The 110,759-nt window shown below is 40.7% G+C and overlaps 1 protein-coding gene across 2 annotated transcripts; it reads right to left on the bottom strand.

Moving 5' to 3' along the window:
- Positions 1–50,508: 50,508 nt before the first annotated feature.
- On the bottom strand, positions 50,509–90,560 carry RAD50 (RAD50 double strand break repair protein). Of its 2 annotated transcripts, none has more exons than XM_037906621.2 (26): positions 90,365–90,560; positions 87,645–87,827; positions 86,813–86,896; positions 85,564–85,715; positions 84,549–84,734; positions 84,196–84,400; positions 80,374–80,502; positions 78,716–78,881; positions 75,636–75,829; positions 73,490–73,696; positions 72,445–72,627; positions 72,056–72,213; positions 69,751–69,926; positions 68,842–69,079; positions 66,915–67,104; positions 65,591–65,717; positions 65,077–65,270; positions 64,557–64,667; positions 63,877–63,969; positions 63,684–63,797; positions 62,703–62,830; positions 61,094–61,318; positions 53,759–53,844; positions 53,081–53,223; positions 51,823–51,956; positions 50,509–51,011 (listed from the first exon to the last, which is right to left on the bottom strand). In XM_037906621.2, exons 2-26 carry the CDS (start codon positions 87,771–87,773, stop codon positions 50,825–50,827), a joined length of 3,939 nt encoding a protein of 1,312 aa, XP_037762549.1. In that variant the 5' UTR covers positions 87,774–87,827; positions 90,365–90,560; the 3' UTR covers positions 50,509–50,824. The 2 variants fall into 2 exon arrangements, with proteins under 2 accessions (XP_037762549.1, XP_037762550.1); XM_037906622.2 differs by having other exon boundaries at positions 90,262–90,390.
- Between the last annotated feature and the right edge of the window lie 20,199 nt (positions 90,561–110,759).

Here is a 110,759-nt window from a genome sequence, read left to right as displayed (position 1 = left end):
CAGTAAAACTTGTCAGTCACTGTGCCTTGGTTCCCTCCCTCCTTGATTACTGAAACCATCTTCGTTGTAGTATTCAGCACTCCCTTCCTGGCCTAACAAAACGCAGCTGCTAAATTATCTTCACCCATTGCTCCTCCCACACCGCACCCTCCTTCAATTCCTTCGCAGACTTGCCCTTGTCCACCGTGCCAAAATGAAACATCTGATCCTTACCTCATCCTACTTTCCTTCTCCCTCTCCTAAGTTCATACATTCCGTTCCTTCATTGGGCATGTAATAACCTTGCAATTCCAGTGTGAAAGAAACACTCTCGTCCCTCAGACCCCTAACAAAGCCCTACACACACACATGTGCTTGTGTCTTTTGTGCTCCCATGTTGTGTGTGGTTGGTGAGCAGAGAGGAGGACAGAAGAAAAAATGCTTCATCTTTCTCCCAGCGCATTTTGGCTCTCTCACATTCCTGCTTTACATTGTACGATGCATGAGGCAGAGACTGTCTTTATAGCTGTGTCTTCTGAATAAACTAAGTACATTGCTGATGCTCTACAAATGGTTACCAACAAATGTCTCCTATAACACATCAGCAACATTGGTCCAAAACCACTTTATTTTAAGGTTAATTATAAATAATCTTTATTAATAATAATAATACAATGCCACTGTACATTTGTGAATGGAAAAATTTATCCTCTAATTCTACTGTAGTTTTTCTTTCATTATCTTTTTGGAGAAATCTTTCAGATTCTCTAGAAAATGTTTCAACTTAATATTATTGTCTGCCTTCACCGGACAGGGTACCTATAAAGGAAAGGTCACATCACAGATGTTAGTACAATTGCTGAGGTACTTAGTTTATGGTGGTGGTTTTAGCTGCTAACTGGTGGCAAGAACAAACACCTTTCTTGTGGTTAGACCTGCTCTGAGAAGGATTTTCTCACATAGTTTGTAGCCAAATGTGGCTTGAATGGTGCAAAATTATGAAGTGTATGTGAATGTACGAATTACTCATCAGAATTTGCTTGCATCACCCATGACTTGGTGAAAAACGTCATGCAAGCAGCCAATCAGTAGAAAAACACTTGGTTGAGCTCTGTGTGAGGTTCCCTCAAAAGTGAAAAATGATTAATGTACTTCTAAAATGTATCCTATTTGAAAACACAGGACCATATTCTTTCTAGTAGGGTAGTGCCTCGGAGTCCCAGTCATGGACCAGAATCCCCGTGTGCTAGTGATGTGTGTACAGAAGCAATTAGGCTTTTGTGGGGCCCTGGGCAAGTGGGGGCCCCTCCCCACCTCTTCTACCTGCATTCTCTCTCCCCCCCCCCATCCCCCTGCTGACCATGGTCGGGATGTGGGGGCTTGCCCTGCTCCACCCGCTCTGTGCTCCTGCTGGGGAGTGGAGTCGGGGCACAGGCGCTTGCCCCTCCCCACCTCTTCTACCTGCATTCTCTCTCTCCCCCCCATCCCCCTGCTGACCATGGTCGGGATGTGGGGGCTTGCCCTGCTCCACCCGCTCTGTGCTCCTGCTGGGGAATGGAGTCAGGGCACAGGCGCTTGCCCCGCTCCCTGGCAGGAGTGCCAGGCAGGCAGGCACAATGGGGTGAGCCCCTGTGCCCTGATCCCACTCCCTGACAGGAGCACTGGGCGGTGTGGGTCAGGGCACAGGAGCACACATTTTTCTGGGGTCCCCCCAATTGGCTGAGGCCCCTGGGCACGGGCCCTCTTGGCCCAGTGGTTAATCTACCACTGTGTACATACCCCGGCCAAAAAGCCTGGCTCTGATGCAAGGACATTACTCACCTTCTGAATTAGCTGTATTAAATTAACATAAATGCCTTCCAAGGGAAACTTGTAGGGATGGCAGTAACGGCTGTTTTCAACAACCGTTGCAGCTTTGCATAAAATATCAAATGTCTCCTTTTTCTAAAAGAAAGAGGGAAAAAAAAGTGTATTCCTTTTCTAGAAACTCTCACGGGGTGATAAACATAACTGCGCGGTGATAGCAGAGACTTCATTAATAGCTGGTGAGCACTGGGAAGATGCAATCCACTTCTGATTCTAAGGAAGGAAGAAAACTGCACCCTGAACTAAAACCATGAGATCTGAAAAAGTTATGGTTACTTCCTGCCCTTGTTCCTGCTCACACTGTGTGTGTGTGTGTGTGTATATATATATATAAAATATGTGCCTACAAGTTCTGGTTTCAGCTAGCAGCAGAGAAGTAAGTGCCAACTTTTCAGGAAAAAAAGGCAGTTCTTAACACTCCAGACTAAATAAAATGCCTCAGATCAGCCTCTACGTTGTTAGCCTTTCTCTAATTAAGAGTGGTAAAGTGAAAGCCCTGATTCAGGAGCTCCTGTCTTGCACCAACTCCAAGGGAGGCATAAGCAAGGAGCACCTTCCAGTGTCAACTGATACATCGTAATGATCTGATTATAGAATGACCAGATAGCAAGTGTGAAAAATCGAGACAGGGGATGGGGGGGCAATAGGCACCTATATAAGAAAAAGTCCTGAATATTGGGATGTCCCTATTAAATCGGGACATCTGGTCATCCTATCTGATTATGAGATTGAGAATTGAGGACTCCAAGGGGAAAATAGGCAGGCATGTGGACAGCATATACTTTTTAACCTCTCTCCCTCCGTTTTCCCATCTGTTAAATGGGCATAATATGGCCCAGCTCAGAGGGGAGGGTTGTGGATAGTCTGTTAACATTCCTCAAATGCTTCAAATAGGAAAAGTGCCACCTAAGTTAACTATAATATTTTTGGGAGGAGGCAGTTTAGAAGTAATTGAAGTGGCAGAAGCTATTAGAGTCCTTTTGACTTTTATAAACAATTTTAGAAGCCATCCTCTTCCAGGGCTGAAAACCAATAGACGCTAGCTGCATCTGAACAGATTCAGACAAAGCTAGAAACCCCTTAAAAGAGATGATTTACATTACAGGTGTGTCGATGCAACATCTCTACCCAGAGCCTGATGCGCCTGAAGATCTCACTTGCTACCCTGGTCTGTAAGGGTGTCCTGCTGGACTCTGCTTTCCATAGCCCAGAGCAGACTTAGTATTTGATGCCAAAGCTTCCATGTTAAAGTACTCTTTGGATGTGACTTACCAGGACGAGGGATGGACAGGTTGGAACTTGGGGTATGTTCACTAAACTTGTAGACGCCAGAAACTGGATTAGAAAGAAAGGAATGTTGGTTTGTTAGATCATCCTGAATAAATATGACTATGAGAAAAACATATTGACAACATCGATAAACTCCACGGCAATTGAGTGAACGGTGGTTTCCCTAATTTCACCATCCCAGTGGTTTTTCAGTGATCATCCCCCATGAAGGAGCCGATGTTCAATGCCACTGAACGAGAATGAAAACTTTTCAAGATCTGTTATAAAACGGTGTGTGTCAAAAGTGAAGCCTGGGAGGGGGAGGGACACAGGCTCTGCGTGAAATTTCTGCCTCTCCATACCATTCCTGCCTTTTTACAAACGGGCGGCGAGGCTGACATCTATATTACCTCCCTGTCCCCAGTACAAACTGCAGGGAGACAGCAGGTTGCATGGCAGCCTCTCTGCAGCGGATCCTCCTGCCACTTCTCCACACCCCTATTCTGGTGTTCCCAACATCCAGTGACTCTTCCCGCAACTCATTCCCTTATGTGCCAGTCCAGCTGGAGGCAGTTCAGAGCCAAGCTCAGTGGGGCACAAGGGGTGCAGTGCCTGGCTTGTCACCCCCTGCCCAGGAGCACAAGAGGGGTTCAGCAGTGTGGAGGGCATCGTCCATAAGGGAGCGGATGAGATCAGGTAGGATCATGAGCTGCCTTGCTGCAGCAGTATAGGACATCACCTTTCTATGAATGCAGGAACTGTAAAGCTAGAGATACTTGACTTAGGCAACAGTTTTCGGAGGACAAAAAAAGCATCTGAGACTTTATTATCTGCTGTTAAATCGCTATGTGCTAACTAAACAAGCTTCCTCCAGATAAGTGCGACTAGAGGGATATTCTGCCTAACCAGAAATAGCAATATAGAATGATGTGGCATGTGTGTATGAGAGAGACAGACACACACACACAGCTCCAAGAAAAAGGAAGTTTCAATTCTTTTTAGTTTTGCAGTGTGTTCTCTTGTGCCAGCAAAGGTAAAGAGCCTGTAAAGCCTTTCAGTTATTGTAGTCCCAGCAATCCTGTCAACACCACTGCTCTGTGGGATTGCTCTTCACTGAAAGTAGCTGAACAGAACGCTTACAAACTTTCTTATCAGAAATAGTTTCTGCTAAATTCTGAAAACCTCCAGGAGGAAGGTTTTGCCTGAAGAAGGTCGGCAAGCTTCTGCCCTTTATTATCTGAATAGTGGCCTCGACTCTAAATCAGGTGTTCTCTTCAGTTTTATCTCTAGCAGAATGAGAAACAGAATTGTTCATCATCCATATGTTGGGGTGTATTTTTGTCCAGTTCCCTAACTAAGAGAGGAAACTCTTCAGTTCCACCGGCACTGTTACAGCTACACATCCTTTGAACAGCGTTTCTTGGTGAAGCCCATAACAACCATCTGCTATGCCTGAATTTAGGATGATTTATTTTTCTCTTACCTTTGTGTTTGCAAAAATATTTGTCACGTTCATCTCGCCACAGGAAACCTTGATCAAGGCAAAAAGAGAGAGAGGAGACATCAGGCTAGACAAGCCGATAACCCCCGGATAAGCTTGTGGGTTATCTGCTCTCCTCAAAGAGGTAGTAGAGGATGATTTCAGTCTAGTTTGCTTAACAAATTTTTTTGCCTGCCACTGTCAGCTCAGCGCTTATCTTTACTTCAGCAGTTACAGAACCTGAATAAAGTCTTTTGTCCCTCCCATCAAATAGTGAAAGGACCGCTCTTGAGAATTCACATACCTTCTGCTTCGTAACGTGGTCCAGTATCTTGATGATCTCTCTTAAATAGGTGACCCAGCAGATTCTGTGCCTTCCCAGGACCATATGATTGTTGCAGGCTAACAAGCAGAAGCAAGTTAGAATAACTGGAAACCTTACACCCATGTCTGATTATATATTATTCAAATATCTAGCAATTGTGAATCAAGAGGATTTATTTACAATACCTTGCTGTGTGATTCTGGAAAAAGTGTCACTACTTATAGGCATGAAGTTGCTGAAGCTGCTGGAAAAACACTGAAAATATAAATAGATTTTTGTGCACAACTGGCTAAGTCATTACTGTTCATGAGCTTATATCTGCTTCCAGGATATAGATAAAAGGGAAAAATGAGACTTTTGTTTCTAATCTTACAATTGAATTGATCATAGGAAATTTCCGTCCTGCCGATAACAACTGATAGGAGTCACTTCAGGGTATTTGTATGCTGTAATTGCATACAAATAACTCTAAATTGCAGTTTTTCTAATTTCATTACACCGGGCGATGTATAATTAGTTGTTAAGCAAAGTTAGAGCCTAGATAAGCCCAAACCAACATCCCATATCTGATCACCAGTGGGGCTTTGTCCCAATTTTGTGGTTTGAAGTGACCTCTAATTACCTTGTCTACTCTTTCATTGCTCTCGCTCCCTCTCTTTAATGTTAATATTTACAAATATTGATATAAAGCAAATTTTTGTTTCACAATGGTCATTGCATAACGTTATCTATCTACAGCGTCTTAAATTGGTGCAAAAAAGACTCTTTAATGGTCACTATAGAAAAAGGTGACATATAAAAGGAAGGATATTTCCTATTACATTTTTATCTTGATATGGTGAATTAAAGGTACCCTGATGGGGGAAGAAGCATCCTAGGTACTATGAACATTGCTGCCACATCTATAATGCTTTTATTGCTTACTTCCATAAATGATCAGTAAATGATCAGAACAAAAAAGTAATAAAATAATCACCTTTAGGGAGTATGTCAATGGGTAGAGCAAAACCCACCATAATCCAGGGAAAGCCGTGGAGGGCTCTAAATCAGGCCCCTACAGACATCTTAAATATTCAGTAACCGACTCAAAAAAAAATGCAATATCAGACTATAAATATCTTGGCTGCGTAGTCACCCAACTGTTACAGGTAGTTCTGTAACTGCAGAGAAACCCTTCTGACTGTGACTCAGTGCTGTAACGCTGAAGGATAGGTTGAAGAGAAGTGCTAGCTGCTCTGTGCATCTCAACGTGGTGTTAATTGCCAAGTCTACTGATGGTAGTTTAAATATCAACAGTGTTAACTTGATCATTGCGAATTATTTTAGTTAAACAATCTAGCTGGGATCATAGACGCATGTAGGTCTGGGAAGGACCGCAAGAAGTCATCAAGTCCAGCCCCTGAGCTGAGGCAAGGCTAAGCCTGTCTTAGGCCTTGTCTACACTACATAGTTTCATAAAAAAAAAAAAAAAGTTTCGTCGACAAAACAGTGGAGGGGTACATGCTGCAATGCTCCTTCCACGCACAAAACTCTTCTGCTTTGCCGATAAAAACCACCTGAATGAGAGCCAGCGACTCATAACTGTTGACAGTGCAGAGGGGGCAATTTAAAGATTTGGAGGTCACATGATGGCCCCATGTGTCACCTCTGCTGCCCACCCAGCGGTGCTTTACAAGCTCCCCTCCACGCTGTCCTTTGCCTCTTCGCCCCCCACCATCCCCACTGCTCCTCCATAAACCCCCGGCGGGGCGTGTCCTGCTCCCAGCACTGTGCCCAGAACCAGCTCCTGGTGGGAGCGCTCAGCTCACCTGCAGCCTGCCCGGCAGGCTCCTTCCTCCCCCACTGCCTTTGGCTGGGCCGGCACCCAGGGAAGGCAGCCCTGCATGTGCCAGAGCCCTGCACAGCACCAGCTGGACACTACACAGGCGGGCATGGGGGCGCCCCTCAGATGTGTGCTGGAGTAGAGACGGGAAGCGATTTCCAGCCCAACCGGCAAGCTCCACAGCAGCCCCCCCAGGCAGGGGCTTAGCGTCCTCTTTCCCCTCTCCCGCCCCCACATCCTTGGTCCTGGCCCCAGGGAGCGTGGGCTGCTCCGTCCCCTAGGCGCCCTCCCCTGCTGAGCCACCTCTGGCTATGTTCCTAGCCACTGAAGCCCCTGCAGTCAGGTTCCCTGGGGCCCCAGTCCACAACGCCTCCTTAGGGCTTAACCTCTTCCTGCCCGCGCTGCACCCGGGGACAGGAGTGACTGGATTATGTCGGTGGCCTGCAGCAGCCTGGAGCTATTAGCTGCCTTTTGGCACTATGCGGGCAGGGAGGGACGGGAGCTGCTTCCAGCTGCCGGCGGGACGAAGGGATGAGCGCTGCCAGGTCATCCCTTCTCCCCCATCCCCTCTGCGGCTGGAAGCAGCGCCCATCAGTTCCCACCTGCACAGTGGTGAAAGGCTGCTGCTCGATGTGTTCTGATGTGAACCCTGGCAGAAACTGAACCTTGTCATGCCCCTTCCCCACCATGTGTTGCCTCTGATGAGAGGACTAGAGCTTTTTGAAATTCCACTTCCTGTTTTTTCTGTGTGGCGCGCTCACATTGCATCTTCCCAGCTGACCATGGCGGCTCCATGCAGCAAACGCTCTCCTGCTTGGCGCACACCTGAGTTGTTGGGTCTGTAGGGAGAGGAGGCTGTGCAATCCCAGCTCCGCTCCAGCCATAGGCATTTGGAGACCTACAGTCAGATTTCTCATGGCTTGTTGTATAAGGGCTACAAATGGGACACACATCCGTGCTGTGCAAAGATAAAGGAGCTGAAGCAGGTGTACCAGACAGCAAGGGTGGCAAACCATTGCTCTGGTGCTGCACTGAAGACCAGCCACTTCTAGAAGGAGCTGGACGCCATCTTTGGCAGTGACCGCACCTCCACTGCCAAGAGCCCCATGGATACTTCAGCTAGGGCTGCCAGGAGTCTGGTTTTTGACTGGAACACCCGGTCGAAAAGGGATGTTGGTGGCTCCGGTCAGCACCACTGTCAGGGTTGTTAAAAGTCTGGTCAGCAACTCCCTGCCTGCCAAGGCTCTGCACAGCTCTCTGGAAGCAGCCGGCATGTCCCTGCAGCCCCTCGGCTTAGGGGTAATCAGAGAAGGTCCGCGTGCTGCCCCCGCCCCCCCAACACCGGCTCTGCAGTGCCCATTGGCTGGGAACTGTGGCCAATGGAAGCTGCAGGGGCGGCGTCTGCGGGCGCCAGCAGCACATGCCATGCAGAGCTGTCTGGCCACACCGCCACATGCCGGCCGCTTCCAGGAGCAGCACGGAGCCAGGGCAGGCGGGGAGCCTGCCTTAGCCCCGCTGTGCTGCCAACTGGGACTGACCTGAGGTAAGTGCTGCCCAGCCAGAGGCCACACCCCAAACCCCCTGCCCCAGTCTGTAACACTGTCCCACACCCTATCTCTTCCAAACCCCATGCTCCCACCCTCACCCCAACCACCTGCCCCAGGTTGGAACCCACTCCTGCACCCAAATGCTCTCCCAGAGCCTGAAACCCCTTCTGTACTCCAACCCCCTGCCCCAACCCTGAGCCTGCTCATGCACTCCAAACCACTTGGCTCCAGGCCAGAGCCTCATCCTGCATCCAAAAGCCTGCACCCCCCAGCCGAAGCCCTCACTGCCTCCCACACCCTAACCCCCTTCCCCAGCCCAGTGAAAGTCCCCTCCCGCACCCTGAACCCTGCATTTCTGGCTGCCACTCGGCTCCCACACCCCCCAGCTGGAGCCCTCACTCCCTTCCACACCCCCGACCCCCTGCCCCAGCCCAGTGAAAGTGAATGAGGGTGTGGGAGAGCAAGTGATGGCAGGGGGCTGGAATGAATGGGGGTGGGGCCTCAGAGAAGGGGAGGGGCAGGGCCTCATGGAAGGGGCGGTGCAGGGGTGTGGCAAGGATGTTCGCTTTTGTGCAATTAGAAATTTGGCAACCCTAAATTTGGCTAGGCTGGAGATGGCAGACAGTGGACTCAATCCTGAGGATGCAGTCATGGATGAGGAGGTCGAGTTGGGAATGATGTGGCACATATGCTTTGATCCTTCCCCCAGTGTAGGAAACTTTCCTGCACCACTCAGCAGTCACTGGTGCAGGGACCAAAGTGGCACACAGGTGAGCAGCATAGGGATGGGGTCTGAAGCTGCATGTGTGCAGGAAATGTACCCTTGCATCTTTGCTTACCCTCAGGAGTGAGATATCGGCTTAAATGATTCTCACCTGTGGAAAATGGTGGCAGAATTTACAATATTGTCTCTAGTGGCCTGCAGTGATCTGCTTAAAAAAACACATAGACCCTTTGCCCCATCTTGAACACGCAACCCCCTGCTCCGGGGTTAACTCACCATGTTTAGGTTGTTAACCAAGATGTATGCTTCCCAAGGATAGTGAGAAAGTGATTTGTATGTTTGTACATAAAGGTGTATTTTACTATAATGATTCAATGCTGTGTGTGAACTAACAATCTTGCTTCTGTGTATCATTTCTTGTGCTGCTGCAGATGTGGCCTTCAGGGGAACTCCTTACATACCAGCAGAGCACCTCTGCCAGATAAGGAGGCCACCAAGGTGGAGCAAGGAGGACAAGTTCTGAGAGTTGCGCCAATCCTCAGAGGCAGAAATAAGAGAACGCAGGGAGTGGAGAGAGAGCCCCTGAAGGAAAAATTTAAAATAGAAAGGCAGGACAGAAAGGAGAGTGAGGAGCACATTGTAAAGGGCCAGGAGTGGATGATAAAAGTGATGGAGGAGCAAACAAAGATGTTGAAGTTCCTAATCATGGTCCAGGCAGAATACAAGTATGCTCGCCCCCACGCCTGCAGCTAATATAGAACTGCTTTCCATGCACTCCCCAAACTCTTCCCAAACATTCCTTGCAACTTCCCAAAACGTCTCAGTACCCCATTCACTCCACCCCTTCGGACAGCTTTCAGAATGGTAGCTGGACTTACACACAACTATGAGAGCCTACTCGGCCCTGCCCTTCACTCTTATCTCTCTTCCCACCAAGCCTTTTGTATGTGTTGTTAATTGGTATTTAATAAAAGCAAATTCTCTGAAAGATAACAAATCTTTATTTGTCTCCTACACATGGGGATTGCTGCTGGTAGTAATACATAGTGGCAATTTGATCATTTGCTGACTACAAATCCCAGTCAGGAATCATCACAATTTTCATGTATAGCAGTAAGTGAACAAAGCATGGCAGAGTGCTACATAGAAAGCCACATGAATGGTGCTCATTGTCAAAATGTTGCTTTAAAGCCTCCCTGATTCGAATAACGCACGCCCCTCCCGCCTCCCCCCTCCGTTGTGCCTCTCTAATAACTCAGGTATCTGGCTGCTCAATTTCAGCAGCCAGATGCTCCACCCCAGGGAAACTTTTCACCCTTAGTCTCACAAATATTATGGAGCACAAAACAGGCTGCTATGCCAATGGGAATATTTTCCTCATTTAGGTCCAACCTGCCATAAAGGCAGCACCAGCGCACTTTTAATCTGCTAAGGGCACATTCTGTGATCATTCTGCACCTGCTCAGCCGACTGCTGAAGCACTCCTTGCTGTCCAGGTTTCCCATGTAAGGCTTCATGAGCCATTGGGTGTAAAGCTATGCTGGGTCTCCCAGGATCGCTGTGGGCATTTCAACATCCTCCACTGGAATCTTCTTGTCTGGAAATAATGTCCCTACTTGGAGCTTTCTGTACAGGCCAGTGCTCCTGAAGATGCATGCAGCATGCACCTTCCCGGACCACCCCACATTGATGTCAGTGAAACTCCCATGGTGAGCCACGAGTGCCTGCAATACCATAGAGAAGTATCCCTTTCTATTGAGGTACTCTATCACCAGATGCTCCGGGGCCAAATTTGGGTATGTATGCCATCTAGCACCAGGGCTGGCTCTAGGTTTTTTGTTGCCCCCCAAGCAAAAAATTTGCCACACCAAGCTCTGAGAGCGCAACTGCCCAACCAAAAAAAAAAAGGGTGGGCGGAATGCCGCCCCTGGAATTGTGCCACTCCAAACACATGCTTGCTTTGCTGGTGCCTAAAGCCGGTCCTGTCTATCACTCTGCCGCAGTTAGGGAATCCCATTGCTGCAAAGCCATTCACAAAGCGGCACAGTCTTTTGTAGCAGAATGTGCTTAATGGCCCTGCACACTTGCATAACTGGAGCCCCCAGTGGTTGCCTTCTCAACTCCAAACTGATTCGCAACCCACCCACAGCAGTCCGGAGTCGCCAGCTTCCACACATCAATTGCCACGTTCTTCTCTACCGAGAGGGCAGCTCTCATTTTGGTGTCCTTGCCCCACAGTGCTGGCACGAGTTCTGCACAGATGTCCAGGAAGCTGGCATTACACATCTGGAAGTTCTGCAGCCACTGCTCATCATCCTAGACCTATGTAAGGATGCAATCCCACCATTCAGTGCATGTTTCCCCAGCCCAAAAGTGATGGTCCACCATGTTCAGCTGCTCCATGAATGCCAAAAGTAATCTGGTGGTGTTTTTTTCCATGGCACACAGCAGGTTCAGCTTTGGAGCTCATGATATACTGCATGACTGTGCGTGATGTGTTCATAACAGTGACCATGAGTGTAGTGTGGGATCCATCCATTCAGACAGAGATAATGGGTGCACAGTAAACAGGGGGCATCGAAAAATGCCACAAAACACAGTCAGAAGTCCATGGAATGCTGGGATGGAAAAAAAAACACGACATCATGGGACGTTGAGCCCACACCCATGATGCACTGCTATCCATGCCACCTTCCCACAACTCCTAGCTGCAGAAGGTGGTGAGTAGCAGAGTAGGAGAACTACCCAGAGTGCACTGCTCTCATTGTCGATGCTAGAGCACCAACTGTGGACGCGTGCCTCCGACAGGAGTGCCGCTTAATGTGCATTGACAAAATTGTGTAGTGTAGACAAGGCCTTAGTTAGCCCAGCCTTGACAGGTGTTTGGCTAACCTGTTTGTAAAAAAGCACCAATGATGCGGCATCCATAACTTCCCTTGGAAACTTATTCCGGTGCTTAACTAGCCTGATAGTTAGAAAGTGTTTCCCAATATCCAACCCAGTGGTTCTCAGCCTGTGGGCTGCATGTGGCCCAATTAGCACACAGCTGCAGTCCAGCTGGTTGCAAAAAATAAATTCAAAATTTGCCTCTCTGGTTTGGCAGGGGGCAGGGGTGGGTGAGGGGGCGACAGCATCAGGCAGCCCTGCCAGCAATGGGGGCCAGCGAGTGTGGTAGGGTGCACGAAAGTGGGTCTCTGGAGGGTCTCTGGGCAGTGAGGGGTGGGGCATTTTAGGGGGGTGCTGGCAGCATAGGCCCAGGAACTAGGGTGGTGCAGCACGCCCAGGTTTTACCTCGGGCTCTGCTCCCGTCCCCGCTCTTGGCCCCACTCTGTGAAGGGGGTCTCTGGGCGGGGAACACTGGGTATAGGGAGTCAGGGGGCTGCTGGGCAGGGGGTCAGTGAGGTGTGGGCCTGCCACCAAGGGGAAAGGGCAGGCTGGCAGCGCAGGGCTGGGCGGGCCAGTGTGTGTCTGACGCAGCGGTTCACAACCTGCAGCCCACATAATGCACTGTGGGCTGCATACGCAGCCCACACTGGTAAATAGGTTGAGACCCACTGAGCTAACCTAAATCTCCACTACTACAGAGTCAGTCCATTGCTTCTTGTCCTACCGGCTGCTAATATGAAGACCAATTGTTCCCACGCCTGTTTACAGCAGCCCAGACCGTATTTGGACCCTGTTAGCAGACTTGAGACTGGACAGGCCCAGCAATTTTAAGATCGCCTCACAGACCAGGGTTTCTAAATCGTTTATCGTTTTCGCTGCTGTCCTCCGGACTCTCTCCAATTTGTCCACGTCTTTCCTAAAGTGCGGCACCCAGACTTGGATGCGGTACTCCAGCTGAGGCCTCACCAGTGCCAAGTGAAGCAGGATAGTTACTGCCCATCTCTTACCTACAACACTCCAGTTAATACACCCCCCATAATGATAGTGGCCTATTTTTGCAACTGCATGACATTGTTGATAAGTTCAATTTGTGATCCCCTGTAACCCCCAAGCTCCTTTTCGTCAGTTCTCCTGCCTAGCCAGTTATTCCCCATATTGAAGTCATGCATTTGATTTTCCTTTAGTACTTTGTACTTGTCTTTATCGATCTGCACCTTGTTGATTTCAGCCCAATTCTCCAATTTGTCAAGGTCGTTTTGACTTCTAATCCTGCCCTCCAAAGAACTAGCAACCCTCTCAGCTTGGTGTCATCCACAAATTTTATAAGCATACTCTCCACTCCAGCGTCTGACTTATTAATGAAAATAGTGACTCGTACCAGACCTAGGACAGATCCTGGTGAGACTCCACTAAGATGGTCAAGTCACTACAAACTCCCATCGAAGTCAGCGGGAGTTGAGCCCTCAGCACCTAGCCAGATGGGACTCAGAGTTTTCCTCCCACATACACACACACAATCGCAAATCAAAGCAATTACTTTGGCTTGCTTCACATATTTGCCTTCAGCCCAGCACATCTACTGCAAGCAATTGTAAATCAGCTACAGAGAGAGACTGGCAAACTAAGTGTTATGGACAAAAATCAGGCTGTGAAAATAGTACGGTGCCAATGACTATGGGGGATTCAGACAATACCTTCCTCAGCATCATACACCGGTGTCGCATCCGGAAATAATGCTGAGCATAGAGCCGCGCTGGGAAAGTTTGGAGTTTTGCTATAGCTAACTGGTATTTTTCAAACTCAAATAGCAACTTTCAATGAGATGCTAGATAAGAGCTACCGTGTGCTTTGTTAATTGAGGGGCAGACAAACTGAGAGTCATTGTGTTTGTTCTAGTCATGAAATGCCTCAGATGAAAGGAGTGTCACTGACTAAAAAAGATCTTCCAAAGGGGTTCTGAAATCTGAATGGTTATGAGGAGGTCTTGTGTGTTTATTCCTTAATCGAAGGTAGATAAAATGAGAGGTTAAAGCAGTCTAGCGGGAGGACTCTATGATCACAGTATCTCTATTGACCAGAGGTACAGTGACAAATGTGTGTGTGCGGGGGTGCACTTTAATAATGATTAATATTGTCTGTCATTACCATGCTGTGTCTACCATAGATAGGGATGGATCATTCACCCCAGGAGTCTGCCTGGGTGGCAGAATCTACCAACATAAGGAAAGAGGGCGGAAGCACTTTCTAGTCATTTCCTAGCAATAGCTTACACTAAAGAGACAATGCCAGAGCCAGTAGCCAGCCTTCGTGCTCTAGCCTGTAGTCGTGGGGTGGGGTCGAGCATCAAAAGACAGTCTGAACAGGGTGGATAAGGGGGAAAACAAGACCAAGAATCCCACAGATTCAGAGGAGGATTTGAGCTGGTAGGAGACTGTAACATGGTTCTGTTCCGGTAACTGAATAGGAAAGCCTGTCGAACTTAGCTTGTATGAAGCCTGAGACTAGATGAGCCTAAATATGCATGCAGGCTTTTTGTTAAGTTAAAATCCCCTTTTCTCTGATGCTTTGTTCCAACTGCTAAATAAAAAAAAATATTTTGTTTTAAGATGTCAGTTGATCACTATCACTGAGCACGGATACTCACCAATCATAATGGAAAGCTATGAAATTAGGACTCAATCATCTGCTCCGCTAAACTGACAGAAAAAAAGTAACCTTTAAATGCCTCAGATGGAAGCACTATGGAAAACTGCATCACCTATGCAGTAGTAAAATCACTGGGCTAGAATACAAAAAAATAAAAAATTACCACGTGCTTTCCATGGAGTAGGATGCGATGTATAATATTAATTATACTTAGGCATTTAAATGATATAGTTACATAGTATGGATACAGTCTAAATCTCTATGAATAAATTCTTGGGTCAGTTGTGAGATTGTTTAACAATAAAATCAATGCAGCCCCAGTTGGAACATGTGATTTCATTTCCAATCGTGTCCCCTGACAATGATTGTATGACATAATTATTGGTTACTTCTTTCCAGTGTGTGGATAAGTCAGTACCTGTAAATAGTGTGAGAAGTTAGACATGATGATGCTGAGAAGAGGATTCTGGGGGTGGGGGAGAAAGCTCTTGCTACCGTATGGAAAATACAAGTAGCAATTCTGATAGAATTGTTTCTAAATAATGATATAAGCCAAATGTTGCTCTCACGCTTGCTAGTGAAAAGCCCAGAGTCAGCTCTGCATACTGTTGCCAGCAGAGTGCAGAACGAGGCCTCCCAGGATTCTAGCCCTATGGCAGATTTAAAAACATCCAGTTTGGTATTTTGTTGTGACGAAAGTTAAACACTTGTTTGCTGTTGAATGTATCAGCTACATCCTAAGATTCCATTGCTTTCAATGGAAAGTTAAGGGACAATGGCAGCAGGTAAACTGATTCCTAAAGCCTCTTTTATTTAAACATAACAGGAATCCAAACAGGGATAGCCTGGTCTTTGAGACAGTCAATTAATACATTCGTTTTTCACTTCCGAGTGCAAAAAAATCTTAGATTTCTGTAATTTACCAATGACAAAGAGGTTTGGTAGGCTCATTGCTATCTCTTCATGCCAGAAAACTTCAGTTCAGCTTGATTGGCAGTTGCTGCTCAGGTAGACCCAGAAGCATGCTAGAAGAAGGAGTGGATTGAAATGATTAAAGTGAACTAGCAGAGTTGTATATGCATAGCTTGCACATAATGTCTAGCACTAGTGCTAATAGTGGCCTCATAATATTTAATAGGCAGGTCTGGAGTAAACTCCCATCCGAGAACTTTACAAGAGCTGGCCAAGGAGCTCTTGTCCCACTAATGTTGATTTTCAGTAAGTCTTGGAAGACTGGGAAAGTGCCAGAGGACTGGATGAAAGCTAAAGTTGTATCAATATTTTAAAAGAGAAATGCAATGATCTGTGAAATAGGCCAATCAGCCTGACTGATCCTGGGCAAAATAATGGAATAGCTGATATGGAACTCAGTTAATAAAGAATTTAATGGGGGTAATATAATTAATGCCAATCAACACGGGTTTATGGAAAATAGATCTTGTCAAACTAATGAGCTTTTTTTGTTGATGAGAGTATAAGTTTGGTTGATAAAAGATAATAGTGTTGAGGAAATAGACTTCTGTAAGGCATTTGGCTTGGTGCCACACAACATTTTGATTAAGAAAATAAAACGTTACAAAATCAATGTTGGACACATTAAATGGATTAAAAACTAGCTAGTTGATAGGTCTCAAAATGTGATGATAAGTGGGGAAAAATCATCACTGAGCCGGTGTACTTCTAGTGGGGTCCTTGTTTTTGGCTATTTAACATTTTTATCAATAACCTGGAACAAAACATAAAGTCATCACTAATAAATTTTGCCAGCAACACAAAGACTGGGGGGAACGTGGTCAATAATGAAGAGGACACATCACTGATACAGAACAAGTAAGCTGGGTGCAAGTTAACAATAGGGCCAAGTGAAAGCCACACACGTAGGAACAAAGGCCCAGATTTTTAAAGGTATTTAGTCATTGTTCTGATGGACTACTGTTCTCCACACCCTTGTTTATGTGGATTAATGGACTGGCAATTTCAGTGACATATATGCCCATCCTCTGCTACATTTTAGGGATGAGGATTTATTTGTGCAACACATGTATCTTATTTCCAAGTATGTGATTTGTCCCAAGGGAATAATTTGATCCTGATAGGGTCTCTGAGTTGCAGTCCTTGGAAATCTTTAGTTTGTCATTCATAACAGGCTTTTGTGTGTCTTTCTTCCTTTTTCTCCTGTTACTTCTTCCTCTAACACAGGTTATGGTAATGCTGGGGGTGTGGGCACTCAGGAATACATGCATCTTGAAATCAAGCATTGTGCCAGGCTGTTATTAAGGCCTTCTGTGGAAGTGTTTCTCCATTCAAGAGTGGCTTGCGGTGTATTTTCTTTGCTTTTTTGACGCTTTCTTTGATAACATCTTAGCAATTTTAACTGCCAGTTTGTAATTGTAACTTCCGGGTTACAGTGTGGGGTAAAAATGATGATTCCACAAAGTAGAACACGAAATATGTCAATGAGAGACAAAAAAAACCCGACGTGGAATTTGAGGTCCGTTTTCCATTTCATTGTGAACTTGAAAATGGGCTGACTTTACCTATCATTTAAATGGGCCCTTTGTCCAATGAAAATAAGCTGTGCTGCCCCAAAGACAGATTTAAATGGCTTGCAAAAAGCAGACTTTTTTGCTGCTGTTGTTGTGTCGTGGAAACACCAGCTACAGTAAACATGTTCAAGAAAGCATGCATAGAAAAATTCTTGTCTGTTTTCATACTCTGCTAATTTGTAGAATTACCACGTATGGTTGAGATAACTGTGTGGGCTGCAGTCAAGATCTCTGCCACTCAAGACAACTTTAAAATGGCTAAAAGCTGCCCCCTTTCTTTTTTGTATTATCTGTATCACCTAGGAGCCCCAATCACAGACAAGGACCCCATCATGTGAGGCATTGTACAAACACGGTACAAAAAGGTGGTCCCTGCCCCAGAGACCTTACAATATAAGTATAACCCTTACATGCTTTCTCTGTCTGGTTGTCTCCATTACACAACCCTATAGTCCTGCCTGACACCTTCCTGTATCCCCTCAGTGGTCCTTCCAGGGGACTTTGAAGTCAATAGTGATATCAACTTGCATGCTAAGGGCAGTATTTAATTTATGCCAGAGCTTACCAGGGCTGAACCCCGGGCACCTCTAGGCTTGGCAGTTCTGAGCCCCAGAACCTTTGGGTTTACCACATCAGTTATGAAAGCAAAAATATTGCGTAAGCCCCAGCAACTAATGGCTTGAGCTCCAGCCGCCCTTTCATTACAAATTAAGCACTGCTTAAGGGTTTGGTGCACAAAATTCGCTTTCTTATGTACTAATCCATACAAGTAAGAAGTTGGAGCCCAGAGACTTCATTGTTTTGCACTTTGTTTTGCCTTGTTACACAGTATATTGTCTTCAGTTTGGCTCAAACATTCATTATAATAAGGTCAAGCCCAACAGCCCTTAATCACATGACTTAATTGGAAACAGTATACGAGAATTGCAGGATCGGCCCCTTCCGTTCCTCTGTCTGAGGTTTACATTCACACATATGTGGCAGTTGCTGCTTTTTTGCCACGTTTTAACCTAGCTACTTAATAAAATACCGTGAAGAATAATATCAAATACAGTCAGTCATTTGCAGAATGTTTTGTTCAATCTTTTATTGCTTGTTTGGAAACCAAGATATTTTATATTGTCAGTAGCAACTTGTCATAAAAAAATAAAATACAATTATATATGACAGTTTGAATATATTAACAACTCTTTTGTAATACAAATAGTTTAAATATAGGGAAGAAGAATAAATTATGGCTCAGCACAGGCTCACTTGCTGTCTTGAGAAGGCAATTGGAAAATAATGCCCTGAGAATGAGGTAGCAGGATTTTAAAAACACAGAATACAAATATATAAGTTAAAATGTAAAATGCAAATTCTAAGCACTGGCCTCTTATTGTAGGTCGCTGTTAAATTTAAGCATATGTGTTCCTAAATCAGGACTTTGGTCTTGATCAAATCATTTTTAGAACATACACTATAAAATAAGTTACCTTTAAATAAAATACAATAATAAATAAAATCAAACTATATTGTACCACTGAACTACTAAAAGCATCAAAGCAGTCCAATAAACTGTCAAAATTGTACAGAATCCTGGATTTTTACTATTAATGATTTAAAAGGACACTATCAATATTAAAGTCATATATTAAAAATTATTTACCTTTTGTACTAACAATACTTGGATTATTACATCTGAAAGAATTCCCACCCCTTGATTGTTTGTTATTTTGTTCAACACTTCCACTTTTCTCAGCTTAGAGAATGAAACTAAAATGGTCTGATTATAATCAATTTCACTTTCTAGTTTTAGCTTTCCCATCAGCATAACAGGTATTTCTAATAAGAGCTGTCTCCTTGGGATCTAAGATAGTCTCATGCATGGCACAAACTTGAGCTCAACAGGGCACTGTAGAGGAACATTTAAACCCCAGTGAAATGCTTTCATAGGTTGTTTTTTTAAAAACATGTCTTGAAAATATTTCTATTGGACTTTCTGATTTTTTTTTTTGTAGTTTTGGTCCCTTTGTGAAGATGGTGACATGCGCTGACTTTATCAAAGGGAATAACAAGCAGCTACAACCACCCTCTGCCTCCAAAGATCAGACAAATAAATGACATCCCTACCCATTATGGCTCTGTTTCAGGAAAGCACTTAAGCATGCCCTTAAATTAAGTTTCAGAGTAGCAGCCATGTTAGTCTGTATTCGCAAAAAGAAAAGGAGGACTTGTGGCACCTTAGAGACTAACAAATTCAGTGAATGCATCCGATGAAGTGAGCTGTAGCTCACGAAAGCTTATGCTCAAATAAATTTGTTAGTCTCTAAGGTGCCACAAGTACTCCTCTTCTTTTTTCTTAAATTAAGTATGTGAATAAGTGCTTTTCTGAAGGAGGACAGTTTCTTGAATCAGGTCCTATGCTCTGTAGTCTGCTCTCCCCTATCACAGCTCACCTTCTTCTCCAGGGGAATACCGCCAACCAATTTAGTATGGCAATAAAAGCATTTCTATGAAATAGAGATGACATGTACCCAAGTGCCGAGGTCACACAGAAAGCCCCCAAGAGCTCCCCTGTGTGGCCTTGACAATGGAGTGGCCATGTAGGAGCTCCAAGCCTGCCCATTGTAGGCTGACGGGATGCTGAGGTCAGGAGGAGGCTATTGGCTCCAGCAGTATAGAAATCCCAAGGGCAAGGAGGGACTGATGCTCCCTCCTGCCACTGAGCTTTTAGTTATTTATTTTAGGTACACACAGAGACATATATATATATGGCACATATATGTGTATATATATACACACACACACTGTGCCTCAGCAGAATGTCTCCGGGCATAGAGTGACAAAACTAACCATGCCAGTGTACCTTGAGGAATAGGCCCACAATTACGCCACTTGTATGATCCCCATTCAACAAGGTACTTAAGCACATGCCTGACCCTGAGCACGTGAGCAGTTCCACTAAAGTCAATGGAACAAATCACATGCTTACAGTTAGGCATGATATGCGAAGTACCTTGTTGAACCGAGGCACAAGTGCGGAAGAGGCAGCTTCACGTTTGACAGACAGCGCAAATTAATTTTAGTGCTGGCCCCTTTACAATTCAATGGAGCATTGGCATTGGGCGGGTTAGCATACCAATCAATGGACACTCACCTGGCCAAGGCTGAGGAAGAGCATGTTGCATTTATCAACGTTACAACCTATTTTAAGAGTGATTAGAACAGAGATTAATGGGCAGTTGGTTTTAAAACGTCATCTGCAGCCGGCAGCCTGATCAAACGTTGGTTTAATTTAGTTGACTCTTAAGTTTCTGATGAGTCCTTGGGTGTAGTTTCCCAGCTGAGGGAGGAAGTTTCTCAGATAAATCTCATCTCCGTTTTCCAAGGAGCAGTTCTGCTAAAGAAACCAGGTCAGAAATGGTTAGACAAAGCTACCAGCAATTTTCAAATCACTTAAAAAACAAATGGCCATTTGTTTGCCTTATGAGCCAATTACGTAAGCAAAATCAGTTCTGCAAAATAACCACCTGCCCCTACTGACGGTGGAGACAATGACTGGAACTTGGAATGTAAATGTTAAGCTCTCCAGGTCATGGACTTTCTCTGTATGTCAATAAGATACCAGTAGATCTACAGAGCTTTACAGATAATAAATAATACTAGTATGTTCTGTTCAATTAAAAGAGGGGTTTACTACGAACCTGGAGTTCAGGAATTTTGCCTTTCTAGGAAAGGATGATGAGAGAAGACCTTCAAGTTCAGAAACAAGGGAGCCCCTATCCTATTTATTATATTAGGGTTAGCATTAGCATTTATATAACATCCCCAATGTGCCAGGTGCTTTACTGATAGTAAAGGGCCTGCCCTTTATAGGCTACTGAATATGTTTTTCCGCAATCTGATGAAGATTCAAAGGTTGTTTTTATCTGTGTTTTGGGGAAGGAAGCAGAATATTATTTCATTGCTTTACTTGCATTAAGAGGACACGTTTCTAATCCATTACTGAATGGCTCACAACTACCACAAATCTGAGCCATTCTAAGATAGGTAGAAACCTTTCTTTAAATGCTCTGAGCAACATTTATTTCCATGACACTAACGGCACCGGATTTGCTATGCATTCATGATTATTACCATCCTCATAAACTCTTGTATGTGCCTGAAACTGATTCTTAAGATCTGGACTAGCTTGTTGTGAGAATGTTTCAGGTTCACTCTCCGACTCCGAGTGCAATTAAATTGCAAAAAAGCACAGGTTTAAAATACAAATTGGCTGTATAACAAATAGAGCTGAGGCATGAGACTATAATCAGAAATGAGAGTATAATCAGAAATGCCTGGCCAACACACTCTGAACTATACTATGGGCTTTCAACAGATACTTACGTTTCTTTCATGCAGACTGAGCAAATTGCTTAGGATTGGTTCGTAATAATCTTTACATTTAGTGACGCTCTTCAGAGTCTCTAAGGCTTGGCACAACTTTTCAGACTCAGGCACCTATAAAACACAAGACAGCAGGAAAAATGATTAAAACCTTTGCAATTGCTATAAATGGTCACACCCAGCTAATGGCTTCTGGATATCTCCTCCCATTGAAATCAATGGGAAATTAGCCATTGACTCCCTAAACCAGAATCCCTTTAGTTACCCTTTACAGAGTCTCTTTAATCTCATCTAAATCCTTCCTATATGATAAATGACCTTGGTTATGCACATATATTCGGTGTAGTCTTTATAGGACCTTATGTAGCCACAGAGCAGTTCCATTGACATGAAGTGGCTACACTAGCCAGTTATCAGATGATAACAAGATGCTTTTGATGAGCATTTATGAATTGTCAGGCCTGGGTATTATTTTAAACATGGCCTGTGTTTAAGTCATCCCTGTGCTATATGAAAACTTAGCAGAAATTGCACACCATCTACCAACTGGTATATCTTTTAGACATGTTAGCCACTGAGGTCTCCATTTTGGCTCATGTAAAACAAGTCTTTGCTGCAGATTTGTGTGTAGACATTTCACTAATGTTGTATTTTTAAACCAAATTAGTAAAACAGTGCAAGTTTGTGTGAAGAAAAGCTAGTGGTACTTGTTTAATTTCTGTTTGCTAACTAATACAAATACTGTTTATATATAAAATTAAATCTTTAGTTATTTCTGTCTATGCCTTAAATATTTTTTTCTGTATACATATATATCATCTCTTACCTTTGGATCAGTGAATTTGACCCTCATCACTCTGGTATTATTGCAGGGTATCTGGAAAAGCAACACAAATGATAGCCATCAGAATAAGAATTTAGAGTGATTCAAAGCAAAACAGTGTGTGTGTCTGGCAGTTTTCAGCAGACTTGTGCTTTTAGTGTAACCCCAACCGCAGTACAATCAAGCAAAGCTTTGTGAACAATCTATGTGTAAAGTATTTCCCTATCATTTCCTTTGGGAGCAAAAAAACCAAACCAAAGAAATAAGTTAAAACTAGAGTCTTAAATAAACTGAATATTTTTCAACTTCACATAAACATCACAAAGTTCTCATCTATTGTCCAATTAGTCACATCTCCATTTTGCCTCAGTTAGCGGTCTGGGCAGTGCAGTTGTTCCGAGTCCAACAGACTTCTTGGGTGCCAGGTGCTCGGGATCTCTGGCACCTTGCCTAGCACACAACATACCATACCCTGTTGTGTGTTATTTCTTACACCACCAGTTAGTTGTTCTAGCCTCATAGCAGCTTGATATTATTGCTATGAGGCAAGTCCTGTCCTCAGTCATACAGGTGTCGCTCCCATGGACTCAAGTGGATCTAAAATTAACTCCTAGATGTTAAGCATTAAGGATGGGAATTTTCAAATATTCCAGTAGTGCAAAGCACGGGGTGCAGTTGCTGTGGGATAAGAACACGCCTCGGGCGTCTGACAAAGCAGAAGAGTGACCCAAGTGTGGTAAATTTAAACACCTCTCTCCTTATTGGAGTGTGTGACTTCACCTCAAATTTGACTTTGAGTGATCAAACAAACAAGCAAAAAGGAGCTAGCAGGCAAAAGATCGAAACTGTATTTCAGGATATCATCACAACCTTGATTAGCCAATCAGATTACTCCTTCAGTCCTGCCCATTTTCAAAATATAGATACTACATACGCATAGGTTAATATTGTAACAGTTGTTATTACTGTTTGCTAGAGCAAAAGAGAAAAATGTATCTAAACAGAACACAAAGTATCAGCTGTGTAATTACAAAGGTGAGACAGACAAATTCTGCTGCCTGTATTCACAATGAATAATGCCTTCGGCCCAAATATTTAGGCACGTACTTAACTGGAAGGAAACTAGTCATCCCTCTGAAATCAATGGCTCTACTTATGTGCTTGCGGTAAAGCGTAGATGTTTGCGAGAATGAGGCCTTCTGTTAACAGCTCCAAGGAAGAAAATATGTGGCAGAATCTGGTCTATAGTTAGCAAGTATATATTATGCACTGGAAACCAATAATTACAAAATGCTAATACATTTCCTTAGGTATCATTAACGAAAAACGTTATTTAGACATATTTACCTGAGCTCCTGAACTTAGGTTGGTGATTCTCTTGACCATCTCTTTCATGCTGGTTTCCTGGCGAGTAGACTTGATAGGGGTACTAAAAATTGGTCGGGAAGAAATATGATCTATCAGACAGAAAAGAGCAAAAGTTGCCTTTAACAAACTGAACATCTTGGATTGCCTGGTCACAACTCTTTGTATTGCCTGGTTAGAACCGTTTGAAGCGCTCTCAACGTTTATGCACCTTGCAAGCTAATTATTTTATAGTGTGTAAGAGGAAACGATGATGACGTAAACTAACTATTCTGCTGTATGGATTTTGATGACACACAAAGAGATTTATTTTTAAACAAACCCACGTCACTTGATCTGATAAGGAGTTAAACATCACAACATGGTTACAACATCACTGCATACTAAGTGAAAACAATAGTTTGCTATTTGTTACACGTATTTACATGTAAAAAAAAGTGTTTTCCTCTTAATCATTTTTTCCAAACCATCTACCAGGTAGACCTTGATGGGGAACTCATGATTTGGCATATTTGCTCTGTGTCCACTTCCGAACCACAAAATCATTTTTGCTTTTATCAGATCTAGTGAATAATTATTTCTGGCTGTGATATAGTATACATATCTATTAATATGCATAGCAACATGCATATAAAATACAGCCTACATATAGCAAACATCATCTGACAAACCATGTCCATTATTGTATGTAATAATATACTCTTAGCAATACACAAATCCTTGACTTTTTATTGTTTAAAATAATTTTATGTATCATCCCCCATTAAATAAAAACAAATAATATTTAATAAAACCCCAACCTCTTAAATTGCATACACACAATAAATTGCCAGTGACCAAAAGCTGTGGATCACACCCGTTATTAGTATACATATAATACATACCTTACTTTTATATGTTAGATAGCTTAAAAACCAAATGCATTACTATACAGCAATAGTCTATTATTAATATGCATATACTCTGTTGTATTATTTATAATAATGTTAACTACAGAAAAGATTCCCTCCAAAGTGCACAGCAAAATAAAAACAAATATAACGAAAACATAACCACCCTCTTAAAATACATGCACACAAAACAAATTACAAATGCTATGAGTATTTCTCCCATTTAGTCCATGTCACTAGAATTTCACTATTTCAAACTTTTGTTTTTTATTTTCCAACATTTCTACCAGTTTAGTCCTTGAGATGAGGATGTCAGCTTTTTTCCTCAGGGTAGAGCATTATTAAGGCATCTGTTCAAGTGTCAAATGAAAGAGACAAGGTGGGTGAGGTAAAATCGTTTATTGGACCAGCTTTTTTTGGTGCAAGAGACATGCTTTTGAGCTTCACAGAGCGCTTCTTCAGGTCTCCTGCAAGCTTATTATAGGAGATCCAAAGAAGAATCTTTATTAGAGCGGGGTGGGAAATTTTAGCCAAAACTTTTTTTTTTAAACAAAAAAATAAAGAGCTGATAATGCTGAAATATTTTGTGAATTCAGGCTGATTTGGTGAAAACACACAGTTTTGGTTAAAAAAAATTCATTTTGACATTTATGAAATTAAACATTTTTATAGTTTGGTTCAAAATGACTTTTTGGGTCAGAATTTCTTTGATTTGTATTTGAAAAGCAACACAAAACATTAAAAACTGTTCAAAATCAATATGTAACCAATTTTTCCCAGCTTATTTTGGCTTGTCTGAAATTTTTTTTCGATATTGCCAGCACACCAAAAAAATCGGTTATTGGCACAGCTGTAATCTTTATTACTGGCGATGAGGCATGGTCCCGAAAGAGCTCAGTTTGAAAGCTCGTCTCTTTCACCAACAGAAGTTGGTCCAACAAGAGATATTATGTCACTCACCTTGTCTGGCTAACAGAACCCTCCCAAGTCACTTTGCAGAGTAAAACGGCAGCTAGGCACTTCGGAGATAGGCTTTTGTGATTGTTTGATGTTAGAATTTTATTACTTTGTAACAAAAATGTTAAGGCTTGTACAGACACTACTAAAACCTTTATAGTGATATTGGTTATCCTTATGACTGGGGAGGGGGGTGGCTGGGCCACATCTCAGTAAGTGGTGTTGCAACCTGGTGCACTGGGTCACAGGGCTGCTCAGGTTTGGCCTGCAGCCTTTCCACCATCATGTGCAATGGGCAGCCAGGCCAAACCTGAACAGCCTTACAACCTCAAGTGTGAAGGTGCAACAACTAGAGCAGGGAACTGGCCCAGCCTTGCCAGCCAAGAGCTGCAGGAGCTACTGCTGCAGGGTCAGTTTTTTTGATTTATACATTGTTTTTCCATTTTATTTTGTGTTATTTCACCTGGGGCTCTACCTGCTGCTGATAATGCTGCGTTAATTCCCTCTGGATGGCTTCAGCCTAGTATGACAGTAATGTCATCTTGCACATCCCCAAAAGTGGGACCAGTGAGGGAGACTGGCTTTGAAAATGTAAAAAAAAATTGATGACTGGCTTTGAAAATGCATCTATCAAGAGAATACATTGAAATGGTTCTTGTGAGATTGTTACAATGACTTTAATCAAATTTTATTTCATTTATATTTCCTCAATGTGTGACAGCTGTTGTCTTGGCCAACACCCCGTGGATTAAACTGGGGACCTTGTGACCTAAAAGCATGCACTACTATAGCTTGAACTTAGCTTTCTAGCTGGGACTGTAACAGACTTATAACTTCTGTGGACTGGGCACACAGGGGGACCTATAACACACACTCACTAGGGGTTACATAATCACTTCTGAAGACTTAACGAACAGTTCCAATTAATTTTAAATTCCTTCCCAAGCATTTCTAATGTTTAAAAGGTGCAGTTTTATCTGTCTAGTATATGAAACATATTTAAACAGCTGCATTGTTCTAATGCAGGTGGCTACAAGCTATGCTTTTTATTTTTAAAGCCTAAATTGGATTTGAAAGAAGCCCTCAATACTTATCAAGACGTTAAACATCTGCAATGACCTAGAAATTGGTCTAACACATGAAGTGTTCTTTTTTTTTTTTTTTTTTTTAATTGTTCTATATTCTGTGACCTGGACACAGAATACAAGTCTATCACAATATCTGCAACAGCTAAACCAGGGGCATCCACAACTCTTTTCAGCGGCCTGAGGTCTGTGATGGCTAATATGTAATAGTTTTAAGTTGGAGCATGGTATTTCCCTTTCAGCCTGAACTTTGAATATTATAGACTAGTATTTGGTGGACGCATTATTCTAAGAGAAGCCAAGGTATTCTATGGTACGAAACTTTTTCAGGAACAGATGTAAGTCATTACATGCTTTCTAACACAGTTTTAGAAAAACAAGTCTCCAAAGGTACATGTGCTTTGTTACTTACTAAGAACTCTGGCTTCATTTTTACACCTGGGCATTATGGCTAAGGCTCAGATTTGGTCAGGGATATTTTTAGTCAATATCATGGACAGGTCAAGGGCAATAAACAAAAATTCACAGCAGCCTGTGCTGTCCGTGATATTGACTAAAAATATCCCTGACCAAATGGGGAGGAAGGGGGCTCCCCTGGCCGCTCGAGGGGGGTCCCCTCACCAGCTGTGGTGGCTGGAGCAATGGGTGGTCCTTCATCACCTTCAGCAGGTGAGAGCTGCGGGGTTCCCCTGCTGCCCAGGGGCTAGGAGCTGCTGGGGGCCTGCCGCCAGCAGGGGCTGAGAGCTGTGCAGCCTGTCAGCTGACAGCTCCAGCCCCAGGCAGAAAATGTCACAGAGGTCTCTGGCAGTCACGGATTCCATGACATAATCATAGCCTTCATTATGGCATATCCTCTACCGCACCTGGCTTAATGCTAGGCATAGAAAAAAGGAGGATTGTGGGTTCTGGAGCTAATTATATTACCTAGTTCTTTGCCCAGCCCTAGCCTGAAGCCCAGATTAGATTGTGGAAGCTGCCCTGAGGATCATAGTGCTGGTTGGAAACTATCTGACAAAATGTTCTGCTGTCAGAAAATGCTGCATTGGTGTAAATTAAATGCTTTGTGGAAACAGGTCGGTTTTGATTAAATGTTGTATTGGAAAAAGATGGAAAAAAAGGCATTTTATTAACACTGAAATGTTCTGTTTTGACCTTTTAGGAATGCAATGGTTTGATTTGCCATTTAGAAACAACTGTTAGTTAATGTCTGTATATTAATTGCATTGTATAAAATAAAGTCAAAATTGGAATGAAACATTTTGATTTTTGTCCAGTGTTTCAATTGACCTAAAACTAAATTATTACTGGAATGATGTTTTGTGGGAAATTGAGAAATTTCTGTTTTCGTTCCATTTTGGAATGGAAAAAAATTAAAAACTACTGTGGAATTGCCCACAAAATGGAAAATCCACTTCCCACCCAGCTCAGCATTGGGTCACTCCTCTACCTGCCCACCCCACCTTCTCAGCCAGAGGTCACAGGGCTAGAGATTTAGAAATTGACTAGGTTAGGTGTATGCCTACTGGAGACTCCCCATTCTGGAGATTTCTCCAGTTAAGTGGTCAAAGTCGGTCTCTGTTCCCCCGTGCTGTTCAAGACGTCCAAAGGAGTCTTGTTCCAATATTATTCTTATTAGTGAAATCCCTGCACAGTGATTGCAATGGCACAGAAGAGACATAGGTAGTTCTTGATGCAAGGAGTTTACAATCTAAAAACCTACTGCCCAAGCCTGATGTAAGAATGCAGAAATTCCATGATCTCAGGGAGTTTGATGGTGCCAACTCTGGAAAGGTGCCTGTCATATTTGTCCACGTTTGTGACTGGAAAGTGAGTGATTTGGGGTTGTTAGGAGAATGTCTCCAAAGAGTTTGGAGTACTAAAAGCACAACAACTAACTGCGGTAAATATGGGTCTATCACCCAGGAGGGAGATAAAATCTTTTACCAGACAGATGACAGAATCCGATTCTAGATACTGTAACAGTTAAAGAGCTGGGGAAAGCCTACCATACTTATGTCAGTTCAGCCAGTGTGGGTGGAATGCAACAGGGGAGCCTGCGGAGAGAGATTCTAAGAAACAGCACTAATCTATAGGTTTAGTTACCAAAATACTCAAGGTGGAAGAAAAGCGGGCTTATCAGTTGACCCAGTATGGTGGTGTGATGGGGGGAAAAGGAAGACAAAACTTCGTTCTACAGATCAGTCTCTGATTACTGAAAGTACTAAAGCAAATTCAGCAACTAAGGATATGTCTACACTGCAATCATGGGGTGTAATTTAATCTAGCTACTTCAGGTGCTCGAGCAGTGAAGCCATGGCAGCATAAGCCTCGGCATGGCCTGTACAAAGCTGCCTCTAACCTGGGGTAATTACTTGGGTTGCTAGTCTGAACTGAAGACCATCCTGTAGAGCTTCACTGCTCCAATACTGACTGCAGTATAGCCATATCCCCAAAGAAAATGATAAAGCATCGTCTCCCCCCGCCCATCTTGAATTTGTGCAACAATTTACAATTCTATTTTTGTTTGACGGAGAAGTGTCGATTCTTTTTGCTTCTACCTTGGACTCTATGTTATGCTATCCTGGGAATGCCACAGAGAGTCACTTCCAGCCAAGGGGAACTGAGGTCTGTCTTCATTCCAAGCTTCCTTTCCCAGGCTTTTCATGCAAATTTAGGTATTGAAACATTAAACAGCAATTTGTGCAAGCAAACATAAGTGCACGAATGCATGTGCATTTATGTGCACGCAGATATGCTCTTTCCTGTTGAAATATGGCCTTGGATGGTAGATCTGGGTTTTTGCTCATTAGCAGAGTGGGTGAAAAACTTTTGAAATGAAACTAAGCAAATTTCACATGGATTTGGCTTTCATGAAAAAAATCAAAACTTAGGCCATGTTCACTAACAGGGAGGAAGGGTCAGAAAGAAAACATTTGCTTTCTCTTGCTGCTGGAAGTAGGTGGGTGAGAGCATAATCAATTTAATTTAAATCAGTGCAAAAAAATTAGCTTATTTTTTTAAAAGCAGAGATAAGGTCCAAACCAATATAACCCCCAAATCTGAAGAAAATGGAAAGCTTGATTAAACTTCAGGACTAGTCCATACTGAATCTCTACAATGGGTTGAGCCAAAATCCAAACACGCCTGCACTATGAAGGGTTCTGATCTGGATCCAAACTTGGGAGCTCAAGTCCATTAAAAGTGGCTCTGGGAAGCGCAAGAAAGCATTCAATTTAGCGTGCTGTTCAGAACCGTATCTACCAATGTGATGTATATTTCATTTCCTCTTTACTCCTAAACACATTTATGTGAAAACAGGATCTTTGCTTCTGAAGTGGACACATGCTCCTGCTTTTTCCCAACTGCAAGGCATCATTGTCCCTCAGTTCACAGTGACCAGCTGTGATATGTCAGAGGGACTAAGGATTCACCCTGAGAGCAGCATTGCCTGTAATAACCAACACCCGTGTTATGAAGTGGTGCAAAACTGCTGTGTTCTCTCTGCCCAGTAACAAATATCAGATAATTTGTTGTTTTAGATTGTCTGTTCTTCTGGGACACACTGTCTTGGTTTGTGTCCTGCATAGTGCCTAGCATAGTGTCAGAGCTTAATAAATAATAACATTGACCAACTTTTCCCGTTTTTCTCTGCCCAAGAGAGGCAGCTACTTGTGAGGGCATGAAGCCCCATTGAAAGATACTGGAAAATTAAACTGTACCTACAGCGAAGGCCTTTTGAAAGGTGCGTAGCACTAAAGTTGAAGCTGAAGCCACTCTGTACCCTACAAATTTGGACACGGGGCCTTTGGGGGCTCCCAATTAAGGCTCTGCGTTTCCACGTTTGTGCTTCTGGATGGTGACACTCTTGAAAATAAAGGGATAGCTTTGAATGCCTAATAAGGTCTCCATTCCAACTGATGACAGACAACTCCTCACTTCCCCCTGAGCACATAAGACAACCTTACAGCAATGAAACTATCTTGAAATGAGCCTTTACTGTTTAAATAACCCAGAGCCATATCTTATTGCTTAAGTTACGGTACAGTATATGGAAAGCTGGCACAAGGGAGCTGGATGTGTTAAACAATTACACTGATAGTAAGCTTTGGTTTTCCTTCTGCATGATAGTCAAAGTTTTACAGTGCTGTCACTTACCACCTCATTAATCCTCCTCTTCCCCAGTGATTGATGAAGACTTTCTTTTTCCATGAACTTCTTTCCATGACTCTTTCTTTTATATCAGGGGTTGTGCACATAGGAAAATTTTCCAGTTATACCAATATAATGACACAGGTGTAGTTAAAGCACTATAAATATACAAGTATAACTCCCAGTGTGGATACTTATAAACTAAGCCTGGAAAAAGGACTCCTACTGGAATCAGAATAAGTGTGCCCACATGGGGAGTTATATCAACATAACTTCACATACCACCTTATTATTGTAAGGTTGCTCACCACTTCCCAATATAAGACACTGTTTACAACTTTGCCAAACTTCAAACATTTGGGCTGAAGTTTTCCATGCTGGATATCTGCCTCAGACTGAAATTATTTCTAAAAATTTCAGCCAGAACAAGTCAGTCATTTTGGAGAACGAAGCTAAGGAAACGTATGTTCTTGGGTTCATATTAAAAAATTCTTGAGACATTTTCTTTGAAATGCTCTAGTGCTCCTATACCTTGGTGGAGGAACCTGAAATTTGGCAAGGGGTTGACCTTTGTTTCAGGGATGTGCCTTTTGCCATCCCCAAATCTGGCCCTATTACAAGCCTTTTAAAAACTCACTGATTGCATTTGCTCAGTGGAGGTTTGCTAGAGCTTAACAACTAAAATCTCCAAAAATCTGTCCTCCCTGTGCCTGCTAGGTTCTCACACTCCTAGCACTGATTGGACTGTACAAGATCCATCTCTTCAGAGTGCCTGTGTGTAACTGGATACTGCACACACTGGCCCAGACTGATTGAACATTGTCTATCCTCTCACAGCTCCTATGTGTGACCAGCCTGCACATGAGCGATCCCCACAGAGCAACCAAGCATGCACCAAACCCAGGGCTACAGGGGCTCAGGACTTTTTCTGTAACTGCTTCTCTGGGCCAGATTGTCTCTCCTTTAGATGCCCCCCACCCAGCCACGTGTCCACAGGGAAGAGGAAGCTGTTTGATTTGAATGCAGAGAGGACAAAATCTGGATCAGTGGGTAGGGAAAGGAATAGACTAGGACAAGGAGTCTGGTGACACTGGAACCGGAGTGTGGAGGGAGAGAAACTGGAACTGGGAGGGGAAGCGTGGCACCAGTTGGGCAGAGAGGCTAGAAGTGGGAGTCAGGGAAACAGAGACTGGAAGATGGTGATGGAAATGATGGCGGGACTGGAAGCCAGTTCGAGTGGGGCTGAGGGAAACACTGAGCTTGGACATGAAGGTGAGTGAGAGTTCCCTCTACTCTGGTCATGAATCAGAGTAATATAGTAAAAGAGGCTGTTGTCTGTATGACCCCCAACAGAAGTTGGAACATGTGTATTGAATGAGGCAGGGGACTTCAGGAAGAGATAAGGGAGTCCCATGATAAAGGCAGATCAGTGCTTCCCTGGAGAACTGGATTCTATCCCTGTCTCTGCTACAGTGTTACTATGAGATGCTGAGCAAGCCCTTTCGGGTGATCACTAACTGTATGTTCCTCATTTTCTGGGTGTCCCCACCTGAGAGCCTGGGTCACGACTTACAGAAGTTCAGAGCACCCAGAACTTAAGCTGGGTGAAATTTTCATGTGAAATCATAGAATCATAGAATCATAGAATATCAGGGTTGGAAGGGACCCCAGAAGGTCATCTAGTCCAACCCCCTGCTCGAAGCAGGACCAAGTCCCAGTTAAATCATCCCAGCCAGGGCTTTGTCAAGCCTGACCTTAAAAACCTCTAAGGAAGGAGATTCTACCACCTCCCTAGGTAACGCATTCCAGTGTTTCACTACCCTCTTAGTGAAAAAGTTTTTCCTAATATCCAATCTAAACCTCCCCCATTGCAACTTGAGACCATTACTCCTCGTTCTGTCATCTGCTACCATTGAGAACAGTCTAGAGCCATCCTCTTTGGAACCCCCTTTCAGGTAGTTGAAAGCAGCTATCAAATCCCCCCTCATTCTTCTCTTCTGCAGACTAAACAATCCCAGCTCCCTCAGCCTCTCCTCATAAGTCATGTGCTCTAGACCCCTAATCATTTTTGTTGCCCTTCGCTGGACTCTCTCCAATTTATCCACATCCTTCTTGTAGTGTGGGGCCCAAAACTGGACACAGTACTCCAGATGAGGCCTCACCAGTGTCGAATAGAGGGGAACGATCACGTCCCTCGATCTGCTCGCTATGCCCCTACTTATACATCCCAAAATGCCATTGGCCTTCTTGGCAACAAGGGCACACTGCTGACTCATATCCAGCTTCTCGTCCACTGTCACCCCTAGGTCCTTTTCCGCAGAACTGCTGCCTAGCCATTCGGTCCCTAGTCTGTAGCGGTGCATTGGATTCTTCCATCCTAAGTGCAGGACCCTGCACTTATCCTTATTGAACCTCATCTGATTTCTTTTGGCCCAAACCTCCAATTTGTCTAGGTCCTTCTGTATCCTATCCCTCCCCTCCAGCGTATCTACCACTCCTCCCAGTTTAGTATCATCGGCAAATTTGCTGAGAGTGCAATCCACACCATCCTCCAGATCATTTATGAAGATATTGAACAAAACCGGCCCCAGGACCGACCCCTGGGGCACTCCACTTGACACTGGTTGCCAACTAGACATGGAGCCATTGATCAGTACCCGTTGAGCCCGACAATCTAGCCAGCTTTCTACCCACCTTATAGTGCATTCATCCAGCCCATACTTCCTTAACTTGCTGACAAGAATACTGTGGGAGACCGTGTCAAAAGCTTTGCTAAAGTCAAGAAACAATACATCCACTGCTTTCCCTTCATCCACAGAACCAGTAATCTCACCATAAAAGGCGATTAGATTAGTCAGGCATGACCTTCCCTTGGTGAATCCATGCTGACTGTTCCTGATCACTTTCCTCTCATGTAAGTGCTTCAGGATTGATTCTTTGAGGACCTGCTCCATGATTTTTCCAGGGACTGAGGTGAGGCTGACTGGCCTGTAGTTCCCAGGATCCTCCTTCTTCCCTTTTTTAAAGATTGGCACTACATTAGCCTTTTTCCAGTCATCCGGGACTTCCCCCGTTCGCCACGAGTTTTCAAAGATAATGGCCAAGGGCTCTGCAATCACAGATGTTTTTCACAATCACAAATCACAAATGTTTTTCACCTCACAGGGGTTATGTGAAGAAATATTAATTACTGTTGGTGAAGCCCACGAGGAAATTAATAATTCTATCTTCATTGCAGGTTTTGACTAGGTTATAGCAAATAAGTCATGTATCCACATATTGGACAATGAAGAGAAGACAAAATATTGACTCACTGAGTACTGTCCATTCTGGGCACTGAATGAGGTCTTTTGGAAGAAACAGCATGCGATCATGTAGTTAAAGACTGTATCATAATGATCATGAGCTTCCAGTACGATGCTGTAGCCAAAAGGGCTAATAAAATCCTTGGATGCTTAAACAGGGGAATCTTCAGTAGGAGTAGAGGGGTTATTTACCTCTATATTTGGCACTGGTGCGACCGCTGCTCCAGGACCTCCATCTATGCAGCTTAACAAAGAGAAGGTTAAGGGGTGACTTGGTTACCATCTATACGTCCTTACATGGGGAACAATATTTAGAAATGTGCTCTTAAATCCAGCAGACAAAGGTATAACACAGTCCAATGGCTGGAAGATGAAGCTAGACAATTCAGACACAAAATAAAGTGTAAATTTTTAACAGTGAGGGTCGTGAACCATTGGAACAATTTACCAAGGGTTGTGGAGGATTCTCATCACTGGCAATTGTTAAATCCAAGACTGAAATTTTTTCTAAAGGAGCTGCTCTAGTTCAAAAGGAATTATTTTGGGGAAGTATTATGGCCTCTGTAATACAGAAGATCGGCTAGATGATCACAGTGGTCCCTTTTGGCCTTCGAATCTATGAATGCATACATCATTCCATAACTTTTGAGTGCTTGACTTTGTAATTTTAATAATGTTATTTTATGACTTTTCTGAGTATGCAATACAAGTATAACTTTCCTGTGTTGACAAGCCCTCAGAGAGTATAGATCCTCACAGAAGGAAGAATTTTTCTAGAGTTCTTGATTGTTGCACTGATCTTTACTTTTAGAAGATGATGCAGGAGTTAAATGAATTTTTTTATAACCTGAATAGCACCAAACATGAGTCACAATATATCTCATGTCAGCATGTGTAGTATCTCTTAATCAGTGGTTGATTTTATATGCCGTTTTGATAAGTATATTGGCAGTATACCACAGTAACATTTTTAGTAAGCAAATCATTTGGCTACATAAGCAAATGTAAATGATTGGTACAGAAAAATCCAAATAGGTATTTATTATTTTAGATAGGTCAATTTTGATGGAATGAGAGACTAAGTAGAATTGTAAATTGTATCAAGTTAGCCAAAGTTGAACCTTTCAGTTCTCATGTAAAAATAGATGATAAAATATTGGTTAGATACATGTTGGCCAAGTAGTTAGCACAGAATTGTCATACTGAAATAGATTAGGACAGATATTTAAATGTTGTTTAAATAATAAACTGTTCCACAGTTACAAGGAGATATTAAAAGGTTAAACATTTAAAAGCATCATCTATATTTATGTATCCAAGTTTTGAGTTGTGACTGAGTTTTTGCAAAGTTGCTTTGGCTCACACACAAATGGAGTACTTTAGCCATCTAATTACCTTATTTGAATATGAAATTCTTAGTTTTAGGGCATGCAAAAACTTTAGTGGCTATAATTATGCATGAAAAAAACTGAACTTCCAAGTTAGAGACTATGCTGAGTATTTGTTCCTAGAAGAACCATTGGGTTTTTTTCTTTTCCTTAAGTCATTATTTTATTTCAAGAGTCAGCGAACACAGTTTTGGGAGCAAAGGGAGAATTTCCAACTTCCCTAACTGAAGAACTCTAAAATAAAGATTGAAATCTCTTCTGAGCGAGGACCTTGTCTTCATATCTGTCTGAAAGTGCTTAGCACTCTATTTTTGCTCCATAATAAATAATAAAATTAGTCATGACTTGTGTTGGTTTTGCATTAGTAGGGGAATACTGTTACTTATTTTACTATTTAGTGTGAATGTATTCAATTTATTTATTGGCATTTCTATAGCATTCGTTCCGTAGTATCAGAGTTGCACCTTGTTTATTACACGTGGAGACTTCATGTAGACATAGGGCATAGCACAAGTAGCAGCCACAAATCATTAATATTTGAGAAAACATAAATGATGGATATAATGGAAACAAGCCAGTTTTAGACCATGATACTTGATGTATATGTTTCCCTTGTTCTCACAAGAAGTATTCCCTCTTCAGGAGGGAAAGAGAACACAAGTCTGACTGGACAGCTGGCAGTTCGTAGGCATTGAAATGGAACCAGAAAGGGAACCAAGATGTCCTGAGAGACAGTCACAGCGCTGCAATAAAAGAGCCCAACAGACATAGTAGGCCCTATAGGAGATTGCAGGCCATAGGGTCCTCTCTAGAATGTCCTCTGTTGTGACAGCCTGTCCAGCAGAGAAAAGGCCAGAGGAAAATTGGAGGGAAACCTGCCACCAAAGAATGGGGGAGGAGAGCCAATTAACCCCACAGTGTAACTGGGAGAAACACAGAAATGCCTAATGAATGTGGGAGAGGAGTTCTTTTAAGTTAAGCGCCAGCATTGACACAAGAACAAATGGAAATAAAACTGGCCAAGTTGAGGCTTGAAATTAGATGAAGGTTTCTAACAATTAGAGGAGTGAAATTCTGGAACAGCCTTCCAAAGGGAGCAGTGGGGGAAAAAAACCTAACTGGCTTCATGATTGAGGTGTGAAAAGTTTCTGGAGTGGATGGTATGATGACACTGCCTACAATGCAATGTACTAGATTTGTGACTGCTAGTAGCACATATCCCCAATGGCTGGTGATGGGTCACTAGATGAGGAGGGCTCTGAGTTACTACAGAGAATTCTTTACCAATGTGTTTGGCTGGTGGGTCTTGCTGACATGTTCAGGGTCTCAGGGTATGTCTACACTAAGAAATTAGGTTGATTTTATAGAAGTCGATTTTTAGAAATCGATTTTATACAGTCGATTGTGTATGTCCCCACCAAGCGCATTAAGTCAGTGGACTCTGTCTTCAATACCGTGGCTGGCATTGACTTCTGGAGCAGTGCACTGTGGGTAGGTGTCCCACAGTTCCTGCAGCCTCCACTGCCCATTGGATTTCTGGGTTAAGCTCCCAATGCCTGATGGGGCAAAAACATTATCGCAGGTGGTTTTGGGTACATGTGGTCAGTCGCCCCTTCCTCCCTCCCTCCATGAAAGCAACAGCAGACAATTGTTTCGCAGCTTTTTTCCTGGGTTACCCGTGCAGACACCATACCACAGCAAACATGGAGCTCGCTCAGCTCACCACTGCTGTTGTGAGCATTGTAAACACCTCGCGCATTATCCTGGAGTATGTGCAGAACCGAGCTAAGATGCCAGCACGAGGATGATTGTGATGAGGACATGGACACAGATGTTCCTGAAAGCACGGGCTGTAGCAATTGGGACATCATGGTGGCAGTGGGGCAGGTTGATACAGTGGAATGCCAATTCTGGGCCTGGCAAACAAGCACAGACTGGTGGGACCGCATAGTGTTGCGGGTCTGGGATGATTCACAGTGGCTACGAAACTTTTGCATGCGTAAGGCCACTTTCCTTGAACTTTGTGAGTTGCTTTCCCCCTCCCTGAAGTGCAGGAATACCATGATAAGAGCTGCCCTGACAGTTGAAAAGCGAGTGGCGATAGCCCTGTGGAAGCTTGTAACACCTGACTGCTACCGGTCAGTTGGGAATCAATTTGGAGTGGACAAGTCTACTGTGGGGACTGCTGTGATACAAGTAGCCAATGCAATCACTAATGTTCTGCTATCAAGGGTAGTGACTCTGGAAAATGTGCAGGTCATGTTGGATGGGTTTGCTGCAATGGGGTTCCCTAACTGTGGTGGGGTGATAGACGGAACTCATATCCCTATCTTGGCACCGGACCACCTTGCCAACCAGAATATAAACCGCAAGGGGTACTTCTCAACTGTGCTGCAAGCATTGGTGGATCACAAGGAACGTTTCACCGACATCAACGTGGGATGGCCGGGAAAGGTGCATGACGCTCGCATCTTAAGGAACTCAGGACTGTTTGAGCAGTTGAAAGAGGGGACTTCCCAGACCAGAAAATTACCATTGGGGATGTTGAAATGCCAATAGTTATCCTTGGGGACCCAGTCTACCCCTTGCTCCCATGGCTCATGAAGCCATACACAGGCAGCCTGGACAGTAGTAAGGAGCGCCTGCTGGTACGGTGACACATCACACACAGCTGAGCAACAGATTTCAGTTTCCAGGCAGCCATGGTAAGCCTTTTGGTATGCGGGCTTGACTTCCTCCGCCTTCATCACATGTGGGAATGGTTTCAATCTGCAGCACCATCCTTTCCCATAGCAAGCAATGCCGGCTGGGTTTCACGTTTAAAAGGAGGGGCTGTGGTTTTTGGGTGGATGTGTAGCACATGCCTCCCCCCACCCCACCGCATGGCTCTTCTCTGGGATGATCCCTTCACCCCTCCCCTCGCGGCTATTCTCTGGGATGATCCCTTTTAGCCAAGCGCAAACAACCCAGCATGAACGGAGTCCTTTTACTGTTCCCTTACAAAAATTCCCCTATTTCAACCAGGTGACCATGAATGATATCACTCTCCTGAGGCTAACACAGAAAGATAAAGACCAAAACCCAGGACCATTCGCTGCCATGCTTTGTGCTGCAATGATTCCAGAATACTTGCTACTGGTTTGGCCTGGTAAAGTGTTCTACCGTGAAGGATGAAATAAGGCAGCCCTCCCCAGAAAACTTCTGCAGAGGCTTTCAGAGTACCTCCAGGAAAGCTTCATGGAGATGTCCCTGGAGGATTCCCGCTCCATCCCCAGACACGTTAACAGACTTTTCCAGTAGCTGTACTGGCTGCGAATGCATCCCAATTCTTCAGGGCAAATCCAACATTAAACACTATTGCTTTTAAACCCCGTATTGTAGTTACAAATGTGCACTCACCAGAGCTGCCTTCTCCGGCTTCAGGGTCGGGGATCCCGCCTTGGGAGGATATTGGCTCCAGAGTGATGAAAAGGTCCTGGCTGCTGTGGAGAACGGATTCACTGCTTGCCTGCTGCGCATTCTCCTCCTCCTCCTCCTCTTCCTCATCCACAAAATGCTCCTCCCTGTTGCATGAGACTCCCCCCTTGCAGGTGTCCACGGACAGTGGTGGGGTAGTGGTAGGGCCCCCCCCCAGAATTGCATGCAGCTGATCATAGAAGCAGCATGTATGGGGCTCTGACCCGGAGCGACTGTTTGCCTCCTTTGTCTTTTGGTAGGCTTGCCTGAGCTCCTTAACTTTCACACGGCACTGCTGTGTGTCCCTGTTGTAGCCTCTCTCCACCATGCCCTGTGCGATTTTGGCATATATATTAGCATTTCTTCTTTTTGATTGGAGTTGGGCCTGCACAGATTCTTCTCCCCATACAGCAATCAGATCCAGTGTCTCCCTTCTGGTCCATGCTGGAGCTTGTTTGCGATTCTGGGGGACTGCATGGTCTCCTGTTCTGCTGAGCTCGCCACATTGACCAAACAGAAAATGAAATTCAAAATTTCCCAGGGCTTTTCCTGTGTACCTGGCTAGTGCATCGGAGTTCAAAGTGCTGTCCAGAGCGGTCACACTGGAGCACTCTGGGATAGCTCCCGGAGGCCAATACCATTGAATTGCGTCTGTACTACACCAAATTCGACCCAGCAAAGTCGATTTTAGCGCTACTCCCCTCGCCGGGGAGAATTACAGAAGTCGATTTTAAGAGCCCTTTAGGTTGATGGAACGGGGTTGGTTGTGTAGACGCATTTATTTTAAAATCGACCTAACGTGGCTAAATTCGACCTAACTCCGTAGTGTAGACCATGACTAACTGACTTCCATATTTGGGGTCGGGAAGGAATTTTCTACCAGGTCAGATTGGCAGGGACCCTGGGAGTTTTTTGCTTTTTTCTGCAGCACGGGACACAGGTCACTTGCAGGTTTAAATTCGAGTAAATGGTGGACTCTCTGTAACATGAAATCTTTAAATCATGATTTGGGGACTTCCGTAACATGCAGGAGTCAGACTAGATGATCATGATGGTCCTTTCTGGCCTGGAAGTATGAGTCTATGTAACTAACAGTATTGCCAAAGTCAAGTGTTAAAAAACTATGTGTCAGGACCTCCAAAATCATGACATTGGCTTAAAAATCCTGGGATATTTTAAAAAATAATATATTTTGATTTTTTTTATTTCCCTTCTGGTTTCCAGCTTTTCTCTGCCAATATGAGGGCTAGAAACTTACTTAAAACAAGACAAAAAACACAAGCAAACCCTGAGATTCTCATGCAATCTCTTGGTTCCAGCAGCTGTAGCTTTAAGTAAAATACCAAATACCACAAGACTCATGATAACATCAGGAGAGCTAGCAACACTGTTAAAAGAAAGCCCTGAGCTCCTTGAGCCAAGGAAATGGGAAATTTCTTACCTAATATTTACCTTTTTTTGGTAGTAGCATCTCTCACAATTCTGTGACATAAAAGCTGTTTTCACTCTTCTCTGCAGTTCTGGAGGGGGTTGTGTTTTAGTGGAGCCCATGCTTGCCATGTCTCCTGCTCTACCTTCCCATCAGAAGCATTATTCCAGAGCTCCTAGAATATGATTGGAATCAATAACCTCAATGCTAATCAGTGAAATTATGCAGTAGGCTAGCTGGCCCACATACTGTAGACATAAAAAATTAAAATGTCCCTTGGCTAACGAAGCCACACCAGGGAGGGAAGAATTGTGGGAGACGCTGCTAGCAGAAAGGAAATTATCGAATAAGAAATTTCCCACTCTGCAGCCCAGATGCCACAATTCTGTGACATATGGGAAGTAGCAAAAGCACTCAACATTAAATAGGGATGGAGAATGAAACAGACAAATAGAGAAGACTTTCCTTGAAAGTAAATGCCTGATTTGGCAGTTATTTTTGGATCAGTGGAGGCACCGCCTTCCTTCCGAAGTAAGCTGGTGTAGAAGATAGAAAATCCACCCTGTAATGTTTAATAAAAGGTGTTGATAGAGGACCAAGCTGCTGCACTGCAGATTTCCTCAGTTGCAGCACAAGGTCCTTCTGCCCAAGTCACCAGAGGTCATGTAGAATGCACCTCAATACCCTCAAGAATAGGTTCACTTGATGCTTTGTGTGCCTCCACAATGCACAACTTAATCCATCTGGCCAGCATAGTTTGGATGCCTGAAAACCTGGGCACTTTGGGTGAAAGGACTCAAACAAGGAGCCAGATCTTCTAATCAATTCAGTGTGCTTGAGGTAGATCTTTAATACATTCATCCAGATCATGTGATATCTTTTCAATAGGATGCTGTGAATTTGGACAGAACAATGGGAGGACCACTGTTCTTTGGTAAGAAAAATTCTGGAGTCCTTAAGAACCATCTTGTCATCACAGAACCCACAATAGGGTTCTTGCATGGATAGAGCTGCTAATTCCAAGACTTGTCTAGCAGATGTGATTGTGACCAAGTAGCAGGTGTTGACTGATAGATAGATAGAATGGTGTGACCATTGTTAATGGTTCAAAGGGGTGGGTGGTCAGAGCTGCTAGTACCAGTGGTAGATCCCACTTTGGAAAGATTGGTCTGACTATAAGTCTAGCCAGTTTGAGCAAGCTGAGAAATCTTGAGACTTAAGTATTTTGCCTAAAACTCCCAAGGACCCTACTTGTAAGATAGGCAGGGACTATCCTGTGACCAACATCTGATGCGCTATGGTACTGGGCTGAAGTCCCTTGCCCATACCATCCTAAATAGAAATCAGAACAGCTGGAATTCCAGGATCCTTCGGATGTCAGTGAAGGATGTCAAGGCTCACTGTTAGATGCAGTGAGGATTTCAACACCAAGTCTGCCAGGTCTAAAAACCATTCTTTCCTTGGCCACGTGAAACTATCAATCCGGCTCCATCCAAGCTAGAATGGTTTACTTTTCCCATGGCTAGTATCAAAGGAAATCCTAAACCTCAAATGCTAGTAAACGAGGTAGGGGCCAGAGAATGCTTAGTGTGTCAGTGAAAACTAACAGACTGGCAACGAGATACACAGAGACAGAGCCACAGATACTGTGAGCAGGATAGGCTGCTTCTCCCTGCCAGTGATGGATTTAACAAGGCTAAAGGGAACTTAATAGCTAGCAAGGAAAGTTTAAGATGTCAGTGACACCCATGCATGTAGTTCTTTTCTTGCTTTTGCCCTTTGCTCTACCTGCTTTGTGCATTTGAGGGATAAATAAATAGTGCTTAGTTTTGAAGATGCTGTTTCTGTGTCACTGCAAATGTAGATGGTCACAGGCTCCCCAAGGGAAATTCTTATCAGTGCCACAACTAAGTTGGGCCTGTCTAGTTAACACAGTTGGGAACCAGGTGTGCTGGGACGTAGCCCAGAAAAACAGTGTAAGTGTGTTTGGACTATGGAGGTTCACCCACAGTGAGGTGCAGGAAGCCAGGCCTGTCTCCTAAAGGGTGCACTCAGGCGGAACTAAAGCGGTCAAAGGCACGTTCACTCCATAGCTGTGACACAACCAGAACACAATCTGTAACAAATTGACGATTTTCTCTAAAGGGAGATTTAACAGATTTTTTAACATTTTAACAGATAAAGCACAAGATGAGGGACTAGTTGGTGTCTGCGACAGACCATCAAATCATGAGAGGACAAGATGACCAGCTTCTTAGGCATCTATGTATAATATGTAGGGAAAAAAGCTGTGTTATCTTAGGGGACTTCAATCTAACATATACTGACAGTCTCATGCTGCCAGTATTAAAACAACCTTGGAATTTCTAAAAATTATAGATGACAATTTCCTCACTGAAAGAGCATTGCCTCCAATATGGGGAAATTCTACACTAGACCTTATTCTGACTGATAGAGGGGAATTAATCAAAGAATTAAAATGAGTGGTTACTTATGTGAGAGACAAGATAGTATCTTTTATTGGACCACTTTCTGTTGGTGAAAGAGACAAGCTTTCAAACTACATAGACTGGAAGAAGAGCTCTGTATGGCTTAAAAGCTTGCCTCTCTGACCAACAGAAGTTGGTCCAATAAAATAGATTACCTCACCCACCTCATCTCTCTATTATCCTGAGACCAACACGGCCATAACAACACTGCATACATGGTTACTTCAATGTAAGTGATCGTGACTTGATCACATTTGTTATGTGCAAACAGGATAAAGCCCAAACCAGCACTACATATACTTAACGCTTTAAAAGAGCAAATTTCTCAAAACCTGAAAACAATTATGACCAAAGAAGCATTTAAATAGAGTAATGTGAATGATAATTGGGAACTGTTTAAGAACATTTTGCTAGATGCCCAAAAAGCCACAATAACACAACTGAGAAAGAAGACTTCACTAATTATAAACCCAACCTGGCTTAGAGGAGAAGTGAAAACAGCTACAAAAAAAATCAAACAATACGTAACAAATGGAAAAAGGGGAAAGTTGATAGCAATGGATATAAATTAGAAACTAGGAACTGTAGAAATTGATATGGGAAACAAAAAGGCACAAGGAAAAAATCTATGAATAGCAGAGTTAAGGATAATGAGGAAGTTTTTAAAGTATATTAAGAACTAAAGAAATTTCAACAATGGAATTGGTTCATTACTATTTGGAAATGGTAGAATCGTCAATAATAATGCAGAAAAGGAAGAAGCGTTAAATAAATATTTCTGTTCCGTAGTTGGGGGGAAAACAGATGATGTATTCATATCATGATGATGATTAAGAAACACTTTCCATTCCAACAGTAACTCAGGAGGCTATTAAACAGCAACTATTAAAGTTAGACCAGGAGTCTGTGGACAACAGGTTGAAAACCACTGAGTTAGACACTTTAAAATAAGCAGCTCTTGATAACTTCCATCCAAGAATTTTAAAAGAGCTAGCAAAGGAGCTCTCTGGACCATTAATGAGTTTCAGTAAGTCTGGAACAACAGAGAAGTTCCAAAGAACTGGAACAAAGTTAATGTGCCAATATTTTAAAAAAATTAATGGACTGAGCTTGACAATGATCCTGGGCAAAATAACGAACAACTAATATATCATTCAATTAATAAAGAATTAAAGACGGGTAATACAATTAATGTCAATCAACACAAGTTTATAGAAACAGGTCTTGTCACAGTAACTGGACATTTTTTGATGAGATTACAAGTTTGGGTGATAACGGTAGAGTGCTGATGTAATATACTTAGATTTCTGCAAAGCATTAGACTTGGTACTGCATGATATTTTGATTAAGAAATTAGAACAATACAAAATCAACATCAAACATAAATGTAATAAAACCAGGCGAACTAAGAGGTCTCAAAATGTCATCATAAATGGGGAAATGTCATCAAACAGATGGGGTTCCAGGGGGTTCAGTTCTTGGCCCTACACTATTTAAGATTTATCAGTGACTTGGAAGAAAACATAAAATCATTACTGATAAAGTCTGTGTATGACAGAAAGATTGGGGGAGTTGTAAATAATAAAGAGGAGCGGTCACGGATACAGAGTGGTATGGGTCACTTGATAAAATGGGTGCAAGCAAACAACATGCATTTCAGTAAGGCCAAATGTAAAGTTATACACGTAGGAACATGAAACGCAGGCCAGGATGGAGGACTTTATCCTGGGAAGCTGCAACTCTGAAAAAGACTGTCACGGTGGATAATCCTATAAACATGAGCTCCCAGTGAGATGTTGAGGCCAAAAGGACTAATTTGATCCTGGGATGCATAAACAAGGGGATCTCAAGTAGGAATAGAGAGATAATTTTACCTGTATTTTGGCACTGGTACAACTACTACTAGAATACCGTGTCCAATTCTGAAGAATGTTGAAAAATTAGAGGGTTCAGAGAAGAGCCACAAAATTGACTGAGACATTGGAAAACATGCTTTATAGTGAAGGTCTTGAATAATTCAATCTATTTAGGTTTCAGAGTGGTAGTGGTGTTAGTCTGTATCAGCAAAAACGAGGAGTCCTTGTGGCACCTTAGAGACTAACAAATTTATTTGGGCATAAGCTTTCGTAGGTTAGAACCAACATCATCAGCTGCATGGAGTGGAAATACAGGAGCAGGTATAAATACATGAAAAGATAAGAGTTGCCTTACCAAGCGTGAGGTCAGTCTAATGAGACAATTTAATTGACAGCAGGATACCAAGGGAGGAAAAATAACTTTTGAAGTGGTAATGAGAGTGGCCCATTTCAGACAGTTGACAAGAAGGTGTGAGCAACAGTAGGGGGAAATTAGTATTGGGGAAATTAGATTTAGAAGATTAAAGGGGTGACTTGATCATAGTCCCATACGTGGGGAATGGAAATATGATAGTAGAAGGCTCTTCAATCTTGCAGACAAACATACAATGTGATCCAGTAGCTGGAAGCTAAAGCTAGACAAATTTTGACTAGAAATAAGGTGCAAATTTTTAACAGTGAGGGTAATTAACATTGGAATAATTTAGTGAAGGTTGTGGTGGATTCTCCATCACTGGAAATTTAAATCAAGATTGGATGTTTTTCTAAACAATATTCTCAAGTTCAAACAGGATTTAATTCAGGGAACTCCTATGGCCTGTGTTATCAGGAAGTCAGACTAGATGATCACAACAATCCCTTCTAGCCTTGTAATTTATTAATCTCTAATTGCATTAAGGTTAATTAATATATCATATCATTAAGCTATCTTAATGAGGTGCTCGAGTGTTCTGACAGTTTTGGAAGAACTCTTCTGTTGGCCTGAGCTGAAAAGTAAGGCTTAGTATCTGCAGTCTCAAACAATGACACTGGACTGGCTCCAGATCCCACATGTGGAGGGCATTGCCGTTAGTAATGAATGAGGAGAGAAGCTGTATAGTAGAACTGTCTGGAGTGGGCCTCTGCAGTCCAAGGCCAGAACCAAATGTGGCATCTGTTTGGTGCCCTGGCTCTGCTATTGCCTGAGGGGAGTGGGAGGCAGAAGAGTGGCAGATGCAGGTGGATGAGGCCACCACGCTGCCAATTACCCAATCCAGGAGAAAAGGAAGAAAAAAAAGTTATAAATTGCTTGCTAATTCCTAAAAACTAAACGTTGCCATAGGAAATGGTTGGGAGCAAAGAAAACTGCCACTAACTGCTGTCCTAGAGGCAGAAGTTCTGGAGGGAAGCTGGAGAAAGGGATGTGCCCAGCACAGACTATACTGCAGGCTACACGAACTGCAGCCGGTCCGTTTCCAGGCCGTGCCAAGGAAACATCTATACATGCTTGTGCTCCACACCCTTCACATCCTCACCCTTGTGTCCCGCCCCGACACAAAGTGGCAGGACTTCCTGCCACCTCTAGAGGGTGAAGAGCCCCAGTGGGCCGGCCTATATTCCATCTTGGTCCCGAGGCCCGCCGGGGATATCAGTTGGCGGCTCCTTCACAGGGCCGTGAGCATGGGCGTGTACTTGGCGCGGTTCACCCCAATCCCGGACACCTGCCCCTTTTGCGGCATGAGGGAAACCCTGGCGCACGTCTGCCTGGAGTGCGCCAGGCTGCAGCCCCTATTCCAGCTCCTCACGAATATTTTGTTAAGATTTTGGTTGCACTTTTCCCCTCACCTCCTTCTCTAGTCACTCCCTGTCCATGGCCCCACTAAGTCACGGGACCTCCTGGTCAACCTCCTCCTGGCCCTGGCTAACGTGGCCATCTATAAAACCAGGGTGAGGAGGTTGGCCGATGGAGTCTCCTGTGACTGTCGGGCCTATTTCCGATCCTCCGTCCATTCATGCCTCCGGGGAGAGTTCCTCTGGGCGGCGTCCACTGACTCCCTTGACGCCTTTGAGGAGCAGTGGGCGCTGTCCAGGGTTCTCTGCTCGGTGTCCCCATCCGGTTCCCTTCGTTTGACCCTTTGACCGCACTCCTGTCCCTGTTGTTCGTTAGTTGTCCCCCGTAATTATTTGGTTTTCCAGGTCCTGTGGATCCCCCTCTTAGGCTGGGGGGGGGGGGATCCTTTAGCAGTGGGCGGGCGAAGCCTGGATCCCAATAAGACAGACTATGCAGCAGCACTGAACCATCTCCAGAAATGCAGAGAAGGGGAGCAGTACATACATCACAGAGATGTTGGGTTGTAGAAATGAACTGTCTAGTGGCCTGAGACAAACATGTTCTTTTCGGATCAGACAGTCCTGAGCTCCCTGTGTCAAGACATGAAATCGTAGGGGAAATCTGACAAGTAGCTCCAACACAAAAGTATCCTGGGGATGGCTAGTTGTTCTGGTTTTAACGGCACCCACTTGCCTTTTCTGGAGACATAGGGTGTGCGTATTGTGAGGAGGAGAGTGGGAAGGTAGCAGAGCTTGAGCATGATGCACTGCTGCTGGTGATCTCTACATATTCTAACTTATGCCAGGGGCCCTGACAACAGGGGCTGACTTTTAGTTTTCCCTGAGGCACAGTCAAACAGCTGTGGCTGGTGTGTGCTGAGCACCCACTGTTTTTTTTATGTGGGTGCTTGAGCCCCGGAGCACCCACAGAGTCAGCGCCTATGGCCCAGACTCTCTGCACCCTGCCCCACCCTGCCAAGGACATTTTCCTTGTGTTTATATGTTTGAGGAGTTGTTTTTGTTGGGTTTTCTGTTGTTTTTTCCCCAAACACCTTTAGATTTGTGGGTGACACTACTGCTTTTTCATGATGAGAAGCTCTCTTTAGAGATTATAAGGCATTCCCCCTTCTTCTCTGTCCACAAGGGACTTGGAGAGGAGATGCAAGGAACTCTTGAATAGGACTTAGGTCAAACCATTACAGGAGGTTGTAGAGCAAGATGGGTAGGGAATGCTTGCTTCCTTCACAGAGGTTAATGCTTACTTAAGAACCTGAGAGAATATTAGAGACCTTGTTACCACTGGAAATGGGGAAAAGGTTTGGGGAGGAAGGTACTTTTTCTTTTCTCTGCAGCTCAATTGGTGGAAATGAATAGCGTGGCCATGCTAACACCCATTTATCCAATAGGACAATGGATCAAGGTTGGCTGAAATGGGAAAGGCAGCTCCCAAAGGTAGTGGCAGGCTTTGGGTTGGCTCCAGTGTTGTCAGCCTTGTGAGAAAAATGGCATCCTCTGCCAAGGTTGATACCTTTATGGTTTCTGGTAGGCAGATGGTATGAAAATCCCTAACAGTAACATACTCCTCGAGACCTTCAGAGAATGGAGAGCACCATTCTTTTTGGTTCTTTTGCTAAAGAGCTTCAACTTCTCCAAGGGCAGATGACTTGTATCTCTTTGGGTAACTCAGATGCTAACAACTAAGAGATTCATCTCATCATGATGGCCACAGCCATCAACTGTGCTGGGTGTGTCCATGGCCATCCACAGTGACATTCTAGCAACCATTTGGCACTCATGATTTCTTGCAACTCCTCCCTGTTGTTCTCCTGTCAGAGATCTCTAACAGGAAGGGAGTAACCCTCTCCCAGGTGAGAAATGTTATATTTTGCTAACAGGGCTTGATAGTTCTATCCCTGGAGCTGGAGTCAGGCAGAAGTGTACTCTTTGTACCCACACAGATCTAATTTCTTTGCGACTTTGTCCGTAGGTGTACCTTGTGATGACATGTATTTTCTATTGGACTGTGAACACCACTGAAGATCCTGGAGTTGGTGGATGTACAAAAGTTCAAAGCCCTTCGGAGACATGTGGTAATTTTTCCCCATCTCTTTAGATAGAGGAAGAGAGTGGATGAATTCTGACAGAGTCCCTTAGCTGGCTCCAGTATGCTGCACTATGGGGAGGGAAATCCTGGCTGGAGTTATCAAACTTAAAAACCATCCCCAAAAGCACATGGGACTTCTCTCATATTACTACTATTTCAATGCCCAGAGTATCTGCAATGTCAGACAGAAGAATGCTTTGAAGTCACCAGCTCCTAGGGGAGGAGCTGTTGTCACTGCCTCATCAGATGAGGCCTGTACAGTGATGCTGTTGGAGAATGGGATCTCCTCCTCTTCCTGGATGCGTGAAAGGGGCGTCTGCTCCAGGGCACGTGCAATGATGGTCCCCAGTTAAGTCAGTTATAGCTAAGGTGGCATGGGGTACTGATTTGCTTGAGGCTGCTTGGCCCAGTGTCACTTATGCCCTGCCTGGGACAGAGATCTTATCAAGGGACTTGTGGCACTGTCCTTGGGGTTGCTCTCCGAAGGGAGGGGAAAGGCATCCCTGCTCAATGCAAGGAAGGAGTAAGCTAGCAAGAGTGAGGACAAATAAATCACTTCAAATGACAGTGCCATAGAGTAATGTGGCATCTGCACCAATTCTGGAGCTGGTTGCCACTCTGGAGTGGGGGATGCTGGAGTCTCTGAGGGAAGTAACTGAGCCTGTATTTGGCTCAGTCATCAGCACTAGTATCAGTGCCAGGCCTCCTTTAACCTCTGCCATATTCTCCTTGCTAGAGGACTTGGCTCAGGCTCAGTCCTTGAAGAAGTTATTTTTTACATCTTCCTTGTGGGATGATCCCATGTGCTGTTTGGAGCTACCTTTATGGTCTGTGCAGGTTTGTCTCTCGCACTGCCTTTCCGTATCAGTGGCATAGGTGCCAGGTCCATTATTGAGGTAGTCTGTGTCAAGGTTGTTAGTGATTAGGACACTGGTGCCGAGGTTGTCAGGGTTGAGACTGATTGTGCAGGTGTTAACAATGTCCTCTTTATTTCCTTACTTTCACTGCCTGATCCCAGGATATGGTGTCTGCTTGGGGGAGTACTGACTGATGCTTGCTCATAGACTTTAAGGTCAGAAGGGACCATTATGATCTTCTAGTCTGACCTCCTGCAGGTCAACGCAGGCCATAGAATCTCACCCACGCACTCCTGTAAAACCCCTGACCTACGTCTGAGCTACTGAAGTCTTCAACTCATGGTTTAAAGACTTCAAGGTGCAGAGAATCCTCCAGTAAGTGACCCATGCCCCACGCTGCAGAGGAAAGTGAAAAACCCCCAGGGCCTCTGCCAATCTGCTCTTTTGGTTCCACCTTGGTTGACATTTACTTTGGGTCTGAAGCGGACAACTGCTCAAGCATGCCCACATTGGTTCGTTGAGCACGTGTAACTTGAGTTGAATGTCCCTGATGTGAAGGTTCTGGAGAAAAACAACCTGCACATGAAACACCTGTCCAGGATATGGCTCTCTCCAGGCAGAAGAGTCACAGGTTGTATCAATGACTGAGCAGGGATGAGTCCATCACAGGATGGGCAGGATTTGAACTCTGATGGTTTAGTGTCAACCATGTTGGCATACAGTATCTTGCCCTCCTATTTAAGGGTGGGTAGGTAGGTGTGTCCATCCGCCTGTCCCTCCTTTTGGGGAGGAATGGGGGACATCCAATCAAAGAAAACATGGAAGAAGGGTGAAGATAAATTTTCTTCAGCAATTTAACTGAAAAAGGACAACTTTGAAGCTCTGAAAAGTAGAAAATTGGAGACTTGCTGGGTTCCATCTTGCTATCATAGGCAGTTAGAAGGAATTGAGGGATGGTGGGACACTCTGCCCTTTATGCGGCACAGGGCACGTACACAGCCCTAAAAGACACTGCTATACAAAAGAATCTGACCTTGCATGCATGAGACATGCGCACCTACAGAGGAATCCATGCTGACACATACTTGAAGAACGTGCCTTTATTTATATTTTTAAAGCATCAGGTACATTTATAGTGCTTTCTAAGCATTTTGTAATAATTCAAAATCCTCCATATTTTTGTATTTACATTTAAAACAAGCACAGAAATGTGTATATTTTAGATTTTTTTAAAGATGCAGAGTTTAACAGTACAATAGTTTGACACTACTTAACTAGAATTTAAACATTAAACTATATTTTTTTTCAGTGTCAGAAAATACAGTTCCTTTCTTCATATCCAGTAACTTAACTTTTGCTGTGTTACTGAGTCATCCTACAATACAAAATTACTTCGAAGTTCTAATGAACATAGGAACCTAAGGAACTGATACTGCACTTCACAATCTCAGAACACTGGTCAATGTTCTTTTTTATCCTGTAGAATTTCTCCACATATTCAGAACGGCCCAAAAGCTCCACAAAATCTTCATCATGTGTTATGACAAGAAGCTGAAAGTTGCGCTGTTGCGAGCGGCTTTTTATTATCCTATGAAAGAGTTGAAGTTTAGGACACTTTTAAGGAAGTTGCATGCTAACTTTACATAACTTGCAAATACACAAAATAAAAAACTCTAAAACAACATTAATGCAATATTCTAATCAATACTGTATTCAATAAAAAAGGTATCATCCTAATTATTATCTCTTCATTTTTAATTTAATTTTTCATATATAAGAAAATGTGATTAACGATTTGGGCAAAAACAGGAATCTATTGGAAACAAATGCAGGCTCTCCTCCTGTCATCTAATGAATCTGCCCATTAGTAAAATGCTTCACAGTTCATACTCTTAGGCTCTGAGTATCAAGGATGTAGTGAACTCTTAGCAAAGATAAAATAATAAAGAGCTGTGACCCATATTAACTGTTCCTGTGGTAGCCCTAATGTGGATGCACCAAGACAAGGAGCATAAACTGTCAAACAATCTAACAGCTAACGTTCATGTTACTTCTTGGCTATGTGTAAAATGAAAGAAAACTGATACATTTCTTCTCTTCTCTTCCAAACAAAGAAGCAGGAATCTAAAGCTTTTCCTGCCCAAAATATGGTAAGAGGTATACAGAATTAGCAAGCCATTGGGCAAGATTTAAAAAAAAAGAAAAAATTCTAACCAGTGGCAAAACTACTGCAAATGCTGGACCTGATTCTGTTCTTACTTAAAACTCTATAGGTCAATGAAGACACAGTAGTGTAAAACCAAATCTATTTATAACAAAGAATCCACCTTGCTCAAGTCTATTAAAACTCAGAAGATATCCATCCCAAAAGACTCCCAATGAAAGCTGAAGTCACTTACTCCACCAGAGCATGTGCAAGAGACTCAATGTTCTCTCGATCAAGATTGGTGGTAGGTTCATCCAGTGCAAGAATGCCACAGTTGAGACAGAATGTTTCTGCCAGAGCAAGACGAATAATGAGGGAAGCAAGCACCTGAAAGAAAATAAAAACTCACTCTTCAGTATGTTATTAGAAAGCACTGATGTACATAACTGTTCAATTTATAACACCAAGAAAAACCAGCAGCAGGCCTTAGAGTTAAAAGACAACATGCCAGATATTTGTAAATGTCCATTAACAGATTCATTCACTGTTAACAGACAGAACAAAATGAAAAAATTCTAATCTAAATCTAAATTAATTCAAAAAAGCTATGCTAAAAGAATGTTGTGAAGGTTGGAAAGTGGAGTACTTAAAACTTAGGAAATAACAGAATTAAGTATATCTCAGGAAACTTAATTCCATGTGTATGTAAGAATGCATTAAGATACAGTCTTTAATTAGGTGATTACACTTATTTTGATCCATTCTCACACCTTTTGACACTGGATGGTTGAGATCTGTTTGTATATCTTAGTGGACCTGGCCCCTTTTTGGACAACTGAACCACTGAATTATTTTTCTGAAGTTGAGACACTTGAATTGCCACTACTCAGGCTGATACTATGTTACTAAACCTGATTGATTAGGTTCTCATGTGACCTTATGACCAAGTAAAAATTATAAACACATAATGGGAATTGTAGCAGGGGTATACTCTACTAAAGGATGCTTTCCAGTGACCACAGATGTAGGCATATTTCCTGATGAACTAGTTCTCAGAAAATGCCTAAGGAGAAAAACAAATGAACACGTTCCACTCATTTACAAAGGGCTCTCATGGAACATCCTAGGCTACTGCAACAGTATTTTTAGTTTTATCTTTACACTGCTGTCTGGCAAAAGTCTTAGATTTTCCTCAAAAGGTAACGTGTGGAATTTTTATTTAAAAAAAAAAAAGGGACAGAATTGCTTTCAGCAAGAGATTAATTTGAGGACATTCCCCGCACTAGCTTGATAACTGTATGCATCTTTTCATAGAATATCCTGTCAATGCATGAGTGCCATGGAGCAGCTAGACATATTTTGAATCACTCATTTTAATTTTGGGCCATTTTTTCCCCTTTCCTTATCTTCACTTCTAAAGATCCAGAATACGCCTATTCTCCCAAACATCCAAACCTCCCACAGACTTCTTGTCCCTCGAATGTGCATTTAAATAAAATGCCGTAATATACCTTTTGCCCAGCACTGCATCTCCCTCGCATGTCCAAAGCAGTATCTCCTTTTATCATGACTACTCTATAATTGTAGCTCCTCCTTTTATCAGATGCTGAAACATTTTCATCTGCATCAGAACGAATTTCTATATATTCGATATCTAATATGGGAAGAAAATGCAATTTCATTATAAAAACAATGTTTTAAAACAATGGATTGAGACAGTGAGGTGGTAAAATGTGCAATAGTTAAACAGAGTTGGGAAAGGAGAGAGAGTGTTACTGTAGGCAATATAATTATACAAAGAATATTCAGAACACTCGTGCCATCAGATGAATCTTTGACATTAGCAGGTTAATTTATACAAACAGGCAAAACTAAAGAAGCACGCTTAACCGGCACAAGTTTTTTCTTTGGAAGGATGTCTGAACTTTGGAAAATATGTGAAGAGAATGAATTACTTCTGATTAAACCAAACCATGGTTAACCACATAATTCTTTATTACTACTACACTCTGCTCACAGTCTAAAGGGGGACAGATGCAGATTCTGAAGAATGGCACCTTCTCTATTTTGATATCTTAGCTTTTTATATTTTGAGTACACAGTTTTTATTATAGAACATTCTATACCTACTAGACAGCACCTGAAGACTGATATCGATAAACTGAAACTACAAAAAATAATGTATGTACCTTGCCCTCTGTAGGTGCTTCGCCAAAGATCACGAATGATTTTGTTGATTTCTTCCATTTTCATGCTGTGAAATGTCATTATTGCTCTAAGAAAGGGTGAAAAAAACAGTCCATTTGCTTTGGGTGTAACTGTGCACTGCGGCTGACTGCAAGCTCCTTGGAGCAAGAACCACTTTTCCTTCTATGTCTTCTAAGCAAATAGTTGGTACTCAAATGCTCTTTAAAATAGTAATTTATAGTCGTGAGTGTAGCAGAAATATCTATACAATAAATACATTACAAACAAGTAAATATTCCCTCTCTTACGCAACCTCTTATTTTTTAATGTTAATATATTTTCATCTTGAGAGATGTTGGAGCAATGGAAGCAAAATTGTTTGTCTGCTCTTCTTAGGGCTTGTCTACATGGCAATTTACTGCACGGCAATCCAGGATGTGAATCTACAGCGCATCAGCTTGCCACGCAGCAGTACATTAAGCCACCATATTCTGGGACTTTTACTGCACTGTGGCTGTGTTCACATGAGATGGTACCACATGGCAAACTAGTAATACTGTAGCTTGACATCCTCACTTGAAGTGCAGTAACTTCCCATGTAGGCAAACTCTTACATGTGCATTCATTCACTGAAGAACAGGACTACTAACAACTTGTAATATAATCATAATTCACATGTAAAATCTACATTTCAAATCTTTACCAAAAAAATTGAAGGTTCCCCAAACCTGCAAAGCAACTGTGATTAAGTTACATTAGGGTTAGTAAGTTATGGTTAGCGTTAAAGTGGCAAAAATAAATTCAAAGTTATGGGTGCACCACATTTTAAAAAAAATCTCAGTTAACTTTCACAAAAATGACACCTGTTTAAGATTCCGAAAGTTATGAGCTATATAGACTTAGGCCCTGACCCTGGAAACTCTTATGCTGGTGACTATCTTTACATATGTAAGTACCCTCACTGAGTTCAATATATGAAGTTACTCAAGTGCATACATGTTTGCAGAATTGGTCTTTTTTGGTTTCTCCTTCAGAAAAATGAGATCACAACTATCATAAACAGAGATCTGAAAGAAACTTTCTGTTCTAAATTTCTAGTTGCATTACCTTTTGGTTACAGTGCTTGATGTCTGTCATTCTGGCAGACATACCATGTCTACAGCTCAGATTCTTAGAGGGGTAATTTTTTAAAAGGATGGTGCTAATTACAATTTTATTAAACAGACAAACTCTTTTGTTCTTTTAGTATGTTGCTAACATTTAGTTTTTATTTATTTTTTTTATGAAAGGAACAGAATGTTGACAGTACAGAAAAAAAATAGCACTGCCTTTCACCTTTATGACTGATTCTACATAATGGTTCAGATTTTCAAAGAAATGCAGGGAATTTAGCTATTCATTTAAAATGAACAGAGATGTGTGGCTAAGTATCCTAGACTTTGAAAATCTCAATCAGTATTTCTAAATATTGAAGCACACAGGTAATTCTTATGCACTGATTTGCAAATCATCCAATACTTAGGCACAACAGGAAGGCAAAGGGATATCATCAAGGATGGTGGGCTTAGAAAATCCCAGAAAGACTTCTCAGCCATGTCTTGCTTCGCAGGCACACATATATATGCATGTGACAGAGTGTGCATATACATGTCGTTATACCTCCTGCCCCATTCTATCCATTTATTGCAGGTACTGAAATTTACCAAAGTCCTACTTTTGAAGCACTCAGATATTTATTGTATACAGCTTGTCTGTATACAAAAATAAAGCAGACTAGCAGAGTGGGAAATGACACCATGTGCAAACAGAATGGTATTTTAAGTCACATTTAGGGATTTGTCAGTCTTGCAAGTGAACCTTGTAATAATTTTGTCTTCCTTCACTAAAAATGTCCATCTTTATCAAATTTAAAAGCACAAATATGTCTTCATTTTTAAAAACACAAATAAAATAAAATCCTTTTAGAAGTGAACAAGATCTGGCAAGAGACTAATGGACATCATATAACATACCACAATCAAAGAACATCTGAAGCTTGGGCTACATTCAGTATGCACTGTAGAGTTTAAAATTATGGATCAGTCACTAGGCAAACTCGTAGGCACTGACTACAGTGGAATGAGCAAGCAACCCTATACCAACACATGATGGTTCACGATCCCTGCCTCTTAGCCCAGCCGAAGTGTATATTAAAAACGATAAGAACATGCAAATTAAAATAAAAATGAAAACATGGTTGCAACAGAAGAAAATTTTTTTAACTCAGTCATCTCCTTTTATTTTGACAAATTCTCATTCTTTTGGACAAGACTGGAAAATCACTAATGTTAGAGGGCCAAGAAAAATATTTAAAACTGGACAGATATTTGATTGTTTTGGTTTCTATCTCATAAGGATGGAGAAGCAAAGCTTGGCAGAACATTTTTTTAAAAAAACAACAACAGAGGTTCAATTTAGATATATGTTTCATACATTCATAAATTTTAAGGCCATGTTGGACCGTTATGATAATCTAGTCTGATGTTATTAGTAAGGCTATGAAATGCCCAGATATTTAAATAGCAGGGAATGGAAGAGGTGAGATCTGAACTCCTGATCTTTTGGCTCCCAGAGCACTGAACCTTCCCCTAAACTAAACAGTATTTTTAATGTACAGTCCCTTATAAATTCTAATAATTTTCCTCACAGAGAAAAGTTATAGTGCAATACTTCCCTGTGGCAACTCTTTTGACCAAACAACAATCTTTTCTGTCAAGGATTTCTTAATTCACACTATTATTTATTTGTTCTTATCTTTGTCTTGTCTTATAGTGTATTTTAAAACCTGAAGTAATTTCAGAGATTTTGCGAGTATCTATCTATCTTGGTGTTATATACTGTTGCCCATCAGCATAGTATCTGAGTACCTACAAAGTAAAACCAATGGCAAAAGCGAAGTCAATAGCAGATTTAATGTAATCTCTGACATGTTTCCCTTTTCAAGGCAAAACCTCTGCTTGGGGTAGGTGGATGGGTTTTTTCCTTTGGTTTTTTAGATATTAGTAGTTTCCTTTTTATTATTATTGTTGGTAGGAGTTTATTCGGTGGAAGGGAACGTCAGATTAGTGAGCATCATTCTTATGGTGGGAAGGCTTTTTGTATTAATAGTCAAAAAGGATAAAAAATAAACTTGGGTCTTTGGTTGACATGTATATAGAAATGTGTGCTCTTTTTCTCCCTTCTAGCTAGAAAAAGAAACATTTTTGCCCCTTTAGTATTTTGAAGGGGTTAGGCTTCAAAAGTCAACTCAGGCACTCACTCTGCAGTCAAGAAGTCAAGTCAATAATATGTTGGGCTTTGCAGGTAGCAGGTATTGAGGGGAGATAGAATCATAGAATATCAGGGTTGGAAGGGACCTCAGGAGGTCATCTAGTCCAACCCCCTGCTCAAAGCAGGACCAATCCCCAATCAAATCATCCCAGCCAGGGCTTTGTCAAGCCTGACCTTAAAAACTTCTAAGGAAGGAGATTCTACCACCTCCCTAGGTAACGCATTCCAATGTTTCACCACCCTCCTAGTGAAAAAGTTTTTCCTAATATCCAACCTAAACCTCCCCCACTGCAACTTGAGACCATTACTCCTTGTCCTGTCCTCTTCTACCACTGAGAATAGTCTAGAACCATCCTCTCTGGAACCACTCTCTGTAATCAAGAGTAGTATCTTCTTGATTACAGAGTGCAGAGGACTCTTTCCTCCCTTCTGGCTCTACCAAGAATACTGTTTCAATCATTTGGAAATGCTTAATTCTACTAATAAATTCCACCCACCTTGTTCTACAGTAGTAAAACTGACATAAGAACTTTATTAATCCTATATTTCATTTGAACCCCCCACCTAATAATATCAAACATATGTTTTTTATGTTGAATCATTTCTTTTTTTGACATTGAACCAAAGACCTGTAAGAAGTAAGCCCTGAAGGAAAGATGCATTTTTGAGTTGACCTTTAAACAGAAAGCAGTGCTCAACCTGGTGCTTTGCTATAATATCAGATAAGAACATGGAAATAGAAGTAGATTGCTGGCTCACGTCATTTGCATGAATGTTTCTTTTTTCCTTTTTTAAACTGGGGCAATAAAATGTACTATTTTAAAAAACTATTTTTCCCACCTGCCCATCAACAGAAACATTCTCTACCTCTTGTTGGGATATACAAAATTCCCAATGCCATTAATAGGAATTGCTAAGCATGAATGTAGGAAAAAAACTTCAAAACATTCTCAAGGACTTAGGAATTTGTTACTCATCAATATTTATTACCAATCTTCAAATTTCAAAACAATAAAACTATGTAAAATCTTACAGCGAAACCTTGACAACACAAAAGTGCACACACAACCTTCCCAGCCTACATGTAGAGATTTCAAACTCTGACCATTAGAGGCAACATTTCTTCTCACTGATTATTGTAGATTACCAATAAGTGATGCTTATCTGTTTTTTCTTGAAATTACATGACTGGATTTCCTGTATTGCCTTAAACAGACACACAATAGAATCTATACTATGCAAGTGAGTTCTGAACTCTAAAAGGGAAACCTGCAGGGGAATTCCTGGAGAGCACGTCCATTTAGGTTGCAAGGTAAAAATTTAGTGTGCAAGGCTGCACACTAAATTTCAACATTCACTATTTAATGAATTTTGGAGAGGCTTATAGTGGAATATTAACAAATCTTTAACTGAAATTAATTTTTGTAGTAATAAAATTACTTCTATTACACTAATTTCATATTCTGAAAAAAATTTACATGTAAAGAAAGTATACTTTCACTGAAAATCAACCTTTGAACACCGCAGAAAAAACACGAGGTAATATGTACTGAATACAACTGTAATAAATTTAAATTTTAATTCTTGTTCATCACAATATATAACCATCTCTGGTTAAGTCATTATCAATGGAGGACTAACCTTTATACATCTGCAGTGCATCCATAAAAGACTAATATAATTGTGATAATTTACTATAATATGTTATGTAGCATAATATTAGCCCCAAAGTGTGCTCTCTGTGTCTCTAAATCTTTGTAAAATACAGAAGACACTAAAGAATATTTGTTGTAGTTTAAATTCCATTGTAAAACAAACATATAGAATACCTTTACTGATGAAAAATTGTAAGCCCAGTAGAAAGGAAAACTAGTTTATTGCTTTTAAAAAAAAATTATGGAGGAAAAACAGTCCCCAACAGCTTGCTTTATCTTTACATTCATTTAACATAGGCCCTGGGCATGAAGCCATAAGCCCTTAGGAAACTCCAACTAGTACAGAATGCTTCATCACATCTCTTCAGGAGTATGAGCTACCACAAGCACATGTAACCTGTTCTCCACTCTCTATGCTGGTTTCCCATAGAATATCAACACCAAGTTCTCAATCCTTATCTGCAAGGTGCTCAATAGCCTAGGCCAGCTGAGCGTATCAAAAAGATCAACTAAAGCTTTGGAACGAAGACTGCGATCAACAGTTCTGCTTCTTGGGGACAATGGAGCTTTCTACCAGAAGAGAAAGATCTTCTGTGCAAGAGAAAAGTCTTTCTTGAGGAGGTCAATCTGAGACTTGAATGACAGGACGTAAGGACTCCCACAGGAAGTAAGGACCATCACAAACCTCACCACACTCTACTCTAAGGAGCACTTGTTCAATCTTTTCTTCTCTAACAGAAAACACAGCACGTACATTAAAAAACCCTCAAACCCCTCCAAGTCAAAACACTACACTGCACACACAATTCTCCACTTGGTATGAGACAGAGTTAGAGAGAGCAAAGCACTTGTGACAAATGCTAATCATATTGCTTAGTGCGTGACTAGAAGGTACTAAGATACTATGGTAATGAAGGTAGTACAAGAACTTATATAGAAAAGAAGAGGAAAAAATGGGTGTGATAACCAAATTCCACCGTGCTCATAACTGTTACTTTTGACTTTTTGTCTTTTGGGGCTAAATGAGAGAAAAACTGCAGAAAGAAATCCCTGATTATCCATAACACAGTTATACCTTGTGTATCTTTATTGAGTCGAAAGTTTACTCCCTCCCCATTCCCCCCGTAAAAAAACAGTGTGAGGCGTGCCAATGATCAGAGGGAGTGATAAGAAAATGAAAATTCTGTGTGACTCTCCTTATACAGTTTCCTAAAAAATTCCTTTATGTGGGAAAGGGTCTATAGGAGAACACGACAATCTGCATGGAGACCCTGTGTTTCCACACCACCTTTGGATCCTCCTCTGGTTCCCAGACAACTCTGCTGCTAGGGAACAGTGCTGCCTGGGTTACCTCTGCCTTTAGCTTCCCTGGGGAGCCCCATGAACGTGGGTTTCATAGCACGGAGAGAGTTCTACACAAAAGGCCAACAGAATGATCCTGTATTATCGTTTAGGTTCAGCAAAACTGTCCAGTGAATGAATATAATGATATGAATCTTCTCCCATACCTCCTAACATGTACATCCAGACCCAAAGAGTTTCTCTAAAGAACTGGGAATGAAATGGGTCTGAGAGGGTTAGGAAGACAACTTTGTTATGACTTAACTGGTTCAGCTGGATTGCATACATGAAAATGGAGTGGATGACATGATGACAGATATACCTTAATTTCTGGGGACATTTTAATGGTTCCAATCTTGTGCAATGTGCTGAATTATTTTCTTCATTAATAAAATTTGTTTTAAGAAAATGCAGCTGTCTTCATCCTATCTTCTAGCTATAAAGAAGTTCCGGTTGCAAGTTTTCAGGATAAATATTATAGAACCATTTAAAAAGAAATACCTCATATTTCTATAGGAACTTTAAACTTAAATAACTGATTTTATATCAGGGAAAGAATCATGGTATTTTTCAAGAATGTCAAGAATTTTTAAGAATTAATTTACTCACTATTTTGAATTTATCCTGGAAAGCTTGAAATTGAAAGCTGTTTCCATACCAAAACTCTTCCCTTTCCTGTTGTGTTCACCAATGGTTTGTTATACACTATTGTTCCTAAGCGTACTATATGAATAATTAAATTGAAGAATTTGCTTTGATCAAAACCTAACCAGTTCTGACCCAGTCAACCTTGGGCTTGACAATGTCTTTTTAAAATTACATCTCGGGAGAAAAGAATATTGATCAGACTTTTTTTTCCCCCAATAGCTACACATGATAAGTCAGCTTTAGTGGCATAGTTTGCACTGCAAAAGATAATATTGCATTTCAAAAATTATTTTAGTTTTAGGCTCATGAGAGAGGTGTGTGATGTTTCTAAGTGTAAAACAGTCTCTAAACGTTTAGGGAGTGTCATCATATTAAAATACTCACTTATCAAGTGCCTTGTAGTACATGTCTAGGTCCCTGTTTACCAGCTCTGTTGTTCTCATAACAATCATCATTTCTCTGTACTTTTCCTCAGCATCTTTGAACTGAGATTCTCGAAGCTCTTTCTTAAACCGAATGATCTCTTCCTCAAATCCATGCTGCCGACCTAATGCCAAACTGTGATTTCTTTTCAAATCCTCTATTTTCTCCTCCAGACGTTGTCGTTCACTGTCAAGTAAGAGAGGAATCAAGGTATATTATGTGTTCTGCATTTAAAGCTTCATATACAAAGAAGTCTTTAAAAAACAGCCCTACTTCCCTATTTATGCCAGAAAGTAACATTTTGTATACAAACTTAAGTACTAGAAATTAATCCACCAGGCCTAAAGTATATTTATTGGTCTGAAAGTTGGAAGCGTACTATGGAAGTACATTTAATATTGGCAAAAAGTGAGAAAACATTTTTGATAAAATTTGTTTACAGAATAAATTTAAAGCCACTATCTAGTTAGAGAAAACAAATGACCAATGTTGGAGGCTGGAATGCTAGAAATATATAAAATAACTAGTCTGACGTTATGGACCTAATTATTCATGCTGCTCAGCAACAAGATTATTATTTTGATAATTTGTTAGGTGCCAATACTGCATTTGGCACTGTACTAACAAATATAAAAAATAGCTACTGCCCCAAAGAATATACAATCCCAAGGGATTAATACCAAAATTGCTGGAATCAATGGAAGATCTGCCATTGGCTTTACTGCAAGCAGGATTGAGCATGAAAAAAAAGACATGAAGACAAGATATACTTGTCTGGAGAAGTGAATTAATTCCCCACCCATTGATTGGAATTATAATGGAAAAATCATTGAAACCATTCAATGTGCAGCAACAAGAAAGAGGGCAAAGATACTCTCCCTAGCTACATTTTTTAAAATGAGACAATCATACGTGACATTTTAAATTTCATATTACAAAACTATCGGAAAAGATGCCCTGCTCATAAAATATTAAGCTGTATTAGACGTGTTATATAAAAGTGGTGGTATTGTTATTTTATAATTCTATCTGAAATGCTACTTGCAGGATTGGTTGCCACAGTAGTCACAAAGTATATATGATTACATTGGGGTTAGATCCTGCAAACACACGTGAGTGACTACTCGTATGAGGAGTCCCACCAACATCAAATGGACTTATGCACGCGTGTAACTTCACTCATGTAAGAAGTGTTTGTAGGATTGGACCTTTGGAGATTTTGTAAAGCAGCAGTCCTCAAAACTATGGTTTCTGGAATATTTGCTGATCAAAATAACAAAAATTTGCTGGCCTTCCTCTTAATTCCCACTACTAAATGACACACAAAAAGACAGGAAAATATTTAATGTACTTTTAATTAGCACCACTTTTTAATTTAAGCAATTAGCTTATGCTATAGTTGACACAGGGATTTTACGCAAGCATGAACTTGGAGGGGAAGTGGTCTGTGTGAGTGGAGGAAAGGTTGTCCATGAAACAATTCTTTGTTAAGATGTGATCAACTTCTTGAAAATGCCCGCTTAACATTTAAGATGTTATTTTTTTTTAAAAAAAGATAAGATACCCCTACTTTTTCAGCTGTGGAACTTTCATTTCCCCCATCTCCTTCAAATTTTGCTTTCGTTCTTCTTCAACTTCTTTTAGCTCTTCATTTCTTTTTCTTAAGGTAAGGTTATCCTCTAGCCATCTTTCCTGGATCTAAAGTCAAATAAAGTCAAGCGGTTTAACAGATTAATGCATTTTTCAAATTCCATGTTTTTACAAAAAACATAACTTTCCACAACTAAATGAAAGCTTTTGATTATTTTAATCAATGGCTCTGGACAGATAAGTCATCGGAGATGAAATTTTCCATGAACCATGTATGCCTCAAAATGCCTTTAGGCATTACAATGAATATTATTAATAATAAAATATCAGACATGCCGGTGGGATTTTTGCTTGCAAATAAATAAAATTTAGGTGTCACAATAATACTTTATTCTGATTAAACACATAGCATAGTGGAAAAAATGGGATAAATCCAATCTCATGCTTGAGAATATACGTAGTATTTGTTAAATACACCATCAAAGAATTTCAAGTATTGAAAGAGCACAGGTACAAGCTAATAAACAGGTTCAGGAGTGACTAGTTGCTTCTGATGCCTTGATTTCTGGGTATCCTTAAAGGGCCCTCCTACTCAGAAGGCTCTAGACACAAAATTACTAGTCACTTCTGAAAATGTAGGCTGTTAATTACACTATATACTTATCTCTTTTGGACTACCACGTAAACTGAACATTACAGACCCCACTTTTCAAGAATGCATCTACTTTAGAATGTGTAAATCTTGCAATTTTTTGGGCTGATACATGGTAATTATTCTCACTAAGGTCCTGATCAGGCAAATTGATCTATGTGGGAAGACCCTTGTGCCAGCGAAGGTCACTCCTGAGTCACCGCAGTTCTGCCTGGGTGCTAGGGACCACCTGCCTGGACCCACCTACAGGATCAAGGCCTAAGCATTCAGTATATGCTCTATCATAAACCAAGACGAGTCGGAACCTACCTTCTGAGTATCAATGTCTTGTCTAATTGTTCCCATTTCTTTATTTATTTTTTCTTTCTGTTTCTCACAGTCAGCTAGTTGAGTTTTTACTTCATCAAGTTCACACTCTTTTTGCTACACAAATAGGAAATTTTGTTAGTTTAACAAAAAATAAAGTTTAAGAGTATTTTTATTCTCTTTATTATAAAATTACCTTTTTATAGTCTTCTTTTCCTCCCTGAATATATTTCTCAATTTCTTTCACATAGTCATGGATATTTTTAACTTTCTCTTTGATCTCATTTATCTGTGGAGAAAAGTATCTAATGAAATATAGGTTTAGGTCTAAGAAATATATATACTTCACAGAACTGCATAAACTTTAAGTACAGAACATTTTCAAAGTGCAGATCATTATCATAGCTAAAGTTTACTTTGCTGTGAAACCATTTAGTTTTTAAAAGCCAAGTATAATCCAGTTTCTCTCACATTAGCATATTTTTCAAAACACATTAAAATGTTATATTTTCTAGCAGATTGATGCATAATTATTTTTACTGACTGTTGTTACACAGAGCTTTTTTCCCCTAACAAGGCTATTTATTATATTACTACATTTTATTGATTTTTAATTAATTGTTGTCAGAATTATAAAGTAGCCAGGTGCTTTGGCAATGAGTACCAATATAAATTCTAAACAATCTCACGCATCTAATAGGTTGCTTCACATTAATCTTCTACTATGTAAATCCACCACAATTCTCAACAAGGCAAACTTCCTGATGACAAAGGCCCTGCACCTTCGTCTAAAAGAGTGTGTAATTTTAATTGACTGAATTTCTACTATCCCAACAAGCAAAATATATTTTACTAACATGTGATAAGTAGTCTAACCTTCTCTTGTGTTATTTTGTTACTTGTGTTCTTTTTGTTGATTAGATCTACTCTCTCCCGCTGAAGTTTTTCTAAAGTTGCTTCCAAAGGAAATAGCTGATCCTTCGCCTCCTGGGGGAAAAAAGGCCAAGATGCTTAATTTCCATTAGAAATCCATTCTTATCTTCTCAATGCCTTAGAGATTGTTTCATGTTATTGCTTCTAAAATTGTGAAAAAAAAAAAACATGCATGAATGTGAACAGACCTGGTTTTTCTGTGACCTGGAATGTTTTTTTAAGGAAGTATGTTTATTTTTTCAGGGTTAATGAAATTGTGAATATGCCGATAAAGCAAGTGCTATAGGTCCCCAAATTTATATGGTGGCAAAATAAAGATGAGAAATTTAAAAAAAAAACCTTAATTTCCATGATAACTGATAATGTTAAAATAGGACAAAGTTAATCCTAGCGTACCCCAGTTAAATTAAATATTTAACAGTATTTCTGCAAAAGTAAATAAATTACTATTGGATTTTCTTACTTTGATCTCTCTGTATAAAGACTGAACCCCAGTGGACAATTCTACAGTCTGATCTTCCAGTTGTTGTCGACGCTGCATATTACTGGAAATTTGTAGCTTCTCTGCTTTAAGTTCATTCACTGTACTCTTTAGCTGCTGGATCTGAGTCTGCTGGTCCTGTTTAAGTTTTTGATTTAACTCAATTTTACCAGTAACTGTAGAAAAATAAATTAAAAAAAAACCCCACATTTAATCAACCTTACATTAACCAAAACACCTTTTACTCTGCACTAACTGAAATCTTACTCTTAGTATCAGATGACAGATCATAACACACAAAACATTCCAATGAAAAATGAGAAGCAGTATGCCTGACATAAGATTTCATTAAAAGATCTTAAATAATCAACTATTGCTTTAAAACATTAAAAATATAAATAAGCATATACTTTAAAATACAGAGTTTTAAAAAGTTACTTTCAATATTCAAAATGCATAGTGGCTGGGAAACTAACAGTTTAATTCTATGATTTACCTGTATCCCACAGGTGTTTTTTTTCTTGTTTTTCCTGGCTTACTTGTCTAACAGTTCGACCTAAGTCTACCCCTTGCAGCTTATTGGCCTGCTGGGCAATTTTTCGTTCAACATCCCTTAGATCAGTCTGAAAATAACAGGAAAAAACGTTAAGATTTTTGTACTGTTGACTGCTGTATTTAATAACTTTAAGAAAACAATCTTGCACTTATACTACTTCAAATTCAGAGCAGCTTATACTAAAAAATGTGTTTTAATCTAAAATGTACTATTTTTAAAACAAATGTACACATGGATGAGGTTATTAGAAATTGAGTTTATACTATAGACAAAATTTGCAAAGGGTTCTTAACGCAGATTCCAAAATTGCATAATTTATTTTGAACACCTAAATATTCTCAAATTCAGAACTTCAGATGTGCACGGGAAAACAGCATTCACACAAAGGTTTCTATCTGAAAAATTCAGGTGTGTAAAATAGATGATGTAATTTTGTAGTCCATTTTATTAAATTAGGCACAATTGTAAAAGCTTACACTTAAGGTCTGTTGAGACAAAGAAAGGAAAAATGTAGCCAGAGTAATAAATATATAATGATGCATTCAGAACTAAGGGAATTTTAAATCAGTATGATCAACATGACTTACTTCAAATCATACCGGGTGCAGAAGTATAGACTTTATTTCCTGCCCATTTGACACCTTTAAACACTGTGCCACGGTTTGACACAGCTGAAACTATGTCAGCTATTGTATTGTTTTTTTTAAAAATCAGTCAGAGTTAGGAACATTCTTGAATTTATCTTCTCTTATTCAGTGCTGCATGAATATTTTCACCTAATTATGAGGCAAATGCTGCCCCCACATGTATGTGGATGGAGCTATAACAAATGGGCAATATTTGGAGAGGCACATAGTATGAAGCCCAGATGCAGGAAGAGTTGGAATAGAGTGGCAGAAGGTTAGGGCTGTAAAGGACAGTTCAGTTACTAATTAAGAGTAGCTTCCAAAGTGATTGTGTTCCCACTTGGAGAACACAGGAAAAAGATCTTTCCCCTACTTCCACCATGGAGTTCTACAAACCCAGTGATGCTTGTGAATTGTTTGTAAAGCACTTTAGTATCCTCTGAAATTAAGGGCACTATACAAGTATATAATATTATTATCACCCAAAACTTATAAGTTTGGTATTACTTTTTTTAAATCCTTTTTTTCCTCTATTGGCTTTGAGATTCTTCAACATTTCGAGGCACCGTGATGGACTGCATACCAAGGTAGCACTAAGGGAGTGTTATTTTATTCATTAATAAATCTAGTAAACTTACCTGATACCTTTCCATAAGTGTTATATCTTGTAAACATGCTTTGGCACTTTCCTCCTCAGGCATAACTGTACCTAAGAGAGTTTCCTGTTCTTCTACATCATTCTTTAGGCGCTGAATATCTCGGTTTACATTCTGTAGCTTGTTTCTTAAGTCTGGTATGTCCTTTTCTTTAAGTTCAGCTATGGTCTGCCTTAATATAAAATATAAATCTATAATAACAATTGCCCATTTAAAAATAGTAGCTTAAGTTCAATATAATGGGTAATTTGTGCTATGATTTAGAACTGGAGCAGATGGAACTGTTTTATAGAAATTGTCACCTACTGAAACCTGCCTATCTGGTCATCTCATTCATCAACCTATGGTAACAGATCCTATCCTTTCAGTCAGCTAAGATCAGTTCAAAGCCAAGAAACCTTATCAAAGCAATGTGCTCATGCTAGTCTCAGATCTTACAGAAAACAACTATACAATACTACCACCTTGTGAAGAAAAAGCATCTCAGCTTTTTATATTGTGTATTCCCCCCCCGCCCCTGCCCTTACACACTAAGTCCCATGCAACCCTGAGCTAACCAGACTCTACCAGAAAACAGGCTCCCAACATTTCTTGAACTTGGAGATCCTTCACGTCTGCAAAATTCATGCGTTTTCCACCCCAACCCCAAATCTTGTTGGTACTGACATGAATGCTAAACTTTTTTTCAGTTTTGTTTTGGGAGAGTGGGGAGAGAAGAAAAGGAGAGTAATTCAAAGTGCCCTGTGTGATACATTTTTCCCAGTTGAAAAGATGCAGACAATTTTGAAGCAAGGAGAATTAATCTTTGTAGAGAGATCTGCAGGGATCCATCTGGTGATTTTTTTTCAACATTAACTGCTATCTGGTGCCAACTGGTAAATTTCAAAGACAACAACAATTAAACTGCTCCTTAGAAATATCTAATGTCAAGGGATAAAATTCAATCCATGCAGGGATGGGGCTCTCAAACTGGTGGTCGGGACCCCTCAGGGGGTCATGAGGTAATTACATGGGGGGTCGCGAGCTGTCAGCCTCCACCCCAAACCCCACTTTGTCTCCAGCATTTATAATGGTGCGAAATATATATATAAAAAAGTGTTTTTAATGTATAAGGGGGGTTGCACTCAGAAGCTTGCTGTGTGAAAGGGGTCACCAGTACAAAAGTCTGAGAACCCCTGGATTAGCAGTATACGGATACAAGGATGGATTCCAAAAAAGGCAGGAAAACACACACACACACACACACACACGAACCTCAGCAATACAGAGGTACTGGGGACCCACTAGGATGTCCCCGCAGATCCCAAGTTCAGAGCTTCTCCTCCAGAAGGTCTGAATTCACAAAACCTTCTCAGAAACGGAAAGATTAATAAAAATAATTGATTTATATCTCCTCTAACAAAATGTTTGTAAAACGGTGAGCTTGATTCACAGTTTGTTTTCAGCAACATAGCCTCTGCTTCAGCACTTATGGCAAACATATTTAACATGAAGTAGAATGAAGACATTTTAGTGACAGCATAAATAATTTCACCATTTTAATTATATAGATGTTAAAAAGTGAAAAAAAAAAATGAAGGATTTTTTATACTGGACATGACCACTGAAGAAGCAACACTTAACCAATTCCTCTGCCTAACCCTCAACAGAAATGTGAAAGTACTGGAATTGTCAAACATATAGTACAGTCTAAACGGAGTAGAGGACAAAGCTCTTGGTTATTATATATTGATGTAATGACACTTTCGAGGGTTAGTGTTTTGAGAGTTGAATTATCTACTTCCAAAATATTTTCCTCACGTTTATCCTTGTTCTTTGTAACGCTCAGAAACTATCATCATTTGGAATAATATGATTCCTTTTAAAAGTGTGTAACAAGAGGTGCAGTATACTCTGCATGGTACCTTACCTTATTGGTTTAAGCCCCATCATTTCATCACGCTTCTTTTCTCTTCTTTTAAGCTCAGACTCTGTTGACTTCAGTTTATCTGGAGCAAGACGTAACTTGGACTGCAGATCGCTAATTACATCTTGCAGTTCTGATTCTGTTTGAAAGACCCTCTGACAAACTGGACAACATGACTGGTTCTCATCTGTCAGCTGTGTAATAAACTGTGAATAAACTGCTGTGGCTCCAGCAAGCATAGCTGTTTTTAAAAGAATAAATTAAAGTTTGTCAATTAAAGCAGTGAATAACCAAATCTGCAACAATAATTTGTAGCACTATAAAAGAAAACAAAGTTGAAATCTGTGAAATTAACAGAACAATGGAATATTTTAGCTTAAATTGCTCTCTCTTGAATAAATGAATTGTGAAAGTGACTGTAATTTTCTTTGAATACTACCAGACTCTTCTGCTAACATTAGGCACGACGAGCCATGTCTATGGCCAAACAGCAGCTGCTAGTTTGCACCGTTTGTATAGCTGGCAGATCCAGGTAGTGGAATATTCTCCCAGCTTTGACACAATCCAGGATCAGGACCTACATATTTACTACGTCAAAGTAGTTATTAGTAAATTTATAAGAATGAAGTAATAAGGTAACAAATTCACTGAGATAACGAAAATGTTTTCGTGGCTGTTTACATGCAATATAGAAGTAAAAGAATAAAACTAAGGAAAACTGATTTTAATTTTATTCTTAAATGTGGCACCTTCAGGTTGGGCCTTATATAAAATTTTATATTAACTATTGCTCATCTCACAAATAAAGATAAGGACCAACTACTCCATATAACAGGCAGTATTACTGTCTTAAGATTTGGAATTTAAATTTAAAAAGAGCTTAGAAAAAAGTGAAGAAATACATAAACTTACCTCGCTGCTTTGAAGTCTTTTCAATTTCATCCTGAAGTTTGTACAGATCACTATCAAAATCTTGGCTTCCACAAACATCAAAAAGTTTGTCTTCATAATTGGACAACTGCTCTTCTTTTTTTCTTAACTCAATACTGGTATGATTTTTATTTTGTTCTGCTGAAGCTAGTTCTTTGCTGAAACAGGAATGTGTGAATTCTTATATTAAAGAAGGGCACCGAAACAAGCTTACAAACCATTATAGCCCAGAAACTATTAGGTTAGCTTGAATCTCAAATTCACATTGGACAAATTCCTGCTAGTTTTGGCTGAAAACCTAATCTATAAGGAATACTATAGCGAGAACAGGCGTTTGCATGGCACTGTTGTAGTCGGCGCCGCAAGATATTTACGTGCCAGATGTGCTAAAGATTCATATGTCCCTTCATGCTTCAACCACCATTCCAGAGGACATGCATCCACGCTGATGATGGGTTCTGCTCGATAACGATCCAAAGCAGTGCGGACTGACACATGTTCATTTTCATCATCTGAGTCAGATGCCACCAGCAGAAGGTTGATTTTCTCTTTTTGCTGGTTCTGGTTCTATAGTTTCCGCATCTGAGTGTTGCTCTTCTAAGTCTTCTGAAAGCATTCTCCATACGTCATCCCTCTCACATTTTGGAAGGCACTTCAGATTCTTAAACCTTGGGTTGGTTAGAAGTCTGACATTGGTACCTTTTTTGCGTTTTGTGAAATCTACAGTGAAAGTGTTCTTAAAGCGAACATGTGCTGGGTCATCATCTGAGACTGCTATAACATGAAATATATGGCAGAATGCGGGTAAAACAGAACAGGAGACATACAATTCTCCCCCAAGGAGTTCAGTCAAAAAATTAGTTAATGTGTTATTTTTTTAATGAGCATCATCAGCATGGAAGCACGTCCTCTGGAATGGCGGCCGAACAAGGAAGGGCATACCAATATTTAGCATATCTGGCATGTAAATACCTTGCAACGCTGGCTACAGAAGTGCCATGCGAACGCCTGTTCTCGCTTTCAGGTGACGTAAACAAGAAGAGGGCAGCATTATCTCCTGCAAATTGTAACACCAAACTTGTTTGTCTGAGCGACTGGCTGAAGTAGGACTGAGTGGACGTATAGTCTCTAAAGTTTTACATTGTTTTATTTTTGACTGAAGTTATTTTTGTACGTAATTTTACATTTGCAAGTTCAACTTTCATAATAAAAAGATTGCACTACAGTACTTGTATTAGGTGATTTGAAAAAATACTATTTCTTTTGTTTTTTACAGTGCAAATATTTGTAATAAAAAATAAAGTGAGCACTGTACACTTTGTATTCTGTGTTATACTGATTTCAATTACATTTGAAAATGTAGAAAACATGCACAAATATTTAATAAATTTCTATTGGTATTGTATTGTTTAACAGTGCGATTAATCGTAGTTAACTTTTTTAATCGCGATTAATTTTTTTGAGTTCATTGCGTGAGTTAACTGCGATTGACAGCCCTAATACTAACCCATTTTCTAAAAATATTTTGCACTGGCTTTTGGCTTAAGTATCCTTGTGAAAGGGGGCTAAGTTACATAAGCAAAAATATATTTGTTAGGAATTCTAAAATTAGACTGCTTCCTAACAGTTATAAACAAAGTCCATTACAGAACGTACCTGGTACGTGGATATTTCCAATATAAAAAAAATCAGACTTATATTATTGAATAAAACATTATTTTACAACCATAAGGGGATGAAACCCAAACCAAATTGTCATTCTATTCTTCAAGAAAAGTATATTTCTTGACTGATCATTATATTTCATGTTTCTGAATTTTGCAGTATCATTGAGTCTCAAATCTTATAACCAGATCTATATGGAGTCTCATGAATTTCAACTGGATTCTGCACAGCTATAAGGGGGTCTGTCAATATGTATCCCACTGCAGGACTGGGGCCTCAATAATTTTACAAACTGAAATTATGGGCTTGATATAGAGATTCCTGGGTGAGGTTTTTTAGCCTGTGTTATGCAGAAGGTCAGATTAGCTAGATTAGCATAACTAGATTAGATTAACTAGATTATACTATATAATATATATATATATAGATATAACTAGATTAGCATAACGGTCCCTTCTGACCTTATATATGCATTAATTTTAAGATGCAACAAACAATAATAAATCAAACAAGACATATCTGTAGTAAGGTAACAGAAACAATGGATTAAAATCTCCATCTTCAAAATGAACTAACTTCAGAAATTAATTCTGAAGCCAGAATCAAGCAAACGAATACTTACTTAAGTTGGGCAAGCTTGTCTCTTGTCTGATTAATCTCTCTAGTTTTAGCATGAAGCCAATCTTCAAGCTGTTTTTTGTTAGGAAAATATCCCAGCAATGAGGTCAATTCATCAATATGTCTAGATTTTATTTTTCTGATCTGCTCCTCTTTGTCCACCTTGGGGAACAAAATACTCTTAAAATATACTTTTCTATATTCACAAACTGTTATTTTATTCACTGTACTTATAAAGTTACATCTTTTTTCAAATGCACAATTTTTTATGCAATTAATGATGTAAGATTCTGATAAATAAACTGCTCCTCATAAAGCCTCAATGAAAGATATTAACTTCATGTACATTTCTTAATAAGGAAGATACTAGGAAAATCAAAAGAAATACGCTACTTTGTCTTTCCTCAACATATCCATTTGGGTGATTGTCGTGGTATGCAAGTTTAGCTGTTCCATCTCTTGATCCAATTTCCGAAGGACCTTGTCCAGGTTTGCTTTCTCATTCTGAAGTTTTTGTACCTCCAATTCAAGAGCTTCCACATTGCTGTTCTTCTCAGCCTTATCTAGTTCACATTCCTAAACAGAAAAATAAAATCAACCAAAGATTTATTTTTAAAATGTGATTTATAATTATGCCAATTCAAACAAGACTAATGAAGTCAGACTGATAATGAGACAAGAGGAAGGGATTTTCATTACTCAACAGTAATAACTCTGATGGATAAAGGAATGACAATTACATGATCGGAAAGGACTCCAGACAGAAGGATGAAGGCTATGAAATGGGGCTGTAAGTAAGGGATGTAAAACAAAGAAAAGAGGACATGGATGTTAAGACTCCAAAAAGGTTGTACAGCCTCCCCAACTGCTCATCTACTACCCTGATGGATGCTAACGTAAGAAGAAAAATGAGTTTTCATTCCCCTGTTAAGGTGCTAGATAGATAGAATATGGCTTCAATGTGCCTCATCCACATCCTGTTTGCTCTTTGCCATCCATTGAATGATAAAGTACACTTAAGAGTTTTACTTAAGGGAAAGACTATGTGGAGAAATTCCATGATGCATTAAATTCTTCAGCTATAAGCAAACAAGTACAAACATTTGGCTAAAAAGGCACAAGTAAGGAGGCAGCAATTAGACAACTTGCCTTTGAATAGGGATGGCTTGTTATAAGTTTATAACTGTGAAAATCATGGCACCATGTTCTTTTCAGGGTCCAAGAAAAATCATGACTGATTCCAACAAGTAAAATCTAGGTTACTTTCAAAGAACATGATATAGATTTCAGGGTTTTGGGGATGGCAGAGGTGATCAGGTTCTTTCATTATATCACTGCTGTCCGCATCTGCAATACTTGATGTGATCAAAAGCAACAAGACAACCAAATATGCTTTCTGTTGTGTATTTATTTAAATTATTCAAATAGAAAATCTTACAGCCTTGATGAGTTCCTGATCTAGTTCCAGAATCCTGTCTGAAGACTCCTCCAATTGATTCAGTTCATATTTCACATTCTTCAGTTCAAGCTGTTTGTTATTTTGAATGTCTGACTTCAGGTCAATGATTTTTTCCAGTCCAGTTTTCTTATCTCTTATTTCATCTATCTGTTTTTGTTTCATTGTTTCTTTTTCTGCAAATTCTCTCTGAACAAAGAAGCCATCAAAACAGTTACTAAGCAATTATCTACAGCTGAATTATTTTATACAAAGCCCCCTACAGACTTTTTTCTATAAGTAGATCACTATGACCATATTGGCACCTGTCTAATGCAACACACTGAAATATTTTGGAACAGTAATAGAGCTGGTTGGAAATTTTCCACCAAAATGTTTTTCTGTTGGAAAATACCAAGTCGTTGAAATCAAATCATTTTGCAGGAAAGTGTTGATTTTGACAAATCTTTTGACAGACACCAGGCAGGTTTTCAACAAAAACTTGCCTGGTTTCCCACCAGCTCATCTACCCACTTCCCTAGCTTGTCAGCAATTCACCTGGCGGAGAGCTTGGGAGCTGGGGATGCCTGAATGCCTGGGCAGCAAGCTTCTAAGCTGGGCAGCCCAAAGAACCATGTGTTTGGGGAGTCAGCCATCCTAGCAGGAGTCGGGCAGTCCTCTGAACAAACTGAAAAATTCCATTTCAATTCTCCTGATGTGGGACAAAAGTTTTTTTTCCAAAATTCAAAATTTTGCATAGGCAAGGAGGATTTTTTCCAGCCAATTCTAGACATTCATGTTAAGCAGAATTATTATTATTTGTATTACCATACTACCTAACATAGGTGCTGACTCCGTGGGTGCTCCGGGGCTGGAGCACCCACAGGGAAAAAAAATGGTGGGTCCTAAGCAGCCCCCCATCAGCACTTCCCCCTCCCCCCGATCCTCCTGCCTGCCAGCAGGCCCCGCCAATCAGCACCTCCGCATCCCTCCCATCCACAGCAATCAGCTGTTTTGTGGCGTGCAGGAGGCTGGGGAGAGAGGGGAAAGGGGGCAGCCTTGGGGACGGAACAGGGGCAGGAAGAGGCAGGGCAGAGGTGGTGCAGGGGCAGGAAGAGGCGGGGCTGTGGCATTGATGGAAGGGCTGGAGTGGGGGTAGGGCCTGGGGCAGAGCCAGGGGTTAAGCACCCACCAGCACAATGAAAAGTCGGCGGCTGTGCTACCTAGGAGCCCCAGTCATGGGTAAGAACACCACTGTGCTAGGCACAGTACAAACACAGAACAAAAAGATGGTGCCTTCCCCAGGGAACTTACAATCCAAGTATTAAATGTTTTTTCACTACTTTAGAGCTTATGATAAGTTACACTGTGTGTAATTTAAAAAAACAACAGCACCTGAACAATATAAGGTGTCCTTGCAAGGTCTTCCTGGCAGAAGCATCTTCTAATACCAAGCATACTCTAAAAACGGTTGACAACTGTGTGTATAATACTAGAATTGGAAAAATTGGAAAGAGTCCAGCGGAGGGCAAGAAAAATGATTAGGGGGCTGGAGCACATGACTTATGAGGAGAGGCTGAGGGAACTGGGGATGTTTAGTCTACGGAAGAGAAGACTGAGGGGGGATTTGATAGCTGCTTTCAACTACCTGAAAGGTGGTTCCAAAGAGGATGGCTCTAGACTGTTCTCAGTGGTAGCAGATGACAGAACAATGAGTAATGGTCTCAAGTGGGGGGGGGGGGGGGGTTGGTTAGGTGGGATATTAGGAAAAACTTTTTCACTAGGAGGGTGGTGAAGCACTGGAATGGGTTACCTAGGGAGGTGGTGGAATCTCCTTCCTTAGAGATTTTTAAGGTCAGCCTTGACAAAGCCCTGGCTGGGGTGATTTAGTTGGGGATTGGTCCTACTTTGAGCAGGGGGTTGGACTAGATGACCTCCTAAGGTCCCTTCCAACCCTGATATTCTATTATTCTAATTGTGAGATAAGGATTCATGTAATGGTAATGTAGGTCCCTTGTGAACACTTGACTAGGAAATAAAGAACATGACTTCTGATGACGCTACTGCTATCAAGTCACATGCATTATGAAAACAGATATTATGAGAATTAATTATGAGAATGCATAAAGCAAGGTGACAAAAATCTTACCATTAACTGACTGGCACTTTCTGCTTCTCTTTCTTGTCTCTCTTTCACAAGCTTGTGAAAACTGTTAATTTGCCTTTCATTAAAAGGTGTTCGTTCAAAACCATCTAATTCCAACAGTGCTGCCAAAGTCTGGATTAACGAATCCCTGGTTCGGATGTCCTGCTGGTGACGATCTGCTTGTAGCTGAAGACGACCTTCACATATGTTTGTACACACATGTGCGCACATACACACAAAAAAAATAAGGTTTACACATTTAGAAGTGTATACATCAAGAACATATGTTGCTTATATCTGATTATGTTCAATATGCAAATCACTTGGAAGGGATGTTTCTACTGAATTTTTTAAAATCGCATGCATCAATAACTGAATTTTAGCAGTTTCTATAGTTGAAGAGACTCTTAAAAGGTCTTTTTTTAAAGAAATATGTTTCATTTCTTATGTTACTAATGCCACTTTAGATTTATTAACACAAACAGTTTAGTTTACTTATCACTATTTATGCTAGCTGTTTACTTTTGAACTTCCCTTAGCTTGGACAATGAACATACGCTAATTAGGGTAACTTTTATTTTTAGTCAGGTCTGCTGTGCCCACATAGTTTCACACTAAAGGTGTGATGCTAAACTGATTTCATCAGGGCCACTTTTGTATGGATGCTAAAATAATTTACACATGACTTTTATTGGTTTAGCCTTCATTGGTAAATTGACAGAAACAAGCTACAGAATACAACCAGGTTTAAATCAATGCAGGTATGCCTACACAGTGGGTTGCAACAGTTTACCTAAATTGTTTTTTTAACTGATTTATGTTAAACCAATGTAAATTCAGTGTACAAACAAGTCCTAAGGGGGGGAAAACCAAACAACAATCCAAAAACAAACAAGAAACCCAACTCACTTCTGTTGGAAAATTTATTTTTACCTACTATTGTTTCAAGTAACTTATATGATTTCTAGAACTGACAGACATTAGAGAAATTTTTTTTCCCTGTTTTTTACTTTGTACCTCTGACAGCATTTTGTCACTTCCCCCCCATGTAGTCAATAAGGCTGAACCTGTCAACTGAGTTCAGTGGGACTATCCTCATTTACTTGCGAGTGTGTTTGCAGCATTGAACCTTTACTCAGTTTCCCCAGTCTGTGTGGGCCTTTTACACAGCAGCAGGGGAGAATGCCCTTCCACTTCCAATTTTTTAAAATAGGAAAACGTAATTGCTGTGATCCCAGGAAAGTGGGATGTCTGTCTTGTGCAGTATTCAAAACAACATTTAACTTTTTTTTTTTTTTTTTTTTTAAAAAGACTAGATTTCAAGTTTCATGTTATTTTTCTAAAATAAATAAAAATATTAACTGACTTAAAAAAATCATGAAAACACTTCTACAGTCTTGTAAATTCCTTTTAAAAAAAAAACATTAAAATTGAATTTTGTGTCTAAACCAGGGGTTCTCAAACTGGGGGGTCGTGACTCCTCAGGGGGTCACAAAGTTATTACATGGGGGGGATCAAAAGCTGGCAGCATCCAAAACCCCACTTCGCCTCCAGCATTTGTAATAGTGTTAAATGTAAAAAGAGGCTTGCTGTGTGTAAGGGGTCACCAATACAAAAGTTTGAGAATCACTGGTCTAAACTACCCCAAATGCCCTTTTTAAGGTCTATTGGCATTGCCATTTTTCCCACATTTTGCAACATTTTATCATTCCCCTATTTTAGGCTCCAGTTGTCTTCAACAAGACCTACATTTGGACTCCATGAAGGCAGAAGAGTTTGCACTAGTAAATCTTAACAGCAGATCACAGCTTTTACTTGCTTTGCAATGAAACAAGGCATTGGAGTTCTCAGTCTGTATTTTGTACAGATTTAAAAAAAACCCTAAAAGCAAAATGTTTTTCTTTGACCAATTCAACAAAAAGCCATTTATTCTAATGCAGGAATGTTAGTAGGTGGGGCAAAGGAATGCAGTGGCAGATCAGCAGGAGATAAGCTGCCACCAATATTTAAGATTATTTTTTACTTTTCTAAGTGCCTATTTTGTGGCCTTAGCCATTCAGCCAATTCAAATTACATAATTATGAAAATTGCACTAAAATTGCCAGCTCACATTTACTTTCTTCTCTTTCTAAATCCACATAAAATTCAGTATATAGGTTTTAAAATTGTTTTAAGTAGAAAAGCAATAACCTCCCTCCATACCATGTGTATTAAGTTAATTTGTCCTATTAAGGAATTTTGGTAATTGTCTGAATCAAGAACACAGGACCTAAGGGGTTAATTACCACAACATCAAGAAGGAATGTCCATCGTTTAAAGGTCATGCTCTTACTATCTGAGTAATCCTGTTCCATTTATAGTCCTTCCAAAGATCATTATTAACTATACTATCAAATATTGATATTATTATAACTGTAGTTATGACAACACTTTCTGTTTATAGATATTTTCGTAAAACTTGTAATTAATGTATGTATCTTGAAATAATTAATAAGCTATACAGAACATGATGCATGGTATTTAGGGATTTTTAAAGAAACCACATGAAATACAACTTGCCTGAAGTCAACCCTTTGGGTATGTATGGTGCACTCACTTCCCTCCCAACAATTTTCTTGGCTAAAATCCATTAACTAAAATTGGTGACAGATCTCAATTCCTCCAAACTGGAGGACTCATGCTAACGCAACCAGCTCACAGAACAAACATATGCTTTGTAAATTGTTAGACTGATGACTTCTTGGTGACCTAGAACAGAAATGCCCAAAATGGCTCCTTTTCCGCAAAAAGTCCATAAATGAATGAGTGCACCAATGTCAACATTATTGGTCAAAAGGGCACGTGTACAATTGAAATCCCATGGAGAAGACTAATGACCTTTTGGTTATCTCTGACAGTGAAGGTCAAAGTCTCAAATTTGAACTTTGACCCCCTGCACTAAGCAGTCAATACTGAATAAGTATAGCACATTTCAAGATTCTCATTGGCTCAAACATGGAAATTCTGTCACTCATCCTTTTACAAGTGTCTATATTATATTAGATAATTTCTGCATTTTTTTTTTTAAAATTAACCTATTATACCTTGTTCAACAAGTAATTCTGATTTCTCTCTGTTAAATCTCTGACACTCTTTGCTTGCTCTATCCAGCTCACGTTGACAGTCTGTTAATCTCCTTTCCTTCTCTTTTACTGTTCTCTGATGGTTCTGGTACATATCCCTTAGTTGGTCATCTGTTCCTTGAAAAACCTATGCAGTCAGAGTATACTGAAGTATTAAAAAGTTAGCTTTTTAAACTGATTTGTAACAAAATACTTTGCCCATGCTTATAAACTATATAATACATTTTCCAAAGGTTAAACACAAAATTAAAAAAGATAAAATATCATCCGATTTGTAATTTTTACCATAAGACTACTCAAACTGCAGTGCTAAAAGGTATTTTGGGTTAGCTTTAATAAACTTCTTACTGCAGAAGTTAAGCCACAAGAACTAAGTAAAATTATCTGGGTCCAATAAAGGGATTCTCCTTTTTCATATTGATAAAACAATATGATACATACTTTTTGTGATACATGCTCTTGGACAAATTCTTTCTAGTTGTCAAAATAATTTCAGATAATTAGCACAAACATAATAAAAGACCACTAACTTTTTCACTGGCTATTTTAAAGGGGAGAGAAAACAGGAAGATTTGTGATGTTAATGAGAAGAGATGTCCTTGTACTTGTAGGTCAAGTTTGGGTTGCTCTGCTGTCCACTGCCAGTTAATGCCATTTACATATGGTCATGACAAGTCATTACTACTCTATAAAATTGCTCACCCCATTGTTCATCACACTGAGCAGTTCATTCTACTCTGTAGATCTTGGAGGGAAAGATAATAATAACAGTTTTAATCCCCATCTCCCTACTAAATCAAAAAAACACATCTTCATGATGTATTCTAACAGCTACTTGCTATATTTAAACCATTTATTTTAGGGGTCATTTTTGTTGATGGTGGCCACTCCTTAATACTCGTGGCTGTCTGGTTGCTCTTCACTCAGAGCCACAGCATACTGAAAATTCACTTTGTAGTGTCGTAAATTGCTCAGAAATCATACATGCAGAATAATATTTATGGATATCTGTATTACTACCTAACTACATTATACAACAACCTATTGCATCTTGCCTGCTTGAAAACATCAACAATGCTGGTGACCGATAATAAAAACAGTACTGATTAGGAGGGTCAGCCACACTTAACTGCTTAATACTCTTAGCAAACCGTATATTTTAAAACCACAGCCACCATCTTTCATAGTTTCTTTGCACTTTTTTTTACTGAGTTTTTATAAACTTTGCCCCCGATCCAGAAAAACACTTAAGCATGTGAGTAGTCCCACTGAACTGAATGGGACTGTTCATATTTTTAAGTGTTTTCCTGGATTGAGACTTTACTAGTGGGGGGATTTTAAAAAAAAAAGATTTATTTATATATTTACTGAAGAATACTCCGTTGAGTACACTAAAAACATTCACAACTTTCTGTATTCAGTTTTACAACAATTGTGACCAAAAATGCTTGGAAAATAAAACCAACAGAACAAAAATACACTGTTCTGGCTATAGGTACACAAGTTTTGGAAAATTTATGGTTCATTCTATAGTAAATGTACTATTCATTCTGTAATACATGATTGCTTCTGATTTTTTAAGATGAAGGATGGTGATACACAGGATTTATAAAGCAAACCTTCTCCATCTTCTGTTGTAAATCTTGGTTATCTTTTTCCATCTGCCTTTTCCTGCTGTCCAGAGCTTTAATCTCATTGTCAAGTCTCACTACTTTTGCAAGATTCTGTTCAATTTCTGCAAGATGGTTCTGAAAGAAAAGAAAAGAAAAGAAAAGAAAAGAAAAAGAAAAGAAAAGAAAAGAGGATTGCTAAAGTAAATTGGCTTCACTACAGTTTATGGATTTTATAATCAAATTTTCTATTTAAATATATTGCATTTTAAAAATGGGTCATTTCCAGCACCTACAAGTTTATAAGGAGTTTTAGACACTAAGACAAGGGTTCTCAAATCTTTTCAGACCTTGCCCCACATGTTAATCAAGACATCATCTTGTGGATCACCTCCCCTTCCTGATTAGACAGCATCCCTGCAGCAGCTACAGTCATTACTTAAATGGAAAAGTAATATTAACAAATTATTTGAAAGCTTATTCTTCAGAGAATTTCCCCCACCATTGATGATAACCTCAGTGATCAAGTGCTGGCACTCACCACCCACACTGAGAATGGCCTTCAGAGCAGGCAGAAGACAGGTGCAGTATTCCTAGACCTTACTGTTGAATATGACATGATCTCGTATACAGGCCTATTATACAAACTGTCACAGGTCCCACTGAAGCAGGTTGTCATGGCTGTTGACTGTTGTTGAGAAGTTGCTAATTTAAAATTTTGCTTGGACAAAAAAAAAAACAAACATCCCAGCTCCTAGAGGTCCCAAAACAATGGTTTACCTTATGGCTCAATTCTAACACTAACACTTTTCAGTCTCTTCACAATGACCTTCCCAATACCACTGCCAAGCATTTTATCTATGTCATGACATCTGTCTGGTAGTACAGTACCAGGATTCCAGTCACCTAGAAGTGCTGAATGTTGACGTGAAAGAGATGGCCTACTATTGTAAAAGATGGAGCTCCTTCCATCTACACCACATAAAAGCCAACAAACTGCTCAACAGCCTCCTGAATGGACAAAGGCTGGACCATGACCCAAAGCCTGTATATCTAGCAGTTACACAGGGCTGTACACTGATTTTCAAGGAATACCTTACCAAAACGTTGCTGAAAATAAAGACAACAGCCTGATCAGCAAATCAGCTGGTTCTACCTGGGAAGCCAAAGCACAAACACTACTCCTGGAGGGGCGCAGAATTCATACTGTCTGCAGATTTCTTGACTCCCCCACAGAAAAATGGGGGAGCAAAAAAGTCTGTGGGGAACACACGCCCCTTCTGCGGCAGCCCAGGCGCGTCTGCTGGGAGAAGCCAGCAGATCACCGTGGAGGGGAAGGAGGGAGGCTGGGCTTGCGTGCATTCGGGAAAGACGTTATGGGGGTGGGACTGGGCAGCTGCCTGCATGCGAACGAGTAAGAGAGACTCACTCTGTCCCTCTCGCTCACCGTTGCTGCGTCCCGGGCTTGGAGGCGTAGGGCTGTGTGAAGCAGGCTCTGTCCCTGAGGCAAAGCATAAATGTAACAACGAAGGGCTACTCTACACTGGCAGTGCTTTAATGTGGCTTGTGTGGTCACAAGAGAGCTCTCCTAGTGTTCTAAAAAAACCACCTCCACAACAGGTGTGGCTCCCAGCACTGGTGCACTGGCGCTTTACAGCGCTGAAACTTGTTGCGCTCGTGGGGGGGGGCGGGCAAAGCTGCAGCACTGTAAATTGCCAGTGTAGACAAGCCCTAAGCAGGCAGGCTGCTAATGTTCCCATTGTTAGTTGATTGTTCCCATTCTTAGTCAATTAAGGCTCCTTTACCTTGCTATAGTGGTGTAAAGGAGCCTTATAGACTCCTCAGCTAGGAAAGAGTATGGGCTTTCTCGCTTTTCCTGTGCCAGAGAGGCACAATGAATGGGGTAAGGTTACAGCTCAGGACCTATTTTACTTATCCATTAAAAAAAAATGCACAACAGTGATTAGCAAAACTGTATGACTTTCATGTGTGAAAGTGAACAATTTAAAGCAACATTCTATTTTACAGAACACCAAACACCAAAATAAAAGTAATGTAATTTAAATGAAAATCCAGGATTACAACTGGAATGCAGGGTATTGGTTACCAAGTATTTGTAATTTAACTTTCATGTGTTTAGGAAATACTGAACAGTTATTGTGATTTTTTCTGTATGATAGTTAAAATAAATTACCAAAATAAGTGAAACTGGTGTGATTATATTGCATTATTTTGACAAATAAAATATGCAGAATTTTACATTTTTTGGTGCAGAATTTTGGATTTTTTGGTGCAGAATTCCCCCAGGAGTAAAACAGTAAGAAACCCTGGGCTTACCTTGTGTTATTCTGTAACGGAGTATTACTCCCTGGTGTGTCTCATCTCACTTCACACAGGACTCTTAGACACTCAGCTGAATGAAACCATGCATATAACAAGCACCATGAGACAACACTGTCCCTCCTGACTTCAGGCAACAAGTAGCCTTGCAGAATCTGCTCCCTAAGGTGCAAGACATGCCATATCTACCCATTTAAAGATTTGTTTAATCCACCGAGCCAACATCTCAGCTCATGGCACCCCGCTTGGACAATTCCCCTAAGGATCCTCAATATCACTCCCAGGTGGCATACTAGGGGGTAAGAACAAGCTTCTTACATAGCCAATGACTATCTTATAACACATCCAACAGTCCAGCCCTCTGGTTTTGACCTTCTACGCGATCTTTGGATGAAGCTCAATCACTTTAGATGTGGAGTGATCAAATGTGCTGCTAATGACAATAAGTAGGGCTTCTGTAACTCCCTCCTTTCCTGCTGTGGCCAGTTAGAATATGTAGGCCACATACTTACAGGCTGCACCCATCAGCAAGGGATACCTTGTTCCCTCATGGATATGTGTAAAAAAATAATGACCTCAGCTATTGTATGGTTATCTAAGCATCTTAAACACACTTGACTTGACTGTCTATGTAGATGCAACACAATATAAAAGCAATGTATTTAATGTATTTTAACTTCTTTTAAAGATAGCTAACACTCAGTTCTCTGCATACCGTGATTAAAAACTTCTGCACTAGGGTATCCCAGAAAAACATGCACAGTACTACTAATGGAAGAGTTACTGAGACAAGAATTGCTAAAATTTATCTACATTGGTTGTAGCTATGGAATGTGTCATGACATCATGGTAAATACAGGCTCAAGGTATCATTTACTTAGAGGCAGGGAGAGGGTTTTGTATAGATGCTTTTCTACCCTGTGCTGACAGTATATTCAAGTACTAATATATTATTTGAGGGGAAGGTAATAGATATGAAAATATGCCACCCTGTGAAACTATGCAGGTTGTATAATCAATCTTCCAAAATCAGCTGTTGAGGTGCTTGAGTAAATGTTGAAAATTGCATTTTCCCAAAAGTTTTGTAACTAAACCAGACAGCTTAAGAAAGGAAAGATACATGTTGCTTTCAAGATTTAGCCTGAAAATCTCCAATTGGATGTAAATTAATTTAAATATAAGAACAAATAAACTGGTCCAAGATAGTGTAAAGTTAAGAACAGATCATTTCCACCACATCTTTGAATATAAATTCTACTCATACAATTTCATTATTTGTCATGATGAAAATGGCCTTAAGTTCTGCTCTGAATTTTATGGTTAAATGGCAAAAAAAATCCCCCTGATAATACAACATTAAACTGGAGAGATTTTAATCACAAAGAAGTCAGGAAATTCCCATAGCAAGCAACCTTTACTCTCTCTCCCCTAGTGAATATGTACACTATTACAATAAAATCTTGAATTACATGATCATACAAATAAAATTACCTTTAGAGGATCAAGTCGATTCTCAATAGATTTTACATTTTCCTTAGAAGCAGCCAGTTGAGCTTCCCTATTACTAAGATGATCTTGAATTTCACGTGCTTTTTCTTTATTCTGTTTTAGATATTTCAGTTCCGTCTGACACTCTTTTACCCGCAAGCTTTGCTTCTGACGTACCTGACGAAGAGTTTCCAATGCTTTAATATACCTTTCAAAAAGAAATCCATGTGTAAATTTCAAATTCTATTGGCACATGCAGCTTTACGAATGAGCATTTTTAGTGAGCATTTAAACAATTATAATTAAATGAAAGGAGTACTTTACTGTAATTATGTTAGTTATGGAAAGAAGTAAACCTTGTTGCTGAGAAGATCTCATCAAATTTTTGTTTCAGGGCCCTTCCCTCACTTAAGGGCCAGTTGGATTCTTCTTGATGACAGAAAATGACATTGTTAATCACAGATTTGGAAACACCAAGAGCGCTGATCATCTCTCGGTCAATTTCTGCACACTTGGAACTGAGACTGACCTTTTCCCCATGCCTGTGTACATAGATTAAGAAAGTGCATAACAATAAGATGACTACTGGTTGCTGTACAGTTATGATTTTTTTCAAAAATAAATAACATTCTGTATAATTTCAACATTCTAACCCATACTGTTTTGATGCTAAGTCACAAATAATTACTTTTACAAGGGTAAATGTTTTTTGCCCCTCATTCTTCTCTCACTTTTTCCATTTTTAACTCGGAATACCTCATTTTCAACTAAATGGATTTTGATACAGCACTCCTTTGATTTCAAGCTATCTTTCTGTAACTTAATGTCATGTTAGCCACGTATATAGCACCAGTTTGCTAACTATGACTGCATAGCCAGCAGAGGGAGCAAAAATCATAGTGATCAGTGCAAAACAAATGATCTTTTTAAAAAAATGTCAGAGATGAGAGTCAAACAAACAGATAGGTACTTGGAATGAGTTGGAACGGAACTATTTCCCCACAAAATTACTTTAATTTACTTCTGCAGTGCCAACAGGACATAAAGTGAACGTAGTGCATAAACACCACCTTCAGAACTAAACTATCACTGAGTGACTTAGGCACCTATGTCCATGGAAAACCAACGAGACTTTGGCCATTTTGAAAGTTTTACCCATTAAATCTAGGGATTTCTTGTAACACATAAAACAAATAGACAAGGCAGTGGGACTACATGTAACTTTTTGTTAGACTTAATTTAATCTGAAAGAATAGGTGAAGGTTTGAATGAATAAATTATCCACTTATCTCTTTTCTTACATGAAAAGATACAGACAAAGCAAATGCACACTCAAACTAAGAGGCAACGTTTAAAAAACCTACAACTTACTTTGTTCTGGTAATGATACCTTCAAGAGTTTTAAACTCTGTTTTCTTGCCTTTCTGAGTACAAACCATGGATCGCTGGACAGCTGTAAGCTCTCCATTAACATCACGAAACTGCAGTCGAATCTGAGCTCTGACATCTGTTTCATTAGCAACCTTTGGCAGGAAAAAATATATGAAAACTTATTTAACAAAGAAAACTTTTGTGGTCATCCAAGCATCTGTTCCAAAGCCGTAAGTGAAATCTTGGCTCCACTGAAGTCAATAGGAGTTTTGCTATTGACTTCAATGAGGCCAGGATTTCACTCAAAATCATTTTTTGGCCTAGAGGTTATCCAGGATTCTTATGCATACCTTGCACTTTGGGTATTCTTATACCCTAAAATGCAAACACTCCCCCACACCCATCTGATAAACAGTTATCATCAGAGGGCCTTCCCTTAAGTAAACAGAACAGAAAAATAACCTCCTCCAAGTCAGACACCAAACATTCATTTCTGTCAATGGGACTACTCATAGTGTGCAAGTCATGGTAGGATCCGGGCCTAAATCATGCAGAGAGCAGATCTCTATACTGTAGGTTAGCTCATATGCAACGTGTCCACATTATATTCCCATAAAATCTTATTTATTTAATATCAGTAACTGGAAAGGAACAGTCCATGTTCAAAATATTTCAGTTAAAACCATCCATTTACCAATACTGACTAAGAAAATACCAAATACCAAACAACTATTTGACAGACATTTTGTACCAAAAGACATTATAAAAAGTGATCAAGTCACATGTTACCTATTCTTGTATAAGTATTTTCTGGGAACTAAAACTTATAAAACATAGCCAGAGAATAATGAAACAGATATTCTCACACTGAAACTAAATACAGTTGTGAACATGAATTTAGCATTTTTAAAAAAGATTTAAACAATTTAACATCTTAGATGTGGTATATACACATGTGGAAATCTTTCATAAAGTAAATTAAAAGGTAAATTTAACTGCAAAACAATCTAGTTTGTAATGTTAAGATTGTGAGAAAAAAGACAACCAAGAAATTTAAGGTTGACAACTCATTTCTTGTAATTTCTCCCTCCCAACTTCAATCCTTGCTTTTGTATTACATTAAAATGGGTGATTTAAGTAATTAACTCTTATTGGACTCCCCCCATTTGTGGCACAGTCCAATGTTCATTAAATATTTTGTCGTATCTACTACCAGTTAGACATACAAGCTAGCCATCATGACTCCTACCTTTGGATCATGAACAAATGAGTGTCCTTTGGTGCCAGGAGGGAAATCTCCAGTGGAAATATATTTAAGGCATTCAATGATAGTCTACAAAAATGGAAATAAATAGGTATCAGTAATATCAATTTAGAGCAAGTAAAAAGCTGGACTAAAGAGGCAAAACAGTAACAGTCTTTAAATACCTGAGAACCAAGAAAGGAGAAACATAATGGGATGAAATTAAGATAAGTGTTCTTTCTGAGTATTGGGAAAAACTTCAGGGCAATAGCTCTAATTATCTTGTGGAATAGACCTTCAGGTGGAGATATTCCAATCAATAGTGGATTAAAATTAGATTGGACAAAACACTAGTAAATGTACAATATGGCATAATTCTGCATTGGCAAGGAGATCAATTAGATGATCTAATGCAGTTTCTCAACCTTTTGGATACCAGGGACTAGCTTGCTGCCTTCCTAAACTGTGTCAGGGAGTTCTCAGGGACTGGCGCTGGTCCACAGACTGACTGGTCATTGAGAAACACTAAACAGATCTTTCCCATCTCTAATTTATATGGTTCTAATACCTAGCGCATAAACAGGTATTTGTAAAACAACTAAGGCTCTGACCTTGCAATGAGCACCATGCAGGCAGAATCCTGTGCCTACGCAAAGCTCATTGCAGAATGCAAGCCTGAAAGTGGAGCCCAAATTATGCAAGTGTCACAAAATGCGAACTGTTTAAGGTTTTATAATTTTATTAATTATAAATTCATATAAACAATCACTCTTGTTTGTATGAGTTTGTAATTATTTATAATGACATGAAGCTTGTTTGTACTGTACAAAAGTCTTACCGTTTTTCCTGCACCATTTGGCCCCACCAAAATGGTTAAAGGACTAAAGAAAGTGATAACTTGTTTGTCTTTGTCCTCTACCCCAAAACTCCTCACTCCAAGGATGCTCATCTTATCAATCTTAGACATTTCTGTAGAATATTTTTCTTCTTTTCTGAATCCCAAAAATTAATTTTCAAAATCCTACAAAATAAACAGTTAAATTTAGTGATGATTTAGGTACCAAACATTATCCCATTCTCCCAAAAAATCTTGTACTATCAAAAAAAGAGTATGTTATGTGTAATTTAAGAAAGCAGAACAAAGATTCTTTGATAATGGTTGAAGGTGTGGATTACAGACACTCCTTTAAATTATTTTGTAATGAAAATTTTATTTTGGTTTGGAGATTTTCTCTTTTACAGTGAAAAACCAAACAAAATATAGATTGGTAAATTAAGAAACTTACCATTCTTTACTTATTCCCCATTACAACTAAACAACTATGGTCAGCCTAAAAATGTTTAACATTTCCTGAGTGTTTAGTAAAAGAAATATCCTGAATTAACTATAGTAAAAACTATAACTGAATTTTATGAGCTTTTGCTCAAAAGGTGTCAATAAGAAAAAGTTATAGAAATTAACACTTTTTCTTGAAAAATTTCAAAATTTGCTGTTGCACTACAAACACAGTATCAAAACTCAAGCACATATGGACTGGCTTTCAGGTTCTTCTACAGTAATCTCCCTCCCCAACCCCCCTCCCCACAATCTAACATTTTAATTCACATAAGGTCCTAGTGCTATGAGATGTTTTTGTCTTTGATAGATTTACAGGCCTAGACCTACAATCATGCAGGCTGGCCCTGGCAGCCACATGGAGTTCACTGAAATCAGTGGAACTCAGTACAGGCAGCAGGATCGCAGCCCATGTAGAGTAGCAGCCGTGTTAGTCTGTATCCGCAAAAAGAAAAGGAGTATTTGTGGCACCTTAGAGACTAATAAATTTATTTGAGCATAAGCTTTTGTGAGCTACAGATGGAGAGTAAAGGGATTATTGATAATGAACACAGAGAAAGGAGTTGTTGGATAAAACCAAGATGTGCATTTTAGTTGTTTGGCTATTATTTCATTAGGTGAGGCATGGAGCAGTTTGCCCTGTGCATCATTCCCTGTCAGTGATCACTGCAGCATGATATTTTTTGAGAATGAAAGGTTATTTCCCATGACAAGCAATTTACTGCAGCAACAGACGGGGAGTAGAAAAAAAAGACATTTCTCAGCAATAACAGATCGCTCCTGATGCCACAGGTTATTTATTATTATTCAATTCCACGATTAGCTATACTACAGTAGCTGCTAGAAACCCCAACTAAAATCAGGGCTTCGTTGTGCTAGGCACTGAAAAAACACATAGCGAGAAACAATTTTTGCTGCAACAGTTCTCAGTCTAGACAAGACAGACCAAATGTGAGGTAAAACTGCAGCACAGAGAAGTGAAGTGACTTGCCCAAGATCACAGTACAGTACAGGACAATGGTTGAGTCACACACAGTACATAGGTTTCCTGAAACCCAGTCCAGTGCCCTATCCTCTAGAACGTTACTCTGGTGGGAGTGGGCACAGGAAATTTCCTGGAGATAGCAAGACACCAAAATAGTAGTGGGCGAAAGGAATTTCCCTAAAATGGCACATTTCCACGGTGGGGGTGGAAATTTTCCAGCCATAGCAGATTAGGACACCGGCAGTGGGTGCAGGATATTTTGCCAAGATGGCAGATTACCAGGGTGAGCGGGGGCATTAGGCATTTTCCAGAGAAAGCAGGTTATCAGGGTAAGTGGGAGCACAATGCATTTTCCAGACATGGCACATTACGAGGATAGGAGTTGGTATGTGGTATTTTCTACTGATGGTGAGTTGGGGAGGGGTAGGCACAGAGAATTTTCCAGGGATGGCAGGTCAGTCGGTGGGGTAATTTCCAGGATGCCAAGTTACCACGGTGGGGGCGGACAGGGGGAATCTTCTAGGAATGGTGTGTTGGGAGCATAGTGGGGGGGGGCACAGGACATGTTCCAGGGATGAGTTTCAGAGTAGCAGCTGTAGCTCATGAAAGCTTATGCTCAAATAAATTGGTTCGTCTCTAAGGTGCCACAAGTTCTCCTTTTCTTTTTCTAGGGATGGTGGGTTAGAGGCATGGGCACAGGGCATTTCTGGAGATGGCAGGTTGGGGGTGGGCATGGGGCATTTCCGGGGTGGCAACTTGGGGGGTGGGCAAGGGACCTTTCTGGGGATGGAGGGTTGGGAGGGGGCACGGGGCATTTCTTGGGGTGGCAGGTGGGGACAGGGCATTCCCAGGGGGTAGCACGTTGGAGGGATGGACCCGGGTCATTTCCGGGGGTGGGAGACTGGTTTTAGGGGGTGGGCCCGGGGTATTTCCGAGGGTGGTTGGTTCCAGGGGGTGGGCTCGGGGCATTTCCGGGGGTGGCTGGATCCAGGGGGTGGGCGCGGGGCATTTCCGGGGATGGCGGTGACCGGGAGCTGCGAGTCCAGAGCGCCTTTCCAAACACATCATACCCCAGCCCGGCGCCTAGCTAGCGCCGGGGCGGGGGGCGGCCGCCCAGCGCTCCCCTTCACCTGCCTTTCCCAGTGATCCCCATTCCCTCAGGAAACAGCCGCAGCCCGGGCAGGGCACGGCGCCCCCCCGCAGCAGAGACCCCCGCGTGGCTCGCGCCCCAGGTCACCTCACAACAGGCCGCAACGCCGCTCAGGCTGGTGGTTGCCCGCCCTCTGACGCCCGGCCTCCAGCGCGAGCGAGCTCGGCCCCGCCCAATTCAAGAAGGGAGCCCGCCCAGCTGAGCTGCTTGTGTCCGGCCTGAGCGCGCGGCCTCTCCACAGGTCTGTCCGGTGACGCGCCCCACAGAGCGGCCACCCGGGCCCGGTGCGAACGGTCTTGGCCCGGAGCCTAGCCAGGCACCAATGGTTCCCACACCGATCTCAGACCCTCTCCCACCTGCATCCCCGAAACTTACATCAGCCTCCAGTAGACCCACCGCAGACCCCGCGCATCTTCCCCATTCCCATATCAACCCCCCACTCTACCCTCCTCAAACCCCCCGCATCTTCTCCATTCCCAAAACCCCCCACTATACCCTCCTCACAACCCCCGCATCTTCCCCATGCCCATATCAACCCCCCACTATACCCTCCTCACACCCCCCGCATCTTCCCCATGCCCATATCAACCCCCCACTATACCCTCCTCACACCCCCCACATCTTCCCCATTCCCATATCAACCCCTCACTCTGCCCTCCTCACACCCCCCGCATCTTCCCCATGCCCATATCAACCCCTCACTCTGCCCTCCTCACACCCCCCACATCTTCCCCATGCCCATATCAACCCCTCACTCTGCCCTCCTCACACGCCCCACATCTTCCCCATGCCCATATCAACCCCTCACTCTGCCCTCCTCACACCCCCCACATCTTCCCCATGCCCATATCAACCCCTCACTCTGCCCTCCTCACACCCCCCGCATCTTCCCCATGCCCATATCAACCCCTCACTCTGCCCTCCTCACACGCCCCGCATCTTCCCCATGCCCATATCAACCCCCCACTCTGCCCTCCTCGCACCCCCCGCATCTTCCCCATGCCCATATCAACCCCCCACTCTACCCACCTCACACCCCCCGCATCTTCCCCATGCCCATATCAACCCCCCACTCTGCCCTCCTCGCACCCCCCGCATCTTCCCCATTCCCATATCAACCCCCCACTCTGCCCTCCTCACACCCTCCGCATCTTCCCCATTCTCATATCAACCCCCCTCTATACCCTCCTCACACCCCCCGCATCTTCCCCATGCCCATATCAACCCCCCACTCTGCCCTCCTCACACCCCCCGCATCTTCCCCATGCCCATATCAACCCCCCACTATACCCTCCTCACACCCCCCACATCTTCCCCATGCCCATATCAACCCCCCACTATACCCTCCTCACACCCCCCACATCTTCCCCATGCCCATATCAACCCCTCACTCTGCCCTCCTCACACCCCCCGCATCTTCCCCATGCCCATATCAACCCCCCACTCTACCCTCCTCAAACCCCCCGCATCTTCTCCATTCCCAAAACCCCCCACTATACCCTCCTCACACGCCCCGCATCTTCCCCATGCCCATATCAACCCCCCACTATACCCTCCTCACACCCCCCACATCTTCCCCATGCCCATATCAACCCCTCACTCTGCCCTCCTCACACGCCCCACATCTTCCCCATGCCCATATCAACCCCTCACTCTGCCCTCCTCGCACCCCCCGCATCTTCCCCATTCCCATATCAACCCCCCACTCTACCCACCTCACACACCCCGCATCTTCCCCATGCCCATATCAACCCCCCACTCTGCCCTCCTCACACGCCCCGCATCTTCCCCATGCCCATATCAACCCCCACTCTGCCCTCCTCGCACCCCCCGCATCTTCCCCATTCCCATATCAACCCCCCACTCTACCCACCTCACACCCCCCGCATCTTCCCCATTCCCATATCAACCCCCCACTCTGTCCTCCTCACACCCCCCGCATCTTCCCATGCCCCTATCAACCCCCACTCTACCCTCCTCACACCCCCCGCATCTTCCCCATGCCCATATCAACCCCCCCCACCCACCTCACACCCCCAGCATCTTCCCCATTCCCATATGAACCCCCCACTCTGCCCTCCTCACACCCCCCGCATTTCCCATGCCCATATCAACCCCTCACTCTACCCTCCTCACACCCCCCGCATCTTCCCCATTCCCATATCAACCCCCCACTCTACCCAGCTCACACCCCCCGCATCTTCCCCATTCCCATATCAACCCCCACTATACCCCCCTCATACCGTCTGCATTTTCCCCATGTCCATATCAACCCCCACTCTACCCTCCTCGCACTCCCCGCATCTTCCCATGCCCATATCAACCCCCCACTCTACCCACCTCACACCCCCCACATCTTCCCCATGCCCATATCAACCCCTACTATACCCAGCTCACACCCCCTGCATCTTCCCCATTCCCATATCAACCCCCCACTCTACCCTCTCATACTCCCCGCATCTTCCCCATTCCCATATCAACCCCCACTCTACCCTCCTCACACCCCCCGCATCTTCCCATGCCCATAGCAACCCCCCACTCTACTCACCTCACACCCCCCGCATCTTCCCCATGTCCATATTTTTGTTGTTCTCTGAATTGTCCATTTGTTCAGTCAGTCCCCATCTCCCTTCTCTCCCTCTTTCCTTCATTCCCTTCTCTCCCTCTTTCCTTCATTCCCTTCTCTCCCCCTTTTTTTCCTTTTTTCATATCACCAATGGATATGGGGAATGGGAGGGAAGAAGAGAAAGGGGAGAGGAAAGAACAACAGAAAAAAATAATGAGAAATTGTGAAAAATATTTTTTTCCCATAAAAACTACGATTTCTTAACTAGCTTTCCACAGCAGTTAGGTCACCTGTCTCTGGGCCAGCCTTGGGTTACTGATAGGGGCTGACCGGGCTGCGGGTGCTCTTTATTGAAAGAAGTTATTTAATCCAACTCTGAACATCTGAGAATAGGTGTGTTAAAGCTGTCTACATAACTAATTATTATTTTAGATCAGTACATGCTGCCTCCCTGATGTCAAGTCACCTCAGGGCTTGAACTCTCACTACTTTGGCTTTAGCAACCAAGGCTAGGCAAAAACTTTGGGTTGTCCAAAACACAGCAGCCAGCCTTCTGAGTCAGGTGAGGCACAAGGAACACATTGGACAAGTGCTCTGCACTCTGTGCTGGTTGATATTCATTTTTTTGGTCTAAATCTTTAAAGACCTTAATAGGCTGAAACTAGATTATTTTATCATGTACAACCCCCACTCTCCAAGACTACCTCACACATCAGCGACACCAGAGCACTTTTCCCTCACTAAAGAAATGAAGGCTAAATGTTATCTGCATTTGGCCCTAGGTTATGGAACACCCCCATTAGAGATCAGAATATGCTCTAATCTGTCCAGTTTCAGAATCCAGCACAGTCCCTCCTTTTCATGAAAGTCTAACTAAACTAGGAGGTTGTATGCTGATAATTATATATACATAGTACAAGTGATCAAACCAAAGAGGAGTAAGAACACACTTTTGTTTTTATTTTTAAACCCACTTACTCTGTTCAGCACTTCAATACTAGCAAGATAATTATTCCGATTAAAACCTAAAATAAATGATGTTCCAGGTCAGTGGGTAAGAGTGGCATCAGAGCTGAGCTATGCACCTCACATGGCAAAATAATCCCAACCATATTCTTGGTAATTGTGTGTGTTTGAGGGGACTTTTTTCTACATTCATGGCCTGGGCTTGCACATCCGTGGCAGAGCAGTGGTTGTACCATGACGCTGATGTCAGTGTAAGCCATGCAGCTGCTCTCCCTCAGTGACAACCTTGAGCCAGGAAATGGTTACAGGTTGTAGTCTAAACAGTATTGTAGGAGTTGGCGATTTATGAACTTGAATGAGAAGTCTATAAATTCATACAAAAACCATAAAAATCCCATTTAAAATATTAGTGCTTATTGTAGGATTAGAATACAATATGGCAATGTATCTTACTGTAGGATTATTATTTTAAAATTTAATTTTGGGGACAAAAACAACCTGTCCTTTAAATCCACCTGGAAAATAAATAGTGTTTAGAGATTAGTGTAGTGCAATTAATTTATTAATCTCAGTGCCATGAGGTGTTACTGAAGCTAAGGATTTAATAGGATTCAAAAAAGGATCAGACATTTAGATGAGTAATGTCATGGTGGTGGGCATGGCATAAGAACCTAAACAAGATGGATTTAAGAATACCTTCAGTTACGTTACATAGGATAAATAATTATAAGGGCTCTAAACCCTCATGTTTTAGTACAAATATCTGTCTCTTACATCCTTATTTAACACTAATCACTGCATTATTTAGGTGCTAAAATACCACTACTGCAGTATGAAAACCTAGATAGATAGCCTTTTCTTAACCACCTTAAGTAGGAAACTATTTTCCCCGTAGGCACACTATTATGCAGATTTTACACCTTCCTCTGAAGATGCTAGTATCAGCCACTGTTGGAAATAGGATACCAGACTTGAGAGTCCATTGGTCTGATCCAGTATGGCAATCTTTATGTTCCTAAACACTATAATTTTGGTTGCAATAACATCTCCATTACAAATCCCTGTTTTTAGTTGTTCATAACTTTCTGAAAGTCTTCTTGTGGGCTGAATTTTTTCATGTTTTAAAAAAAGGTGGAGCTATGTTTGGGTTATTGGAGAAGGAAATAAAACAAAAACACCTCAACAACTTTTTCCACTGAAAAAAATTACGATTTCTGTTGCTCATCACTGAACAAAATCACTTCTAGTCCTCACTAAACAAAAAACTTCTAGTTGTCATTAAAAAACTAGTATATTTATTTATTTGGAAAACAAGCACACACCCAACTAAATTATAAGAAAATTAGAAACAATTAAAAGTTGCTCCCTGATCTATCCAATGGGGAATTGCTAGACCCTATGTAATTCTATTGCCACAAAATTCATCCCTCCCATAGAATTTTGCAGGTGAATCTAAGATGTTTTCCTGTACACAAACAGCTAACAGATACTTTCAGTCTGAATTATTTATCTCACATGCACAGAACAAATCAAGAAATAACAACAGTGAACTCTCCATATGAGCAGCAGTCTGTATTGGACTGTCATAACTAAGACATATTGAATAATTTGGATTCCACTTTTAGTAAATAAACAGGTATTTATAAAACACAAAGTAGGAGCTACACCTAGAGAAGTCATAACAGTAACAATCTGCTAATGTGTTTGTCAATCTTTGGATACAGTGACAGATACTGAAGCAGTGAGGCAGCTGGTTCCTGTCGACGGTTGCTGGGATAAAGAACTAAGAGTTCAAGTCACTATCATAACTTTCAGATCTGACCCTGCTCACAATGGGGAGAAAAAGAAGAGATGCACCTCCAGCCCCATTGCAAGGAGCTTCACCCTCTTCCTGGGTGGCTAAAAGTCCCTAGACCCCTCCTGTGCTTTTCTGGGTACCTCTGAAAACTTTACCTTTTGCATTTGCTGACTTTTTGGTGTTTGAACTTGTAACCTTAACATTTTATGAATATAGTTTGTTACATACATTTAATATACTTTGAGTCTGTTCTAGAGATGGACCTGAACTAAAATCCTGGATCTCAATATCCTTTAAGGTTTGAAATCTTAAGATGGATCTGAGTTTTGCAGCTGGTCCTTATTTCTACAATGGGAGGACCAATCTTTTACATTTAAACATCCCCAAACTTTCTGAATCTGTACTTTCCATCAGACTCATCTCTGGTTTAAGTGATTGACAGATGAAGTTGGTTTAGACTTCATCATGAGTTCTGACCTGAGACTAGTTTTGTAGCTGATAATTCAGGCAATGACTATGAGCCTAGTCCCGTGATAACTCCACTGATGAAATCATTGTGAGTGATAGTGAAAAGGTATTCATGGAGTTTGAATAGGCTTTGAAGTATTAGACTTTTATTGGTAAATGTCTATTTCACCATACACACACAAAACAATGAAAAATATTTCCATTGATAATAATCAAAATTCACAGACAGGCAAAGTAAGAAAAATATTGCTTGAGAACTTCTTAGAGTTTGATTTAAGGATATTTACCATACTTTGTGTATTTTGACATGTGATGACAGTTTGTGTTTTAATGATTATAAAGCTTAAACTTTTTGAATTTCAACATCTACTGTCATTAAATAATTATTTTCTGACTGCCCTCACTGTCTGACCACTCCATAATTTCATACAGCTATGAACACTTAAATTGATAAAAATATAAAAAATGCTTAAAATAAAAATTGAATTCTGCCAAGCCAAGTGTAAGTAAAAGTCAGACCCATTAGCTGTCAAGGGCAGGTACAGCACACACAGAACAGGATTACATGATATGGTTGGGGCTTGATCCCTTGTGCCTATTTGTCATTACTGTCTGATCATGATCTGGTTGCTACATAACGCAATGCCATTAACTGCACCACACCTTTAAGTGGAGTCACCTCCATTGTACATTTTTATCTGCCTGGTAGTCCCAGACATCTAATAATAAAGTTGCAGCCTGATTAAACCCATATCAAATCTCTCCTGTCCTCCTTTTGGTATAGCCGGACAACTCTGCTGTCTCTCTCTTTTCTCCCAGGGGTACAGTTCTTCCACATTGCTTTTTGTGATGGTCTGTTTTTAATAATCTCCTACCAAGGTTTCTTTCATGAGAGACTTTATTCATTCTAGCATTTTCTGTTCTTCTGAATGACAATTTATTATCTCCCAATTAACATGAAGCTTAGTACCTAACTCAGTATAGGAGTCATTGAGGGATTAGATAGTAGGAGTGCACTGCGTTATTCTTGAGCAGTCTCCTTTGGCTGGCATTCAGAACAGAGTTCAGATTTCCAGAAATGGTTTTTAGTTTAAAAAGCTGAAGAGATTTGTAGTCATATCAAGATATTAATGTGGAGTTGTGCCCCCTAATTTCAGACTGCCACAATGATGAGTATGGCCTAAAAGCCATAACAATAATACATTTGCAGTAAATAATATGGACAATTAAAGGCTTAGATATGGATTTTTTCCCTATAGGCTAGAGACATCATAATGGGAGAAGAGGTCCACAGAAACTCATGTTCAACAGCTGTCTTTGCATATTTTTTCCACACCATCTCATTATGAACCCATAATGCCACAACCCTCTTTTCTTTCAAATTCCTTTTCAAGACCCATTGTTATCATGATGCCTACAAGAAACTGCCAACTGATGATGGGTAGATAGAAGGCTAGTTTATATCTATTAAAAAAATATTGCACATTTTATCCCTCTCCCAAAAGCCCCATATAATGCTAGTCATCTTAGATTGTAAGCAAATTGGGGCAAGCACCTTAAATGTCTGGAAAGTGCTTAGCACATTGTAGATGCCACTGGAATCGAGAAGATGATGGTAAATAATAATCAAATGTGACATAGCACCTGTTCCCCATCTGTCTAGAAGAAACATTTTATTTTAATTGTAATATTAAAACAAATAATTAACACCAGTTCCTGTTTCAGCTCTACACTGTGGGAAAAGGAAATCTCTTCTAACCAGAAAAAATGTTTTTGATCTTGGTCTTCCTTGCCAGTTGCTCAAACCTACTGCTGCCCTCTAGCTGAGCCTAGGATAGCCTGTTGGTGGACAATGGTGTAGGCAATAACTCCTATATTTAAGAATTCCAAAAGGTCTTTTCATTCAATTAATGAGTTTCTGTGCTTCAGTGAATCTTTATTTTGCTGAATTTCAGAATTAATCATGGGAGTCAGAAACATAGCTTTTCAGTTGAAATATTTTTAGCCACCATATTTTGCAAGACAAAGCAATATCTATTCATATTCATAAAATTAGTACGTTATCCAGAAAATAAGTTCTGCCTCGGCTGACTTGTTTATGTGACATACGTCTTCTGTTGCCTTTAAAAGGAATCTATAAAGTAGGAAAAAGTTCAGAGTACCTTCTGTAGTACAGAAATAGGGTGACTCTTCTATCCTGTTGTTCAGAGGTATGTGTTTAACCTTTTTTAGCAAGTTTTTTATGACCAATTTTTGTCTTCTTGTAAGCACTTGGCAAACATATTACAGTAGTTTTTGTTCTTTATGCAGACTCCACTGATTTTTCAGCACATGCACCTTCCCTTGAAAAACTGAAAGACTTCTCTGTACACACATTTTAGGGCTAGTGGGGGCTTTCGTTGCTAGTTTCTATTCTAATTTCAATCATGGATTAGCTAGTTGACTTTGGTCAGCTAACCCTTTCTGTGCTTTGGTTTCTCCATCTGTAAGGTTAATAATGCCTAGTACATTTCACAAAGGATAATGAGAGTTAACAAAGTAAAGTTTATAAAATGCTCAGAGATTCTTTGGGCTTTTAAAATGAGCTATTATTATTTACAAGGAAGAATACCAGCTTTACAACTGATCCGGCAATCAAATCTTCCATTGAATGGAGGATCTCATCTAAAATAAACCAAACACAAGAGTTCCCCAGGTGTCCAGGTTTCCAATGTGACGTCTGTGATGTGAAAGCATGAGCAGAATCACACATCTATATTTAACAGCATGAGGATTACTCCCATTTCCTTTGTAAAAGTTTTTGGTATCATGTAGCAAAATGACAAATCTTATCTGCAAAGGTATTTTTCCCTTTTTGATGTCAGAGTGAAAGGAAACCCCCGTCTCCCACAGTGAGGCCTCCCACAATATGTAAAATAATTACGACTCTGTACTTGTACCTTTTCCTACATGAGAAAATTTTCCCTTTATGATACACAGTTAATTTAATATGCAAGGTGTAGGTGAGTATATATAAACAGGTTCCGATGTCAAAAATGCATGAATCAAATACAAGCTTTCCTAGAAGTGAAAATGCTGTTTCTCTATTTGTTCTTGTTGAGTTGTTGCCTATCACTCTCTGTGGGCAATGAGATAGAAGAATTTAAAGAAAACTTGGAAGCTTTTGTGAATTTGACAAAAAAGCAGGTGGGCCATTAACTTTTCCCCTTCATTTTCTTTCGCTTTTTTGCATTGTAGCATAAAGTTCGCCACTTTCAACTCCGGTTTACAGACATGGTTTCTTGTTTATTACAATTGAATGTTCAAGTTACTGTGTGTTGAATCCTTTTCTGAAGTCAGTGCGGCAATTGCTTACCCAAAGGAAGTTCAGAAATAGAAATGTAGATGAAGATGATATGAAGCTAGAGATAATGAACAATGGCAATGTACGTTTAAAAGCATCGGTTTACAATATTCCTTTTTTTTTAAATTTAGATATTTCTTCCAATACTAAAGAATTGTGAGGTAAGAATTTTTTTAAAAGTTTTTTTATTGTTATAATTATTTCATATTATGGACATCCACCTAATGCAAATTATTGATATTTATCTGTAACACACTGTTAAAAAGAAGATAACTCAGTGACAGTAGCAGATATGTACTGTAGTTTAGTAGAAAGATTATATTAATATAGACTACTGTAGATTAAATGCAGTTTATATATTTGAAAGGTTTAATTATGATCTGAGATACAAGTATATTTTAAAATTTCCATTAATTATTATTATTATTATTGTTATTATTATTAATTCTGTTACATTTTAATTGAATGGTTGTAGACTTCCAGGGTCATATTTAATGCCAATAATGTTGAGGACAGTAAATTGTTAAACAATGCCATGAAAAATCTGATCCTATTACCACTGAAATCAATAAGAGTTTTGACATTCACTTCAGTAGGAGCAAGACTGAGCCTCAAAAGCCCTGATCCTTTTAATATTTACTCATTGTCCTAACTTTCTGCATGTGAGTAGTTTCATTGAATTTAATGGAACTACTCATGTTATACCAATAAAATAAACACCAGCAGGATCTTATTAAAGGGAATAAGGCAAAATGCCACATTTATTGTGAATACAGAAAGAATCATAGTAAGCAGTTAGTTATAGCTATAACATTTCATTCAATTTCATATTTATTCACACATTCATTCACACACACACAGGTTCTGCAAGGTTGTTATCATAGTTACCAGCCTTAGAGCTGCGCATGCTAAGACATTGGACAGGTGGCCTGGACACGAGGAGGGAGCAGGGCCTTGTCAGATGAGCATCTGATGCTCCTGGAAGTTGGTTTGCAGAATCAGACCCCAAAGTTCTCAGTTTCTAGAGTCCATTTTTATAGGAATTTATTCCTATGCCAGTCTGTGGGAATTGCTTCAACATGCTGTTGCTGACTCAATCAGCAGATGGCACATTCCTGATGGCTCCGTGCTGCCAGATGTTATCTTGTTCTTCGGTTCTCCCATCTTTGAGGCTGTTGGGTAGATTCCAGTCTGCCCTCCGGGGGTCATCTCGTTGTCTCCACTCTGCGCATTCGTCGGCCGATCAATACTGAACTCCTAGGCTGGCACCTCCCTGATCATTCATTTATTATCCACACCAAGCATACATCCACATACATCCTCTATCTCTATTTTAGTCACAATTGTTAACAAAGCGAAATAAATACAGCAGAAGGGCGGGGAGTCTCTGGGTGCTGTTTCTTTTGTTACAAAGTATCGCTTTGAGTCTCTCTCTGTGTGATAGTAGTTGTTACAAAGTATTGCTTTGAGAACAGACTCTGTCTTAGGATGTACTAACACAATTAGCAGCTTGCAAGTTTCACACAGAGAGGGAGAGAAACAGTAAAAAATAAGAGACCAAAACCCAAGAGACCTCTTAATTAGTAATACCCTGGAATTTAAACTATGGGGAATGAAACTCATTTGTGATTTTAATACAGAACTTCTTTAATATGATCCAACATAACACTCATGTGCATAAAGTTAAGCACACGTGGTAAATCTTTGCAGATTTGGGGCTTTAGTCTGTCTAGCATGTGAACTGCAGTGCATATAGTTGGTTACTGAGTTGTGTGTGAGTGATTAATATTTAATTTGTTTGAGTAGAATATAATTTTGTCATTGTTTTATATTATAGTGCAAATGTGCTCATGATTACCTTAGTAATACTGAGAAACATCTGGAAAAATTAACAGAAAAATTTAACGATGAGCCAAAGGCGAAGAAACATCTTTTTCTGATGCGATTCAATATGAAGAATCTGATGTATAGATTAGAGAAAGGAGATAAAGTAAGTTTATTGGTATGTTTCTGATAATGGTTACACAGGTGGAAACCTGAGATTATTACTACAGGTCTGCTTATTTGTCTGCATTAACAAATCCAAAACGAGCCTGGACAAAATCCTGGCCCCTTTGAACTCAATGGAAAAATTCCTGTTGACTACAAAGGGACAGAATTTCATCCTCTGTACCCACAAATTGTGCAGACGGCTAGTCTATACAAAATCATATTTATATCATTGTTTGACCAGACTCATCTCTCACCCCCATGTGTTTGTTTCGCCTACCTGTTCCATCTTGTCCTCAACTATCATTGTAAACTCTTAAGGGCTCAATCCTACAAAGTACTGAGTGCTCTGTTTCCCATCCAGCTAAGCACTTTTGCCCATTTTTATCTTTAGACATGTGAATAATCCCATAGAAGTTAATGGGGTTTGGATCAGACTCTTAGTCCCCTAAAAGATGTATTAGATTTTAAACTAAAGGTGCACTTGAGATTAGCTAAAAGATCAAAACGATATGTGAAGGTCAACTAAAACCCATTAAACAGACACACAAAATAACCCAAAAAGAAACATTCCTGTTTTTCCAAGGTCTTATTTTCTTTGTTCACTTATGTAGATGATTTCTCTCTCCTTCCTGAAAAATTTACATTGAACAAAATGTCATTCTTAATTTGTGCTGCTTTTTTGTTTCAACCAATGTTTCCTTTTTTAAAAAATGTTGACTGTTTATAGCAAGCAAAATATTAACTCTTTAATTTTTCTAGGTAAATCCATCTAAAAGCTGTGAGACAAAAGAAGCAGGACTGAAGAGGGCATTGCATTTCTATAAAAAGTTCTTTGAAAGACTGAATGAATTTAATTGCATTAAATCCCAGTGAACTGAGAGGAGCAACCCATTCTAGTGGATGTATGTTTTAGGTAACATTAAGTATTAAGAAAATATTGCAGAATTACCATGGAAATATATAAAGACACACACGTTAACATGAATATTTAAAACATACCAAATGTTTGTAACTTAAATTTATAGTGCATTTATTTATTTATTTATTTATTTTATTATTTTGGAGGGTGCCTTTATACTTATATAAAGCCATAGCATTCAAACTATGTTACAGAATGAAAGGGGCAACTAAAATAATGAATTCCATCTTATTCTTTCATGAGGTATTTTAGTATTTAGTATCATTTTAAATGGTCAAAATTAAATCCTGTAAATGAAAATTATTTAAAATGCATATTAGATGGTAGAATTCAGAGTTCTGTCTGTCGACATCTTTGAAAACAGATAATAAAAACTGGCCTAATCATTACAGCCTCAAATCACAAAAGCACTTCAGAAAATACTTACCTTTCACTCCCATGGCTGTCAATGTACTTTCCTGAATCAGGGCCCAACTACATTTCTATGGCACCCATTACGGCTCAGTATATTTATTGTATCAATGTCATAGCACAGTGGTTTTCAATCTTTTTTCATTTGCGGACCTCTAAAAAATTTCGAATTGAGGTGTAGACCTCTTTGGAAATCTTAGACCCAAGGCTGAAAACCACTGTTACAGTATATTTATGTCAACAACTGTATATTTATGTCAACATATTTATTGTGGAAACAGAATGTTCATATTTTATATAATTCCAGACTAATATTTATTGTCAAACTATGTTAGATTGTAAACTCTTCGGACAGGGACTATGCCTTCGTATCTGTTTGTAGAGAAACTAGCATAATGGGGCTCTGATCCTAAGTCTTCGCACTACTGCAATATAAATATTATATTAGAATAATAATAAATAATTATATAAATTTAATGTTTAATTTGGATGTACTAGTTTTATCTAAAATTTTGTTTGGAATAGTTTTGAGTTAGTATTTTTATAAAATGAATTCTGTATTCATGATTTATTTTCATAAATAAAGATATTGCTTTACATACACTAACTACAGTGTGAGATGAATAATCTGTGGATTTTTTTTTCCAATCATAATTAAAAATGATACTCTAAAAATAAAAATAAATTGACCACATTTTACATACTAGAGAATATTTCTGAAATCAAAGGCAAAGGTATTTTTCACACTCATTAATCTAGAGAATTTTTTTGGCATTGTAAGGATGTGTTTAGACTCTATAAAATGCTTGTAAATTGCTGCATATATTAATCTTACTTGTAATGTATCTATCCCAAGCAATAAGGTAATATGTAAGTTTTGCTTTATAACTGTAAAAATGCCTGCTCTGAACTTGTGAACTCAGGCAAGAGGAGTGGTTCTCCCGCCCCTGAAGGAGGACTATCAAAACTAAGCGGGCCAATGTGAAGAATCACGATAAAAAGACAGGCTAATGGCCCTCTCACACCCGTAAAGGTGCTATGTGTAAGGAAGCTTCTCCCATCAACCTAAATTCTGGAAGAAGGAAATAAAGATCTCTGACATGAGAATTCTTCTCTCTTTACTGTATGAACTCTGATAGGGCTGGGGCTAGGAAAAAAAAGAAGAGATCCCTGTGGTCAACCTGGATTAGCCCTAAAAGACATTCAGTGCTGACAGATTACATCTCTGTCACCTTTTGGAACCATAGATGGTTGCCAGCTTCAACCTGTAAATAACTCTCATTGCTTTTTCCTACTTAATAAACCTTTCGTTAGTTTATTACAGGTTTGGCTACAGTCTGGCCTGAGGTTGTCACTCATAGTTTTCTTTGGGGTGAGATCTAAAGTACAAATTGACCTGAGGTAAGAGACTGGTCACTTGGGACTGGGAGCAAACTGAATATTTTGTGATCTTTGGTGTAAATGACCATTTATCACTAAGTCCAGCTTGCCTGGGTGGCATGGTACACTGGAGTTTGTGACTCCATGGTCAGTCTGTTATAGTGCTTCACGAATTAACATTTGTTGCTGGGTTGATGAAATCTACTTATAGAACATATCAACAGTTTGAGGCGTTTGCCCTGCTTTTTGACAGTCTGCCCTGAGGTTGTCACTCATAGTTGTGAACCACTCCAGATAGAGCCAATGAGTACTAATAAAATTATCTCAAATTTCAATTTCACCCTTTCCAGCAGGGGTCATCAAAAGGTAATCAGTCTTACATGATTTTAATCAATTAAAGACCCTTTGGCTAGAGTCTGGATATTTAGTATACTTGTTAATTCAGGGCTGAAAAAAATCTGAAATTTGAACTCTGAAATTTCTTCCACATAGGTCACCGATTAATAATTGTGATGTAGGGTCACATGCATCCCAGAGTAAGAAATGGAAGGACTCAAGAAATAGAAGAGCAAATCCCAGTTTAATAGCAACAATTTAAAAACCCAACAACTTAGATATAACCTGCGCCTCCAGACCAGGCTCCCTTCACAGAGGCCTGCATCCCATACTGCAGTGCCTTCATATTTTACCAGACCTTGACCCAGACTCCCTCCAATCTGTTAATTCTCTCATTTTATATGTTGGATAGGGTTCCCAGCACCCCCTTCCTCTTAAAGGGATAGCACCCTATCAAACTGATCCATCTAGTTTTACAAAAATTGTATTAATTTCTTTCATGAGGTACATTGGGTAAGTGGCCTCCAATTTTTGACAAATCAAAATAATTTTAGGCCATCAGTTCTGCTGATCAGATTTTTAACCAAGAAAACTGCCAGAAGCAGGTGAGTGTGCCATAGGCAGCAACAATGAGAGTCAGATTCCCCTAAAACTCTGCAAACACACATCAGTTTTCTATGTGTTATCTGTTCCTCATGCCATGCTGCACCTGATCCCTTTTCTCCCTCCAACTGGCTCAGGAATTGGGGCTGAAATAGAGGGAGGGAAAGAGCTGGAGAAAGCATGTTGCATCTGGAGGGTTAAATCAAAAAGGTTTGCAGACTGCTTCAGATTTTCTTACGCCAGTCATGGGTAATACTAAGTACTGGCATGATGGAACTGACCAATAGCTACTCAGATGTTGGTAATACAGAATAGGAGGCTCTGAGTTGCATTTTGAGAAAAGGTGGAGACTAGAACTGGGGTAGGAAAGGAGGTGGACTTTATGTTCCAAATAACCTCTGAAGCAACAGAAAAGGAACCACCTCTGCCAAAAGTGGGACCTGAGGTCTGAAAGGTCGTCACAACTAGTAGAGCAAAGAAAGCAATTGGATTCACAGAGGTAAATGGAGTATTGCAATGCAGAGTCTTGGTACAATTAAATTAATTTTTGTAGTGATTAGGGAGCTAGTGGAAGTCTTTCAGGTTGGGCATGATGTGACATTGGTATGAATGGATGAAAGGGCATGCTGCAGAGTTCTAAGTAGGATGGACTTGGGATAGGTGTGATTTTGGGAAGCCATAGAGGAGAGACTATAACAAAGGCAAAAAGTAACAAATGTGTAAATAAGTGACTTGGCAGAGTAAGGATCAAGGTGTTGGCTGAATCAGGCTGTGTTGGAAAGATCATAATAGGCAGACATGCAGAGTGCAGCAATGTGAGGAGAAAAGGAAAGCTCAGATTTGAAAATGACTCCAAGATTACAGATAGGCAAAACGAAGATCAGAGCTGAGGATGTCCATCTTGGGACTTTCAGCTGAAGAAAGCTAAGCTGGAGACAGGTGTTTTGGTGAAGACAGATTTGAGGGAAGTCAATGGAGAATTGAAGAGAAAGAGAGAGTTGTGCCATTAGAATAAAAGTGGCAGTTGGAGTTGAATTGTAAAATGTTAGGCCCACATGGGAAGAAATGTGAAGGAGGAATGCAAAAACTTGGGACACTTCCACTAAGGAGTAGTTTACTGTCCATGGTGAGGTTGCAACTAGAGACAAAGGTAGTGGTGGAGAGAAGGGAACAACCCCAAATGAGGAGAGAGCCATCAAGACCAGAGTAGTGTTTAAACTTTAAAGCATTCAGGAAGTTGCAAGGCATTTAAGGTGTGGTCCAGATGCTTCAGTGAACACCTGGAGGATAAGTAATATGAAAGAGCCAGAAGCAGCAGAATAGAGGAAGGTGGTTCAGTGCTGTGGAAGAAATGGAAACCAGAATGGAATGGATCAAGGATTCTGTGGACAAGGAGGTGGCTGGAGAGCTGGAGAGGCCGGCTCCAGTATTTTGCTAGGAAAACATAAGATAGACACAGAGCAGGAGGGGTTGAGAGTGTTAGGCGCACTGAATAGTGTTGTGCGTGTTGCAGCGCAGGGCAAGTTTGTTGAGAAGTGTTATGTCATCTGCAGTTTGGTAAGACTACTGTGTGCACTTGAAAGTATGATGTGTTGGATTACAAATACCCCTTGTCTTATTTTTACTTGCTTATTGCTGAAATATAAAATAGACAGATTTTGTACCGAACAAACATCCTGTCTGGGTAACTCATACTCTAATATCCTCTAGTTTGAAACTGAACATAAAAGTGTTCTGATACTTCAGTGTTAAGTATAGTGTAAGTAACCCGGACAAATAGATACATAAAATAAATATCAGGTGGTAATGAGTTTCATGTGTTAATTAAACATTGCACAAAAAAACCTACTTCCTTTTATCTTTTTAAATCTTTGTCTTTTCATTTCATCTAACATCTTCTTGATCTAGTACCAGGGGAAAGAGCAAGGGCATTCAGCTGGCCTTTACCATATGTATTATTTATTTTTCATTCAAGCCTTTCTAAAGTAAATGTTACTCTTTTAAGATTGCTCCTTGTTATGAAGAAACCCTACACCATTCCATCCTGTTTTTGTTTCCCTTTCTGATTCTGCAAGGTGAATGAGTACTATCAGTTTATATTGCAACCATCAAAATATCCCACATATTATTCTTTGTCCCTTCATTACTATAATCTACCATATTATCTGCAGAGTTCTTATTCATTGCTCCCTAATTATCAGTTTGAGATGATTTGCTATTCATCATTCAGGAAGATTTGGCTGTAGTACTTGCTGAGAATCAAGATACTGAAACTTGTCAAAACACTGAAACGTTTCATAGAACAAAAAGTGCCCAAAAAATTCAGTTTAGAAGTGTCAAAATTAGGGCTGTCAATTAATCACAGTTAACTCAAGACAAATTAACTTGATTAAAAAAAATTAATCACGATTAATCGCAGTTTTAATTGCACTGTTCAACAACAACAGAATACCCATTTTAATTTATTCTAAATATTTTTGGATGTTTTTCAACATTTTCAAATATATTGATTTCAATTATGCTAAACATTCGTATGCCCCTTCATGCTTTGGCCACCATTCCAGAGGACATGCTTCCATGCTGACGAAGCATGAAGGGGCATACAAATGTCTAGCATATCTGGCACATAAATACCTTGCATTACTGGCTAGAACAGTGTCATGCAAACACCTGTTCTCACTTTCAAGTGACATTGTAAATAAGATGCGGGCAGCATTATCTCCCGTGAATGTAAACAAACTTGTTTGTCTTAGCGGTTGGCTGAACAAGAAGAAGGACTAAGTGGACTTGTAGGCTCTAAAGTTTTATCTAGTTTTATTTTTGAGTTGAGTTATGTAAAAATAATTCTACATTTGTAAATTGCACTTTCACAATAAAGACATTGCACTATATTACTTTTACGAGGTGAACTGAAAAATACTATTTCTTTTGTTTATCTTTTTTACAGTGCAAATATTTTTAATCAAAACTAATAATATAAAGTGAGCACTGTACACTTTGCATTCTGTCTTGTAATTGAAATAAATATATTTGAAAATGTAGAAAACATCAAAAATTTTTAAATAAATGGTATTCTATTATTGTTTAACAGTGTGATTAAAACTGTGATCAATCATGATTTTTTTTCTCTCATGATTAATCGTGATACATTTTTTAATCGTTTGACAGCCCTAGTCAAAATGTTTCATTTTGAGTTTGTTCATCATCAAACTGCATCTTCCTTAGGTGCTGTGGTGCCATGGTGCACTGTGATGGCTCAGCCAGAGGAGACTGCAGGGCACCATGGGAGACACAGTCCAGCCACATAGTCTGCCCGATAGAGGAGAAAAGGGGCATGAGACACTTGAATGACAGCTTCCATGAGGCACTGTAGCAGATGCAGTTAAATGCTGAACTAATTCAAACCGAAATGTTTCATTATTCGTTTCATTATTCATTCAGCATTCCACTTCAATTCTTCCAAAATGCCAAGAAAGACCTCTTTATGCTGAACTGATTCAAGATGAAGTTTACACTAAAAAAATGTTTGCTGGTTTACTATATCAGTACAGCTATAACAGCAAACCCTCCTAGTGTAAACGCCGCTTATACTGGCAATAAAATGTTTTTGCAAGTTTAGTTTATACTGATTGAGCAAGGAAAATAAGCTGTACTGGCAAAAGTACGTTGGTATAACTGTGCCTATGCTAGCACTTTTGCCGGTACAGAAATGTTGGCAGAAAAAAAAAGGCACACTCCTAAATGAAGCTGTCAAAAGTTCCTAGTGTAGACCTGGCCCAAGGCACACAAGAGGTAGGTAGCCACTTGTAATGGCAAATAGCTTGCTGAAAATATTGAACGGAACCTCTCAGCAAGTCCATGATGCCAGGGTGCGGACTATAACCACGGGATGAAGGAAAAGCCAGAAGTCACTCTCTAAGGATATTCTTAAAGAGCCTGCCTGGGATCCAGTGAAAGGCTGCAGGCTCCCACTCAGATTGGGAGTAAAAGACATCATGGAAGCGCTCCATAGTGAATGTGGTGAAAATCCTCAACAGTAAACACAAGGACATGAATTAAAATCCGAGCACCTTGGAGCACCCCTAGATATGGTGCAGGAGACCTTAGGTGGGAAGAATTTCGGAGGCAGATTTCAGAAGCCGCATTCTCTATATGCCGATCCCATTCACCAACTGCAAAGAGGAAAAGGTGGAAGATTCAGCAAAGACCTGTCAGACAGAAAAGCAAAAAGAAGAGGGAAGTTTACTAATAAATTGCTCATGGGTCACTTCTCAGGAAATTAGAAATTTAAAACACTGATTGTGGAATGGGGACATTGCCTAGAACAGTTGGGTGGATATTGGGGTTGGAGCAATGAGGGAAGTGTTGGAACAGTGCAGGAAAGAATGGGGTGGAAAGCAGGGAGTCAGGACTGTGCAGTGGTGGATGTTGGGGGCTTCAGCTCTGTCATTCCAAAAACCCCATATCCATCAATCAATTATAAGTTCTTAAATGACCCCCTATCACTGTAGTATCTGAGCACCTCTCAATCTGTAAGGTGTAATGTATTTATCCTCACAACACCCTAAGAATTAAGGCAGTACTATTATCCCCATTTTAAAGATGGGGCTCTCAGGCACAGAGAGACTTAATAACTAGCCTAGGGTCACACAGGAAGTTTGTCACAGAGCATGAATTTGAACCCAGGTCTCCCAGGTCCCTGATCCTAACCACTGGCCTATCCTTCCCTTGTCTCCTCTGACTCCACTCTAGTCCCTGCATCCTCTCACCAGTTCCTCAGCCTGTGGTTCCCAGGCTGACACCTCCAACTCAGTGGAGAAGATGGCTAGGAAAGGAGAACCAGACTATATGGACATTAAGAGAAACGGGAGATGATGCAGATGCAGTGAAGGGACTATCATGCAGCCAGTGCATTCTGTGTCCAGGGTAATCATTGCTAAAGAGCCAAAGGCCGTGGAGGGAGACAACTAGGTTGTGGTAAATGAGGGTGCTTTTTAAAAACCATGCAAATTAAAGGCCTAAAAATGTAGTTAACACAGAGCTAAAGTTGTCTAGTGGTCTCTAGTGTCATTCCATAATGTAGAGAGAGGCTAAATTTAGACTGACAAAAACCAGAAAATGTAGAGTTAAGGCTTCACAAATTTAAGCCTTTGAAAATCAGGAAATACAAAGTCAAAGTACATGCCAACCCCACAAGTCATGGCAGGAGGAGGGCTAGCTGGAGTGGGAGGTGATGGGGCCTGCTTGGAGAAGGGGCGCAAATTGGGTGGGCCAGGGTCATGGAGACTATATCAAAAACCTTTCTAAAGTCAAGATAGATGTGATATATCAGTTTTAGTAAGGCTTTTAACACAGCTTTTAACACATGACCTTTTATAAGCAAACTCAGGAAATGTGGTTTAGATGAAATTACTGTAAAATGGACATAGCTGATTAAAAGTTCACACTCAAAGAATAGTTATCAGTGGTTTGCTACCAAACTGGGAAGGCATATCTAGTGGTGTCCCTCAGGGGTCTGTCCTGGGTCAGGTACTATTCAATAATTTCATTAATAGGTTGGATAATGGAGTAGCGAGTATATTTATAAAATGTGCAGATGACACAAAGCTGGGAGGGGTTGGTAGCACTTTGGAGAACATTAGAATTCACAATGACCTTGACAAATTAAGGAATTGGTCTGAAATCAACAAGATGAAATTC

This window comes from Chelonia mydas, chromosome 8 (assembly GCF_015237465.2).
Source record: "Chelonia mydas isolate rCheMyd1 chromosome 8, rCheMyd1.pri.v2, whole genome shotgun sequence".
Lineage (NCBI taxonomy): Eukaryota > Metazoa > Chordata > Testudines > Cheloniidae > Chelonia > Chelonia mydas.
The sequence above is the reverse complement of the archived record's forward strand: the minus strand, read 5'-3'. Positions and strand labels throughout refer to the sequence as shown.

Coding starts and splice junctions, on each gene's coding strand:
- RAD50 (XM_037906621.2), bottom strand. CDS start 87,773: ATGTCTAAGATTGATAAGATGAGCATCCTTGGAGTGAGGAGTTTTGGG. Junction 67,105..68,841: donor ATGGGGCTTAAACCAATAAG/GTAAGGTACCAT, acceptor TTTTATATTAAG/GCAGACCATAGCTGAACTTA. Junction 63,970..64,556: donor ACAAAATAACACAAGAGAAG/GTTAGACTACTT, acceptor TTTTCTCCACAG/ATAAATGAGATCAAAGAGAA.